This window comes from Malus domestica, chromosome 03 (assembly GCF_042453785.1).
Source record: "Malus domestica chromosome 03, GDT2T_hap1".
Lineage (NCBI taxonomy): Eukaryota > Viridiplantae > Streptophyta > Magnoliopsida > Rosales > Rosaceae > Malus > Malus domestica.
Window position 1 is genome coordinate 33,604,656 of NC_091663.1, and position 113,032 is coordinate 33,717,687.

Consider the following 113,032-nt stretch of genomic DNA (forward strand, 5'->3'; position numbering starts at 1 on the left):
AATCGGTTGGACCTGCGGGTTGGTCCTTTACTCGTTGGCCGATCCGAGGTGCTCGGGTTCTAGTATCTTTGAACCGTTGTCAGCTGATAGACTAGAAAGATCGATCCGTTCAACTTGTGAATATGCAGGCGGGTTGAGCGGTTTAGGGGGTTGTTCGATTTGTCACGGTAGTTTCATGGTTTGTGGGCAACTACGTCGGACATGGACCACGGGAACACAAAGAGGGATATAGAATTCTAGTGCGAGATTGTAGGTGATTTTAGAATTAAAGAGCCAAGTTGTAAATTTAGTGGAAGGTGGTGGGATCCCATGTAGGAGAGACCACAATGTATGACCCGAAAATCAAATTCTCAACACAAAACCCAACCTAGCTTATTATGGGTAGGTCGGCTGTTGGTTGGTTGAGCCGTGGGAATGCCCAACCATTTAGACTAATGTCATCCTTTGCAGTTTGAGTCCAAATTTCGACCTAAAAGTTTCCACAAACAAAAATTAACCACGATAATTGGTGCAGGGGAGAGAGATGGATAAATAAGAGAAATGCTAAGGAGATTTTTAAAAGTGACTCTTTAAGGATTCTCCGTCACTTCATATTTTTAAGTATAATGTTTTATAATGTTGACATGGGAATTGTGCCAAAAACATGAAGAGAAAAAGAGCTTATAGAGAGTCTCCTTAGCATTTCTCAAGAAGAAGACATTGTATTGCAAGCTAAATATACTAATTCTCGCCATTTAGTACTAGGTCTAGTGGTATTCATCTTCACTTGTAAATGAGAGGTTATAGGTTCGATTTTCGTCAAAGGTGAATTTGAACTACATTATTGCTAGCTCATTGTGAGACTAAGTTCACCCATCCCTTTTAGTGTAGATAATATCATTTGTTAAAAATAAAAAAAATAAAAAAAATAAAAAATAAAAAACTAATACTAATTTCCACATCCTATTTAGTTCACCATAAAGATGCTTAAAACTCCAACATGTTTCGAAATTCCAAACTTTTCTGATACAAGAGATATTGGTGGAGCCTGGAGGATCTACTTTTTTTATTTTCTAAATACATTAAAATTTCGATCCAAACTTTTTTTTCAATTATAAATACATTAAAATTTCGATCATCCAAACTTTTTTTTCAATTATAAATACATTAAAATTTCGATCCAAACTTTTTTTTAAAAACTTTTAGAGTTGGAATTTTCAAAATGTTGAATTTGATTAAGGTGTGCTGTCGTTAGGAAATTTTAATCAAAATTAACATTTCATGTTCAACTTGACCCTTAAATTCAATTTAGTACAAAATCATATTTATATTTGCAAACAATTTTCTATGCATGCAAGCAAGGCCGGCCCAGGCTCAATGCTGGCAGGGCGATCGTCCAGGGCTCAAAATAATCGGAGGCACCAAAAGTATTAGGGTAGTATATTTATATATGTTTTCATAAAAGTATAAATTTATAAAATTTGGTTCAATGACAAAGAAATTTAACTATAACTGATGGTTTTGTTGGTTTTGTTGTTTGAAATTAATGAGGAGGTATTGGGTTCAAAACACCATGTGTGTTTATATATTTTTCAATTTTTACAAATTTCTTTTCATAAAAGTATAAATATATAAAATTTGGCTAAATGATCAAGATGTTGAATTAGAATCAATGGTTTTTGTTGTTTAAAATGAATAAGAGGTCCTAAGTTTGAAATACTAAGTGCATGTTTATTCTTTTCAAATTTTTACGAATTTTTGTTTGGTTATTAATTTATTTTTAATTAGTGGCTAGTAGCCATATGGGTTGTTATTTTTAAACATTTGTTCCAATTCAAGTCTAATCTTCAACAAAGAGTAATGCGTTGACCAAATTTTTAGACCAAATTTGCAAATCATATGACGTGTCATCAAAAAGTTTAATTTAGTACCCATTTATTACTTATACATATCAATTAAAGACTCAAAAACATCTTTATTTTTTTGGGAGTTTTAACAAAACACTCTCAATACTGTTCACTTTTAACGAAAAACCACATTTATACCTTTCCCTGGTACTATTCATTATACCTTCAAAAATGGCTTTTCATTAAAAAGGAAATTTTTTTAGACTTTTCGTTAGTTTTTCTTTATTTTTTTAATCCCATATTGACAAGGTTAGTAAATAAGAAAAAACACCTCACGATTTATACAAAAACACTTTAAAAGTTTAGATGGAAAACAAAACTCATATCTATCTAGTTGTAAACACGGAGTTTTTTTGTTTCCTTCTCATGATACAAAATAAATTAGTTTTTCAGTGTTTCTAAATTATTACGTTTGAAGTGTTTTTCTAAATATGATTTTATCGATGTCTTACGTATGAAAAAAAAATAATTTTCTTATATAAAACAAGGGCGCATTTTTTGGCATCGTCCTGGGCCTCAAAAATCTCTAGACTTGGCCCTGCATGCAAGCTTCTTTTCGTATCAATTCGAAATATCCTACTTTTTCTTGCTCTAGAATTTGTTCGTGCACTATCATAATCCAACCATAAAAGAAAACAATATAGCCTCTCTTTTTTTTTTCAGTAGTACTAGGAAAATTAAAAGGGGTGTATTCAATTGGGATTTTAAGAGATTTTAATAAATTTATAAATTCATAGATTTTTATGGAGTTTAACTGATTTGTAGAGATTCTATGTAAAATTTTGATTCAATTCCCTCGAAATCTCTTGAGAAGATGTGAGATTTGTGGATACTTAAAATACACTACAAAATCTCTCCAATTCCCTCTAATCCCTCATTTTTTTCCAAATTCTTTAAATTCAAATTCTAATTGAATACACCTGAAATGTTATAAACTTCTTTAAAATTCTAATTGAATACACCCGGTTTTCTAAGGATTTTAATAAACAATTTTAATATCATGATTGAATACACATTGAATTTCATATAATCACTTAAAATCCTGATTAAATACCCCTAGATTCATTAAAAGAATTAAAATCCCTCAAAATCTCAATTGAATATATCCCCCTAAATTTCTAAACTAAGGGGGGTGTATTCAATTGAGAATGTGAGAGATTTTAATGGATTTATAAATCCATAGATTTTTATGGAGTTTAATTGATTTGTAGAGATTCCATATAAAATTTTGATTCAATTCCCTCGAAATCTCATGGGAAGAGGTGAGATTTGTGGATGTTTAAAATACACTACGAAATCTCTCCAATTCCCTCTAATTCCTCAACTTTCTCAAATTCTTTAAAATAAATTTCTAATTGAATACACCTGGAATGTTATAAACTTCTTGAAAATCTTAATTGAATACACATGGATTTCTAAGGATTTTAATAAACTATTTTAAAATTCTAATTGAATACACCTAAAATTTCAGAGAATCACTTAAAATCCTGATTGAATACCCCTAGATTCATTAAAAGAATTAAAATCCCTTAGAATCCCAATTGAATACACCCCCTAAATAATGTGAATATTGATAATTGAATTATTACTTAAGTATTGACTTACGTGTTTTTTTTTATTGGTGATATATAATTTAGTTTGTAAATTTGATTTAAAATTTGGTACTCTTAACATTATTTTTTTTTCCTTCTCTCTATCCAAAAAGAAAAAAAAATTCAAAAACAAACAAAAGGGGAACAAATTCCCTCCAAATGATTGGTAGCCCCTCCTCCCTCCTCTCTCTCTCTCTCTCTCTTTCTCTCTCTCTCTCTCTCTCTCTCTCTCTCCCGCCATAAAAGCCTTTCTGACGACGCTACCACTGTCTCCCAATTACTCTCTCTCATCTCTGTCGCTCGCATTTCTTCCCAGATATTTCCTCCAACTGCATTTCCCCTCTCTCACTTCTCCATAACACATTCCATCTCTCTCACTTCTCCATAACACATTCCATCTCTCTCACACCCTATAACACATTCCATCTCTCTCTCTCTCTCTCTCTCTCTCGCAATCGGACGACGAGGACCTCTCAGTGTTCATCGGAAGCTCCGGTCGATTTTCGAACGAATCGGTTAGCTCTCTCTCTCTCTGAATGCAAATTATCTTTTTTTTTTGCTTGATCCAGTGTTTGCAATTGCTTTTAATCTCGGATTGTTCATCGAATCCAATTTCTGTCGTAGTTGTATTGATTCTTGTGTGAATTAAGTTTCAAGAAATCAGAATATTATATTAATTTCAATTTATTGCGAATCAATTTAGGAAAAGTAATAGCTTTTAGTAGCAATTCCATTTAATTTGCCAATAAATCTTGCAGACCTCCGAAATAGTCCATCACATATTCGTGTGTGTTGTGTGTGTGTATATATATATATGTATGTGTTTGTATTTGTTTTCTTGATATGACTGTGAAATGCAAAGCATTCAAAAAGAAAGGGGGAAATGTGTAGGAAAATCAAAGAAAATATGATAAAGGCCGAGAAAATTTTTGGGGAGAATTTTCTGTTACAAAAATGCAACAACTTGCAGGCTTAGTTAGATCAGTTACAATTCTGTTAGGGAAGTTAGTAAACAGCTGGTAGTGATCTGTCTACCTCAACCATGGCAGGAGTTCTTACTAACTCCATTTGCTTTAGCTTTTAGCTCTTCTAGTCACTCATATTCTCTTCCAGTACTGTTATCAAAAACCAATTTTTACGCCTTGTGTCGAAAAGTACCATTTAATGCAGAACCAGATTGGATTTTCTTTCGGCGTCATGCCTTCTAAGTTCATAACAAATAATCACTCTAGCACTAATCAAGTTCTTGATTAAGTGTTCTGTCGTTCGATGTTTTAATATGACGGTCTGCTAGAAAATATCTGCTAGCAAAGGTCGATAATGTAAACTAATTTACACACTACTAGAGATTCGAACTTGAATACACAGAGAGACACTTGTGTAGCTGACTAGGCCATAAAAGTTTGTCTGTTAGAGTTTCAACTTTTTTACAGCGCTTGATGAGATTCCACCAAAATTCCACCATGATGTGAATCTTTTTTACCGTCTCCAAAACCAAAAGAAGTTTGCTAACTTGATTGGATGTTAATTTGGTCCAAAGCTCAGGATATTTATCAAAATGGGACCCACCGAAATCTGGGTGCCAAAGTTTGGTTTGCATGTGTGATAAATTTAAATTTTGCGCTGCAAGTTCTCTGACTAGGTGAGTTTTTTCACGAGCTTTGCACCGTTGAAAGTAAAAGGATACCTCCCCTTATCTGATTTGAGCACAGCACAGGAAAACAATAATACCAACGCCGCTTGGATAAGGACTTGTATGGAACAGTACACCATTATGATGGCGTCCACATGTCCTTATTTTATGTGTAAATTTTTGTCCGCATGTTCTCATTCTATTGACACAAGACGCCATGTAATGGTATACCCGGATGTCATATAACTTGCCCTCTTCCACTTGGCTTGCTGTAGCAGGGAAGAAAACAACGCACTGAGCGTTGCATGCACATCATATGACCTCCTTGAAACTTCATTGGCCTATTCCTTCCATTTAGTCACATGTTTGTGGTTCTTTGTCACCCCCTTTTCCTTTTTCTTTTGTTTTTCGGTAAGAAAAAGCCAGAGAGGGAGGACCAGCAAATCTTTATCATCATTCAAAAGATACTCCGAGAAGAAGATACTTGAAAAAGTCCAGTGGCATATTTTTTTTTCCAAGCCAAAATGTTTTCTTTCTCCTTTTTTCAACTAGTCAATGAATGTTACGGTTTTTTCTCTCTCAGATTTCCAGTGCCTGCTGTTTATATGTTCTTATTTACCTAATTTTATATGCCACTTTGATTGCTGGATAAATCTGAATTTTTCTCTTTTGCAACCATTGTTGAAATGTACAAATTTTTCTGGTTGCTTAAGGTTCAATGGTCGCTTCCCAGCGATAGAGAGGTTCTTATTTTACGATACAAGCGATTACAGCAACAACCAAGCCTTAATCCATTTAGGGCTGGTTTGGTATTGCTGTGCTTTGAAAAAAAAAACTGCTATGAGAATAAGCGGCTGTGCTGTGAGAATAAGCGGCTGTGAAATTAATCAGCAGAGTGTTTGGTAAACTTTTTTGTAAAAGTGCTTTTGGAAAAAAAAGCAGTCTGATAGTGGAACACTGTAGCTCCGTGTGCTTTGAAAAAAAAACCAGTTTTCCAAAGCTGTAAATAGCAGCTTCAACTTTTTCCTTTGATTTCAGCTTATTCTCACAGCAACTTCCAAAATAAGCCCTTTTTTTTTTCAGTTTACCAAACACCTAAAACCCTCACAGCTTTTTTTCATGGGTGCTTTTTTTTAAGCACCTCACTCCCAAACCACCCCTTAGTGAGGTCGGCTGTATGAATTGTAGAATGTCACCGCGCTCGGTTTTACACCAAGTTATCCGTTAACTCCAAGTACTCCATATGTTTTCTTAATATCTCTTTCAAAGTCTTCCTAGATCTTCCTCTACTCCTTTTGACCTAGGTGGCGTCTTGATGTAGCTTCTGTTTTTCGACTTAGCATTAATTCTGCTCCAGTTAGGGGTGTGCTTACTTAGTCCCTAATTAAAATGCATCATTGTACTTGAATACTAAAGTGTTTGGAGCTTTATTTGGTTTAGTAAATACAACTTGTGGTCCTAGGCATTGTCGCTGCTTTATATTTTCATCCTATTTAGTCAAAGTCCGACATGTCGTTGATTAAAATGATGTCCCTGTTAAGAATTTCCACATAAATGTGTGCTTAATTAGTGTTTAAGTCTTCGCCCTCAATTCTGTCCCTCAACTTTATGCGCAGCCTTGTACTTTTTGCCTTTATAATCTAAGAATCAAATGAATGAATAACATGTTTGCATGTTCTGGCTTCTTTACTTTACTAACTTTTTAGTAGAAAATGATTTTAACTCAGCGTTTATCTCCTACTGCATACTCTTGTTTATTTCTTATCTTTGAATGAAGTAAATCAAATGAACGATTTTAAATCGAATGTGTAAAAGTAGAAAAAGAGACGTGAAGAAATCATTCCCCGACTAAAAATTGCCTGTCCATGTGTAGGGAGAATAATTTGTTTGACCATTTATTCAAAATTCAAACTTAATTATGCATCCAGAGTTACCCATATGTCAGATCGATGGAATGTTTTGTGGGTCATAATACGTAGTGATGGAAATTCCACCAATTAGCAGTTAACACTTGAGTCAAAATTCTTGTTTTCGTCAAACTTGTGGGTAATCTTCCAAAATCGTAGTCAATTTATAGATAGGATCAAAATCGCTACAAAATAATATTGGAGGAGGTCCTTATATTTTAGAAAGAATTTTGTATTCCTTTATTAAATTATTATGTCGCATGTCCAGGCACAACCGCTCCAAACATATTTTTTTTTTTTGAAGTCAAAATGCTTGTCATTCAGTATGCTAGGACATGAGTCATGTCGCGAAAGTAACATTTTAGCGGTGTGGTTCGCTCATATCACCGGCTAGAAATCAGCCATATGGCCACGCACAATTGCCCTTACATTTTTTTAAGCCCAAACGTGAGTCGTCCACTATTCTATGACGCATGTCATGTCCTTATAGCAACTTTTTAGTGATGTACATTACGTAGATTACTATTAGAAATCAGCTATGCGTCTACGAGTGTTTGCTCCTAACATTTTCTGAAGCTCAACTATGTGGTCCAATATTTTTTAAAATTGGCCATTTCGCTAAAAGGACATTTTAGTGTTGTGCTTAATTTGCATGGATCATCGGCCAGAAATCAGCTACGCATCAACATGCGACAGCCCTAACATTTTGTAAGGCCCAAATGTGCATTGTGCATCGTCCAGTATTCTAGGGTGTTGGTCAAGTCGCTATCAAGTAGCAATAGTTTGATTGATGTGCTTTGTCACTCTTGTCAACTTTTGTTGTTGTATTCCTAATAAAGTAGGTTAACAATCATTTGATGTATGATTACTTCCTTAGCTCCTTGAGACTTGGACGAGACGAGCTAAACAAACTATCACAATTTTAAAAGGTTAATGTTAGTGCAGTGACGAAAATTAAACATGCATATGTATTTTAGTGCATGTTCAATTTTTACTGATCTCTTTTCCTTCTAATAACTAACAGTTTCATTTCTTTATTTTTATTTGAGTTCGACTTTTGGCTGAACCTTTGATTAGTGTGACATGTGTTAGAGAAGAACCCATTATGTTATTTTGCTATAGGTAATGTAAGTCCCAAAAATTTAGAACTTCATGAGGACGAGAGAATTAATTAGTAAAAAAAAAATTTAGTACAATTAATTAGTAAAATTTAGGAGAATTAAATTTATATAATTTAAAAATATGAGAATATATCGTACATTGATTTTATCTTAAGTACCATCTTTTGTTTGAGATTAAATTGGATGGAACTATTTTTTTAATTTTTAAAATGCGTGTTGTGTGGTTGTGCTAATTTAATTTGTTAAAAATAAAATTAAACGAAAGAAAAAATTTCATGCGCAAAAAGTGGAAAGTGATGTAACAAAAAACAAAAAGAAAAAGAAAAAGGAAATACAATGAAGTGAGTTCCAGTTGTTTTTGGTTGGTCTTTAGCAAGAAATTGTTATCAAATTTTTGTTCTGGATGAGATAGATATCGAGTGAGAAGATAAGAGAGTTGTTTCTTTCCGGTATATATATGTATAGGTTCACTTAAATTTGTACACTAATTTTCCAAAGGTCTTCCAACAGAAAAAGGACAATTAACACATAAATGTTTTTACTAAAAATATGCAGAATTTACATAAGCGGCAGAATTTGTCTTCATATTTCAGTCAACAACAGCAGCGAAGTGTTACTCCACTAATTAGGGCCAGCAATATTTATTTCTAAAACGCGGTTTTGCGTCAAGTCTTCCGTTAACTCCAAGTACTTAAAGTTTAAGTCAAAGTCTATCTATTTTTTCATCTACCCTTTTGCCCTGATCCTTTGTTTTGTAACCGGATCTTCTAACCTAGAAGATTAAAAAAAAACTGAGATTATCTTTGATTATGAGTTAACTATAACGTAAATCTTGATGATTTTATTCCATTAAACTTGGTAGATATTTGTATACTTCTATATTTACAAACTTACACATATAGCAGTGGATTATATATAGAAAAGTGCAAATATAACAAGTAGATTAGATATTGACAGAGAAAGATGGAAATTACACAACAGAAACAATTACTGCCCTCAATTAATTTAGTTGCAAATATAGCAGAGCATTTATGCCATTTGTATAAACCACTGAACTAAGCAAAGTATCTCTTTTTCTTTCCTTTCGGGTATAAATATTTTTGTTTACAACATAATCATTGATATCTCCTGCATGGCTGTAAGGATTCTGTACCTTAAAAGCTCACACGAGGATTTTGTTGCTCCTTTCGTTTTTTCTCTCACTACGTTTTCAGATTTTGGAGATTAGCATCTCTCTCTCTCTCTCTCTCTCTCTCTAAACCAGTGACTCTGTTTTAGTTGACATCTATCTCCAAAGGCATATTTGATTAAAACTCAAAGTCACAGGTGGGTTTCTAGAGAGAATTCAAGAATTGGGTTTTTTTATTTATTTGTCTTCTTGTTTTGTTTGTGCTGCTTCTGAACTCTTTGGACAGAATTAAATATTCCAACAGAAACAGTATATGATATTGCTTTCTCAGTTACAGCAAACTGAAGGTTTCAGTATGTTCGTATTTCGGTGTCTGTTGTTTCATTTGAATGATGTTCATAATTTTTGGCTGAGAAAACCAGAGAACTCCGTCACTAGCTGAGCCGTGGGCTTTGTTCTCTCTGTCATCTCCTGTTACTGTTGTTTTTCACTCTTTTGCCCTTATGCTTTTAACCTTTTTCATGTTGATTTTATGAATGTGAGTTTTTAAATTGCTACTTTAAAAAACCAGGAGATAGCGATCGACCCCATTTTTCTTACTGTGGATCATGTTCTTGGGATGATTTTTATTAAATTATTCTGTAGACCTGCTTGTCATTTTTGTTTCTGTGACAAGATTATCATGTACTGCTGTAGAGATGTTCTTATGATATTCTGACCAAGTGTGTTACGAATTTTGCTATTGGCATCCAAAATGTGGAAGATTTTTGTTTGGCCTGTGGTGGTGTTTGATGACTTAGTTTGCTTTAAACGAAATGTAGGACACAGTTGTTCGAGGATCGCTTGTGTTAGTAGAGTTAGAAGGCAGGGTTCATTACTAGAGAGAGCATATGCCTGGGAACAAGTACAACGGTAATTCAGCCCACATCCCACCAACTCGAATTGAACGGCTCTTGAGAGAAAGGGAGCTAAGGAAAAATATCAAGGCCTTGAACTTGAATGAAACATTTGAACCTGAGTTGCAGTTAAGAGAAGATGAAAACTCAAAAGCTGCCCTTGTTGAACGATTCTTGGAAGGGGCTGCAGCTGCAAGGGCGCTTAATGAGGGATGCGAAAAGCAAGACGGGAGGCCTAGCAGACAACGACTGTTGGTTGTGGCGAACAGGTTACCTGTCTCTGCAATTAGGAGAGGTGAAGATTCATGGTCTCTGGAGATGAGTGCAGGGGGTCTGGTCAGTGCACTTTTGGGTATGTGGTGTTTTAACTCTTCTTTAAATACTGATAATCCTTTATCGAAGTGTCTGTTCCGGTGTGTATCATTTTAATACAGGGGACAAGATTTTCAATTGTGTTGATATCCTTTTCATTTTAAGATTTGGTATTTTTCCTGCAAAGATGAACCTAATTTGTACTGGATGATTTTTTCCAAAGGTGTAAAGGAGTTTGAGGCAAGGTGGATTGGTTGGGCCGGGGTAAATGTGCCGGATGAAATTGGACAGAAGGCGCTTACTAGAGCTCTTGCTGAGAAGGTTCAAAATTTTGTCATTCATAGACATAGATTCAGCTCATTTTCACTGATTGATGATGTATACAACTTTCGGTGTAAATGTTCATGAAATTTTAAAATGGTTGTTTTGTTCCTTGCAGAGATGTATTCCAGTTTTCCTTGACGAGGAGATTGTTCATCAATATTACAATGGCTATTGCAACAATATTTTGTGGCCCCTTTTCCATTACCTTGGACTTCCACAAGAAGATCGACTTGCCACCACCCGGAGTTTCCAGTCACAGTTTGCTGCATATAAGAAGGCAAATCAAATGTTTGCTGATGTAGTTAATGAGCACTATGAAGAGGGTGACGTAGTTTGGTGCCATGATTACCATCTTATGTTTCTTCCAAAATGCTTGAAGGATTACGATAGTAAAATGAAAGTTGGTTGGTTTCTCCACACCCCTTTTCCTTCTTCTGAAATCCATAGGACATTGCCATCACGATCAGAACTGCTACGTGCAGTTCTTGCAGCTGATTTAGTTGGGTAATTATTCCTTCTGCACCAGTAATTACTTTTCTTTGCGATTTACCTTGCTGGATAATTGAGAAATGCTGTTACAAGACTTGGCATATCTTTCGAATCTATCAAGCTTGGTTGTCTTTGCATCTACCATTGAGAAAGTATTTCATGTTTTCGCTGACATATGCACGCAATATCAGGCCAAAACATATCCTTAAAATATCTATACCAATTGCTAGAAGCACCCTCTGTTCTTGACATTTAGGTCATCCGTAAAAAATATCAGCAAAAACTAATGACATCTTGTTCTATTCCTCAAATTCTTAACACTATCTGGTTTTCATCCTTGATGCATAATACTTATGTCTAGCCGTGATATTTTTTTTTCTTTTATGCTTAATCTATCTTCAACTGCATTAGTTTGCTGGCATGAGGCATGATATAGCTTATTGTTTTTCACATGGTTCAGAAATTTCAGAAATAGAAAACCCCATTTATGTAGAAATAACGTGTTTTGATGTCTTTTTGTTGATCTTATGCATTGAACATTGCCTCCGTTCCTCTTCTGAATTATGCTACAATCATCCAGAATAACCATAAAATAATAGAATGTCTAATGGGTCTGTACCATTAAAGCGTGATTCAATTTCAATTAGCAAAATGAGGAGGCAATAATATGGTATCCAATTACCAGGAAGGGAATAGTGTTGACTGCTTCTGTTTGCTACTTTGAGATGTTGTGTGAAGTGATTTCTTGCGCAAAAATGTAATACGCATAACGACTATAAAGTTTTGTGACTTTTGTCTTGTTTTTCAGTTTTCACACTTATGACTATGCACGGCACTTTGTTAGTGCTTGCACTCGCATTCTTGGACTTGAGGGTACACCTGAAGGAGTTGAGGATCAAGGGAGGCTTACTCGAGTGGCTGCGGTCTGTATCTGTTTAATTGTTACCTGTTTTTTTTTTTTTTTTTTTTTTTTTGGTACTTTATCTTTGAAGGTTTCTAGTATCTTTTTATACAAAGTTTAGTGTTTAAAATTTTGACTGATATACATGCATTGGAATCTAATTCTAGCTGTACTTGCTACGTTATGTGTGCTTTAATTTCAGTTTCCTATTGGAATAGATTCAGACCGCTTCATACGTGGACTTGAGGTTCCTCTAGTCCAAGAACACATTAAGAAAATGAAGGAACGGTTGGCTGGGAGAAAGGTACATATTCTTTTGTTGTTTCAGTGAGAGTAGCAACGATCAGTCATGCAACTCAAACACAGAGATTTATTTCTGTTAACCTTCTTTATTTTTTGGCATCATTACTCAAAGGGACTTCATAAGTTAGTTCATTTTTTAAAAAGATTTTGGGAATAGAAGCCTTAGAAGCTTTTTGTTTTTGTTTAGAGTCTTCAGTGAGGAAAAACAAATAACATTTCTAAATTTATACCTCTTTTTTCTCTAGTTATATGACTGTTTTTTAACATTGCAGGTAATGCTAGGTGTTGATCGCCTTGATATGATTAAAGGAATTCCTCAAAAGTTACTGGCGTTTGAAAAGTTTCTTGAGGAAAACCCAACTTGGCGTGACAAAGTGGTTTTGCTGCAAATTGCAGTGCCAACAAGAACAGATGTTCCAGAGTGTATGCCCCCTCCTTAAGATGCTTTGTCAATTGGTTTTTGTACTCTTAGTTGTGAGTAGAATAGGGTAGGATCTATATACTCGTTTCATTTCTTTGTTTTATCTTGATTATGAGGTATAAACTACATATCTTGCATTTCTGCAGATCAAAAACTTACAAGCCAGGTTCATGAAATTGTTGGGAGAATTAATGGCAGATTTGGAACTTTGACCGCTGTCCCAATACATCACCTGGTATGTCCTTGTTTCCTAAGTAACTATTCCATGATATATTATTGAAAGGGCATATTTGTCACTCAGTTGATGTCACGTTATTGGTCTTTGTTAACTTTCTGTTTGATGATAGCATATTCGCAGGCATAATTTGAATTTGAAATGCTAGATTTATGAAACAAGGTTCATTAGTTAGTTAAAAACTTATAGTTCATCTGTCGTGGAATTATCTCTCTCCTGCTTAGCACTACTTGATAGAGTGTAATAGTTTAATCGCCATTATGATCAATAGCAGTAGTTATTTTTTCATCTATTTCAAGTTTCAAGATCTACTACATTTGATTTGAATGTAATACTTCCTAAACAATTCTTTCATTGTCTGCAGGATTGTTCTCTCGACTTTCATGAATTGTGTGCACTATATGCTGTAACTGGTACTATTCTACATACTCTGACTCTGGTTCCCTGTTTCTTTTTACCCATAATTTTTTTCGAGCAAATAATTTTTTGACATAACTTTTCAGCTAGTATCTAAGAAAATGTATATATAAATTTTCAGCTAGTGATATCTCCTTCTGTCTCATTTTTTTTTTCATTTCCAATTTGTCCAGATGTAGCACTTGTCACATCCCTGAGGGACGGAATGAATCTTGTCAGTTATGAGTTTGTGGCATGCCAGGATGCAAAGAGAGGGGTCCTTATTCTGAGTGAGGTAATAACTAGAAACTTGCATGCTTTCTTATGCTTTATCTTCATTCAACGTCTCATTTCTACCAATTTGATGAACATATCTTCTGTCTTTATAGCTGTCATGTTACATGGATTGGATCCGATGCATGAAAAGTTTATCTGATTTCAAAAACCGTACATAATCATCTTTAAAACAATCTAATATTTGGTCTTAGAACTGTAAACTCGAGTGGAAGTTAGTGTCATAAATTTGCTGGAATGGAAGCTGGAGTGTAATCTTTTTACCTTTTGCCTTTTCTTGCTTTGGCACTTCTTGTTCCTTCTGTAGTTTGCTGGTGCCGCACAGTCTTTAGGTGCTGGAGCAATTCTAGTGAACCCGTGGAACATCACAGAAGTTGCTAATTCAATTGCTCAAGCATTGAATATGGACTCCGAACAAAGAGAGAAGCGACATAAGCATAATTTTTTACACGTGACAGCCCACACTGCACAGGAATGGGCCGAAACTTTTGTAAGGTATGCATGCTTGAGTGTCATGCGTTTAATTCTTGAAGCACAAAACTATTTCTTTGCTATGTCTGACGATGGTAAACCAAAATAATTTAACATGGTTCCTACTGATTGGGAGTGGCATACATTGAGAGTGTTAAATTTTTTTCCCTTTACATCCTATCAGTTTCGACCCCACTTAGTGGGAAAAGGTGTTGTTGTTGTACATCCTATCAGTTTAAGCATTTGAGGACAATGAAAAAACCCATAAAAATTTGGATATGTTTCTTTTACTGGACGTTGGATACATTTCTGCATATGCAGTTTCTGATACCTTGACCCTTTCGAAATGTAGTAGATGGATTGTATACTGAAACTTGACATGCATATTACTATTTTTCAGTGAACTGAACGATACTGTTGTAGCGGCGCAATTACGGACCAGACAGGTGCCACCGCCACTTCCAAACAAGGATGCAATTCAAAGTTATTTGCAAGCAAATAATCGATTGATCATACTGGTATGTCATCGGAATGTCCCAGTTAAGAAGTAATGTCCATGTACCTCTATTGAATCTTTCTTTACATATCATATATCTGCATGGTATTCAAAATTTGATGGATTTTTTCATGGTATTCTTGGTCAATTATTGGAAGCTTGATGCACATAATGGTTAGGTTTTGCAGAATAGTCTTATTGGTAACCAAATCTCTATGTACACACCAAATCTCATTCCCCAAATAATAGGTTTCGGTCATTTAGTGGAAGTGTATGACATTTATAGTAGATAATAGTACATCAAGACACACCAATTTCGATACCATGAAACATGAAGTTGTCAGCTATCTCATTGATTGTTATACTTCTTTTTTCGATTCTTCGATGACCATAAGGAGCTGAATTCTCTTCTTAAGCCATCCAACTTTTCCAGATTGTGTAGGCATTGTAGTTAAAGGGAGGTTTTATGGTTTTACATCTGGTTGGCGTTTTCTTTCATCCTTCTGATCTTTCTGGTGATTGGAACTCAGGGATTCAATGCAACATTAACTGAATCAGTGGACACACCTGAGAGGCGAGGTGATCAAATAAAAGAAATGGAACTTAAACTGCACCCCAAATTGAAAGAAACCTTGTCAGCACTCTGCAATGATCCAACAACAACTATTGTCGTCCTCAGTGGGAGTGAGAGACATGTCTTAGATGATGTAATTCATCCATTTCCACATCTAAATTCTTTACTACCCTTACCTTATCCCTTTTCTAATTAGGGTGTTTTTACAGAACTTTGGGGAGCTTGACATGTGGTTGGCAGCTGAAAACGGGATGTTTTTACGCCTTACAAAGGGAGAATGGATGACAACAATGCCTGAACATGTGAATATGGAATGGGTCAACAGTGTGGAGGTGCTCTTGAGCCTTGAATTCCGTTATATTCCTTTTACTTGTATCGTCTTTCCTTCATACTTACAATGCTGATGTTATTGTTTCAGCATGTTTTTGAGTATTTCAAAGAGAGAACACCGCGCTCACATTATGAACGTCGTCAAACTTCCCTTGTGTGGAATTATAAATATGCAGGTACTAGCTTTTTTTTCCAACCATCTAACCAGAAAAAGAAATTGGGTTCATTGAACCCGATTTCACTTGGAGATGGTTTTTTGAATGTGTAACTTTTGGTTACTCTCATACCTATCTGTTTCTTTTTCACCTTATCATAATTGTAGATATTGATTTTGGGAGACTTCAAGCCAGAGATATGCTGCAGCATCTCTGGACTGGCCCAATTTCTAATGCCTCTGTTGATGTTGTTCAAGGTAGCCGGTCTGTTGAGGTTCGAGCAGTTGGTGTGACAAAGGTGAATCTATGGATGCTTTTCTGCCTGTTGCGTATATTTTTCATACAAGAGATGATTTGTTTGTTTTTCGTTTCTGAAAATTTTCTGTTCCGGTTCAGGGTGCAGCAATTGACCGTATATTGGGAGAGATAGTTCATAGTAAATCCATGACATCCCCCATTGATTATGTGCTGTGTATTGGACATTTTCTTGGGAAGGTAACTTGTTCCGCAAGTCATGCGTTTTCTCGTCTCTCAACCCAGTTATTTGAGTAGCGTTCAACACTCGAAACCCTCTTTTTTTCATCGATTTATGATCTTCTTGTGGTATTCAAGCGTCTGTTTCATTTTCATTACAGGATGAAGATGTGTACACCTTTTTCGAGCCAGATCTTCCGCCTGATCCGAGTAGTCTTCCAAGAACCAAGATACCTGATGGACTAAAGCCTAACGAGAGGCGATCTTCTTTGAAGGCTCCGGCCATCAAAAGCGGCTCAAAATCGTCTCAGAGCAAAGCGCAGCGGGCGCCTTTACCAAACCACGAGAAGAAAAATGCAAATCACAACACCACGAATCCACGATGGCCATCTCCAGAAAAGGTTTCGTGGAACGTACTTGATCTAAAGAAGGAGAACTACTACTCTTGCGCTGTCGGGCGGACTCGCACAAATGCTCGGTATCTACTTCAGTCCTCGGATGATGTTGTCTCGTTTCTGAAGGAATTGGTGGGTGCCTCTTCTGCAAGCGTTTCATCTTCCGGTTCAGAGATATAATGCTGTCGAATTTCTCCAAAATGTAGCCTCACTTGGTAGCTGTTTGGACTGTAGATATTTCTAATGCTTCAGCTGAAGTATTAGATTATTGTTAGTTTAGGTACTGAAACCATCTAAACCACACTGATGATTAAAGACTTAGGGCTATATCCCTGTTCGACAAGAGGCCATATCCTAGTAAGCAAGCAAGGCTGGCGACTTGTAGCTCTCGAGTGGGCAGCCCTCCGACAAACTTTTGCGGAGCCCACATGGGGCTATATCTTAGTAAGCAAGCTTCTTATTTCTTATTTCTTATATTCTCTCTCTACATCCAATAAACAATTAGAGCCAAGAAAGATAAATTTTTCAATGTGCCTGAAATACGTTTGGTACACCAAGTATCATAATATAAGTGGTTGAATTTTTTTTTTCTTTAAAAAAGTATCCAATTACTTGTATAATGACATTTATTGTACCGAGCCGTATTCCCGGCACGCTGAAAAAATCTTTCAAAGACAACACACTAAAGATATATTTTGGAGGGCTAAAACATAACACACCACTCTTTAACCGTGCACTGCTGCAGACGGCTTTACGTACTCTTTACTTTGAAATCAAAGGAGAATCAACGTACAAATTCAGGAGTGTACAAATTCAGGGCAGAAGTCTCTCCCCTATCAAAAATTGTTAAATTTGGCTCAACTCTGCGGAGTCTAGGCATAGTCGTGAAATTTGGCTCCGATACTAATTGTTAAGAACCCACGAGTGGAACGTGCCCCTTAAAACCAACTTGTACGAGGAGAGTGCCCAAGCTCTTAAACTACTCAATATATAATATATTTTTTTGGTGTGACAATTGGAACTTAACACTTTATTTAGATGAAAAAATTTAAGATTATTAAAGAATTTTAAAATGACGGAATTTTATTTCTAGAATTTATGAATTTTCTTGTTTGGTTAACCTAAAAGAACAATAGTATTTGAATACATAATTTGTTATTTTTAAACTCTCAATCCTGGAAATTGGAAAATGACACATATTTACATACAATTTTAACTTGGGAGTCCTAAATTCCAAATTTTTTTTCCCCAAGTGGGAATTCTAAATTTCTATGTTTATGAATCTAAAGGAATTAGTGCATGTAATTTTATAAATTCTGATTTTTGTCTAAATTTCAAGTTTATTTCCCGCATCCAAAAATAGTGTAACAGAATAATTACCATGGTGTAAAAACCCATGGGATAAACAATAAACCGCTGCAAATCTACACCATTTCTCTCAGGATTTCATTTCTTTTAGCTCTTGAATTCAAGCAATGAACGACTCAGTGGATATATAAGCTGGTAACAAGATAATTATAACACCACATCTCCGCATCTTCATTGAAAAGAATGTCAGAAAAAGCTTACAGAATTATATCTATAGGGAAAACCGAACCCGTCGAAAGTTTTTGTCAAATGGAACACCAAAGAAAGTAAGATACACCGACGAAAACAGAGGAAGCACACTCGGTTGAATTATACCAAACACCCTCTAGGCATAGAAGAAACAATGACAAGGTAAGAATGAGTAATGAGTGATATTGATCAAACTAAATTGAGGTAATCTAAGCATATCGCCTGCTAATGTGGATGTCGAAGGTTGTACTGCGCTCGATAACTGAAATTTGCTTACACCTTCTTGTTTGGTTCAAAGACATACTTAATCAGCGACTCCTTGATTGGTAGCAACTCGGGGAACTCTTTCTTCAACTTGGACGCATCCATTTCGTTGTTGCTTCGAGCTGCAACTATAACCTTGGCTTGCTCTTCGAGCGTGAAGTTAGCCCATGTAAACTTCGGGTCAATGTATTTCTTGTACATCTCCAGGATCTCATTATGGCTCACGACGCCAGGGTTTGTGAAGTTCCATATGCCCCTCAAGTTCCGCTTCGCCATTTCAATAGAAATGGGTAGTAATTCATCCAGGATGGTCATGCTGTTAGGAATGTTTACCACTTTGTTATAACGAGAGATCTTGGTGATGAAGTTGCGAGGGTTGTTCAGGTCAGATGAGATGGGCATCCGAACTCTGAGTGTGCAGACATTGTCGAATTCTTTCAAGAGTTCCTCAACCTGATTAAAAATAAATAACAAATATAAGACTTGAGAAAAAATAAAGAATGGAGAACAAAACCAGGAAGTCTGAGTGAAATTTACCATGGCCTTGGTTTTTGAGTAGAAAGAACCGTGGAAATTGGGTGTGTCTTCTTCCTTGAACCCAATTCCCGAACCCTCTGGATGTTTAGCGTCATATTCAAATATACACCCAGTAGCAAAGTTCATCATCAGGAGTCCATGCTGTCTGCAAACATCTGCCAAGGTCAAGGTTCCAGCAACATTGACTCGAATTGTTTCTGCTTTATGAGATTCGCACCAATCAACATTAGGTCTACCAGTGACACCAGCAGCATTGAACACATGGGTTGGCTTGACATTCTGAATATCTGCCAATAGTGATGAGCGATCCTCCAGACGCCCTTTTCCATATTCATAAGGAATCCCTTGTTTTTCACATAGCTTCCCAAGTACACCCCCAATCCAGCCAGTCCTACCATAGATCAAGAACTTATAGGGAGGTTTAAGAGGAGTGCCACTGGCTTTGGAAGGTGGAACCAACATTCGGGGATTACTTGAGACAAAGGATTCAGATTTACCCTCTTCAGACTCTTCCGATTGTCTCTCAATCCCACCAGGCATCATCAGCATTCGAGGATGAGGTAGCAGAGCCCCAGATACATCACCCCACCAATCAGGATTCTGAGTGTACCATTCTATAGTCTTCTTCAACCCATCTTGCCACTGAGTTCGTTCTGACCACCCCAAAATCTTCAGCTTCTCATCATCTAGGAAATACCTCTGATCATTGAAAGGTCTGTTTTCAACAAACTTGATGTTTGTCTCTGGGTCAATTGAGAAAAGTCTGCATATATCTTTGGCCACATCAATAACTCTCCTTTCCCTCTTTGTTCCAATATTGTACACATGTCCAATCTCTCCTTTGTGAAGAATGAGCTCAAAAGCCTCAGCAACATCCTCGCAATACAGATAGCTTCTCACGTTAGAACCATCCCCGTGAATGGGCAGAGGCTTCCCTTGCATGGCCAACAGAATAAACTTTGGAATCAATTTTTCAGGAAATTGATTTGGACCATAGACATTGTTTCCACGGGTCGTTATAACAGGCAATCCATAGGATCTGCCATACGCCATAACAAGCATTTCTGCTCCCGCTTTTGTTGCGGAGTATGGATTTGTTGGGAGAAGTTGAGATGCTTCATGGTTTCCCACAACAGCATCTTCATCAGTCTCACCATAGACCTCATCTGTGCTGACATGGATGAACCTCTTGATTTGTCCAGTGACTTTGCAAGCTTCTAGGAGAACATGGGTACCGTAGATGTTGTTCTTTGTGAACTCAAAGCTGTTACCAAAGGAGTTGTCGACATGGGTCTGGGCAGCAAAATGCATTATCGTATCAATCGACTCAGTGATGAGGAGATAGTTGACAAGGTCAGCACTGCCAATGTCCCCCTTAACAAACTTGAAATTGGGTGATGACTTCGAGGGAAAGAGGTTTTTCAGATTTGAACAATAGTCAAGCTTGTCAAGCACAACAATGTTGTAGTCAGGGTAACTGCGGATGAGCCGGTTGGCAACATGAGATGCAATAAAGCCAGCAGCCCCAGTTATGAGGATGTTCTTGGGGGTATATGAACCCATGTCGGGGAAACCTCTACAGATCAAACATTAGGAAACCACAATGAGAACCGAAGCTATCACGACGCATACCAAAATATAACCACAATGGGAACCCATGTCGTGATAAAGCCATAACCCTAGGTAAAACGACGCTATCACGACAATGCAAACAATAGGAAACAGATAATTCAAATGGCGGATCCCCTTAGTTTAAAACAAAACAGAGCGACCAAAATCACATGAACTTTCTAATTTGTTGATTAAAAGCTCAAAATCACCAAATCAAGTACATCCTATACAACCAATTTCTTAGAAATGACTCATCGGTCATCAGTATCATAAAAAGTTCCCACCACCTCAGTATATACTAAGCATTAACTTTTCTTTTATGTTTTTCCTTCCCCTACAAGCAAGTAAACATACCCGAATCGATATCAAACAGAAGCAAGATCACAACACATTACAAAAACATTCACTAAATCCTATCACATCTAACAGACCCAATACATCAACTTTCAGATCATGCATATTCAGAAACACACAATAACATCAAATCATCCAACCCATTCGGATTAAACATAAAAAGATCAGAATCTGATCCCCATTGATAATGCCATGTTAGTAAATCAAAGCTTAATAGCAAACCCAACGCTCAAAACTCTACAAATTTATCACAGATCTAACGATGCAAAAGTACCCAAATCACAACTACCACAACTAATGCAATGATCCAGTACTTTTTATTTTTATTTTTATGATCCAACACTTTGGCCACATAAAATGTAACAAAACATTGCAAAAGACAGAGTGATATGCTTACTTACAAACTTGACTCGATCAAGATCGACCAACCCAGATGGAGAAATTCAGAGACGAATCCTCAGGAGGCCAACGAAAAGAGAGAGAGAGAGAGAGACTCAGACAGAGAAATTAGGGAGCGAAAAATGGCCACGGATTGACTTGTGAAAGAATGGAGGTGCAGAGTCTCTGTAAATCTTAGAAACAGTTAAGGGGAGCCGCAGAAGAGACCGAATGACTAAAATACCCTTTCTGGTTGAGGAAATTACAGCAGCGCACGTTTTGTGGGCCCGCCTCTTTTGTAGGGGTAGGTTGGGCGCAAATTTTGGCTTGCAAGTCAAAATTGTGATCTTCTATGAGGTCAAGATCAGTTGAAGTTGTGGTCTTGACAGGTGAAATTCTTAATAAGGCCAATCAGATTTTGACACGTACATTATTAATAACAGTAGTTCAAATTTATTCAGCGTAAGTAAAAAATGTTACCAACAGCCGTTAACGCGTCAATTGGTTGTGTGAAACTGAAAATGTTTCAATTATAACCTTTAACGTTAAGATCTTTTTGTACTTTTGACGCTTATTGTTGAATATTTTTCTTTTTCTTTCATTTTCAGTTATTTAAAATTTTTCAATATGCATCGTTGGCTGTTTTTCTTTATTTTGTCAAAATTTTGAAACAATCTAGGATTCAAATATAGGTAAAAATGTTAACCGCAATTGCTCACGTATTAAACAGTTGTCTGAAACTGAAGGTTTTTTAATCGTTACATGATAAGTTTTATTGTCCTTTTTACTTCTTTTCCGTTTTCCATTAAATTTTGGGAGAAAAAAAAAAGATGATTGAAATTTCTGACTTATATTTTATCTCTCCTCATCGTTTTTCTTATATATATATATATATATATATATATATATATGTGTGTGTGTGTGTGTGTTTTTCTTTATATATATATATATATATATATATATATATATATATATGTTTGTGTGTGTGTGTGTGTGTGTGTTGAACTCAAGAGGAATATGATGTTAGCCACCATATGGGGTTTGCCCTAATAGGCTAATAGTGCAAGGAGACTCTGTCATGCAGAAGTTAAAAGAAGATTGCTCTTTAAGTACGCTAGCAATTATTCATTTTGCATCTATGTTTGAATTTTATTTTTTTTGCGTAAAGTTGATAAATTTAAAGTAGAATATCTCGTGTATAAATAATAGTAAAAAACAAGGCCATTCCATTTTGTAAATCGACATATAATATAAAGCTTTGCTAACCTCAATTTGTTTGCAGTTGATTTTGTGTTTTGTTCAACATTCTTACTCATCTTCCGTATATAATTAAAGAACAATCCCTAAACCCTAATCATCAAAATACATGTGAAATAATTAATCAGATCATCACAAATCGCTTTCATCAAGATACAATGCAAATACTTGAAGAATGTCTTGGGTCCGATCTTGGCTCTAGTGAATCACACAATGGTGGTTTAGGAAGGTTGAAATGTCTCTAGGAATCTTCCTGACCTCCAATTGAATAGACTGCCATGATGAAGCCACCAGCTGATCATTTTTAAGAAAAAAAAATACAATGCAAATCACCGAAGCATGCATTAATTATTATCTTATGTTGCAACGTGATCAAGTGAAAGGTTGAAAGAGATGTTGAAGTGCTTTTTATATTTATTATACTTGCAAAAACATGCATATCATTCTTTGTCCCTTACATAATTCATTGTTTTCGGCCTAAATTATGGGCAATTCCAGGATCTAGCACATGTTGCTGTCTTCTTTAAAACTATAATCTAATAGCTGGATGGAAGATGTGGAGAGGAGTGGGGAATTGTTTTTCATTCTTGATCAAGATCACCAACAAAATAAGAACAGGTTGACCATATTGTTTAATATCTGATGATGATCCGATCTCACCTGTCTATGTTGCAAAAGAGGGTATCTTAAAATTTGGACTGGTAAATAATAGCACTCGAGTAAAGGACGGCGGTCTTGTGGTATTTCTTTTTACTTGTTAAAAAATAAAGTTTTAAATTTAACTGTTATGAATGATGAGTCTATGCTAAATATAATTGACTCATTGTGTTGTTGAGTCCAACTTACTACAACCAATATCGTTTTATAAAAAAAAAAATAAACGAGAAAATGATTTTGTAATTCACACCAATATATAATGACAAATTGTCGACCTGTTGACTAAGGTAGTGTGGCTGCCTCATCCCTATAAATCAGAGCATTTTAGAATATTTGTCAAAAAAAAGGAAAAATTAGTATCCGGTCCTAAGTTTCTAATGTTCATTGATTAAGACCTTATTAGTTTTTAAATTTTGATCAAAGTCCCTAACATTAATATATTAATGAATTACATGTAAATTACATAATTTTATATAAAAAATTAGTAATTGATTTAGAGTTTTAATACTCACACCCTTATTAAACTCCTAATTAATTTTCAATTCAAACATTTTCCAAAAATAAAAAATAAAATTAGAATAAGTTTGTACCCATAAAATTTTTATAAAAAATTGAAATTGTTTTAATCTTTTATGTATCCATTCTTAAATATACCAATTGTTAAAAATGTACCTTTTTTAATATAAAATGTACCCATTTTTATATAAAATTTCATTCAATCTTTTCCCTAATCCATTTTTTAAACTTATATGGGTACATTATATTTCGTTGATTCGAGAATGTATCCATATTAAGTTTAATAGAAGAAATTTAATAATGTTATTAAGCCTAATATCTTTTTTTTTTGTGCTTTTGAAAAATGTACCCATGTTTTGGTACAATAATTTTTTCGTTAGTTTTGATGAACATGCCCATATATATACACACAATATATTGGAAAGTATAATTCATCTTTAATATTTTTAATCCCATAATTATGGGTTTTATTTAAAATCTCATTAATATAAATAACTACAAATTTCATTTTTAATTTAAAAATATAATAACCCACATAGAAATACATTATTACATTAATGTCAGGAACTTCGATCAAAAACTAAAAATCACAAAGGTTTCAATCAAAGAACATTGGTAGTTAGGGACCGTATCTAAAGTGAGTGTAAAACATTTATTTTAGTCTTGAAAGTGTTCTACCACAAGAAGTTAGGATCCAACTTTGGGAAGTTTATATTTTTATTGAATGGAATGATCGACTTGATCAAATGGTTCTTGCGAAGCCACGTGATTGTATTCCGACAAACGGGGAAGAGAATCAGATCCATGTTGAGTTTCAAGGTTTCTGCAACAATTTTGGTAGTGAATAGGTAATACCTCATTACTTGAAAAGCCGCTCTACTGGATGATTTTCAAGTGAAAAGAGCATTGCATATGATCAAGCTAACCGAACTATACATACACCATCAATATAATCAAAATAAAATTATGGTTTTAGACCTTGCCTCTTGAAGTGGAATGCTTTGAATCCACAAGGAAAAGAACACCCTTAGTGAGAGAAATTTAAATATATTGTCGATAGAGATGAAATTCAAAAATTAAAGGTCCAAACCACTCTTGTATAGCTAGATGATACATGAATGTATGTGCTACATAAATGCATACATGATACGAAACATGAACCTAAGCCAAAACAATGAAATTTGCCTATAATTTTTTAGTACAACGAAATGTTTATATTAAGGAGATAGAAGGCATTGGTTAAGCTACACAAAGGTACCATAATAATTTGATTGGAACTCACTTTCAACTTAAGAATGGGAAAAAACATTTAAGGATGAAAAATTCTTGTTCGTATCATCAGTAAAGAAATCATTATAAATGGTTTAATGTGTCTCTATAACTGTCACTTAGTTTCATAGTCTTGTAACATGTCTTTAGTCCAATTCTCGTTAAAGGCAAGTTCGAATGAAATGAAAATACCAAGTTTCATGTCCTACATCACACCCAAAAGTTCTAAAAAAATAAAAGGGTCAAATTGCAAAATAATTCATATGATTTCTATCAATAATGATAATTCCATGTGATGACAAATGCATGGAATTCCAAAACAAGCAAATAAATCTTTATTGATATTAAACCCAACAATTATCACATATCCCATTTGCAAGCAGTAGCATAATTTTAATTCGTAGTAATAAATATTCCAATAAGTCTTAGTTAAGGAAGGAGTTTGAAATCATAAGAGTATTCTAGCAGAGCTGAATCTCAAAAGAGAGACAATCTTCTGCAGGCATGCATGCATACACCAACTTTCAGAGAGTTCATTTTCTATCTTTATTGGCATTCGGTATCCACCAACTACGCAAGCATGGTCTCGTTCAAATGGCTCATGTGTCACCCTTTGTTTAGGCGTCAACTGTTCTGCCCCCATTCTTTCCATTTCATGTTCATAAACTTTCTCAGCAGGAAGAGTGGAGTCTATGCAATTTGCCTGGAAAAACGCCGGAACAAAATATAAACCCAACCCTTTCACACTGACCATTTGGAAACAAATATATTAGATTTTCTTTCTGAACTAGTACCCCAATGCCGATTTGCTCCCTAAACTTTTATTTGGACCCCATTAAACTACTAGAAATGCCTATGTTCCCCAACCATCATATTTACATTGCATCTAATTTTCTATATATACGTGCATGCCAATAATTTATTAGTTTATTAAAATGTGACAATTTTAACAAAGTTATTATACGACATTTGGTTAAAGTGACCATGTATAAAAGTTTTGGTCTAAAGTTTAGTGGGAAATTATAGGTAATGGGGTACGTGTTCAAGTGTGAAAACCGGCAGAATGCCTAAAAATATAAGTTGAAACAATATATTAGCAGTTTTCAGAACAAAAATAAGGGCAACACAAACCTTGATTGAGATCAAACAACAACCTCCTACTTTGAGGAAATAATTTGCATTCAAACCTAAAATCCTTGCCTGCACAGAAGAAAGGGTTTAATAGCAAAGCGGATTTTCGGGGGAAATAAAAAAATCAAAATGGACTGAAAAAACAAAGTGATTCATATCCTCCCCGCCATCTCTGTGAGCTTTAATAGATCAGGGGAATAAAACTAAGCATTATATATGGAAAAATTAAGCATTATATATGGTCATCACTACCAAATTTAAGTTGACAGCTCTACCTCTCATTTTGGAAGCATGCATGCACATGCAAGGCTAGAAATACACACACACACACACACCAAGTAGATCTTGAATGTATCCAGATCTTGAATTTTTCATGAAATTGTTGAAAATCAATGCATAAAATGGGGTAAAAATAATTCATAACCAAGATTAGCATCAGCAACTCAATGTTGGAATCACCCTTAATTGATTGTTTAAATGGTGTGCCTGAGTACATCACATGCTTAATTGGTATATTAAAACATCTCAAACCCTATAATTAATCAACAAATTAGTTATGTCACATGACGTATGTGACATAACTGTCATCACTAAAAGAAAAATGGGCAACATCCACGAATAGATATTTTTGAAAGCATGACAAAAAGTTTAAACGTGACAAGAAGTCAAAAAGTTGTCGCACTCTAGATAAAGTAAAAGAAAAAAGAAAATTGATACGTTAAACTTAATTAATTTGTTCTTAAAGAAAATTTGATTTTCAATATGAAAAAAGAGAAACAAATACATAATCGACTCAAATTAGCATCAGATACTCAGTATTGAATCCTTTTATTTTTTATTAAAGGAATTCCTGAGTACATCACATGCTAGATTCGAGAATAATTCAAGCTTTGAAAATCAACAGTTTCGTGCCACAATCCATATGTAAACTTTGAAAAATGTTTCAAATTATTTGAAAGAGCATTAAAAAAATTAACTACTACTACTAAAATATTAGTAGAAACAATTTATCTAAACAAAATTTGATCTTGTAAAGGCTGTTTCATATCAATTTTTTGTTTTCATGTCTCTAAAAACTAAAAAATAATATAAAAAAATAGCTTTTCATTTTTTGTTTTCAATTGAACATCGTTATCAGAAAAGTTTTTAGTTTTAAAAGAAAGGACAATAAAAGTAAATGAAATGATTTTCAAATGGTCCCTAAATAATTTTGAATGGTGATTTAACATGTTTATATATAACAAATGCAACATATATGGCTAATGCAAAACCCTTGTGCGAACTATGGCATATCAAGATTGTTACCATGAGAAAGCATTAAGTATGAAAATCAAAACTGTAATTCTGTATATAAATAAAATCTAACACTGAATTGGTGATTCAGTGTATAATAAAACCTGATCAGGCTGAGCAACATCTGCAAATATGACATCTACAAGGCTGACGAGCATCCAATATCTGGCTGGGTGTCTTGCGTGTACGATGATTGGTATGACATTAGTTCTCTTCTTTGCCATGTTTACCAAGTCCCTACCACCTCTAGGGGAAACTTCAACCGCATACACCACTTCTAAGACTATTAAGTATAATAAAATCTGCTCCACATGTCTATAATATTGTCCAAGATGTAGGAACTCACAATCCCAATGATAGTCAATGCCAGCCAAGATTGCAGCTCCCAGCTTTGAACGAAAGGGGTTCCAAACCCTATATTCCACCCTGGTTCCATCTACATTCTGAATAATATTACAAAAAAGAAATAGTTCCAAAGGAATTACAATCAATTCTATACACACACAAAAATAACTGCATACTATCTGCAAAATGTTCTTTTACATAATGCAACATATATAAACTAAAAGGGCTCAGTTAGGCCATCAAGCTTAATTAATTACATCCTTTCAAATAAATAAAGAGAAGAAACTCGCATGGAAAGGCACACTGCACGGTTCCACAGATTAAGGGGCGTTCCATACATTATGAAACAGGTAATCAAGAAGAAACTTGCATGTATAAAGGCATACTCCACTGTTCACAGAGCGGGGTAACATAGCACTATATCGTATTGTCCATAGAGTGAACATTTATTGACCACATAGTGATTGTTTATAGGTCAGTACTATTTTTTCCTCTTTTTTGGCTCTATAGTAGTATACATCAATCCTACTTCGTGCACAACCGAGTTGGGATGTGTAGGAAGGGGCTTATATACATATAATATTTGGAAGAATATTGAATATGCATATATAGTACAGACCTTTTTTTCGGTTACAAAACTGCATAAACTTCTCAGAGCAACTCTAGCGTTGCAAAGGCCCCCTAGGGCAACTCATTATTGAATCCACCCAATGAACAGTAACTACTTTTAATGAACAGTAACTACTTTTAATGAACAGTAATTGCATTTTGCATCTCCACCCTAAAACTGAATAACCATGGCAATAAGTAATAAAATATTAGTATTTTTTCCTTACCCAATCCATCAGACATCCCCATCACCCTTTCCCTTTTTCCCTCATTTGACCGATTCTTCATCTCTATCCTTCTTTCTCTCTTTTCTTTCTATCTCTCTCTTCCTTTTTCTTTCTTTCTCTCCCTCTTTTCTAGCTCACTCTCGTGAGCTCTCTTCCTCCTTCCTCTTCAAACCTTCAACAAATCAAGCTCAAAAATAATATTTTTGGAATCCCTAGAACCCAAGGAGCCCAACCATGGCCTTGCATGCGGCATCGGTGGAACTAAAGAACACAATTAGTTGTTGGCTTGACTCTTTAAAACCCTTTAACGCCAGCCTCTCAACTCCTAGCCTCAGCCATTCATAACCTCTACATAAAATATAAAATAAAATAAAATAAAAAAATAAAAACAGAGCACTTCCACCACAAATTTCAAAACACCATCATTCCAAAAGCAAAAGCAAAAGAGAAAGAGATAAGAAAATATAAAGAATTTCACGAAAATGGCTGGTTTTTGTTTTTATGAAGAGGAAGTAGAGGAGGTTGAAGAGAAAATGATGCAAACGGAGCAGTCTCAATCGACGGCTCAGCCACAGCAGCAGCAACTAGTGGTGCAAAACTCCGCCGGAAGCCTTTGCTTCACAGCAACATGTCGAATGAGGACGATGAGATGTCAAGGTCGGCGCATGCACTGATGCTGCACATCAACCACAAGTCACACAGCCCTCAGGCTTTTGGGCTGTCGATTCCCGCCTGGCCACCAGGGACCATGTTTTTAGTGACGAGAGCATCGCCCTTAACAGACGTATGTTTGAAAACCCCTTCATGCACACCATATGGGTGATAATTCACCTGGTCTTATGCGGTCACCAGGAGCTGGTCCTCTGCGGAGACCACGAGGGTTATCGGGGCCTCTACGAATACCAGGAGCCTGGCCTCGGTGAACACTAGGAGGGCTTGCAGGGCCTCTATGGACACCATGATTACCAGAACCACAGTGGGCAACACGAGCAACACCAATATTACCTCTATTATATTCAATCAAAAATCCATAAAACATATGGATAATCATTAATCTAGATTCATATATATAGTTTTGCTAATACAATCAGACATTCATTCAATGTCAAGGAAGAAAAGTTGACCACATTAATTTTGAACATGAAATATTGTTGGATTTGACATTAAATCAACATGCCTAAACTAAAAAGGATTAGGATATCTTGGATGCAAGATATTTGGATTTGTGTTTCGTAGTTGGTTTGAGATTTGGTTTTATTATAGGATTTGGTTTCATATATTATAGGGACCTATGACATCTATTAGTATAAATAGATGGATGTGGGATAGAGTTTTGTATGTGAAAGTTATGAGAGGCATAAGTTTGTATGCTTGAGAACACTTTATGTTTGTGAGTTATCTTGTATTTGTTGGTAACCAATAAAGCTTCCGTTGTTAGATAGGTACTCCTATATTAGAGGAACTCTGAAATTGTTGTGTTTTGTTTATTACTTGATTGGTTTTTGGTTTAGTTTACAACAAGTGGTATCAAGAGCTTAAGTTCTTACGTGGGTTATGACTATCACGTAATGACGAAGACTGATGATTCTACCAGTGGTGATGATGTTGAAGAAAAGTCTGGCAATATGAAATCAAGACGACGGTTCAGAGTGCTAGGTTTGAAATTGAGAAATTTGATGGAACGAACAACTTTGCTATGTGGCAATGTGAGGTTTGAGATGTCCTGATACAACAAGGTTTGGTTGTTGTGTTAGGAGACATGCCATTTGCGATGAAAAAAGAAGAATGGGAAAGATTGAATGCTCATGCATGTTCTATAATTCGGCTATGCTTGGGAAAGCAACAAAAGTATGGTGTGATGGACATAACTTCTGCGAATGAATTGTGGGCTGCATTGGAGACAAAATATATGAAGAAAAGTGTAGAGAATCGACTGCATCTCAAGAGCAAGTTCCAGTACAAAGAGGGCACGAAGATGATTAGTCATCTAGAAGAGTTTAACAAGTTTCTAGCTGAATTGGCAAATCTTGAAGAGATAATCAAAGATGAAGATAAGGCCTTGATCCTGATGAACTCATTACCTGAGTCTTATGAGCCTTTCGTGATTACTTGGATTTATGGCAGGTAGACAATTAAGTATGATGAAATCTCAAGTGCTCTTATGAATCATGAGGTGAGACACCTTGACAGGTAAGAAAGGAATAACTTTGAAGCATTGATAGGGAAAGGAAGATCGAAAGAAAATAAAGGTTCATACAGGAAAAATAGTAAGTCTCATACTAAAGGAGTCTCAAAGAAAGAATAGGAAGTTCTTAGACAAAGATGAGTGTGGTTTTTGTCATGAAAAAGGAATTAGAAGAATGACTGCCTTCAAATCAAAGAAAAGACTAGAAATAAGAAGGATGACTCATAAGCAAATATGGCTGAAGTCGAGGATAATGATTTTGTCTATGCCTTAACTACATCGAGCACTGAGGATTATATGAAAGAGTGGGTGCTCGACACAGGTTGTACTCATCACATGACTTCTCAAAGGCATTGGTTTTCAAGCTTCAAAGTTAGGAATGGAACTATGTATATGGGAGATGATAACCCATGTACAACTCAAGGAATTGGAAGCATCAAGATCAAGCATCATAATGGTGTGATTTTAGAATTGCATGGTGTAAGGTACGTCCTAAATCTGAAGAAAAATTTGATTTCACTATCGAGTCACAAGGCTACAAGTTTTACTCCGATAACAACGTGCTCAAAGTTGCTAAAGAAGCATTTGTCATAATGAAAGGGCCTCAAAATGGCTTACTTTATATGTTACAAGGAAAAACTTTGGAAAATGGAGTGGCTATGGTAGTTGATGAAGTGCAAAGTGATAAAAGTGACTTGTCTGCATTATGGCACATGAGGTTGGAACATGTAGAAGAAGAAAAATTGCAAGGATTGATCAACAATGGTGTTTAAAAAGATCAAAAACTGGAAAGATAGAGTTTTATGAGCATTGCGTTCTTGGCAAACAAACAAAGGTGAAATTTGGCTCAGCTGTTAATCAAACGAAAAGGATTTTGGACTATGTTCACTCTGATGTTTGGGGGCCTGCAAAGAATGCTTCTTTAGGTGGAAAAGGATGGTTTATATCTTTTATTGATGATTATTCTCGCATATCATGGATATATATATATGATGAAATGAAATGATTAGGTTTTTGACATCTTTCTGGAATGGAAGAACATGGTGGAGAACAAGACTAGAAATAAGATTAAGATAATGAGAAGTGCTAATAGAGGGGAATATACCTTTGATCCTTTCTTCAAATTGTGTAAAAATGAAAGGATTACTTGGCATTTCAGTGTCAGACATACTCCACACCAGAATGGGATTGCAGAGAGACTAAATAGGACCTTGCTCGAGAAAGTTCGTTGCATGCTACCTTAAGCTAAGTTGCCAATGAGTTTTTGGGCAGAAGCTTTAAGCTATGCATGTCATGTGCTTAATCGACTACCATCAACAACATTGGAGGGTAGAACACCCATTGAAGTGTGGTCTGGAAAACCAGCTCAGGACTATGATAAGCTATGAGTGTTTGGACGCAATGCCTACTTTCATGTGAAGGAAAACAAACTAGATCCACGAGCCAAGAAAGTTGTCTTTATGAAATTAGTGGTGTGAAAGTCTTCAAACTTTGGTGTCCCGAGTTGAACAAGATTATAGTAAGTAGAAATGTGACATTCGATGAAAGTCACATGAAATTGAAGGAATTGTTCAAATGGTGGAGCTTGGGGAACAAGTAGTAGTTATGAATTCACAGCTAGGTAAGGAAGTTGTGAAAGAAGAAAGACTAGGTGATCAACTTGAACATGAAGAGAGTGATCACAAAGAAGAAACAACATCAGAAGAACTAAAGATACAAGATGATTGCATAGCCAAAATGAAGGAAAAAAAAGACATATCCCTACCTGCGAGATATAAAGATTGAATGGCCTGCATGATAGATGCATTGCCAGTAATTAATGCTAAAATTCCCACTAATTTTGAAGAAGCAGTAAATGGTGAAGATGAGAGTAAATGGCATGATGCAATGGACGATGAAATGTTCTCCTTTCACAAGAATAAGACTTGGGAATTGGTAGAGCTACCTAGAGGAAGGAAAGTAATTGTCTACAAATGGGTTTATGCAAATAAGGATGGAGTGGATAACAAGAGCTTGGTAAGATTTAAAGGATATGCTCAGAATGAAGGAATAGGTTACAATGAGGGAATGGGTTTATGAAAATAAGGATGGAGTGGATGACAAGAGCTTGGTTCGTTCATGTACTTGTTAATCTATGTGGATGACATACTCATAGCCTCAAGCAATATTACAGAGAAAGAAAAGTTGAAGAAGCAAATGAGAAGGGAGTTCGAAATGAAGGATCTTGATGAAGCCAAGAAAATATTGGGAATGGAGATCATAAGGGATAGACAAAAAGGTTTGGTGTGTTTGTCTCAGAAACAATATCTTGAGAAGTTGTTACAAAAGTTTGGAGTAACAAAAGACACTAAGCCTATAGGAACTCCATTAGGTGCTCACTTCAAGTTGAGCAGCCAACAATGTCCCAACATTGATGAAGAAAAGATGAAAATGGATGGTATTCCATATGTTAATTTGGTTGGAGGATTAATGTATGATATGGTGTGTACTTGTCTTGATATAGCACACACAACTGGAATTGTTAGTAGATTCATGCATAATCTTGGAAGAAAGCATTGGAATGCTGCGAAGTGGATACTAAGGTATTTACATGGAATGAGGGACAAAGGTATTTGTTTTGAAAGATGTGATGAAGGAATTGATAAGTTCTCAGTTGGATATGGGGACTCAGACTTTGCTGGAGACTTAAACAAGAGAAGATCGATGACTAGGTATGTGTTTACTATGGTAAAGGGTCCTATATGCTAGAGATCAATATTACAACCAATGGTGGCACTATCAACCACAAAAGCAAAATACATAGTGATTGCTGAAGCTATCAAAAAAGCAATGTGGACTCTGGGGTTGTTAGGAGATTTAGGTGTAGAACAACACAAGTTGGATGTATATTGTGATAGCCAAAGTGCCATTTATTTGGCCAGATATCAAGTACATCAAGCTAGGACTAAGCACATTGATGTACGATATCATTTTCTAAGAGAAATGGTAGCTGAAGGTGAGATTCGTCTAAAAATGGTTGCTGCAGAAGATAATCTAGCTGATATGTTGACAAAAGTGGTTAATGCAACTAAGTTCAAGCACTGCTTGGATTTGGTGCAGTTGAAGCCAGTTTGATCTTGCGATATGGTGGAGCAACGGGAGTTGTTTGATATCTCGTTATGGATTTCATGCCAAGGTGGAGATTGTTGGATTTGGCATTAAATCAACATGCCTAAACTAAAAAGGATTAAAATATCTTGGACACAAGATATTTGGATTTGTGTTTCCTAGTTGGTTTGGGATTTGGTTTCCTATATTCTAGGGAATTTGTCTAAACCTATGACATCTATTAGTATAAATAGATGGATATGGGATAGAGTTTTATGTGTGAAAGTTGTGAGAGGCATAAGTTTGTATACTTGAGATTGAGAACACTTTGTGTTTGTGAGTTCTTTTATATTTGTTGGTAATCAATAAAGTTTCCGTTGTTAGAGAACTACTCCTATATTAAAGGAACTCTGAAATCATTGTGTTTTGTTTATTGCTTGATTGGTTCTTGGTTTAGTTTATAACAAATATACATATCTACATAGCATTATAGCAACAATTAAACATGCACAAGCACGAGCGCACACATATATCTAAAAATCTTTATACAAATTAGGGTTTAGTCAGCTTTGGAGGTTTAAGTCCATATCATCCTTGACCAAACAAAATGGTACAGATTTCATAATATACACAAACAATACTAACAGCAGTTTACCAAAAAACAAAACAAAAACAAAAAACAAAAAAACAAAAAACAAAAAAAAAACAATACTAACAGCAAAACACAGGGGTGTGAGAGCGCGCGACCGAATTCATACAATAGATAAACTGAAACATGAATTTATATGTAGGTATATGTAAAGAGAGGCGATGAATATAACTACTAATATTATAATACCTCTTGGAGTTGTCATTGTTAAGCCAAACCAGGGTTAGGAAGAAAGCAAGGAGAATGCGATCAAATCGAGTGGAGGAGGATGTTGACACAGAGCCGCTTTTAGGGTTTAGGGTATCTCGGAAAGGGGGTCCGTCTTATATTCATGCTTCATGGAAGTCCTTCTCTATGCGGATCCTGGGAACCACATGACTGTGGCTGTTGATGCAAATCGTGTGGTCATGGATCAAAGTTTTTATTATTTATTTTTCAAATCGAAGTTAATTTTTTATCTTCATTCTTCGTGTATTTCTTCTTCCTAGCTCTTCTTTTTGAGTGTGTAGAACGTACGCCATGAGCAACAAAGACATATAAAGCAAATTTACAAATTCCTAGTTGAAATGTGTCATTTGTAAATCTCCCTCACATGCTTTTGTAATGCACATAGAAAGGACATTATCTAATCGTGCATTACTAATTATAATGATATTTAAGTCGGTAACGTATTGCTTAGTTAGCTAGGTCGCAACGTGGTGAAGTGAAAGGCTGAAAATGATCGTGTCTCTCCACGCAATCTTGACAATTGCATGGATTGCATATGCATGGTTCTTTGTCGGTGTACAAAAAAAAAGTTAAGTACATGTCAAACAAAAGAAAATTGGACTTGGAGTGTCTGCGCTCCCCATCCCATACCATTCTTATTCCCTTCTATTTCTGTGGTCACGGTTAAACCACGTCAATATTTTATATTTCCATTGTTTTTTATCTTATTATTTCTATACAAAAAATTAATATAAAATGTAGACGTGGCTTAACTGTCATCACATAAATAGGAAGAGATGAAAAGAGAATGGGACGAAGGGTAGATAATCCAGGTCCAAGAAAATTTCCGTAAATTATGGTGAACTCTAAATACCACATGATTGCCCTAAATTATGGTGAACTCTAAATACCACATGCTTCTCCCTTTTTTATTTCAATCAATAATTTAATAGCTGCATGGAAGGCGTGCAACTTTCTTTATGTCCATAACAGTTAAGTTACGGGGTGCTTTTTTTTTCTCACCAACACTTCAAGTGGTAATGTTAATCACTTTATTTATTATCGTTGGATAAGTTAAATTTTGAGATTGTGTTTATTTATTGTACATATCTCGAAATTTAAATTGATCATCTAACGATTTGAAAGTGGTGAACATAAATATTCACTTTAAGTGAGTTATATACAATACCTGAATAAACAACATGTGGGCAGCCTATATGATTTTCTATTGGGAACTGTTATTAGCACTCTAAAAATCATTCTACACTCCTCACAAGTGTGTTTTTTTCTTCTTCTAATTATAGAAAGTTTGGAGTGCCAAATGAGATTTTTGGAGTGTTAATAACAATTTCCTTCCTATTATCCGATTAATCTTATTTTTAGAGAAGTTCACTGTGAACACAAAATTTTCCTGAAACGAAAGAGACAAGAACAACGTGCACAAACAAATATTTGTATTTGATGATTTTGGGTTACAATCTCTCTCTATTTTGATCCTCTGATTCGATCTCCGTAAGGTGTTGATTTGTGAATGTTTGATTGATCCAAGGGCCGTTGAGGCTTGATCTTGGATGAACTGTTGGAAGTTTCTTCAAGGGGCCATGGGCTTGATCTTTGAAGATGGATTTGAGCGGATCTTCAAGGAGCCGTTGGGGCTTGATCTTGAGGATGAGTGTTTCTTCAAGGGCCGTTGAGGCTTAATCTTGAATAACGGTGATGAGCGGATCTTCAAGGGCTTTTGGGCTTGATCTTGAAGAACAGTGATGAACGGATCTTCAAGGGCTTTTGGGCTTGATCTTGAAGAACGGTGGCTTGTTGATCTAAGGGCCGTCAGGACTTGATCTTGGAAGAACGATGAACGAAGAACACTTTCTTCAAGGGCCGTCGGGGCTTGATCTTGAATTGGTGGATGATTGTTGATCCAAGGGTCGTCGGGGCTTGATCTTGGAAGAACGGTGGATGATTGTTGATCCAAAGGGCCGTTGGGGCTTGATCTTGGAAGAACGATGAACGAAGAACACTTTCTTCAAGGGCCGTCAGGGCTTGATCTTGAATTGGTGGATGATTGTTGATCCAAGGGCCGTCGGGGCTTGATCTTGGAAGAACGGTGGATGATTGTTGATCCAAAGGGTCGTTGGGGCTTGATTTAAGGATGAACGTTCTTCAAGGGCCGTGGACTTGATCTTGAAGGTGGCTTTGAGCGGATCTTCAAATGGGCTTTTGGGCTTGATCTTTGAAGAACAGTGATGAACGGATCTCCAAGGGCTTTTGGGCTTGATCTTGAAGAACAGTGATGAACGGGTCTTCAAGGGCTTTTGGGCTTGATCTTGAAGAACGGTTGGATGTATGGATTTGTCGACGTTCGTTGATCCAAAGGGCCGTTGGGGCTTGATCTTGGGTGAACGATGAACGAAGAACACTTTCTTCAAGGGCCGTCGGGGCTTGATCTTGAAAGAACGATGAACGAAGAATGAAGAAGGCTTTCTTGATTCTTCGGGAACCTGGATGCTTGAGAGCTTCGGAGTTTCAGAGCTTCAGAGCTTCAAGGTGTAATATGAATTGGTTCCTTTAAATGAATGAAATGGGCTTGTATTTATAGAATTTTCCAATGCCTAATTTTGAATATAATATCCCAGATGAAATAAGTCGTTTCTGCCAGGTGTTGACACGTGTCCTATTTGATGACTTTTCCAACTCATTTCAATTTTCGTTGAGTCACACGCTACGTGTAAAATTTATGTAATACATGAGCGTTGACACTTTGATTTATCGGTCAACATTTATTTACGAAATTTCGATGTCTACAAATGCCCCCACTTCAAGGCACGTCGTATACATGTGCTTGTCACGTGTAAGAGATGCGTTTTGAAGTCCCTTACTGTAGATGTCGATCCAAGGGCCGTCGAGGCTTGATCTTGAATTGGGCTGGAGATTTCTTCAAGGGCCGTTAAGGCTTGATCTTGAATTGGGCTTGAGATTTCTTCAAGGGCCGTTGAGGCTTGATCTTGAATTGTTGTTTGAAATTTCTTCAAGGGCCGTCGAGGCTTGATCTTGAAGGTTGAAATTGGACCACAAGGAGCTTCATGTGGTAGATGATCTTTGGCTTTGGTAGTGGGTGAATCGGCACGTATTTTGTTGCGCTTGTTGACTTTCCACAGCTTTGATCTTGAACTGGGTTGGAGGATTTTCTGGATTCCTCCAATTGTTGATTTTCCACAGCTTATTCTTGAACTAGGTTTTGATTCAAGGGTGGTAGACACTTAATCTTGAATCGGACTTGTGATTTCCTCAATAGCCGTCGAGGCTTGATTTTGAATTTGGCTGGAAGCTTCTTCAATGGCCATTGAGGCTTGATTCTTGAAGGCTGACTCGAACACATGGCAAGCAGGCACGAGGTGAAGGTGACGACTTGTTGCTTTGTTCAATCTTTCTAATTCACACCTGAGCAGTTTGGTCAACGGTATGATCTTCAAGGTTGATGAGCTCTTCTTCCCATTGGTGACTTGATCTTTAAGGATTTGATTCAAGGGTGGTGAATCAGCACGTGCAGCCCACAACGCCTAGTAAGTCGACCCAAGAATTTGAGGGTCAAAACGAGTTTTTCATCTCAGACTTTTTCTGCCGAGTTGACTGAGCATGCTGCATTCTTCTCTGCTTGTTTCTTCAGGCAGATATGGCAGCTTATCGAGTTCTTCAGCTCGGACTCCTTCTGCTGAGTTGACTGTGCAGGCCGCATTCTTCTCTGCTTGTTTCTTCAGCACGTTGTCTCCACATGCTGCAAGGTATCATTTTCACTTGCCTTATCTGTTCTCCAGGCAGATGTGACAGCTTCTATGGAAGTACAGCAGCAGTGGGAGACGAGTACTCGAGAGCAGTGCTAGGCAGGCAATCAGGGAAGGGTTCCAAGCAGTCGGTTCCTTTCCCGAGTTTGAGTGGAAGTTCCGGCATATTGTTTTCTTTATCCTTGTCTTTGTAGGTAGGAGCAAGGACAAAGGAAACGACAGGGAGAACGCATGATATGAGATATTCTTGCTTTCTACCCTGGTGATATGAGATACTTTTGCTTTGAAGTTATTGGCTTACAGAGGTACCCCAAGGAATAAGGAACACTAAGTGACTCGAGATGCTTCGTTGGGAAGGCATTCTCGGAGATGAAGAAAGGTTCTGTATGTCTGCCTTGCTATGGAAGGTGAAGGTGGACAGTTATAGGAGGTCCCTTAATACCTGTAGAGGTACTATTCTTTCACTTGTGTCGGCAACTAACGCGTGATTGAACAGTAAACTTTCACGTGCTTTCTCCTTCACCGAAAATCTTCGACAAATTGCCCGTGATTTGCGCAAAGTTGAGTGTGCATATGACAGGTGATGACGCGGCTGAAAAAGACTGGCTCCTCTTCGATATCTGGGATCAGCGCTTCGACAAATTACCCGTGATTTCCGCAAATCTGAGTTTGCGTGTGACGGGTGCCGACGCGTCTGGAAAAGCAAGATGCTTCTCCGATTTCTGAGCTTGCCTCTTCGATTTTTGAATGGCCTCTTCGAATTCTAAGCTCGCCTCTTCGATCTCTGAAATCCCGTCGAGTGCTGATTTTTTTATAGAGGCAGGCAGTTCATTTCAAAGCACACTTGAATTTTTGCTTGTACCTTCTTGCACTTCTAAGATCTCGATTTGTCCGACCTCTTCTTTCTTTAACACCTTTGAAAATGTCTGGCCCCTCCGATCGTCGTTTTGACTTGAATCTTGGTGAAGAGGCAGTCCCTTCTTCTCCAGACAACATATGGCGCCCATCCTTCATATCCCCCACTGGTCCTCTTACCGTTGGGGATTCAGTGGTGAAGAATGATATGACCGCTGCGGTGGTGGCCCGGAACCTTGTCACTCCCAGAGATAACAGACTACTTTCCAAACGGTCTGATGAGTTGGCTGTTAAGGATTCTCTGGCTCTCAGTGTGCAGTGTGCAGGTTCTGTGTCTAATATGGCACAACGCCTATTTGCTCGAACCCGTCAAGTTGAATCATTGGCGGCTGAAGTGATGAGTCTTAAACAGGAGATTAGAGGGCTCAAGCAGGAGAACAAACAGTTGCATAAGCTCGCACGTAGCTATGCGACAAACATGAAGAGGAAGATTGACCAGATGCAGGAATCTGATGGTCAGATTTTACTTGATCATCAGAGGTTTGTGGGTTTGTTCCAGCAGCATTTGCCTTCGTCTTTTGAGGCTCTGCCGATTGCTGAGGCTTCAAACAGTCAACCTCCGGCACCTACTCTTCCTGGAGCTCCGCCGAGTTGTGAGGCGCCACCTAATCGTCCTTGAAGATCCCCTCTTGTAATTTTGAGTTGATTTGATTTTTTTTTTTTTTTAAAGGTATGTACACATTTATGTAAAATTTCCAGAAAAATAAAATGGACTTCTATTTCTCTTAATGCATTTTTTTTTTTTTTTTTTTTTGCATAGTGCTAGCCACCAAGGATCCACTTCTTTATATATAACTTTTTTTTCTTTTTTTTTTTTGCTGGCACATGGTGCCAGATGCACCATCCATTTATATATGTATATATATTGTTATTTATTTATTTATTTTATTATTATTATTATTTTCTTTTTCTTTGCATATGGTGCCTGATGCACCTCCTCTTTTTTTTTCACGTAATGACACCACTTTGCTTTGCTCCACCATTTTTTATGGTGCGCACCACCACTTCCTTTTTTTATTTTTTTATTTTCTTTCGGTGCTAGCTGCCACCACTTTCTTTTTGCATGCACCATCTTTTCATTTTTTATTATCTTTTTTTGTTGTCATGGCTGAGGCACCACCTTTGCTTTTCCCTTTTCTTTCTTTTCCTTTCGTGGTGCTTACACCCACCATCACTAATGAAATGATGGCCCTCATACTCATACCGCACCATGATATATGTATATATTTTTTCTTTATATACGGTGCTATGCAAGGATGGAACTCGACGGAAAACATGGAGTTGAGGAGGCCAGGCGCTGCGGTGGAAGGAGTCGATGCCGAGAGCGCAGCCCAACTTGCTCCGGGTGTGCGCACCATGTGCAGCAGGTCGGGTTTGGGTGGAGTGAGGACGGAGCTGTGCATGAGCCATGGCGGAGGAAGACAGTATCTAACTCCTAAAGTCGCATCTTCTTTATCGTCAAGTGAAGTTGCAGCTGCAGTGAAAGAGACAGCCTTTGGTGGTACCATCACCGTCAGAATCTTCAGAAGTGACGGCGTTGACGGGGACGAGGTTTTGGAACCGAAAGAACGCACGGCGAGGAAATGACCGGGGCAGGTGAACCCAGATCTGAAACCGACAAGTTGTCACTCAATACGGTTCGGAGACGACGTCGAGCCACCTGATTCGAAATCGCTGCCGCGAGCAAGAGTGTCATCGGGGTGACGGTGTTGTGACGACGGAAGCGCTGTGCAGCAACGTCGTAGGCCTTCGCATCCGTTCAGTTTCTTCTGGAAGACTGACGGAGACGACGGTTGAGAGTGGTGGTTGCAGCGTGTGCATCCATCACTGCTATTGCTGGTGTTTGTATGAACGTGCTGTTTCGACTTAATGTCACGTGTTCCACAACCAACTTGATTTATTGGTTGATGACACCCTGCGGAAGATGAGGATTGTGCTTGACTTGAAGTACCAAAACAAGGACTTACATTGGTTCGTTTTCTTGAATCACTTGTTGTGTTGACGGAACTGCCGCTGCAATTTTTACCAGCATCCATTCTTGACTTTGCAATTTCCATCATTTCCATGCTTTGTCGATATCACTTAAGCCACAACTGTCTCGATTTCTCAGTTGTTGACCACTTGTGGAAGATGAGGACTGTGTTTGGCCTGATCTTTCATGGATTATCACACCATTTTTAGGCTTTTGACTACTAATGCAGCCAGATTTAATTGATCTCGAAGTGAAGCTCAATGAACTACTTTGGATGGCATTCCAATTTTCTCGGAGTTCTTGTACTCGAGTGCACACATAGCGACGGTGAACCAATGTTCTTGCACCTGATGCTGCAACACTTGGTAGTGTTTCTGCTGGCGTGGTAATTACTTCATCCGCGATACTGGTAGACCTGTCACGGACAACTGGAAGTGCAAAGTGGTATGGAATTCTAGGGATTCTTGGGAGTTACCTATTAGCCGCCGAGCTATGACCATATGATTCTTGTTCAATGTCAAAGGCCGATATATTTGGGTCTTCGGGCACAGTATTATGCTCCACATTCAGCTCCCTACTTCTTTGCAATACCGCTTTCGTCCCGGTCACTGCTAGTGGAGATTTCGATCCAATTCCTTCAGCGATGAGGCGTACACCGTTTTCCAACTCGTCCCTGGAGTCGAACACTCCAGAAACCAGGCCCAGCTGCTTAGCCTCCGGACCCGAGAACCTTCGACCCGTAAGCGCTAGTTCAATCGCGTTTCCGTACCCGACAATTCCCGGCAGCCTCTGAAGCGTCCCGAGGTCCGCCGTGATCACCAAGTTGACCTCTTTGACCGAAAAGAACGCGTCCTTGCTGCAATACCTTATGTCTCAGGCGGTCACGATATCGATACCACCGCCGATACACGCCCCGTGGATGGACGCAATCACTGGCTTCCGGCACCGCTCAATCGCCGTGATCGCATCCTGCAACCACTTGATCTCCCGCCGAAACTGCTCCCCGACGCGGCCTCGGTCTACGGAGACGAACTTTTCGGAGATCGATGTGAGCGTTTTGAGGTCGATTCCGGCGTAGAAGCGGTCACCGGTGCCGCTGAGGACGATGACGTTGATGTCGACAAGGCTGCTGAGTGGGCTGCCTTTGGTATCTTTTGGATCATGACGACTTCTTTGGATGGGCTTGCAGCATATTGGGCTTGGTGTTGCTTTGGGATCCATATATATATATATATATTTTTTTTTAATACATAAAACATATGTATTTTTTTTTGTAAATACGTAAAACATGTATCTTTTTTTTTTAAATACATAATAACATATGTATTCATTTTTTTTAAAATAAAATTGACTCTATTTAATAAAGCATTTATTTTTTATTTTGATTTGACTGAACTTGTAATTGAATATTCAAGTTGCCTACGTACCCTTCCAAGGAAAGAGATCAAGTCAAAACGTAGTTCAAATACATACATATATATATTTTTTTTTTGGTATTTTCTTTTTTTGTGCCGTTTGTAGTTTCAGCTCGTGCAGGCAATGAGCGTTGGTGTCGTTTGCAGTTTCAACTCGTGCAGACAAGGAGCATTTGGTGCCATGTTGCCGTTTTAGCTCGTGCAGGCAAGGAGCGTTGGTGTTGCCTTTTATGCTCGTGCAGACCAGGAGCGTTGGTTTGTGCAGTTTAGGCTCGTGCGAACAAGGAGCTTAGTGCCATGCAGTTTAGGCTCGTGCAGGCAATGAGCGTTGGTTCGTGCAGTTTAGGCTCGTGCGAACAAGGAGCTTAGTGCCATGCAGTTTAGGCTCGTGCAGGCGAGGAGCCTAGTGTCCTATAGTTTAGGCTCGTGCGGACAAGGAGCTTTGTGTCCTACAGTTTAGGCTCGTGCGGACAAGGAGCTTTGGTTCGTCAAGCGATCTGAGAGAGTCGTTCCTCGCAATCTTCATAGCAAGGAGCCTTGACTGAGTAGTTGAAGAAATCTTCTGGGAAGATGTCACACATCGTGATGGGGATGGATGATCTTTGCGTCAAAGTTTCATTATCTCCAACACTTTCACATTGTTCTAGAGGTGAACATGAGCTGTTTTGCCCCCTTTCCCATTTGTGAGCTTGTGGAGAAGACATATGCTTTTTGTGCAATTTCTTCGGAGTGACATAAGTCCATCCTTCAACTTCACTCGGCTTGACTGGCATGTTTTTGGAGCATGCCCCCAGCGATTGAGGTGAAGATTTTGAGTTGACAGAGCCGGAAGTGACGTCTTCTTCCAGGATTTTGTCTTCTTTGTCTTCTCGGGCCTTCTCTTCAGTGCAGTCCTCTTGGGTTTGTTGCCGTGAAGATTGGCCGGTGTAGATGATGGTGCGCCTCCTTACCTTCAGTGGTCCTTTTGTGTCGACTTCCAAAGTTGCTTGGCGCTTCATCCTTGAAGGAATCAAGCTTTGAACATCGTTTTTTCCTGCTAGACTGTCTAGCTTCTCTCCCTTTGGCGTTGTCTTCCTGTTTCTAGAAGGCTTCTTAGTTTCTTCAAGTCTGTCCAAAGCCGACCGTTGCGGAGGAGATCTAGCTGTGCCACTTTGTTTCTTGGGCTTTGATAACCTTTCAAAGACTGATCTTTGCTGTGTTGGCATCTCAAGCCTTTTGAAGACAGAAGTTTGGTCTCGACCACTGATGCGATCAAGTGTTGCAATTCTAGGTTTTGAATAATTCAGTCTTTCGAAGACTGAAGTTCGAGGGGCGGGTTTAGGCTCCTCTTTTGGCCTTGTGGCTTGTGGTCTTGGCTTTCTCGTTTTTTTGTAGGTCATCGATGTCCGCCATTTCTTATCACCAGTAGATGCATCTTGGTTGCTTGCCATCGGTGATGGTTGTGTAGGAGGTGCCATGTGACTTGAACATTGACGGGAATGATCATGCATGCTTCGGAGATGCACAGGATCGAGTGATTCAAACACGATAGTAGTAGTGTGTGCCGCCACCGTGTCTTCGAGGTCAAGCTCGATTTCCCCTTGCTGTGCTAGCTTCAGGATGAGATCTTTCAGTACGAAGCACTTTTCCGTTGGATGACTGATGAAGCGGTGGAATTTACAGTATCTTGGGTTGTCGGTACGATTCATCTCTTCCGGCCGTCTGCACTCAGGCAAACTGATCACCTTCTTGTCCAACAGGTCATCCAGCATGGCAACTATATCAGAGTCGGGGAATGGATAAATCTTCTCCTCAAGCTCCTTCAAAGTGCGTCTACGCATCTCTTGATCACGAAAAGCTTCGGTTTGAATTGCCTTGCCTCGTGTGGAGATTTTGACGGGAGCTGTGTTGACCGTCATCGCTTCCTTGGTGGGTTTCCATGCGGCCTTTTCCACTTTTGTCCCAAGAACTTTGTCGTTCTTGTAGTCGGCGATCGGTTCTTTCTTCCCATGATGGGCGATGCTCAACTCCATGTCATGGGCGCGAGTAGCCAATTCCTCGAAGGTCCGCGGTTTAATGCCTTGAAGGATGTATTGCAAACCCTATTGCATGCCTTGGATGCACATCTCGATTGAAGAAATCTCGGAGAGTCTGTCCTTACAGTCGAGGCTTAGATTACGCCATCGGTTGATGTAGTCCATGACTGGTTCTTCCTTCCATTGCTTCGTGCTCGTCAGCTCTAGCATGCTCACAGTACGGCGAGTGCTATAGAAGCGGTTGAGGAATTCCCGCTCTAATTGCTCCCAGCTGTTGATGGACTCGGGCTCTAGGTCCGTGTACCACTCAAAGGCATTTCCTTTCAGCGAGCGCACAAACTGCTTGGCGAGGTAGTCTCCCTCCGTCCCCGCGTTGTTGCAAGTTTCAACGAAGTGGGCAACGTGCTGTTTCGGGTTTCCCTGTCCATCAAATTGCATGAACTTTGGTGGTTGATAACCCTTCGGCATCCTTAAGGCGTCGATCTTCTTTGAATACGGCTTTGAGTACAACCCGAAGGTATTTGAGCTCCCTTCGTACTGTGCCTTGATGGTGTTGGTGATCATCTCTTGCAGCTGCTGGATAGAAAGAGATCCCATGAGTGCCGCTGCTTGGTCTGGCTCCGGCTTCGCATCGTTTTTCTCCACCTGAGGCTCATCTTCTGGGTTAGGGTTCTCGTCGTCCTGTGGCTCCAGTCGGCTGACGAGTGCAGCGATTTGCAAGTCTTTTTCTTCCACAGTTTGGGTTAGCCTTGCGATTGCTTCATTCATCTGAGCCAGTTGTTCTTCAACGGAGGTAACGCCGATAGTCATGACTTGTGCGACCAATAGACGTGACTTTCCTTTAGACATCCAGGATGCTGATGAAGAACGTCGTTGGCTGCTTTGGGATGTCATCTTATGTGCCTTAGCATCATGCTTCGGTGCCCCCAGTGAGGTCAGGTTGATGACAGACTCACACATTGGATGCTCCCCTTGCTCTTTTAGCGGCACCAATTTTGAAGTGGCATGTTGAGGAGCGGTCGTGGCGCCAATGGATTGTCCGTTTGCGGCAGAAGTGCTTAGGATCCTTCCCTCAGTGGTTGCAAGAACGGCTTGTCCCTTGCTTGATGCCATTGACTTTGAGGTGTGCTTGGATTCCTTGAACGGAGAAAGAGATGAGAGGTAGAGATGGTCCCACTGGGCGTGCCAATTTGTGAACACAAATTTTTCCTGAAACGAAAGAGACAAGAACAACGTGCACAAACAAATATTTGTATTTGATGATTTTGGGTTACAATCTCTCTCTATTTTGATCCTCTGATTCGATCTCCGTAAGGTGTTGATTTGTGAATGTTTGATTGATCCAAGGGCCGTCGAGGCTTGATCTTGGATGAACTGTTGGAAGTTTCTTCAAGGGGCCGTGGGCTTGATCTTTGAAGATGGATTTGAGCGGATCTTCAAGGAGCCGTTGGGGCTTGATCTTGAGGATGAGTGTTTCTTCAATGGCCGTTGAGGCTTAATCTTGAATAACGGTGATGAGCGGATCTTCAAGGGCTTTTGGGCTTGATCTTGAAGAACAGTGATGAACGGATCTTCAAGGGCTTTTGGGCTTGATCTTGAAGAACGGTGGCTTGTTGATCCAAGGGCCGTCAGGACTTGATCTTGGAAGAACGATGAACGAAGAACACTTTCTTCAAGGGCCGTCGGGGCTTGATCTTGAATTGGTGGATGATTGTTGATCCAAGGGTCGTCGGGGCTTGATCTTGGAAGAACGGTGGATGATTGTTGATCCAAAGGGCCGTTGGGGCTTGATCTTGGAAGAACGATGAACGAAGAACACTTTCTTCAAGGGCCGTCGGGGCTTGATCTTGAATTGGTGGATGATTGTTGATCCAAGGGCCGTCGGGGCTTAATCTTGGAAGAACGGTGGATGATTGTTGATCCAAAGGGTCGTTGGGGCTTGATTTAAGGATGAACGTTCTTCAAGGGCCGTGGACTTGATCTTGAAGGTGGCTTTGAGCGGATCTTCAAATGGGCTTTTGGGCTTGATCTTTGAAGAACAGTGATGAACGGATCTCCAAGGGCTTTTGGGCTTGATCTTGAAGAACAGTGATGAACGGGTCTTCAAGGGCTTTTGGGCTTGATCTTGAAGAACGGTTGGATGTATGGATTTGTCGACGTTCGTTGATCCAAAGGGCCGTTGGGGCTTGATCTTGGGTGAACGATGAACGAAGAACACTTTCTTCAAGGGCCGTCGGGGCTTGATCTTGAAAGAACGATGAACGAAGAACGAAGAAGGCTTTCTTGATTCTTCGGGAACCTGGATGCTTGAGAGCTTCGGAGTTAAAGAGCTTCAGAGCTTCAAGGTGTAATATGAATTGGTTCCTTTAAATGAATGAAATGGGCTTGTATTTATAGAATTTTCCAATGCCTAATTTTGAATATAATATCCCAGATGAAATAAGTCGTTTCTGCCAGGTGTTGACACGTGTCCTATTTGATGACTTTTCCAACTCATTTCAATTTTCGTTGAGTCACACGCTACGTGTAAAATTTATGTAATACATGAGCGTTGACACTTTGATTTATCGGTCAACATTTATTTACGAAATTTCGATGTCTACATTCACATAATTAATAACAATTTGCTAATTTAAAACATACTGATTATAGTTAATATTGTATTTAGTTTAGTAATTTTTCTTATGTAATAGTTTCTCTTTGTAAGTTTTGGCGATGTAAGCCGTAAAGAATCTTTTTTTTTGTAATATTTTTATTCTTGAAAAAATAATTAGGCTATACACTGTGCCAAGTTGGAGTACTTATTGGTTTTGTTTGGTGGCATATAATTAGATTACAACATTGACCCAAAAAAAAAAAAAGATTACAACAAGCTCTTGAAAAAGTAATCATGTGAGTCTACAAAACTATTTTTGCCTTATGACTTTCGTCTCAAGCTCATTGATCACCTCCTATAATTTTTTTAATAGAGATGATCTAAGCAATAAAAGCCAAACTAAATAAATTACCATAATTTATAATGAACAAAATAAAATTTTCACTTCGTTTTCTCAAGTTTTTTTTACTTTCTTTTACTCTCATCACCAGCACCAGGCATAGAACCTCGAGCCGAAAATGACTTACGCTGACAATAACTACCAACTACCATTGATATAAATTTACGTAGAAACTTACAGATCGCGCACTAAGTAAAGTGACATATTAAAAAAGATACCTAACCAAGTGAGCCGATCCTCGTTGGAAAAATATTTACACCTTTCACTCAAGATGGATATAGTTGCATCTCCTTATTATCATCTAGTAGGGAACCTTTTAATCAACTAGAAATATCTACATCATTATACTTGAGATATAATATGCATTTTTACAGAGAAAATCCTCTAGAGTTCCTACTTGGATGTTCCTTCGGTAAACTACATTTTTCGTGTTTTGTCCAACATCACTCTTAGTTTCTATTATTAATTTTTATGTTCATAATGTTTGAAGCGTTAGCAATTTAAGGAAGATTATGAATATCTTTTCTTCAATTGACTTAAAATCGCAACCAAAAAATTAATTGAACTCATAAATATCACTCAAGAATACTTGAAAATCCAATGCGTCCGGGTAAAATAGATATTTGACAATCATATCTATAACCTTGATAATTAAAAATCTAAAATCGGATCTGTGACATCAATTTTTTTAAACATATTTTAATGAGGTATACTTCGTAATGTATTTTAACGAACTAAACCATTTATCTTTTAGAACATCTCATAGATCATCATTGCAGAAAATTAGATAAATTCAAAATTATTAAGTTATTCATTTGTAATAAAGAAAATGAGCGAATTCCACAAAGAAACCTTAAATCCTTATTCCAATGGTTATATAATTTCATATTTTGGTATTTTTTTTAAAGGCAAGATCTTTGAGAGAAGACCTAAAATATAAACGATTTGGATCGTTAAAATACATTAAGAAATGAACCCCACAAAAACGCATGTAAAAAATTATGTAAAAAATAATATCACGGATTTGTCTTCAAAACTCAAAATTCTCTAAGATTGAACACCTTTTTAAATAGGAAATTGTTATTATCACTTCAATAATCTCATTCTACACTCCAAATTTTCTATATTAGGAAAGAAAAATACATTAGTAAGAAGTGTATAATGAAATTTTTGGAATGCTAATAACATTTCCCTTTAAATAACCCATAATGTCTTTATTTTTTATTTTTTATTTTTATCAAACAATAGTTTAGATGTTAAATTAATCATTAACAAAGTTCGAATCCATACCATCAAACAAGAACCCAACAAAGTTCGAATCCATACCATCAAACAAGAACTCAACTTTTTCCTCTGGAAAAATACCACCTGCCCGGTCTCTCAGTCCCTCAAAGACTTATCTTTTGCATCCAGATTTAATCTAAATCTGAACCACGGGTCCACGATTCGATCCATGTTTATAACATGTCATGATAGTGGAAATGTCAAATGAGGGGAGTTGTCGGACCTGTCGTACCTAATGTGCATAATGACATCAAGCATGTGATTGTACATTGTAGTGGTCCACTCATAACTTCGTTAATATCAGCCAGCTCAGCATTCCTTGTTCGAATTAACACCATCCACCCATTAATTGTTACACGTGTGTCAATGAACACACAAGTATGAGAGATTTTTCTCCCATCTCAAACCTAATTTATCAAGCGTCCTAATATAACTGGAAATAAGAAATTTGAATTAAGCTACAGAATAAGCCTACTATATTTATATTCGTTATGAGGACTTAATAGAGATGTGTTATCCATACATTATTTTTTACCTTTTATACATCTCTTGTTAATTTGTGTCATTTGATCTTTTTCAATTCGTCCGATCCGATAGTCGAAAATTAAAAAGATATGTTAGAAGTAAAAATGAGTAATAAAAAAATTAAGTTAACTACACGATAAATTAATATAATAATTTGTTACCGAGCTTTTGGTTTAATTTAAAACTTATCACTTATAAGCTTAGGATAATACCGAGGAACTGTAGGACCAAGCAGCAAGAAATGTCTAAGCTTTTATTAGTCGACCCCTTGAAAAGTCCCAAGTTGGAGTCTTGAAAGCCATGGAGTGTTCTACATTTGCAAATTGTCTAAATATAAAATATAATGAGAGGCAGATAACAATTATAAGGACATGTGCTTATTAAGCAACAGCTCCTCTCCTTTTCTCTGAGACCTGGGCGGCTCTGCCAAATTTCCAATATTTGAGAGAGAGAGAGAGAGAGAGAAGGAGGTTTGCCTATAACTCTCTTGGGTTTTTTTTTGAAAGGTGATTTGGGTTTGCTTTCTGGTTGTTTAGTGTGGAGTTGGAGTTGGAGTTGAAGGGACTGATGGTTTTTTCACCTTCAAATCCCGTGTTCATAATCTGCAAAGGTGCAGCTGGAATTGCAGGTGCTATTATTCTCTTGAATCTTTTTTGTTTTTGCGATCATTGTCCGAATTGTTACTGTTTTTGGCTTTTAATTTTTCTTAATTAAGAACTGAAATTACCCATTAAAGATTAAACCTTGGCTTCTGGAATTGCATTCATTGCAAAAGGAAGGATAACTTTTTTGGTGGAGGTATGATATTCCAGTAGGTTAATTTTGGTTGGAAACTGTTGGCTCTGTTGATTTCTAGGCAACTGGGCAAAAGTCTTGAAGTTAGTTCAGCAGCCCACGTTGCTGTTTGATATCAGGATTGTTAGTTGACAATCGTTATCGACGAGAGTTTTTAAATTGGAAAACATATTGATGTTATTTTGCAGTGATGAGAGAGAATTTTAAATCTTCAAGACCAATTCTTTTGTGCTACCAAGTTATCATGCAAAAGTTCAAAGCTTTGGCAGCAATATTTGATGTATTGCCATGCGTTTTTCCTGACTGATATCAGTTTTAAATCTCTTTCGCTCGCCCTATTTAGTAAGAAGTTTCAATGCTTGGAATGAGGCATTTCGTGAAAGCAGCAATATCGACGTTGAGTTCTATTGCCGTAAAAGGATTTTGGCTTCCAAAATTACTGAGCTACAACAATGCATCAACTCTTGATTCACATGTTAGTTTGGCTGAAAGCTTTTGTGTGCTGTGTACTCTAAACTAAGCTGTTCAACTAATAAATGCGGGATTTGTCCATCTAAGTAGTTTCTGAGGCTAACTGTGCTCGATAACAAATTCGGAATCTCAGACATCACTAATTTGCGTTGAACTATAACAGAATGGTGGTACTAATGCTTGGACATGTGCGCAAATCATGTCTTAGAACTTTAAATCAAGAAACACCCGGTTACACCGGCAACTTTAAATATAAAAATATTAAGAAAAATTATTTCCCGCTATTTCAAATTCTCAGTGTTGAATCGTAACCTGTGATGACCTCTGATTCTCGCAATTGAATCCAGGATTATATTGATATATGTATATACGCATATTGGGGTTCCACTGATTTTTAATATCTGTTGCAGGGAACATCTTTGCTTTTGGACTGTTTGTTTCACCAATGTAAGTTTTTATCAGTTTGGTAATAATTAAATGTGAGAAAACATGAGAACAAGAACGATTTGTATTCATTTCCTCACCGGTTTGTTTTTTAATTGGCTTTATTTTCTTACTTTCAGACACACATTTAGAAGAATAATGAGAAACCGTGCCACTGAAGAGTTCTCAGGGCTCCCATACATATATGCCCTTTTGAACTGCTTGATCAGCATGTGGTATGGATCGCCTATTATATCTCCTGATAACATAATGGTTATGACGGTCAATTCAGTTGGCGCGGTGTTTCAATTAGTGTACATAACCCTCTTCATAATATACGCTGAGAGAACAAAAAAGGTTACCTATATTATTCACACCTGATACCTTGGTGAAGTTTCTGAAAGCCTTATTATGTTCTAAGTGTCGTTAGTTCCCTCTATCTTTGCAGATGAGGATGCTGGGATTGCTGGCAGCAGTTTGTGGTCTAATTGCAATCATAGTATATGGGAGCTTGCAAATTCCTGATGCTGCTTTGCGTCGGCTAGTTGTTGGACTGCTTAGTTGTGCATCTCTAATATCAATGTTTGCATCTCCTTTGTTTATAATTGTAAGTTAATCCAAGGCCCTTGCCGTACTTTCTTTATTTTGGTTTATGTTGGCATCAACTATGTATTTTGTTGTGTTACCTTATTTACTTTGTTGTGTTTTTGCAGAACTTGGTGATCCGAACAAAGAGTGTTGAATTTATGCCATTCTATCTCTCCCTTTCCACCTTCCTCATGAGCACCTCTTTCTTGCTTTATGGAATTTTTAATTTTGATCTCTTCGTTTATGTAAGATTCCCTTGCAGCACATCTTCTCTATTTTTTAAGAAAAGATATATGGAGCTGTCAATTCAGATTAAAGTTCTTGGTTTCCCAGGTCTTACAGTATCATTCTTGATGCATTTCAGGTCCCAAATGGAGTAGGAACCATTTTGGGGATTGTACAATTAGCGTTGTACTTTCATTATAAGGATTCGTCTAAAGGAAACTCCAGAGAACCGTTGTTAGTTTCATATGCATAAATCAGTTCCGGAAACAAGAGAGTGCATGTGTTTTGTCTTTGACGTAAGTGTTATCTTTTTTTCAATTTTATTTATTGCAACGGGAAACCATAATCTTCTCATTTCTAGCATGTACAAGTCTGATCCTTCTGAGTGTCAAATTTATCACAAATAAATGCTATATATGCTCCATTTTCCCCACGCAAAAGAAATTTGTGGCCTGGGTTTCCCTTCCCTGAATACATGAGTACATGTAAAATTAATGTCATGCTAATCTTTTGAATTCATCCTTGACTGTTAATAGGTGAGAACAAATCTTATCAAGTAGGCAAAATGATTGGAGAGAAGAGTGGTGCGGCTTACCTACTTGAAAACAAAAAGTATGTCCTTTCGACCTTTCAATCTCCTCTCAGGTCATCCCCCTCGCCCTCACTCTCTCCCTCTGTCTTTCTATGTGTGAAAGTGCATCTATGTGTATCATAGATAGTTGGAAGAGTTGTCAGACTAGTAATCCCATTTTTTTATCGGTAGCATTCATGAATTGGTATGAGTTCTATGATGTAATTGTTTCAGATCATCGGATCAACTTCTTCTCATCTTTCCTGCATCAAGTTGAAACCTGTAAAGCCGTTTTTATATGGCTTTAGCAGCTTCACTATTGGTATATGTCAAGGAAAAGAACGGAAGAGGTCAAGGTTCAGATGTGAAACACATCCTGCCTTATTTGTACAATCAATACAGTGTCACGGTTTCAATTCCACTTTCCTTTCTCAGCTTCTTTTTTGCTTATGTGATTTGTGATTGTACCTTCTGCTTCAGAATCAATCATGAAATACTTTTTGATTTGCTTGTGTTTCTATTTCGCATTCGTATTCTCTTTGGGAATTTAGGTAAATTCAATTCTCTTTCTGAATTCTTTACTTTCTTGTGTGATAGCATAAAATTGTCTAACATGTTAAATTGTTGACTCATACCTGAAGCTTTAGAAGAAACATTCTAGCAAACCATCTGAACATATCAGAAATACTAACTGGCTTCATTAGAAACCTCTGTTCCAAAGAAACACGGGAGGACTTAAAAGAAACGTGAGTTGCAAGCTTAGGTACTTGAGGCATGAGTTGGTTGTGATCGGAAAGTTTTAATTAGACTGAAAGGAACAATAAGATCTGCATAGATTAGCTGATATCAATAATTCTGCATAAACAAGTTCTTCGATATCTTTACTGCCAAGCTTTCTAAGATATTAGTGGGTTAACTAATGGAGTTTATAGATTTTCTTGCACATGCATTGGGAAGGGGAGATTAATTTTGAACATGGGAATTTCTATGGACCATCAAATTAGCACTTGAAAGTAGTTATTCTGCACTCCTTCCGCCCTTGTCTTTTTCTTTAGGGACGAGTTCAGAATGAATATTTTGGAGTGCCAATAACATTTCTTGATTCAAATATGGCAGATGAAGCGAGAAGAGATCGTGCATTCCTTTATTTGCACATTGACTGTTTATCTGTCATTGTATACAAAAACTTCATGATGCACATCACTGGTAGCTACCACTCTGTTTTGGTAAATCCCTTTAAAAACATTTCTGTTAGAAAAACTACAGCAAGTCCCTCAAAGTTGTTCTTCCAACACCAGCAGTCTTATCCTGCACATCAAACCAAAAAGAATATGTTGATTGAGAAAGATGCAACATTTGATAACAAGAAAGTTTCTCTTGGGTCTAAATTGATACAAAGCTTTAGATAAATCTCCGTGTTTTGGCCAGATTTGTGTAATTTATAGGTCTCGGTTGTTATAGAGGATTAGATTGGGATGGATAACCTCTGAAGTCAAGGCAACTTGAAGGAGGAGGAGAATGATTATTCGTTAGGGGGTTAGATATGAGGGAAATTCTCTCTCCTAAACCTACTATTTTGGGGCCAATTGGAATTAAGTATTTTTTGTTAAGAAATCCATCTCCAACCGCTAAGTTGGTTATATTTTCTTCATTTCTTCCTTTAACATACCTTCAAAATAGTTCCTTTCTATTCCATTCAAATCCTCTGTACCAAACGAGGCCATAAAATTGTGTTTTGTGCATATGCTATGTTAAGGGTATCCCAAATTTGAGAGAGAATTTTTCCTATAAGCACTTAAAAGATCTTCAGCCTCTCCACTCATTGTCAATTGGTTTTGGGTTATACAGTTATGCTCTAAATCTTGTATGCAAGGCAAGATCCTTCCCACCAAAATTTTGATTATCCAAAAATGGTTTCATAAAGGCTTAGAAATTTCATCTGTTTTCGTCTAGGCGATTTGGGTCGCGTTGGTGCCTAAGATTGGAAAACTCATAAGATTCAACATATGTTAAAGGAAGAAATAGGTGCCAATTTGTGATGACTAAACCGTCAATTTAGACAAATTTTTGAAAATTAACATTTATTTATGTTTTAAACGTACTTTGAATCTAGTGAGTTGTCAAGTTCAATCCGATTAAAAAAACCAAATGATTCCTAAACATGTTCTTCACCATGCCATGATGTTTAAATTATCTTGTGGTTACCAATGTGCATAAAACAATTTATCGTAGTCTCTGACATGCAAAAGATTGTGAAATTCTTATCAACTATCAAATCTATGTTCCCAGCAAAAATAAGGGAAAAAAAATCCTTTTGGTCACTGCGTTTATACCTAAAGTCAATTTTGGTCACTGTGTTTTTAAGTGACCAAAATAACTGTTAGGTATAAAGACAAAAAGGTTTGTAACCCCAAAAAAAAAATTCAAAGGAAAATTACTAGATTGATGAATTATACCTGGTTTCTAGTTTCCTCGTGGAAGTCACACAGAGGCCAACCTCTTTCATCATAGAGAATAAGCCCACTGAACCTCGGAAGCTCACATTTCTCCCCCATAAGTATAGGCCTCTGCCACACAGGAGAATCCGAGTTATGGCTTCGCCACCCTACTTCAACCTCAACCCTTTTGTCCAGCAGCGGCCGCGGCGTCTCTCTCCAGCTCCCGCCCCTCCTCTCCTCCCACTTGCTCCTTCTGCTCCACCGCACTGAGCTCACCAACGCCCTCTTTATCGACCCCCAACCACAACTCGGCTCAGACCATTTCGGTTGACCTACTACCTCCTCTCGCTGGCTGCTCATCACAAGCTTCTGCTCCTCCGGCTTCCTCTGAGCCTTCTTTAGCAAAACCGTCGCCGCCATGCAAAGACCGACGATGGCGAACGCAGCGGAAACTAATAGCAGAAATGCTTGTTGGGTAGAGAGCTTCCACTTGTCTTCTAAATTCCACAAAGCTTCCATGGGATTTTGTTATTTCCTTATATGGTGTATAGCGACTAACAAAGTTTAGATTTTGATGATTTTGTATGGGGAATATTTAGAAGGGTAGAAACAGAGTGATGATTTCTTATGCGTAGAAAGATGCATGCTAATTCTGCATTGATAGTGTACGGCCTACACGTGATGATCCACCGCCTGGCTGCAGGGCGTAGCTGCTCTCTTTGGTTGAGTTTTTACGACCGTTGGGGAATTAAGGCAGTCATGGGGTATCCATGGTTGTTCTAAACCCTAATTAACCATCTCTCTCTCTCTACTATTATATGGAACTTTAAAATTCCTCGTCCAAACGCACCGTTGCATAAGAGTTGCACGACTAATTTGCCGTTTTCATTTCCTCGTGTCATAAACTGAGATTTGACATTTCTTGGTTGGATGCGACATGATGATCACGATCAATGTTATGTTGAGGACAACTGAGGATAAATACGAAGCAAAGCAAGAGCTCACGAGAGAGAGAGAGAGAGAGAGAGAGAGAGAGTCAAACCTCTTTAGTTTGTTGCATGAGTTTACCCAACAAATTAATATGGTGGTTCCACTTCCATCAACCCTTGCCCATGCATGCATTTAGATATAAAAAAAAAGAAGAGTGTTTTGTATTGTGTGAGGAATTTGGATCCTCTCCGGATCTTAATTTTGGAGTCTAAGGATTAGAAAATTCAAGTTCTTGGTTTGTGTGAAAAAGAAATCAAAACTCTTGGTTTGTGTGAGATACTGATCCTTGGGCTTCGGACAGTGAGATCTAAAGTAGATATTTGTCTATGTGTGTTTTAACAAACATATGGCCATATAACCATAACATATGATATCAACAATGTGTTAAATAGATTTAAGGTACGTATTAACTTAACTAGGCCAGTTTGGCAATAGATTCGCGAGACACAATGCAGTTCGAACGATTATTGTTAAAGCCATGTTTGTGTCATAGTTCACACGCGATTAAGTTGAACACTTAAGCTCAATTTGAATTCGATCGAGTTAGTTATGTTGTACTTGAACAACCATGTATCGTTTTTATCTTGTTCCCAATCATAACTTCTCCCATTCATTTTCTTCTATTACCCATTAATATGGGTTCATATTTCAAGTTCAGACATTATTGAGTACTTCAGTTAAGTGCTATTCCGCTTGTAAATGAAAAGTTCTTAGATTTGATTTGCGTGAACGACAAGTGTGACATCAAAACTGTGGCTGTTAGCCAAACAAATGGACATTATATTATGGCTGACTCATTGTGTGCGGTTGCATGTTTTATGCGGCTCCAAACTAAACACACCATCCGCAAATGATGTTGGGCTTGGGCCCAATAGCCAATAATTCGTACTGTTCTCTCCGGCCCTGCTTCTTTTCATTCAAAGTCCATTCTGATGAAAAAAGAAAAGAAAAGAAAAAACAGAGAAAGAGAAGGGGAAATTCTTTTGGTTTCCCTTCACCTTCCCCTCCTTCACAACCCCAGCGAGGAAAATCCTGCTGTGCTAGGGTTTCTGGACCACTCCGAGCTCGTACCGCGACGGACTCCATGCCCAGAAGCCCCTCCTTGTGACCCTCGCAGGCCTCTACCTTCCCAAAGGTTAATAATTTCTACATTTCATGCTTTTTTCTTACTGTTTCAATTAAATTCGTCGAGTATCACTTTACTTTTCTGTGGAAATATAGCTCTATTTTTCTTCTTGGATGACGAGAAAATCGAAAATATAGTTCGAGTTTTTTTAATTTGGTTTTTAGTTCTGTTGGGTTGTAATAATTTTGGGAATTCTGATTTTATTTTCTTGCGTTTTCTTGGCAACCAAACATATATTTAGGTAGATGGATGTGGATTAAGTTGATGGATTACAATTTTTTATTTTTTATTTTTTTTATATAGTTGAGTGAGTTAGAAGTTAGAGACTCGGTGAGAATAATGCCTTCAAATGTTTAAGAATAGAGGTTTCTAGATGGGTTTTTTATTTTTCAGCTAAATTTTTATGTTTGACAGCGGCAGATATAAGTTCGTCGTTGGTAGATAATTGAGATTAGAGTTGATGTCATTCAGGTTTAATTTCTCAAACGCGCTTGGTTGATCTTTCGAGAAGGAAATATTTTTGTGGTTGAGTCTTTGAGTAAAAGAAAATCATGTCCGGAAGAAATCGTGGACCACCTCATGCTGGATTGCCCCCTCCGGTTCACGAACCCCCATATGGAAGAGGACTTGGTCCGATGCCCCATCCTGCATTGCTCGAGGAAATGAGAGAATCCCAGCTTGGCATGGGTCCCAGACAACTTCCTCCCCACCCTGCAATAATTGAGGAGCATCTTGCGGCGCAACATCAAGATATACAAGGACTTCTAGGTAATAACCAAAGGCTGGCTGCAACCCATGTTGCTCTTAAGCAGGAATTGGAGGCTGCTCAATTTGAGTTGCAGCGAATGGCTTACCATGTTGATTCACTGCGGGCAGACAAGGATGTCAAAATGAGAGATTTGTATGACAAGTCTGTTCGTTTGGAAGTGGACCTTCGTGGAGTGGAGGCCATGCGGAATGAGCTGCTTCAGGTTCGTGCTGATATCAAGGAGCTCACTGCTGCGAGGCAGGAGCTCTCGGCTCAGGCACAAGTGATGACACAAGATCTGGCTAGAATGACTGCTGATTTGCAACAAGCACCAGCTTTGAGAACAGAAATTGAAGCAATGAAACAGGAATTGCAACGTGCCAGGTAGATTTTGCATGATTTATTATTGTCCTTGAATTTACAGTTTATGTTTTGATTATTGTCTTTGGATTTGTTTTAACTTTATGAGTTATTTGTTTGCATTAAGAGCTGCCATTGAGTATGAAAAGAAAGGATATGCAGAGAATTATGAGCATGGTCAAATCATGGAGAAGAATTTGACATCAATGGCTAGGGAGCTGGAGAAACTTCGTGCAGAAATTGCTAACACGGAGAAGAGAGCAAGAGCTGCAGCTGCTATTGGAAATCCAGGTATACAATCTGTTTTTAGTTTATATTGTTAGTTAGTTTGAATTAAGATTTCACTCTTGAAACTTTTTTTTTTAATAAAGAACTGAAATCTCACAGAAAACAACATACCAATGGATCGTGGAGGAGGAGAAAAGATTAATTAAAATAATACTATCAAGTGGAAAAAAAATATACCACTTATGGGAGAAACACAATAACAAACTATCAAGGTGTACCACATACTGAAAATTCCACTTTCCTTCAGCTTGCATCACACTGTACCAGTGGAATTATAACCTTTTATCATTATCTAAGTTTGACAAGTTTTTCTTTAATTCAAATATATACTTATGTTGTGAGTTTTAGCCTCAAAGAATGCTCTAATCTGGATATGTAATGGTTCTGATTGATTTTGTTGAGGCTCAACCATGCCCATACATGATGTAAAGTATAAAAAGCCAGTCATGGACAATTTGCCGAGTCAACTAACTTGATACCTATAAAGCTTAAGTTGGACCTGACTGTTAGTCTTTTGTATACCCACATCATATGAGGATTCAACTTCATCCGATTCAATTTCTATGAATTAATTCATGGTTTAGGGCCTTTAGGCCTGTCCGATTATTCCATACTTTTTTAAATTGGTTGTCACAATCACATTGAAGCAGCACAATTTGATGATAATTATATTTTATATTTTCTTTTATTTGGAGATTCATTTGGAATTACTGTTGATTTTGTCTTTTAATTGTCTCTAAAGCTGTAGGTTATAATGCCAATTATGGGAATCCTGAAGCAGGATATGCAGGAAACCCCTATCCTGCCACTTATGGCATGAATCCTGTAAGTTTTGTTCTCTTTCATGAATTCATAATAGGCGTGTTTGTGTGGATACCTGATTAAAGCATTGATGTTTTTGTTTTGTATGTGCCCACACGATAATGCATATCTGTGTAAACTGCTGTGGCTATTATGAATGCATTAGTTCCTCCCTCATTTTTCAGGTACAGAGTGGTGCTGAAAATTTTCCTCAGTATGCACCTATGCCAGGTTCATGGGGTGCATATGACATGCAGCGAGCTCAGGGACACAGATAAGCTAGTTCATCCATGGTGCTGAGCCCTGTCTTGATTGGTATCTTCGCCGCGGTGTATTAGATGCTTAGGTCTGTGATTGAAGTGTTATCTGATAGTAACATTTTGGAAATTTAATTGTTTATTGGGTGTTTAGTAACTGTACCTAAACACCTCAAAAACTTTATTACCTTGATGGTGCAGTAAACCATTGATAATTTGGTGTTCTTTGATGCATATATTTGCATTATGTTCTCTAAAATGCATTTCATTATAATATCAATGCTTCATTTCCTTAATTATGTATACATTGCCAACTGTCGTATTTAGACAGCTGATAGTATTTTCTGAATTCTGTTTCTACCTTTTTTGTGCTCATCATATATAAGATGCTTTGTTTGTTAGGTCAGTTTGTTGAATTTCTCCGTTTTGAAACAAGAACATTGCTAGTGCTTTACAAAACTCAAAGTTTATTGGTGGATTCTGCCCCTTGATTGTGAATTCGTGTCATTTACTTGTGAGCTCCCTTTTGTTAGCAAATATGGTTTATTAATGCTCTTCCCATTTGTTGGTTAAGGTTAGTTTCTTTTTCTGTCTTGTTTGCCAATATATTTTAAGGCTCAATTAGGTTTCTGCCCTAGGAAGCTTTTGTGCTCTGCTCGTGTAATTGGATTACTGCATAATGTTAGGGGAGCACTCCTGCTAGAAGCACTTTCATTAGAAGCACAACTTTCTCAAAATCTAAGTGCTTTTAGAGTCCTTAAGGACTATTAAGTTTTCTGTCAAAGGTTGTCATAAGCGCTTTTGGTTATTTGGAAGTGTTCTTCCAAAAGCAGTTGCAAACAGGCATAGAATGTTGATAAGTTGATCTTTGATAATTGATAATTCACATGAGGACTCAAATCCTTTATCATTGTAGCTTGTCATTTCTTCTTTCATTAAATGTAAGCACTTGGTGAATTTGTTTTGTGCTAGGCTACCATCAATATATTATTTCTTTTTCTATGCTTAGGGTTTCATCTGCCCCTTTGTTTTTTTCCTATTGATTTCTTACATCTTGTAAATAATTTCCATTCTATGATATAAGTGTTGCTCCGTTTTCTCATCATAATGGTTGTGCTAGCTTAAGCTAGCTTAAAACTCAGGAAAGTTACTTTTCTTGGAATCCTATAAAGGAAGAAAGTATCACACACAACCACACACTTGAGAAGATAAACATTCGAAAACAACTTGCATTACTTTGTATAGCTCACATATAAATCAACTCTTCATGTTTATTTGGTGACTTGGTTATTTTGATGTTCTGGAGATTTCTGGATTGATACAAGTTGTGGAGTTTTTGTTGTATTTGGCAAGACTGAAACTCTAATTACAAACATTTAGTCAGACATTTTGTTCGTTTTAATGCATGCCAGATTATTTAAAAGAGGAAGTTGTGGGATTAGTATAATCTTTTTTTAGTCCCAAAACAAGGAATAATGAAGTATTCATATTGAATCTGTAAAAGGTGTGGCAACCTCAATTAATATTAGAACTGCATGTAAAAAATTCTTGGGATAATGGACTGAATACTCAAGGACAGGTCATTAACTTATTGTATATCGTAGATCTAATAGAAAATTCCCATATAAGATTTTATTCACCAATGTTTTACTGTTAGGGCTAATAACCAAATTTTTGCAGTAGTACTTAATGTTTTCTGTTTAAACTTGTTAGCCATGTGCTTTATTTTGGTTTTGTTATTTTAGATATTGTTGTGTGCTTATGAGTGGAAGCGCCCCTCAAATTTGGGGGTCTCGAGTGAGTATGTTGGTTTCCATTGAGTTGTGTTGCTCATGAGTGGAAGCGCTCCTCAAAATCACTTAAAATCTCCGGTGCAGGCTGGCTGCTGAGTTTGAATGAGCTGTTACCCCTTGCTTGATTTGTTATGTCCAGGAAACCTTTGCACCCAGGAAACTTGGATCTGTTTGAAGTCAGCTTTTTAGAATTTGAGTTAGATTCCATGTGTCTGTTTTCTATGTAGTGGAAAAATCTTAGTATAGTGTTCTCTCTCTTTCTCTCTCCTCTCTCCCCCCATTCTCTTCTCTCATTGTGCATGGCATGTGTAAAGAGAGGTCTTCATTCTTCCCCTTCACTTTTTGACTGCGGTTTTTCAGTTTATGGATTATAGGTTCTATAGTCATTCATTTCATTTACTAGGACTATGGTGAGACAGATTTATGGGACAATGGGAGTCAACTGTTAAGGACATGGATTTTTTAATAGCAAGAAAGTGCTCGAAATTTTTCATGAGTTTTTTCATTGAGTTTGGTTCAAGAGATACTCTTTAAGGAAACTTTATTTCCGTATCTTGTTTCTTTAGAAGAACAACAGCATAATGTAAGGGAAGTGTATTCATAGCATGAGGTATGCTGTTCATTGCGAAGACATTCAACAATGGAGCTGCAGAATAAGTTTCTGGTCAAGTAAGTGATATGAATTTCTGACTTTTCCCAGTCTTTGTTTTGTTCTTCTGTACTTTTTTTTCTAAAATATTCTTCCCCTCTTAGTTGTTACTGCAAAATCGGGTTTCTTTAGAACCAGACTCGTTAGTTTTGTGTCCAAACCCCTTGTCAGTGGCATTTTCTAGGAATTCCTTGTGATCTGTGATTGAGGTAGTTTGGTACTTCACATCCTTACAACAACAACAACAAAGCCTTTTCCCACTAAGTGGGGTCGGCTATATGAATCCTAGAACGCCATTGCGCTCGGTTTTGTGTCATGTCCTCCGTTAGATCCAAGTACTCTAAGTCTTTTCTTAGAGTCTCTTCCAAAGTTTTCCTAGGTCTTCCTCTACCCCTTCGGCCCTGAACCTCTGTCCCGTAGTCACATCTTCGAACCGGAGCGTCAGTCGGCCTTCTTTGCACATGTCCAAATCACCGGAGCCGATTTTCTCTCATCTTTCCTACAATTTCGGCTACTCCTACTTTACCTCGGATATCCTCATTCCCAATCTTATCCTTTCTCGTGTGCCCACACATCCCACAAAGCATCCTCATCTCCGCTACACCCATTTTGTGTACGTGTTGATGCTTCACCGCCCAACATTCTGTGCCATACAACATCGCTGGCCTTATTGCCGTCCTATAAAATTTTTCCTTGAGCTTCAGTGGCCTACGACGGTCACACAACACGCCGGATGCACTCTTACACTTCATCCATCCAGCTCGTATTCTATGGTTGAGATCTCCATCTAATTCTCCGTTCTCTTGCAAGATAGATCCTAGGTAGTGAAAACGGTCGCTTTTTGTGATCTTCGCTAGATTGCTCCGGTCATTAGTGTGGATAAGTATATAAATGGATAGAGATAGGAAAGCAAACACAAGATGTACGTGGTTCACCCAGATTGGCTACGTCCACGGAATAGAAGAGTTCTCATTAATTGTGAAGGGTTTACACAAGTACATAGGTTCAAGCTCTCCTTTAGTGAGAACAAGTGAATGATTTAGTACAAATGACATTAGGAAATATTGTGGGAGAATGATCTCGTAATCACGAAACTTCTAAGTATCGGAGTGTGGTGTCGTCTTGACTTGCCTTATCTGTCTCATAGGTAGATGTGTCATCTTCTCTGGAAGTACTCTTCCTCCATCCAGGGGTGGTATCTTTAACTGGTGGAGATGCACAAGGTAATGTATCAATTTCACTTGAAGCTTACTTGTAGTTTCAAGCTTGGTCAAGCGCGATACAAACCATGTAGTAGGAGTCCCCCAAGTCGCCGAGCTAGGGGGTCTGCTGAAAGAGGTGACAGACAAGGTAAGCAATCAGAGCTCCGACTGATTGTTCACCTTCTCCCCATCTTGCAGCAGCATGAAGGATAAAGAGAAGAAAAATGAGAAGAGATGATATGAGATACTTTTGCTTTTGAAGAAGTAACTTTCCACAGGCTTATTCTTGAACTGAGCTGGAGGGTTTTCTGGTTTCCTCCAAAGTATAAGGCCGACTGAAGAATTTGAGGGTCAAAACAAGTCCATCAAATCTAGAGTACGTTCCACCCTGCTGATATGGGATACTTTTGCTTTTGACAGAGTAATGGATGTATCGGCACGTGTGCTGTTACGCTTGTCTCCACATGCTTCCTTGTATCCTTCGCACTTGCCCTATCTGTTCCTCAAGCAGATGCGGAATCTTCCCTGGAAACATAAGATGTTGAAGATGAGTACTCGAGAGCAATGCCAGGTAAGTAATCAGGTAAGGGGTTCCAGGCAGTCAGTTCCTGGCTGGAAGCTTGATTCCAAGTGCTGACTGATTGCTCTCTTTCTCCTTGTCTTGCAGGTAAAAACAAGGCCAAAGGAAAAGACAGGGAAAAAGCATGATATGGGATACTCTTGCTTTTAACCCTGATGATATGAGATATTCTTGCTCTAGTATAGCTTGTTTGCAGAGGTATTATCGGGGGGAAAGAAAGCTGAATATTTCGAAAGGCTTCGTTGGGAGTGCCCTCTCAGATATGATGAAGGGTTGAGCATTTTTGCAGGTCTGCCTGTCCGTTGGGGATGGAGGTCGACATATATAGGAGTCTCCCTAACAACAAGTAGTAATGCTATTCATTTACCCTACTTGGTCATAGCACGGTAGTGGGAGCTGCCAGTTTCACATGTGTTAACTCTGTCAGAGCACTTTGAAAAAGTGGTCTGTGGTATCTGGCTCTCGAGATTCGGAGAACGATGCCTCTTCGATTTTTGAGAAAGCAATCATGCTGGGGCTCTGGCTCTCGAGATTCGGAGAGCAGTGTCTCTTCGATTTTTGAGGAAGTAATCATGTTGGGAGTTTGGCTCTCGAGATTCGGAGGGCGGTGCCTCTTCGATTTTGGAGCAAGCAATCCTGTTGGGAGTGTTGTCTCGAATGTGAGTAAAGGTTGGGCATGTTTGCTAGTCTACCTTGCCCGGAAGCACAAAGGTTGACACACAGGGACTTTCCAATTATCTAGCAATGGTACTGTTCCTTTACCCTCTCTTCGCTTTTGAGAAAGTAGTCATGTTGGGAGTCTGGCTCTCGAGATTCGGAGGACGGTGCCTCTTCGATTTTGGAGCAAGCAATCTTGTTGGGAGTGTTTTCTCGAATGTGAGTAAAAGTTGGGTATGTTTGCTAGTCTACCTTGCCACGAAGCACAGAGGTTGACACACAGGAACTTTCCAATTATCCAGCAATGGTACTGTTCCTTTACCCTTGTGGGTAATAATATGGTAGCTAGACCTTCAAAATTTATGTGTCTAAACTTTGTTAGTGCTGTTTCTTTGCTATTCTTTTACCTTTCTTGGTCAAAGCGATGTAGTGGGAGCTGCAAGCTTCACGTGCTCAACTTTGGCAGAGAACTTTGGCAAAGTTATCTGTGGTACCCATGAGCTATTGTTGCGTGTGGGAAGTGGGTGATTGAACAGTAAGATTCATGTGCTTTCTACTTCACCAGAAGTCTTCGACAGAATGCCCATAATTTCTGCAAAGCTGAGTGTGCGTGTGACAGGTGCTGACAAGGCTAGAATAGTAGGTGCCTCTTCGATTTCTGAGATCGGCCCTCGTGGTCTCTGAGCAGCCCAGCTTTTGAGAAAGCGAGCGCCTCTTCGATTGATTCGGAGAACGATGCCTTATCGATTTTTGAGAAAGCAATCATGCTGGGGGTCTGGCTCTCAAAGATTCGGGGAGCAGTGTCTCTTCGATTTTTGAGAAAGTAATCATGTTGGGAGTCTGGCTCTCGAGATTCGGAGGGCGGTGCCTCTTCGATTTTGGAGCAAGCAATCTTGTTGGGAGTGTTTTCTCGAATGTGAGTAAAGGTTGGGCATGTTTGCTAGTCTACCTTGCCACGAAGCACAGAGGTTGACACACAGGGACTTTCCAATTATCCAGCAATGGTACTGTTCCTTTATCCTCTCTTCGATTTTTAAGAAAGTAGTCATGTTGGGAGTCTGGCTCTCGAGATTCGGAGGACGGTGCCTCTTCGATTTTGGAGCAAGCAATCTTATTGGGAGTGTTTTCTCGAATGTGAGTAAAGGTTAGGCATGTTTGCTAGTCTACCTTGCCACGAAGCACAGAGGTTGACACACAGGGACTTTCTAATTATCCAGCAGTGGTACTGTTCCTTTACCCTTGTGGGTAATAATATGGTAGCTAGACCTTCAAAATTTATGGGTCTAAACTTTGTTAGTGCTGTTTCTTTGCTATTCTTTTACCCTTCTTGGTCAGAGCGATGTAGTGGGAGCTGCAAGCTTCACGTGCTCAACTTTGGCAGAGAACTTTGGCAAAGTTATCTGTGGTACCCATGAGCTATTGTTGCGTGTGGGAAGTGGGTGATTGAATAGTAAGATTCATGTGTGTTCTACTTCCCCAGAAGTCTTCGACAGAATGCCCATAATTTCCGCAAAGCTGAGTGTGCGTGTGACAGGTGCTGACAAGGCTGGAAAAGTAGGTGCCTCTTCGATTTCTGAGATCGGCCCTCGTGGTCTCTGAGGAGCCCAGCTTTTGAGAAAGCGAGCGCCTCTTCGATTTCTGAGATCGGCCTTCGTGGTCTTTGAGCAGCCCAACTTTTGAGAAAGCAAACGCCTCTTCGATTTCTGAGATCAACCCTCGTGATCTTTAAGCAGCCCAGCTTTTGAGAAAGCAAACGCCTCTTCGATTTCTGAGCAGGCGCCTCTTCGATTTCTGAAGCTCCGTCGAGTGCAGATTTTTATAGGGGCTGGCATTAAGTTCCAAAGCACACTTGAATCTCCACCAGTAGAAGCTTCATTCTTGCACTTCTAAGATCTTGATTTGTCCGACCTCTTCTCTCTTCAACACCTTTGAAAATGTCTGGCCCCTCCGACCGTCGTTTTGACTTGAACCTTGTTGAAGAGGCAGCCCCGCCTTCTCCAGACAACATATGGCGCCCATCCTTCGTCTCCCCTACTGGTCCTCTTACCGTTGGGGATTCCGTGATGAAGAATGATATGACCGCTGCGGTGGTGGCCAGGAACCTTCTCACTCCCAAAGATAACAGACTACTTTCCAAACGGTCTGATGAGTTAGCTGTTAAGGATTCGCTGGCTCTCAGTGTTCAGTGTGCAGGTTCTGTGTCTAATATGGCCCAACGCCTATTTGCTCGAACCCGCCAAGTTGAATCATTGGCGGCTGAAGTGATGAGTCTCAAACAGAAGATTAGAGGGCTCAAGCATGAGAATAAACAGTTGCACCGGCTCGCACATGACTATGCTACAAACATGAAGAGGAAGCTTGACCAGATGAAGGAAACTGATGGTCAGGTTTTACTTGATCATCAGAGATTTGTGGGTTTGTTCCAAAGGCATTTATTGCCTTCGTCTTCTGGGGCTGTACCGCGTAATGAAGCTCCGAATGATCAACCTCTGATGCCTCCTCCTTCTAGGGTTCTGTCCAGTACTGAGGCTCCAAATGATCCCCCTCCGGTGCCTTCTCTTTCTGGGGCTCTACCGACTGCTGAGACTTCTCCTAAGCAACCTTTGTGAAGGCTCCCTCTTGTGTGTTTATTTTGACTCATGTATATGTACATATTTGTAGCTTATCGGGGATATCAATAAATAAGCTTTCCTTCATTTCAACGTATTGTGTTAAATACACCAAAGCCTTCTTCGCTAAGTTCTTTGAATTTGTTCTGGATTCATTTTCATAAGGATTCGACGTGATCATGGAGTGCCGGCTGTCGACTACCTGACGCCCTCCCCCTCCTCCTTTATCCGGGCTTGGGACCGGCCATGTAAGACATAGGCGGAGTTGGTACTTCACATCCTTGATCCTCTTTTTTACGTCTGTTGGGTCTTAGATGTCAAATCAATGGAATAATGTTTTAGACTTCTATGGTTGCACCTTGGTATCAAGTAGGATTTTATTCTCCGATTATTTTGTTTTGCTTTGTTACTGTGATGACCAAGCTCTGACTGATTGGTATTTCATGTTTGCTATGTGTGTACTGTGTAGTAATTTAAGGTCAATTAAGGCTTGCTTTCCTTCTTGATTGCAATATTTTATAGCAAAAATTAATAGAAGCAAGTAAAGCTGGAAATGAAATTGGGTAGAACAAAAGCCATTTTGGTAATTTTGGATATCGAGTTTAGAATGAAATGGCTTTACATCGAAGCATGAGGTACTCTTGTTACAAGATGGTTTAGGAATGCAAGGGTTGTAGTGAAGCATCTGAGTAACTGATATAACTGACTGTATGAAAATTTACAAAGTATTCATAATAGAGTTAGTCTAGGGAGGAGCATCATTCTTTCTTTTCTAGGCAACATGAAATACATTGCCTGGGTTTGGACCATGAAATGGCCCTTGGTAGATTTACCACCAACTCTCACCACTGAAACTTCAGTGGGCAACATTTAGTTTGTTTAGTGAGTTTCATTATGGAATATGGATCACAACTTTATGATCTTAGAACTGTACATGATTTTTCTTTTGGCTTTTACTTGAGCATGGTACTGTTTGGAAGATTATATATGATTCAACTGCTTATTTGGGTGTTATTTTATACATAGGTCTAAGATAAATGCATAACTAACTTTCAAATGTAGACCTTTTTATTTAAGTTTTATTACTTATCTTATCTGATGGTTTAAGCCTTAAAACAGTGCTGCTTAGTTTTCCTCTCTTCCTGATACACTATTTCATGTAGGTTATCTTCATCATTTGAACAGAAGTTCATCAATTTGATCATACTGTTTTTTGGGAGGGGGACAGAGGCAGTGTTTAGCTAGTTTATGTGTATAATGATATTACACTCATTTTAGGGAAGCTGTATTTCGGAACGGGGTTTAGCTGCAATTAGTACCCCATTGCATGATTTCTCTCGAGTGGAATGGAAATTGAATCTGGAACTAATGTTGTTTCCTACTGAGTTTGTGTTTCATCAAGTCTGTCTTTATGTCCTATTTTCTCTTGAGTTCTGTTCATGATCACTTGCATTTTTAGAATTAAAGCAATGAATACATGTTTATATATCTGGTCTCTTATGTTCTTCATGTATGTCTTCATCCAGGTTCACAACCTTTTGACCCTGCAAATCTGCTGCCTTCCATGTATGTCCAATGTTTCTCAAGTTCAGTTCATGATTTCTGCAAATCTGCTCATGAGGTATGTCTAACCATTCAACTTTACACCTTCTGTATTTTGTTTTATCATTTTGATAATGCTGCTGCTTTTGGTTTGTTATTAAACAAAGAATACCATTATAATTGAGGTTTAGTACTATCTTAGAAATTTTGCAAAAGAAGACGGATACATGATGTAATAAACAAATTGGGAGGTTGCATTATAAGCTAAAGTTGAAAAGATTGAATGGGCTCATACGTGGTGATGCAAGATCGATGCTTTTACTAAAGTGACTTGGAAAGTTAGAGCCATGATTCTAGAAATAGTTGTCACATAGGTTAATTTAATGAATTTTCCAAAATAAGCTTAGAAGAAGAGCGGTAAATTGTAATGAAACTTTGATGAGAGAACAAGGGATTTAGGGTTTGAAAATCTGGACAAAGGTTTCCTAAAAGATGAAAGAGACTTTTTAATTATATGCCATGGCTAAAGGTGACAGTGACAATTAAACCTTATGGATACCTGTGGTTCAGATTAGACATAGACGGATTTGTGGGGAGATTTAAATGTTGTCAAAACAGGTCAAGAAAGAATCAGCTTGACTCTGGTGGTGCAAGTGCTTCTTGAGAATTAGCAACAAAGTTACTTTTGGTGCAGGTTTCATGAGAGAACTCAGATTAAGGTTTCGTGGGTTAGTTAAAGTCTACATTTTCAGAAGGAATTAGAAAATATAACCCAGAGGATACTTCAATTCTTACGCACTTAGGATTTGAGTTTCGTCACACGGTTCTCAAAGAAAGCTGCTGCCAACTTCGTTAAAAGTAAGGCTCCTGCCAACTGCGTTTAATTTTGTCTAAAAATAGTGGGCCCGCAATCAAACAGAAGTTCTCGCAATGATCAATTTGTCTTCACACACACACACACACAAAACTACTCATACAAGTCTCCATTGAAAAATTGAAGAGGAGACATTTCTGACAGTATATGTGTTCTAGGAGATATTTAACTGCCTAAAAGTTTAAGCTGATTCATTTTGTTTTCCTTATTAAGTACTTAATATGTAGTCCAAACCAGTTGGCAATCTTTCCTCTCCTTCATCAAAGAACCATTGACGACTGAACCCTTACTATCTGGATTGGTCAGCTTACAATTTGTGGCAGAGGCTAAAAGCCTTCCTTTTAGAGTGCGTCAAGTTCCTCCTATGAAAATGCCTTGTGAAAGCTTTACTGTGGATTTGATTGCTTCGCACTAACCTGCTGAAATCCTTCTAGTAGTGTTTCAACCTAGTCTAGAAGTCCTGTAGACGCAGTTGATGGAGTTTAGTGTATGATTGCTTTGTAGCAACACATTGAAAATCAAATAACTGTCTGTTTATGGGGTAAAAAAAGACAGGATTCATAAGTGCTAACCAAGTTTGGCCTGACATTATTTGCATGGGGTGTGCTATCTACACACCCCATTTTACTTTTCACACACCCTTTGATAATTTCTGTCCGTTGATCTTCTTCAATTCATCCGATCCGACGGCCGAAAATTAAAAAGGTGTGTGAGAAGTAAAAAGGGATGTGTGGATATCACACTCCTATTTGCATATATTCTAAGAGTTGTGTTGTATGCAATTTATTTGATAAGTTGAATTATATTCTCAGGTGGTGATTTCCCAATTGCCGCACAAGCTAAAGCCAGACTGGTTTGATTCCTAATTTGGTGGTGGTAGCAATGTTGGGTGACCATAAATTGCCTCCTCCTCCGTGCTACTATAATCAGAAGGCACCAGGTAAGGTGTGGGAGCTGGCACAATTGCAAACAAACACTATTTTTGTTCAACCGTTTCTCCATTTTTTTTGCAAGAGAGAAGTTTGTGTTTTTCGGCAAGGGACTGTTTGATAACCATTTAGTTTTTAGTTTCTAGTTTCTAGTTTTTGGTTTTCACGTTTTTTGAAATTTAAAATCTTGTTTGGTAACTACTTTCAGATGAAAACTGAAAACTTAAGGCAAAATTTTGATAACTCAAGCGTATAGTTTTCAAGTTTTGGTTTTTAGTTTTCATATTTTTGAAAACTAAAAACAGTTACTAAATAAGATTTCGGTTTTCGGTTTTCAGTTTTCAAAAAAGTGAAAACAAAAACTGAAAACGAAATTGTTATCAAAATGCCAATGTTGTGTTTGGATGAGGGATTGTGATGGTACCAAGGGATTTAGGAAGGAGTGCACTGCAAAACATTAGATTGATGCATTTGAAATGACTGCAATGCACCAAGTAATTTGTAAATGACTGCTTGAAAGGGGCCATTTGAAAATCCGTCATTTAGTGGCCTTGTAATGCTCATGTAGGTGTACTTTGTAATCCATCTAATTTTTTGTAGTGCACCTCTAAATAATTTTAACTAAATATCGTCGTACTTGGAAATTTCTCATCCAAACAGACCATATTAGTTTTTAGTTTTACGGTGGAGAACCCTTTTCCCCTCGTTGTTGAAAATCATGATTTTTACATATTGGATGACGGATTTGCCTCATCGTTTAATTAACACAAGGAGGTAAAGAATTAAAATGATTTCAATTCTTATCTCTGTAAGTAAAACTAATTTCTAATTTTTCAGGTATTCGATTATGAACTTGAATATGGAACTCACATTTCTTTTCGGTGTATGTTAGTGAACAGAGAAAAAATAATTAGAATATCCATATTTAAAGAAATGTAGAAATTTTGAGAAATGAAATAATTCTAATATCTTTCCTTACAAACATGCTATAAACTTACGCACAAACCAAAACAAAAAGTTGATTATAAACAAAACTAAAATAAATAAATAAAATGTGGCCAAATAGGACTATTCATTATATTGTTGGACAAGTAGTTCTTTTGACAATGGAAAGTTTGATAGAGATGATTGGTCTGGATATGATTATTCACTATATTGAAAGTATTTTGAAGGAAGAAATAGACGACAACTTTCTTATTTATCTAGTTGAAGATTACTTATGAAGAAAATATATCTCACTAATCCTCACAAAAATGGTAGAATTAAAAGGGTAACTTTTCTTCATGAGTAACCTTCAACTTGGACAAATTAAAAAAGTTGTCATCCATTTCTTCCTTTAAATACCTTAAATATAGTAAATAGTTTTATTCAAGCCAATTCTCTATATCAAACGAGACTTTTAGGTATTGGATTACAGACCTGGATAAAACCTACATTCTTTATGTGTCAGTAAATACATGGATAGTTAAGAATTGAAATAATTCGAATATCCATATATTATTAAATGCATAAAATCCATGAACCAAAATAATTCTACTACCCCTTTCTTAGTTAACAAGCTTTAGATTTCTTCACAAACTTATTGTAGAGGGTGATTTCAAAATTAATAAATTTAAAAAAATTTAAATTATTATTGATTGTTTAATGCCTTAGAGAATTAAAACTGTTTACCCATAGTTGTCCCAACTCCCAACAAAACACTTATGGTGCGTTTACGTAACGGGAATGGGGTGAGTGGAAATGGAATTGCATTCCTTCTAAAGGATTCATGTGTTTACTTGTATTTGGGGAATCAAAATAAAGGTGGGGTCCACCTAAAATGGGGAATTCAATTCCGGATATACCCGGAATCCGATTACCAAGAAATAGATGGTAATTGAATTCCGGGAGAAAGGGACCATCAGCAATCAAATTTTTCTTCCCAAACTACCCTTGTACTTCTTTTGATATCCCAAACACCCCTGCAGCTTCGTTCCCAACGCAGCACCTCATCGTTACACTCTACCATTTGGAACCAGATGAAGAAGCTGAACAGCTTGCCCATGAGGCATTGCGCATTCGTGAAAAAGCATTTGGAAAGGACTCCTTTCCCGTTGGTATGTTGTTGTTTTCTTTAACTGCAAAGGTGGGGTGGATCTGCAGCAGAGAAAAAGGGGTAAAAAAATCAAGGCTGGGATATGGAGGGAGGGAGCATGAAAGGTTCTTCGCAAGGGTGGGGTGGATCTGCAGCAGAAAAAAAAAATATGAAAGATTAAAAGTTTTATTAAAAATAATTAGCATATAAAATAGATTAGTTCAACTAGGGCTATTTTAGTAATCATGTTAGTTTTTATTCCGATTCATAAGAATTAGTAAACAGTTTATATATATCAATGTCTTTCTTACTCCAATTCCAGACAGTTTTAGTAAACAACTCTAACAGGAATCTGATTCTAATTCCACCTTATTCCAATTCTTCCTCCATTCAATTTCTTTCAATTTGATTACGAATTAGTAAACGCGTCCTTAAGCAAAAGTTGGCCCAACAAAATTACCATAGTCCACTTTCAATAAGGTTGGTTGACGAACTTTCAAAAGGGTTGGTTGGCCGAATAACTGACTTGATGGACTCCTTGCGTTGCATGGCACCTTCTCTAGAGTTTCTATCGACAAAACAAAAACTTCCGATGAGATTCTCTACAGATTAGAGAATGTAAGATTATGGGGTTAAGCTGCTGAGTTACTTGGGCAACGAATTTTCAGGCCTCACTAGTTGTTTCTTATTTGGGAAATGTTATTAACACATCATGTACAATTTTCTATACATTTTGCTTTCAGTGTTTTTATAAATTTAGAGTGCATGATGATTTTTTTTCAAAGTGTCTTTAACAGTTCGACTTTTTATATTAATTGTCGTTATAAGATTATTGTCAATGAGTTGTGATTTTCAAAAGAGTGGCCTTATGCCCACCGCATTATTTTATCTCCTCACCCACCTTATTGTTATACATTCTATCCCCACTCACCGTTATTTCCAAAATAACCCTTGCTTTACAAAATAATTATAATTTAAAAAACAATTATCATTAAACAAAATTGTTCCAAAACACCAAATACGATCGGGGTTCTAATTGTGGAGGTGGAGAGGTTTATGATACTTTTTATCCCTTTTATTTTTTAGTAAATCCCATAAGGCTCATAACATAGCTATATTAATTTATAGAAGTTTCAAAATTTTCCCACCTACGATGCTCAACATTTTATCTCACTAGGAATTATAACAACTGGGAATAACTGTAATTGAAATGCCGAATTTGTTTATGAACTATAACATCAATTACTCTTCTCAACAAAAAATTTTGTAAGCTTCCTATTCGACAATTCCAATTGATTCTGGAAAATGTTAGAGCCGTCCTTGCCCACGATCTTGTTATTTGACATGCTCGTCTCCTCTGCTAAATATTATAAACCTCTACACCTCCACAATTAGAACCCCGATCGTACGTATTTGGTGTTTTGGAACAATTTTGTTTAATGATAATTGTTCTTTAAATTATAATTATTTTTTAAAGCAAGGGTTATTTTGGAAATAATGGTGGGTGGGGACATAGTTTGTGTTTATTTATTTATTTATGGTGAGTGTAAATATAAGGTGGGTAGAAAAATAAGACACTGAATGGTGCTTAGTAGAACTCTTTCAAAATTCTTATTGATTGTTTAATGCCTAATTAACGAATTAAAACTGTTTACCATCAACTAGCCCAACAAAACACTTAAGCAAAAGTTGGCCCATCAAAATTAACATAGTCCACCTTACAATAGGGTTGGTGGACTAACTAAAGATGCATGACAAATGACAATTGTTAAGGTATGAAAAGGTCTCTGGTTACGGGAGAGGCGAAGCTAGGGTTTCTTTGCTCTGGGAAGCCAGGTTTTTTTTTTTTTTTGCTCTGGGAAGCTAGGGTTTGATCAGGTTATACAGTCATGAGTAAAAAAGCGTACATCCGAAAAGAAGACGAAAAGCAAAAGGCCGCCATAGCTGCTTCCGAATTACCTGACTTTGCTATCCACCAGGTCTTCCAATTACTTTGCCCTAGAGATGTCGTTCGGGCCAGTATCGTTTCCAAGCAATGGGAACGTGAGTGGCATTCTGTCCCTGTATTAGATTTAGACGAGGAAAAGCATGTCGGCGACTACCTCCACAGTATTCACCATCAAAATTTCATTGACTACGTGACGTGGTCTTTGAAGTGCCGCCTGAAAGATAAGTCGCCATTAAATAAATTCAAGCTCCGTACCATTCGGCATGTTGACTATCGTCTCGTAGATGGGTGGTTGAGTTTGGCTCTTGAGAGAAACCTTAAAGAGTTATACATAAGTACATGTAAATACAGTAACTGCTATGGCTTATCCGCACCTGATAATGGCAACTACTGCTTATCCCACAAGGTTCTCGATGCAAAGTTTTTAACTGTTCTAGATTTGCAGTTTGTGAGGATAGACTCACATGATTCGATAAGGCTTCCATCTTTGAAATCTTTGTCCCTCAAAGAATGCTACTTGCGGTACTTCCACTTGCTTTCGGGGTGCCCTTCCATTGAGGATTTGTCGATAAATTCATGTTACGGTCTTTCAGATGTTAAAGTTTCGAGTTCCACCCTCAAATCTTTGGAAATAATTATGTGCTTCGCAATGTATGATGTTAAAGTTGAAGCTATGAATCTTGAATCTTTTAGATTGGGTGGCAATCAATATAATTATCGTCTGAGATGCAACATGGTAGACTTTTCTTCTTGTGGAGCACTTAGAAATCTGGATATCATTTTTGCAGAGCTTGAAGAGCAATGGTTTGAAGACTTTGATTCAAGATATCCCGCCGTTGAGCGTTTGATCTTACTTAAGTGCCGCGTCTTGGGACATATCAACCTCAGAAGTCAGCATCTAAGACGCTTTGTATTTGAGAACCAAGGATACGATTCAATTCTGAGAGGCAGAATTGATACACCAAATCTAAATTATCTTGGGTTCTGGGGTAGTGTGACTTGGCCGAATACGGAAGTTCATATAAAGGCTCCAAATTTATCCGAGGCTACAATCGTACTTAATGACACATGCACGACGCCGATGTTCCCCTTCCAAAAGAGTTGTTGTATAAGAAACTTTCTTGCAAACTTTGATAACTGCGGAACTCTACTAACTCTATGTGCTTGTGATACTAAGGTATGTACAAATGTGTGTGTGCGCGCTTGTCATGGGACAGATGTGGAACCATGTTTTTTACACAATTTTTGACACACATTTTTGTAGAGTCCACTTCGTAATATACTTCAACGATTTCAACTGTCCATCTTTTAGAACATCATTTACAGACCGTCCTTGTGAAAAATACAAAACCAAAACCATTAAAGATGATCTATGAATGATGTTCTAGAAGATATACAGAGGTCCAGATGTTTAAAACACATTACGTCATAAACCCCACAAAAACGTATGTCAAAAGTTCTGTTGTATCCGCCCCATATAGTTCGTATGTCCTAAGGGTGCTTATTATTGAAAGTTTTTAATTCTTATAAATTAATGATTAATTTCCTTTTTCTTGTTTGTGTTTGAAATTGTGTAGGCTCTCATCTTTCCAGAAAACATGAGAAGGGAATGCTCCCCGCCATTAACTAGTCTCAAGCATCTTAAGGTAATAACCGATATAGAGGAGGTATACCGTTACCCAAAAACAAACACAATCGTCAAAATAGCTGACTTGATGGACTCCTTGCGTTGGATGGCACCTTCTCTAGAGTTTCTGTCGACCAAAACAAAAACTTCCGACGGGATTTTCTATGAAATACGCAGAGCTGTTGATGAGGTACTTGGCCAACGAATTTTCAGGTCTCACTAGTTTCTTATTGGAAAATGTTATTGACACATCATTTACAATTTTCTATACATTTTGTTTTTAGTATTTTATAAATTTGGAGCACATAACGACCTTTTCAAATTGCTTCTTTTTTCGTTTTGCTTCTTTCGATCGGTTCTTTGTTAAGGGACTCATGATCCTCTCGGGATCCTTGTATGTGACACTTGAATATACTAATTATTCAAGGGTAGTACTATATTTACGCACATTTTTTACCTTTCATACACTCTTATTAAATCTTGTCCATTGATCTTTTTAATTCATTTGTTTTGACGGTCAAAAATTGAGTGGAGTGTGTGAGAGTTAAAAATAAGTTTGTTGATAGTACAAACCTTATTCAAATTTTTTTATTGCAATTCCCAATGCTTATATTAAGTAGACCAGTTTTTTAGACCAAAATTTTAAATTATATGATGTGTCACTAATAAAAAATAAGCACGTTAATCAATATTTAAAGAATAATCAAATCATCAACAATCATTCTATATAATTTACAGAATTTAATCAACAAAGTTAGTCTCCTTAGGCCATCTCCAACCAAAGAGTCTAGATGGCCAGAAGGTCGAAAATAACACGAAAACCGTCTCCAACTGAGGGTTAGGCCAAAGAGTTTGTGGGCCCCACCGGGCCAAAACCAGCCAATCAGGCTAGCGGATTGGCCATCTCCAACAAGCCAGCCAGCCCACTTTTTTTTTTTTTTATTTCTAATTTTTTCCTACACCTTTTCTCATATATTTTTCACCATTTCATATCATCTTACCTCATTTTATTTCAATTTTTCACATTTCATACTATAACCCTTTACCTCTCGGTTAGAGATAGTTTTTTGTCACATGACTATCTTTGGCCTACGACTCTTTGGTCCCTCAATTGAAGAGTAAAAAATATAACCTTACAGTATTAATTTTTTGGAATACTAGAGGGACGTGTCCTTGGCACTGCCCCAAATGAAAAAAAATTTAGAAACCAGTCCACTCTGCAAAACGCCGTAAACATCTGGAACTGAAAGCAAGTACCCAGATAGCGAGAGATACGAATCCAGAGAAAATGCAGTCGTCACTCTCATATCCCCATGGAATTACAGGCTTCAAATTCCAACCAAACCCCATTTCACTCCTATTTTCATACTACACCAACACATCTCATTCCTCCTCTTCTTCCATTCAACTCGCAGCCACATTTTCCCAGCAAACCCAAATGGCATCTACCCTCGAATCCCTTTCCACCCATACCAACTGCCAAGAACGCACGACTACCACTAGCTTCGCTTCACTGTGGCATTTCGTCGAACAGCTCCAATGCAAATGTTACCAGAAGTTTCAGGGATTGGGTTGAACTGGTTGGCGAGTCTGTGTCGACTGCGTTTCCGATATGGGTTGCTTTGGGGTGCCTGTTGGGGCTCGTCAAACCGAGTTCCTTCAATTGGGTCACACCCAACTGTACCATCTTAGGCATAACACTGACCATGCTCGGCATGGGCATGACCCTCACTTTTGACGACCTTCGTGGCTGTCTATGCCCAAGGAGTTGCTTGCCGGCTTTTTTCTTCAGTACTCGGTTTGCAGCTCCACATTTCATATGTATACTAATGCTTATATTGAATTAGCACATAATTGAATGAGTACTGAATGCCATTCCCTTCATTTTGTTTGATGCATATGGATCAATTGTGTTCATGTTACAAAAAATCTTTGATCTTTGTGCTAATTTCCCAGTTCAAGGGAGTGTCAGCTTTTTTGTAAAAAGGTCGTACCCAGTGCACAAGGCTCCCGCTTTACGCAGGGTCTGGGAGAGGTGAATGTCGGCTAGCCTTACCCCCATTTATGGAGAGGCTGCTCTCAAGTCTCGAACCCGAGACCTACCACTCATGGGAGTGTCAGCTTTTTTGTAACTCCAAATATATAAATTTGTTGCACACTCTTAGTTGAATGCATTTTTGCTCACCCCCTATTGATCGGAGTTAAATTAGTTTAAATTTTGAGATTCGTATCTTAGATCAATTAAACGAAGCTAATATAACGGTGACCATTGAGGGAGAGCGTCATCCCCACAGTTTGGGGAGGGGGGGGGGGGGTTGGGGTGGGGAGAGCAAAGATACACTTCTCTTAGTTACCCCTGCAGAGTTCAGCCTCTTGTTTTCTTAGGCTCCACTGTCAACAACTTTGATCTTTCGAACATTTCTAAATCTGTTCTTTTGTACTGGGGTTAAAAATTATGTGTACTTCAATCTGTTTAGGCACAAATATGTAACATTTATGATCTAATGGTGAGTACTTGTAGGTGATGCCGTTATCAGGATATTTTGTGAGCAAGCTCCTGAATTTGCCATCGTATTATGCAGCTAGTTTGATATTGGTTGCTGCCCTGGTGGTATGTATCTATGCCAGTCTTTTCATAATTATTCTTGTTTACTCAGCTTTTTCTGAATACACTTCTTCCCCGGTTTACTCTTTTGCAGGAACAGCAAGTAACATTGTAACTTACATTGCGCGGTAAATGAATTATCCTATCATAGAATAATACCCTTTTTCTTATCTGTGTCCAAATCTTTTTTTTTTATATCCGTCTAATTTGCTGAAAGTTCCATTTTGGTGCTTGAAATTTAAAAGTTTCAACCGTGAGAGCAACTAGTAGTAATTATCACTCTTTTATGTTGCCAACCCCACACAGATTTTGGGTGAGTTGGATGGGTATAATCATATTGAAAAATTGTAACATCGACATGTCTACATTCCACTTGCACCTTGCATGTGCATACCACCTTGCTGCTAAGGTGAATAGGACCAAACGGGATGAAACTAAAACTTACAAAACCTAGCGTGACGGAAATCTACTTCGCCTTTTTCTTCTCTCCGCGGCCAGAGGATCTGATGACCTTGTTGTTTTTGCAGTGGAAATGTGGCACTTTCAGTTTTAATCCCATTTTCTCCTAAAACTCCGGTAAAATTGTATTTTGGTTAACATTCTGTTATATCTATTTCGTTTGCCTGTTAAAAGTTATGGGGTGAATTAAGCTATCTCCTTTTGGAAAAGATTCGTTAAATATTAAGTATGGGTAAAGTTGTCCTCTGTTCGATTCTCAACCTAAAGTGATCTGCTGAAAGCTCAGACCTTAATGTACTGGGCGCAGCCATACATATTACACTGATTAGCTTACAACGATGAGGAGAGTATTAGATCTGTCTCATAACGAGGGAGATATTCCTTTAAGTAGTTACTACTTACTACAAGCTTATTTCAAGGAACCTTACGTCTTTTATTCTTTCATATTGTAGATCATGATTCATGATCCCCTTTCTCACAGCTAAACTTGCCGGTCAATATGTTGCAGTAGATGCTACTGGGCTTCTGTTCTCAACACTGCAGGTAAGCTTTCAATTGTTTTGCCGACTTCTTAATTATAACTGTTCCTGTTTTAAATTATATTAATGTACCATATGCGTTGAACACAGGTTGTGCTTCTCCCTGTTTTGGCCTGTGCATTTCTGAATCAGTATTTCCAAGGCCTGGTTAAATTTGTATCCCCTTTGATGCCACCCATCGCTGTGGCAACTGTAGCTGTTCCTTGTGGGAATGCAATTGCCCAGAGTTCTTCTGCAATCCTTACGTCTGGTAAACAACTGGTGCTAGCTGCCGCTCTTCTTCATGTAAGTGGATTTTTCTTCGGTAACATCTTTTCAAGGATACTTGGGATTGATGTCGCATCATCAAGGACTATCTCCATCGAGGTTGGCATGCAGTTAAGCATCATTGGGTTTTTTCCCCCGGATATTTTAAAGAGAGTTGCTTCTCATTTTCATCCATTGACTGTTCACATCTTTTCCATTGCCAATTACTTCGAGTGAAAAGATATTGCATTCATTTTTTCAAGCGAGAATACATTACTGTCGTTTGTTAATTTCATTCTACAGCCAGTAAGCCAAAGACATATGATTGCTTATGACGTGTGTATGTATAATAGAAAGAATGCCTGTCAATTTGTATCATGCATTATCAGTTGTCTGTGAGTGTTGTTATCGGCTCCTTTATGTTTCATAACTGTCTGTTTATGGGGGTAAAAAAAAAAACTGGATTCATAAGTGCTAACCAAGTTTGGCCTGACGTTATTTGCATATATTCCTAAGAGTTGTGTTGTATGCAATTTATTTGATAAGTTGAATTATATTCTCAGGTGGTGATTTCCCAATTGCCGCACAAGCTAAAGCCAGACTGGTTTGATTCCTGTTATCTGAATGCAATGAACAAACAACGAGGTGGTTTGATCTTATGATCCCTAATTTGGTGGTGGTAGCAATGTTGGGTGACCATAAATTGCCTCCTCCTGCGTGCTACTATAATCAGAAGGCACCAGGTAAGGTGTGGGAGCTGGCACAATTGCAAACAAGAACTATTTTTGTTCAACCGTTTCTCCATTTTTTTGCAAGAGAGAAGTTTGTGTTTTTGGGCAAGGGACTGTTTGATAACCATTTAGTTTTTAGTTTCTAGTTTCTAGTTTTTGGTTTTCACTTTTTTGAAATTTAAAATCTTGTTTGGTAATTCCTTTCAGATGAAAACTGAAAATTTAAGGCAAAATTTTGAAAACTCAAGCGTATAGTTTTCAAGTTTTGGTTTTTAGTTTTCATATTTTTGAAAACTAAAAGCAGTTACCAAATAAGATTTCAGTTTTCAGTTTTCAAAAAAGTGAAAACAAAAAGTGAAAGCGAAATGGTTATCAAAATGCCAATGTTGTGTTTGGATGAGGGATTGTAGTGGTACCAAGGGATTTAGGAAGGAGTGCACTGCAAAACATTAGATTGATGCATTTGAAATGACTGCAATGCACCAAGTAATTTGTAAATGACTGCTTGAAAGGAGCCATTTGAAAATCCGTCATTTAGTGGCCTTGTAATGCTCATGTAGGTGTACTTTGTAATCTATCAAAACTTTTTGTAGTGCACCTCTAAATAATTAAGAGAACGGATTGCAGAAGAGACGAAAAAGGTAAAAAAAAAAAGAGAAGGGGGAGATAGAAAGAAGAAAAGAGAGAGAGAGATTGGAGTGAGAGGGGAGGAGGGAGAGAAAATAAAGGAGTGAGTTTAAGTTTAAAAACTCACTTTTTGTTATTTTTTAGAGAATAGACTATATTTTTTTAGTTAGCCTTGAGTTCAGTTTTTGAAAATAGTCATATCAAATAAATTTTTTAAGGTCTAAAACTTAAAAATTGTTTTTGAGTTTAAAAAGTGGGATTCAAGTAAAGTATAAAAAAAAAGAAAACTAATGAAAAGGGCTTGAAAACTTTGAGTTTTAATGATAAGGACAAAATAAAGGGTAAAGTGAATAGTACCAGGATTACTTTTTAGTGTAAAAATATGGTTTTTTGTTAAAATGAACGGTACCGGGTGCTTTTCGTTAAAATTCCCTATAAAAAAAATGCTCTCTAAGCTAGAAACCAGGCCTCCACACTACACAACACTGTCAACGCCTGGAAGTGAAAGCAAGTAACCAGACAGCGACAGATACAGATCGAGAGAAAATGCAGTCGTCACTCTCATATCACCATGGAATTACAGGCTTCAGATTCCAACCAAACCCCATTTCACTCCTATTCTCTCACTACACCAACACATCTCCTTCCTCCTCTCCTTCTAGTCAACTCACTCTAAGATCCCATTGCAACTCGCAACCACAATTTCCCAGCAAACCCACATGGCATCTACCCTCGAATCCCTTTCCACTCATACCAACTGCCATGAACGAACGATTATCACTAGCTCCGCTCCACTCTGGCATTTCGTCGAACAACTCCAATGCAAATGCGACCAGGAGTTTCAGGGATTGGGTTGAACTGGTTGGCGAGTCTTTGTCGACTGCATTTCCGATATGGGTTGCTTTGGGGTGCCTGCTGGGGCTCGTCAAACCGAGTTCCTTCAATTGGGTCACACCCAACTGTACCATCTTAGGCATAACACTTACCATGCTCGGCATGGGCATGACCCTCACTTTCGACGACCTTCGTGGCGCGTTGTCTATGCCCAAGGAGTTGCTTGCCGGTTTTTTTCTTCAGTACTCGGTTTGTAGCTCCACATTTCATATGTATACTAATGCTTATATTGAATTAGCACATAATTGAATCGAGTACTGAATGCCATTCCCTACATTTTCCATTTGTGTTCATGTCACAAAAAATCTTTGACCTTTGTGCTAATTTCCCAGTTCAAGGGAATGTCAGCATTTTCGTAATTCCAAATATATAAATTTGTTGAACAGTCTTAGTTGACTGCATTTTTGTTTACCCCTTATTGATTGCCATTAGATTAGTTTAATTTTTGAGATTCGTATCTTAGATCAATTAAACCAGACTAATATAACGGTAACCATTGGGGGTGAGCATCATCCCCACAATTGGGGGGGAGCAAAGATGCACTTCTCTTAGTTACCCCCGCAGAGTTCAGCCTCTTGTTTTCTTAGGCTTCACCGTCAACAACTTTGATCTTTCAAACATTTCTAACTCTGTTCTTTTGTGTGTCCTTCAATCTGTTTAGGCACAAATCTGTAACATTTATGATTTAATGGTGAGTACTTGTAGGTGATGCCTTTATCAGGATATTTTGTGAGCAAGCTTTTGAATTTGCCATCGTATTATGCAGCTGGTTTGATATTGGTTGGTTGCTGCCCAGGTGGTATGAATCTATGCCAGTCTTTTCATAATTATTCTTGTTTACTCAGCTTTTTCTGAATACACTTCTTCCCCGGTTAACTCTTTGCAGGAACAGCAAGTAACATTGTAACTTATATTGCACGGTAAATGAATTATCCTATCATAGAATAATACCCTTTTTCTTATCTGTGTCCAAATCTTGTTTTTTATCTCGTCTAATTTGCTGAAATTTCCATTTTAGTGCTTGAAGTTTTAAAGTTTCAACTGTGAGAGCAACATGTAGTAATTATCTCACTCTTTTATGTTGCCAACCCCACACAGATTTTGGGTGAGTTGGATGGGTATAATCATATTGAAAAATTGTAACATTGACATGTCTACATTCCACTTGCACCTTGCATACCACCTTGCTGCTCAGATGAATAGGACCAAACGGGATAAAACTAAGACCTAGTTTGGGAGTGAGGTGCTTAAAAAAAAAGCACCCATGAAAAAAAGCTGTAAGGGTTTTAGGTGTTTGGTAAATTGAAAAAAAAGGGCTTATTTTGGAAGCTGCTGTGAGAATAAGCTGAAATCAAAGGAAAAAGCTGAAGCTACCATTTGCAGCTTTGGAAAACTGGTTTTTTTTCAAAGCACATGGAGCTACAGTGCTTCTTTAATGAAAAGACCCATTATTAGATTGTTTTTTTTTTCCAAAAGCACTTTTACAAAAAAGTTTACCAAACACTCTGCTGATTTATTTCACAGCCGCTTATTTTCACAGCACAGCCGCTTATTCTCACAGCAGCTTTTTTTCAAAGCACAGCAATACCAAACCAGCCCTAAAACTTACAAAAACTAGGGTGACGGAAATCTACTTCGTCTTTTTCCCCTCTTCCTGGCCAGAGGATCTGATGACCTTGTTGTTTTTGCAGTGGAAACGTGGCACTTTCTGTTTTAATGACAGCTGCAAGCACTTTATCAGCTGTGGTTGGTAAACTGATGTAAATTTCCTTTGATATGTTTTTGGTCTTGAAGTGGTGGTACTTGTATGGTGCATAGTTTAGCACATATATTGAAAATGGTTGGAAAGTTAAGTTTGAATCCCATTTTCTGCTAAAACTCCAGAAAATTTATATTTTGGTTAACATTCTGTTATATCTATTTTGTTTGCCTGTTAAAAGTTATGGGGTGCATTAAACTATCTCCTTTTAGAAAAGATTCGCTAAATATTAAGTATGAGTAAAGTTGTCCTCTGTTTGATTCTCAACTTAAAGTGATCTGCTGAAAGCTCAGACCTTAAAGTACTGGGCGCAGCCATACGTATTACACTAATTAGCTTACAATGACGAGGAGAGTGTTAGATCTGTCTCATAATTAGGGAGATATTTTTTTAAGTAGTTACTACTTACTACTTACTAATGAGTTAAACTATAAGCTTATTTCAAGGAACCTTACGTCTTTTACTCTTTCATATTGTAGATCATGACCCCCTTTCTCACAGCTAAACTTGCCGGTCAGTATGTTGCAGTGGATGCTGCTGGGCTTCTATTCTCAACACTGCAGGTGAGCTTTCAATTGTTTAGCGGACTTCTTAGTTATAACTGTTGCTGTTTTAAATTATATTAATGTACCATATGCATTGAACACAGGTTGTGCTTCTCCCTGTTTTGGCCGGTGCATTTCTGAATCAGTACTTCCAAGGCCTGGTTAAATTTGTATCCCCTTTGATGCCACCCATTGCTGTGGCAACTGTAGCTGTTCTTTGTGGGAATGCAATTGCCCAGAGTTCTTCGGCAATCCTTACGTCTGGTAAACAAGTGGTGCTAGCTGCCACTCTTCTTCATGCAAGTGGATTTTTCTTCGGTTACATCCTTTCAAGGATGCTTGGGATTGATGTCGCATTATCAAGGACTATCTCCATCGAGGTTGGCATGCAGGTAAGCCTCATTGGGTCTTTTCCCCCTGATATTTTAAAGAGAGTTGCTTCTCATTTTTTGCCAATTACTTCGAGTGAAAAGATATTGCGGTCATTTATTCAAGCGAAAATACATTACTGTCGTTTGTTAATTTCATTCTATAGCCAATAAGCCAAAGACATATAATAGAAAGAATGCCTGTCAATTTGTATCATGCTTTAGCAGTTGTCTATGAGTGTTGTAATCGGCTCCTTTATGTTTCAGAATTCGGTGCTTGGAGTTGTTCTAGCCAGTCAGCACTTCGGAAACCCTCTAACTGCGGTACCATGTGCTGTTTCCAGCGTTTGTCATTCAATCTTGGGTAGTGTCTTGGCAGGATTCTGGAGACAGACTGGGCCAACCCAGAAGCAAGATTGAAATGTCATGTAGAAGCTTTAGACGAGGAGCACAAACATAAATCCTTCTATTATCATATGAGCTGCTATTTGTTGGAATTTCTTTGCGTATTAGCGATGGAACTGTTGGATTTGCAATTTCTGCTATGTTGTATTTACTTTGCCTTTCAATGTGAATCCTTTTGATTTTCTACTTGTGGATTTTAACTTAGGGTCACATATTTGTTCATGTATGAATGTCTTCCTATTTCTATGTTTTCAAAGATAACAGCAAGCCTAAATTCCAAAAATATCCCCACCCATTCTTGGAAACAATGAAGTGCAAGATTTTTTGGTAATCTAAAGTCTGTTTGATAATCATTTCGTTTTTAGTTTTTATTATGAATAATGAATGCAGAGGTGAATACAAAGGGTAAAGGAATGACGAGCAAAGGTGGAGGAATGGCGGCGGGAAGGAAGTTAGGAAAGATTATACAAGATGAAAATTGAAAACTAAAATCAATTTGTAATAGAGTTTTGTTTCCTGTCTTGCGTCCACCATCTTCGTTCTTTAATTTTTCAAATACATTCCCTCTATCTCAACCAAGAAAAACTAAAAATAGTCCAATCCAAAAGGGGGATCAAACTCGGAGGCAACGGAGTACGCACATTATATTAGTCAACCAATCTAACCCATGTCTACAAAATTTCATGTTCGAATTCCTCTTCCCGTAATTAAAATAAATTTAATGTAGATTATCTCTTATTTGTGAAAAAAAAAAAATGCTCTAAGACATTTTTAGTTTCACTCAAATTGTAGCCCAAGTCCAACAACAAAACCGGACATCTCACCCAACCAGTTTTGGGACCAAAATTCCCATCGGGCGCTGGTTTTTTTTCAAAGCAAAATTGAACGGAACCAAAAATTTCGAAACCCCGCCAAATTCAAATCTCGGCTGCAAAAAACTCAAAACGAAAAAAAAAAAAACGAAAGCTCCTCAATTTCAAAGTTCCCACCACAAATCCAATTTTTTTCATTTCTTAATTCGCTTCAAATCCCAAATCCCAAACCAAAACCTCAAAAAGTCTCTCAAACTCTCTCAATTAGTCCCCCCACCGAATCAATTTTCTCTGCCCAAAAACCAGACCCACAAATGGATCAGAGATTTCATGGCCTGCCTCCTCTCAAGAGATTCAGACTCATGCAGCAACAGCAGCAGAATGATGCCCTTTTGTCCCCGTCGAGCCTTCCGGCAAAGAAGCGAAAGGCGCCAAGAGACCAACTCGTTCTCTCTGACCCCACCGCCTCTGCTGCTGCCGGCTCCACCTATTCCCTGCCTGCCAAGAAAAGGGTTTGGGCGTTTCAGCCCGATTTGTTCACTGAAGAGCCACTTTCGACATTGGACCTTAATGTCGAGTATAAGCCGCCTTTTGGGTGGGAGCTGGAAGAAGAGGCAGTGGAGAAATTGGAGGAAGAGAAGGGTGAAGCTGAAAATGGTTGCAATGAAGATATTGAAAATGCCCGAGACGAGAAAAGCCAAGAAATCGCAGGGGATGGGGAGTGCAATGAAGAAGAAGAAGATGATGCTGATGATGGGATTGTTTGTGCTGTTTGTCAGAGCACAGATGGAGATCCATCAGATCCAATTGTCTTTTGTGATGGGTGTAATCTGATGGTTCATGCCTCCTGCTATGGCAATCCACTCGTAAAGGGTATTCCGGAAGGTGATTGGTTCTGCGCCCAATGCGCGTTTTCTGCTGTGCATTCTCAATCCAATGAGTCCTGTTCTTGCTGCTTATGTCCTGTCAAAGGAGAGGCAATGAAGCCCACCGGAGACGGCAGGTGGGCACACATTGTGTGTGCGCTTTATGTCCCGGAGGTGTTCTTCAAGGACCCTGAAGGCCGGGAGGGGATTGATTGCTCCAAGGTTCCGAAAAGGCGGTGGAAGGAGAGATGCTATGTTTGTGAGAGTTCAAAGGGGTGTGCTATTCAGTGCTCCGAGCTTAAGTGCCCTCTGGCATTTCATGTGAGTTGTGGCTTGAACGAGGATCTTTGTATTGAGTACAAGGAAGGAAGGAATAAGGGAGCTATTGTGGCTGGGTTTTGTAAAAAGCACTCAGATCTGTGGAAAAAGGTAGGTGCTTTTTTGCAAATCACTTCTCCTTTGAGTTTTAACTTATTGAGTTTGATTATCGTATTTTGATGGGGATTTTGCTAATTGGGTTTCTTTCTATTTGCAGCAAGAACAAACTGGGAAGTACAAGATTGTCGCTAGAGAAGACTGAATAGTACAAGTAATTAAATTTTGATGGATTAGTGTTTGATAATTGGCTTTTTCTTTGTGTCCGGAATTTACATGTTGCTGTCATTTTTTTAGATGTCTGTAGGGTTCTAGTGTCGACTTATTTGATTCTTGCTGTGACTGATGATGCATTTTACTTGGACTCTAACATATCGTCGTTGTGTTCGGGCTGAATTCAAGTAATGTTGAGCATCTGCTAGCCAAGGAAACCCAGGTTTAGGTTTGAGTTAAATGATTTAGACGAAGAAATCCAACCTGATGATGTTTCAGCTTTATGTTACGAAGTTGATTTCAAGTTGTATTTACAGTGTTGTGAGTTTTTAACAACTCATGGCAATAGATGTAAAAGGATTGTGGGGTTTCATCTGAATAATTATATCGTTTACTTATGTGTGAGATGTCTGATTTATGAATCTTTCGTTCGAATCGCCAGGCCTGGCAGAGGAAATGCTCATGTCTGTCTTTTAAGGATGTCTTCCAAATATTTACATATGTGGTCTGCACTTTGAGTCCACTATACATCATTGCTTTTTTAAGTGGCTTAGATATCCCATTTGCTAGATATTCGTGGATTCTTAAACATACATTCAGTCGTTAAATTTAATAATGTATGTTATTGTTTGGATTCAAAATTATATCATCGGTTTGTGCAATCAAGGCCGTTGAGTGAGCATAGTTTCTAACCGTTGGATAAAAAGATGAAGATAATTTTGTGAAAGGATAATATTATGGTTTTTATCATAGTAATTATCTTTTAATATGAATTATCTTGGTATATTCTTAAATGAGATAGATAGAATGCGGATTATAATCCTAAGCAAACGGTACAGTTCAAATTGATTTGAAATGTTTGGCGTGTGGTGATGGTGATAGATTGACAAATAGTCAAAAATGAATTTAAAATGAAATTGAAATTCATTAAATGGGGATCAGAATGCATGGATGGATGATGCAGTTATGATGAGATAAGAAAACCTGGGTAGGCTAGGCTTTTGGTCATGATGGGACAAGCTTGGATAGGCTCTTATTATCTTTGAAAAGTCAGCCATATGAAGATAGGCTTTAGCCTATGCAACAAATCAATCATTCTACGAGTTTGAGTTTCTGTCGGTTTTTACAAAGTTATTAGGCTATGCCAATCAAGTCTCGGTCAATAAGGATTTTTGAGTTTTTATTGGTAGAGGTTATCTCATCTGCTTTTTTGGCCAAGTAAGGTGTTATTAGGTTACTACATTCGGCACATTGAAAGTCAAATTTGAAATTGAACTTCGCAGAATTAGCAGGCTTGTTTTTAGGCTCTAGAACTCGAAGGTCGAGACTTGTTTCTTTCTTGGCCGTAATCGCAAGATCAAGAAGTTTGCAGTGCGCCTAATGCACACCGACATATTTCACTCCCCGGCCGAGCTTAGCCGATGAGTTGGCACTCCCCTCACATAATCGAATGACGTAGTTAGTTTATTAATTATTCAGTCTGCGCGCTACGTAAGCTTAGTAGTTTTTAAAATCAACCGTCATACATAAAATTATAATAAGCAAGATAAAAGAAAGACACGGAAACTAGAAAATGTCAAAAAGTTAGGTTCGGATCTCTTTCGTTTTCATGTATGGCACATTGGCATATGAGCAATGGATTTGTGGCTTTCAGCTCTTGCATTTAACTGATGAGTCGTGTTCTTGTCCATGCAACTGCTTATGCCTGTTCAAGTTTGTTCTCTTCCTTCACTAAGAGGTGGAGACTCCCACTACACATGGCTGAATCATATGGCCTTGCTGCAGTAAACTAATGACCATATGATTTAACTATTTTTTTATCACAATTTGCGACAGTTGTTGAATGAGAATGTACAGGTTTGCTAGTGTTTCTACGTATGTCAAAAAACATGAGCCTAGCGATGGAAAAATTCTTGGGTAGGGAAGTATGTGCGATGTTATTCGTTTGCCCAAGACTTACAAAAGGAGGACTCATTGCATCCGGTGTGAGGATGTAAAGAGATGTCTCAAATCGAAAGTTTACTAAATCTTGCAAAGGCTGATAAAAAGTTGGGTCATTTGGCATGTTACCAATTAATTTACAGTGGAATTTCAACTTCCTTTAGAGTATAGAGTAAGTTGGTTAATGTATTATGCTGGAAAATTCATCACACGTGAAAGACGTGTGAGAATGTATAAAAATGTTTTACATTGAAAGTATACCAAATTGTATAATATCAATTTAATTTATAATGAAATCTCAACTTCATTCATTCAAATCCATCAAAATTGCTTGTGTGAGACATGAGTGCAAAGGAGTCCCTTTGTACGCTGGCACCACCTGCCCTCCCCCAGGGCCAGCCCTAGTGTCGGACCATGTGGTAGCTGCTAATACTAGTGCTTGATGGCATTTAAAAATAGGCTCACACATTGATTTGATCTGTAATATGTAGTTCTATCTTTCCACTTCTAATTACATGCATCTGAGGTTGTTAAAATATGTTGAAGTTCCGCCTACTTTTTATAAGCACATAAAAGGTTTGGTAAATTTTTGATATAGGACATTTTCTCACATTCTCAAACGCTACATGTGTGGAAAATTTTTAAGGTTAAGACGTGAATAATATAAATTGGGTAAAATGAAATACGTGTGGTGTGGGTAAACTTCCAAAGCGAGACATTTCTTCACATCAACCCCTTCACATCTGGTGAATTTTTAAGCGTCAAACATTGACAACAAAAATTAGGTGAAGTACATCATGCAGTTGAATTTAAAAGTGGGAACTTGCATGGATACCATGAAGTTGAAATTTTACCATAAACAATTGATAATATGGATAATAGCCCAACTTTTTATATTATAAGCACATGGAAGCTTTGATAAACTTCCAATATAAGACATTTCTGCATGTCCTCACAACTCTATTTCTCATCACGTAACTAAGGATGATCTTTGGACGGATTGGGTCAGAGACAAGGTTTTCAATTTTCATTTCAAAAATTTGAGATCGAATTTGAACTTCCTCCAATTTCCATTTTTTTATCAGATTATTCGAAATTGAAATTATCTCAGAATTTTTTAAATTAGAATCTTTTTGAAAATGTTCAGATTTGAAGCGGAATTCTAATGGCATAATCTGATATTTCAATCCAACTTGCACCCTACACGTGTCTGAGAGAGACACGCAAAGAAATATATACAAGCAATTAGAAGGCAACTTGTTTTTGAAGGGAAAATTTTCTCGAGGCAAAACCTAAAGTGACTTTGTTTACATGCTCTTGCGGGCGGGTTTACATTTATAATGTCAATTCATTTTTTTCTTGAAAAGTAAGAATCACAAGTTGGAAGGGTTATGAATAGGGTGGTTAGGGTAATTAATGTGATAAACCAAAGCTTTAATTATGAGAGATTTTTTAGTGTGCCGGAAATTCAGCCCATTGCATCAAATATCCTAATACAAATGATATGATACTTGGAAAAAAAAAATTAACTACTTGTAATAGTTGACATTTGATGTACCAGATCGTGTTTCTAGTACATTGAAAATTATCTTTAATTATAATGATTTTTTATTTTTGTTTGATCTACATAACTAATAGCTGATGAAATTAACCAATAGGTCTGAACTAGAACCCTTGTTACATTAGAAAGAATATTCAAATAAAGTGGCGTACCGCCCACGTGTGTTTGTATATACACACACACAATTCATAGCTAATATTCATCAAATTCCAAATCATAAAGTCTGCATGCAGAGCTCAAGCTTTGACACTTTCCTTCTTGTTCAGTAATTCAACGTCTCTATCCGATTTAGGGTTGTAAAGTCCATGACCAAATCGTTTACGTACCCTACAAGTAATATTCTCTAATGGATAACACCAATACTATCACCTCACACCTCTCTATAAATACCTTGCATGGCATGGCCTAAAAGAAAACACAAACACATTCTACAATATTACCAGATACTTGTTTGTATATTGTGAGATATTTTGAAAGGGATCGAAAGTACTCGAAATTATATATACCATGTCTATGAAGTTGATTGGTAGCCTCTGCAGCTGCATATGGCTAGTCATGGCCATATCAACCCTAGCCCAAACATCCGATGACTCGAATGCTGTGCTTGACACTGCCGGGCAGGCTCTTCAATCCGGTGTAGACTACTACATCCAACCCGCTATTACCGACAATGGCGGGCGTTTCACTTTGATCAACAGGACTGGATGTCCATTTTATGTTGGTCAAGAAAATGTCTCAGGTCCTAAGGGCTTGCCTGTGACATTTTCTCCTTTTGTTGAGGGGGAAACTGTGGTGAGGGAAGGAAGGGACCAAAAGATCACATTCTCAGCATCCACAATCTGTGTGCAATCAACTACATGGAAGGTGGGAGAGACTGATCAAGACACCCAAAGGAGATTAATTGTCACCGGAGAAGACGAAAACCAAGGCCTTCCTGGCCTTGCCAGAAACTACTTCAGGATTACAAAGCAGGCAACACCAGATGGTGTGTACAATCTGGAATGGTGTCCTACTGAAGTGTGTCCAACTTGTAGGTTCATTTGTGGATCTGTTGGTGCTATTGTTGAGAATGACAAGAGGCTGCTGGCCTTGGATGGTTCTGTGCTTCCTGTTGTGTTTGAGAGGGCTTAAATTTAAATATGTCCACATATTATATGGGAAACTAATTAATAATTAAGGGGACCTTAATTAATAATAGCTCTTTCTGTAATAATGGGAATCATGTCATAGCTGACTATGATCATGATCTCTTCTCTCTTTTATCTCAATAAACTGGTGCAAACTAATATGGTATTGAAGTTAATGATTTCTTAATATTGTCGTCGTATGTTAATTAATTATGAAAAACAGGTGCTAACATAAACAGTTCATTTTTTTCTACCCTTAGCTTGACGATGGCTTTCTATACGTTGATACATGTCATCTTTAGTGATATGTTCTCGTACAAAAAAGAAAAGAAAAAGAAGACTACCATACACACCCTTTGCTGGTGAGCTACCCTCGCCTACCTCGTCTATATGCATTTCTATCCATCCGTGCGTCTTGTGATTGTAATGGTTGGGGTTGTTTTGTTTGTGAAGTCAAATATAACGAAATAATTAAGGGATAGTTATGACTTAAATGTGTTCATAGGATAATGCTTACTTTCCTCTTTCGAGAGGAATAAGTCCATTTCACCACTTTTAATAACACATATTTTTAGCTGAAAATTCATAATCAGAACCGTCAATTTTTTAATCTTCGTTAGAAGATATATATATATATTTAAATCATTCAAATCAGAATTCATTGAATTATTCAAATGTATCATATAACATTATTTTATATCATAATATTATACAAAAATTAGAAGGGATAGGTTAACTTCATGATTAATACATATCTCCCACCTTTAGGTTGGAAAAAAAAAAGTATGAACATGTATACATTATATATCTACTGAATTATCAATCCAATACTAATTAAGCACCAAGCATGGCCTAAAAGACTAACCATGATTAATATATAAACACACGTGCCGGGCCACATGTAGAATGGATTGAGTGGTTGTGAATCTGTGATTCTGATACACCATGATTTCCTCCAATAACGATAAATTATATATAATTATATTCCTCTCAATCATCCCTTTAATTAGGGAAAAGGAGTCTTGGACATCTTAAGGATCATGTCATTGTGATCATTCTTAAACGAAAACTAAATTTAAAATTTAAAATTAAATATAAATAGTATCGAACGGAAATTGACCGCACAATGTACGATGAACGGTTACAATCACAGGATCCTTAGGAAAAGGATTTGCGCCGGATTGCAGATCCTTTTCCTTTAATTAGCATCGTGTGAATTTGGATCCCATCCGAATTCAAATTGTGGGGATCTTAGGGATCATCACGTCTTAACCATTTATCGTATATCGTACGGTCAGAAATCATTTGACTTTTTTTTATTTAAAATTAAACACAAATAGTAGCTGACGAAAACTGATCGCACGATACATGATGAACGGCTAGGATGTGAGGATCATCATCCTCATCATGCAACTCAAGTGATCAAACATCAGTTATACCTCAATTGACGGTGTGTTTAATTTCTTCTTTCTTTATTAAGGTAGTGTTTTTCACTTTGGATGCGGTCCCTAGTTATGAACAATCTTTGACTGAAACTTTGTTGGTTTTCAATTTTTGATCCAAGTCCCTAAAATTAATTGATAATTTATTTCTATGTACGTTACTATATTTTTTAAATTAAAAATTAAAATTTATAGTTGTTTATAGTAATGAGATTTTAAATAAAAAACATAATTTGTGGGATTAAAAATATTAAAATATAAATATACTATTGTGTGTGTGTGTAAACATGGGTACATTCATAAAAAATAACCAAAAAATGATTGTATCAAAACATGGGTACATTCTTCAAAATGGGTACATTTAGCAAAAATAAAAATGGGTACAAATAAATAAAAAAATATGGGTACAATACAAATAAAACTGTAAAAAATATGGGCACAAAAAGAAATTAATATATGGGTACAAATTAAAATTGAAAGGAAAATTGGTACAAATTAAAAAAGGGTTGCAAATTAAAAATGGGTACAAACTAAAAATAAAAATATATGATAAAAAATTTAGCCATAAATATAAATATACTAATTGTAACATTTTTAATATTAAATGAATATATTTAGAAATAAAAAATATTTTATTATTGAAATAATTAATGATATTATTAATACAAAGGACCTTGATCAAAAATTGAAAAGTAATAAGGTTTTAATCAATAGAGTAGTAAAAATAAGGATGAAAACCTAATTACTCCTTTTTTACATTCAACACATCTTTATTAATTTTTATCCTTTATTCTTCAATTGATTTGGTTCGACAGTAAAAAATTGAGAAAAGTGTGTGGTACTATATTAGAGGTGGTAAATTTAGCTACATATATAACATGTCAACTATAATTAAGTATAAAACTCATCGTTCTTGTGAGTCGACTTGATTGATATCATTTTTCTTGTACAAATAGAGGAGAGAGGATCCTCCCTGAACCATCTTTGTGAGGATCCTGAGGATCCTCAAATTATATCTGTTCATCGTACATTGTGTAGTAAAAATTATTATAAGTTTTTTTATTTAAAATTAAATATAAACAGTACGTGATAAAAATTAACCTCACGATACACAATATTCAAATATGATTGAAGAATTTTGAGATCCTCACAAAAAGTATCCTACGATGATCCTCTCTACAAATATAGAATAATATTAGACTAAAAAATAGTCAAAATTCCTTTTTAATTATAATGAAGAAACCGCTTGTCCTTTCTGAAAAGCTGTCCTCTCTATAAAAGTTCAAACAGAAAGTGACGCACTGGAGAAAGTATTATACCCAAATATAGCAACCTCGCGAGTCTCTTTCTAGACAAATCGACCGGAGAGGACGGACTTAGAAACTTTTTTGGGTGAGTGCGATCTTAACCTCTAATTACATTGGAGATAAAAAAAAAATTATGATAGTAGAATTTTTTAAATAATTTCATTGCTTTTCTTTTTCTTCATAAATTTCATTCAGCTAACTTGTAGACATTTTTTTCGCAATGATACGTATTATGCATATTGTTTGAAAAGTGCAACTAATCAATTAAAGTACCTAAATACTATAAACTGAAGTTCTATAAGCATTTTTTTTGTTTTCCTCTACACTGCCCCAGTGGGCCTTAGCTGCCTCATGTGAGAAAGTGAAGATAGAAGAGTCTCACATTAGTGAAAGAAGAAACATTGTGAGGGCTTATAAGATGTTAGGTTACTCCACATATTACCAAATAGTTTTATGGTGGAACCCCAACTTTTTTCATGATATCAGAGCAAGTTAGCATACGTGTGAAACTCAAAGGACTCATGTGCTCCACGACACCCAATTCATGTTGTCCATGTGTTTGATTTGAAAATTCACCACACATAAGGGGGCGTGTGAGAATGTGAAAGTAAAAAAGTCTCACATTGGCGAAAAGAGAAACTTTGCAATGGCTTATAAGAGATTATGTCAGTTCGTATATTAGCAATTAATTTTATGATGGAACCATAACTTTCTTCAACTCATCATTGATCGTCAATCGTCATCATAGGACACACGGCAAGAATGAGAAAGAGGAACATAATATACATATATATATATATATATATATATATATATATATATATATATATATATATCCACAATACGAGCCCTCGATGGAGCCATCAGCTTTGTGTTTTAAGGACCCACCTGCAGCCAACTGTACGTTTGCCTCTTGGTAACATGATCAGTTCCATCACACCACCTCCAACACTCGAAAGAGATAAGGAACCTAAAATGAAGACAACTTCAGGAGGGGTTTAGACTGAGTCTTGAAAATCTCGTGGAAAACCCTTTTTACCAGGGCCTATCTAAAAGTTTAAACACCCAGCACATGCAGCGTACGCAAAAGCCAACTATGGAAGAAAAGGCAACTGCCGGGAAGAGTATGTACGGTGGTTCTCTTCTTGTTCCTAGTGTTCAGGAATTAGTAAAGAAGCCAATAGTCAAAATCCCACCCAGATACATACAGCCTCATCATCAAGATGGTAATTACCAAGAGCATGACATGAACATCAATTCTGAGCATCTTGCTGACCAGATACCATCCATTGACATGCATAAATTGCTTTCCCAAGAATCAACCAAGTCTGAAGCTGAACTAGCCAGGCTCCATTTTGCTTGCAAAGAGTGGGGTTTCTTCCAGGTAATTAAATTACTAGCTTTTTCCATTTAAATCTTTCATCCAATAGTTCTGATTGTTTTCGCCCACGAGTTCGAAGAATTTGTCGATGGTCATTTAGTAGTCTAGTATCATCTAGTCTTCATTGGCTATGTGAATATTAGTACATAATATTAATATGCAATCATGTAATTAAATATATTTAATTCACCTCAAATTAAGCTTAATTAGTAGTCCACTTCAATATTAAACTTCCCCTTGATTTGTCTTTGGTTGAAATTCATGTTAACAAAAAGGAAGTCGATCTGAAAAAAGCCAGCCCACCCTTTTGGGAATTCATGGCTTTGCCTTGTTAATTATTTAGTTATCAATTGTGTGGCTGATCTGAAAAGTTGAGACTTCACAGTAAAATCAAGTGGTAATATCAGGTGTAGCTCAACTACTTATAAGTACATGTAAGGGTTCTTCTCTCCTCATTGTGGGATTCATACTCTCAACATTCTCACTCATGTGTGGCGAGTGATTAAGCCTAATACATGGACAACACAAATTTGGTGATGTAAAACACATGTGGACGTTGGACTTCACTCGTGACCACCTACTCTAATACTATGAAGGAAGTTTGTGGAAGCCTAGGGGTTAAGCTATAAAATAAGTAGCTACAAAAAAATTTGATTAATAGTTTTTTGTTCTTCTTTTCCTTGATGAACTTAGCTTCTTGTTAGTTTATAGGCCTAACCTATGCTTTTCACCTTGCCTGCATACTGAATTTTTTTAGAGTTCGCTAATTCGTAGGTTTTTGGCCGTTGTACTCACTCTGTATATTTTTACAGTTGGTAAAGCATGGTGTGAGCTCTTCCTTGTTGGAGAAAATGAAGACAGAAACTCAAGAATTCTTCAACCTACCCATGGAAGAGAAGAAAAAGTTTTGGCAACAGCCAGGAGACGTGGAAGGTTTTGGACAAGCCTTTATAATTTCTGAAAACCAAAAACTCGATTGGGTTGACATGTTCTTCTTGAATACCCTTCCTGTCCAAATGAGGAGGCCTCACCTATTTCCAAATCTCCCTTCTCCTTTCAGGTCCTCTCGTTATCTCAAATATATATATGTTTGTGATTTTGTGCAATATGAACGGGAATGCATGCATGAATATATCGAAGAGTAATGTTATTTAGTTAAAAAAAAAAAAAAAAAACCTGACGTTATTTGTTGACAATCTCATTGATACAGGTGAGTACCACATACAGACTCACTTTCATTATAACAAATATTAACCTTTTGTGTCTGAATACAGTGCATTATGGGCATTTAGGTATTCAATTCCTTACTAAGCTCTGGTATCGAATTAGAATTTTATATTGGGCCTTTTTATGAGGTAAATTGTCTTAAATCTTTGGAATCTATACCCATAGGTACGCTAAATATTCAAAGAATGTATTCACAACAATGTACTATACTCTACGTACCTATGTGTATATTCATGATGACCGCCATGGTCGAATTCTAATTATGGCACCAATGTCTATTAAAAAAACCATCGACATTAATCCAATTTTCTATTCCATAATTTAATCGAGTATTTTGCAAATATTTTAATCAAATAATAATCCTTTATTTTGTAGCTAGGTAATTTATTTTACATGCATTATTATATTGGGCACATTTTATTATTATAACATATGTACCAATAATAGATAATTTTGAATAAAAACCATTACTTCATTTTGTAGGTAAATTATTTTTCATGTATTGTGGCATATATTGAGCCCATTTTATTATAATATGTAAGTACAAATAATTTACCTATATTTTTATAATGCAGAGAGACCTTAGAAACTTACTCATTGGAACTGAAAAACCTAGCCATGACTATCCTATCACACATGGAAAAAGCTTTGCAGATGGAAACCAAGGAAGTGACCAAGTTATTTGAAGATGGACTGCAAGCGACGAGGATGAACTATTACCCTCCATGTCCTCAGCCGGAGGCAGTCATCGGTCTGACCCCTCACTCTGATCCTGTAGGCCTCACCGTCCTCCTACAAGTCAATGAAATGGATGGTCTCCAAGTAAAGAGAGATGGGATTTGGGTTCCTATTAAGCCACTTCCATATGCATTTGTTGTGAATATTGGAGACATTCTAGAGGTAATGATATTCACTGGTAACTTTAACCTTTTGAATATTATCTTGCTAGATCGATACATAGAAGAAAATGTTATCCCACAGTCAAATTCATACAATTGATCATATATATATAAATTTCATGTTCAAAACTAATTTTACACTGTAAGGTTAGTGTTTACTTATATGCATGTATGCATGGCAGATTCTAACAAATGGGACGTATCGTAGCATTGAGCATCGTGCAACTGTGAACTCTGTAAAAGAAAGACTCTCAATCGCCGCATTTCACAGCCCTAGATTTGGTGGTGAAATTGGCCCGGCCTCTAGCTTGATGACAGAACAAACACCAGCAGCATGTACAAGGGTGCGAGTTGAAGAATATTTCAAAGCCTTATTTGAACGTAAGCTTATTGGAAAGTCTTTTCTTGATGAACTGAAGATAAAGCATGATGGTGAGCAGTAGAGAACTGCTCAACTACATGCGACTTTCTGATGACAAGAAAACGGTGTATGTTGTATAACTATATGCCCAAGTAAGTACCTAAGTTGTAATTGGAAAAAAAAAAAAAGTACCTAAGTTGTAATAACATGCATATAGAGAGGTAGGGCCTTTTCAAGGCCGTTGTGTCCCATGTTTAAACCGTCTCCCTCCATTTAGTACAGTTTAGAGTAGTAATTTCACTAATAAAATGTTGAGTTTTTTTACTTATTTAACATTGGAAGGTTTCGTACCCTGTACTCCAACCGGTGAATCCACTCACCCTCGCCACTAGGGTCCACTAGGCACTAGGCTAACCCTAGTGGCTTACTTGTGATTTCTTTATCATTAGTCTATTCCACCCGTCACTCTATAGTACTCATCACATGACCAAGTTTCTGGGACAACACTCAAGATTTTGCCCTCAAACTTCCATTAGTCAATGTTCATCCAGGATTAGAAAATAACACTTGATTATTATTAATACCCAATAGTGCATACACATAATTACACAAGGCACAATTGGAAGGGGAAAAAAATGGATTTTATACAATCACTCCACCCTCCTCAAATATGAAGACTACCACCCCTCTTTGATATTGAACCCACTCAAGACAATCCATACTGAACAGCTCCAGTGTTCCGGTGAGCAGCTGCAGCTACAGCTACAGCTGCGGCACCTACAGGACCAAACTGAGATTGCGCGTGCAGTAATTTTGAATCTATCGAGTTTAATTGATCTACTTTGGCGGGTGGCGGGTAGTATGGGTTCGTATTGACTTCAATGGCCATGCCCGGAGAAGACTTTGCTGCTAAGTTGCACTGTTCGGGTTGGGGTTGCAGTTTAGCATGTGATTCATACCTCTGCACCTCCACTCCAGCCTTGTCTTGATTGGCAGTATGAATTCTGAAGAAGCAGTGTGGAGAGACAGACTGAGGAGGAACTGCGTTTCTGTATAACATCCTCGGATCATACATTTCCTTCACATTTCTGCCATTCTCGTATGGAAGAATTGGTCCAACAACTCGCCCAGGTTTTGCTGTAGGGTAAGGAAAATTATTAACACTACTAGAGCATAAACAAAACAAACAGATGCACCAATGCTATATGCTATGCCATGCTGGGGTTTTATTTGAACCTGGGCGTGACATGGCTAGTAAATCATACGAATGACAAAAATAAAGTCATTTGTGCTTCTGAAACTCATATTCCGAAGGGCCAGAACATGCTGCTTGTTAGGCAATAGTGTCAGAAGAAGTGGTGTTGCAGAAAAAGAAAGAGCATAAATTGGGTTATTGATAAATCATCACTAGATCATGATAAATTCTGCCAATTCTAATTTGAAATTGCATACCTTAAAATAAGATTAGCTAGGTATTATTACAAGGCAGTGGATTACCTGTTGGCACCCTCGGTGGTGGCCTTGAAACTTTTGGTGCATTTCCAGAAATTGTGTCCGTTACTCTAAAACTGCTAGAAGCCTCTTGTGTCTGTCGGTTCTCATACGAGACCAAATTTGACTGTGCATTAGGGGGGACTGTACTTGAGTGAACGGTGGATCTGAAAACAAGGACATCGATAATCAAAGAAAAAATCCCAAAATCAACATTTTTACCTGATGATAGCACAAGACTAACATTGACCAACACCAAAAGGAGCTTGAAAATAACATACCGTGGAAGGGAGACATGCTTCCTCTCTGGAGGAATAACCGGTCCACTTTTCCCACCATTTTCCTCAAGATAAGCAAACTGCTTTCTGAATTGGCCTATTGCACTGCATTGAAGAAATATTATAAATATTATGGAAACAGCAAACTCTATATGACGAAAAACTGTGATAGGATTGTTAAGAAATAAAATTTCAACCTCGGATACATAAAACTTGTGCCTTCAGTCCCATTCATGTAGTCCTTAAGTAGCTGAGGATGGTATTCTAGTATTTCCCGGTAAATTAGCTCCCTGATGTCCTCCTTTGTGACTCTACGCCTTTCAAATTCAAATTCCATCTTCGAAATAGGCTGACAAGAAGGTTCTCTCTCAACTTTGGCTAGACCCTTGAAGTAAGGATCAGCTAGTGCCTGTGTAAAACAAAGAGAAAAAGTTTTAGTCCACCTCTGTTAAACAAAGAGAAGAACAAGCTCCCCAAATCTACTTGCTAGATGCATTTTTAGTAAATCTTTATCTGGCACAAACCTGCTCAGCAGTTGGTCTATCCTTTGGGTCAAAAGCCAATAGCCTTTGTAATAGGCGCAGTGCTAGAGGATCTGCTTTAGGAAATTTTTGTGTAAACGGCACAGGAGGTTTTCTCTGCATTTCCAAGTATTTCCTTGCCTTCTCATTTCTAACCTGAATGTAAAGAAATAGCCATAGCATTAGTAACTAGAGAAAAAACAGCAAACTCACCAATATGCATGTGTGCTTTTGAGTGAGTGAGAGACTGAATGAGAGAGAGAGAGAGAGAGAGAGAGGAATAAATGGCACATACTCCAGAGATGGTCTCGAGCGGAGGTGTTCCGAGGAGATCAGTGATCAAATCTAATTGATGAATAACGCTTTTACCCGGAAACAATGGCTTCCCTGTCAATACCTCGGCAAAGATGCAGCCAATACTCCATATATCAATTGCAGGTGTGTACTGCATACAAGAAGCAAGCAAAAATCAGATCATCGAACCAGAATTAGAAAGCTCATGAAGCACTTGAACCACTCCAGAGAAACGGACATAACCTGACTCAATTACCTGACTGACAGATACAACTTCCAGGAGAATTCAATAGTCCTCCCTGAACAAGAATTATTATAATCTAGTATTACTGCTTACTATAAAGCACTCAGAAGAGAAAACACTCCAGACAGAAATAAATGCATGATTTCATCTATGTCAAGCCAAGTAAATTTCCAATGCTTATTTGGCTCTAAATTGCCAATCAAACTTCTTATTTCAAAAGTAAACTCACTTTAAAACAAGTTGAAAATAAATGTATTTAGGCAACGCCACAAGAGACTGTGAGACGAGAAAGGTCAATAACAAACCATACAGCATCATAACAACACCTCCAAAAAAAAAAAAGGAGCATGATCTATTTATATTGGCATTGGCTCTGAAATCTGAACACAAGTCACTGATGTTAGAAAAGGCATACCTTGGAAAGGAATGACCCACATAATTCTGGAGCTCTATACCATCTTGTAGCAACATAGTCCTATAAGTGCATCAAAGAAGCAACATCAATGCCATTATTTATTGCGCAGGATTGAAACAATTAACAAGTAATAAAATTCTGTTAAAGGAAATTGGAGATTGAAAATGACTCACTGTCCAAAATATTGTTGTTGGAGTATCATTAAAGGCAACTCTTGCTAGTCCAAAATCACAAACTTTGAGCTTGCAATTTGCATTTGCCAGTATATTTTTTGGCTTAAGATCTCGATGATACACATTTGCTGCAACCAAAACACTAATTCTTAGGTCATAGTGCAGACCTAATCATGAAATTCACTCTTGGGTTTCCATAAATAATAAAAAACTAAAATGAGAATATATCTACCATTGAAGAATTAATACAACTATGGAGACATTCGATATTTAAACACATTATTTATGAAATTTAACAATTTATGGGAAAAACCAATAAAGAACAATGAGCATAAATGAGAAAAACAGGAGAGTCACCTGTATGCATATATTTCAAAGCACGTAACATCTGGTAAAGAAAGAATTGAAGGTGTTCGCGGGTCAAGTCATCATTAGCCTTGATAACTTGGTGAAGATCTGACTCCATGAGCTCAAAAACAACATAAATATCTTTGAACTCTTTCTTTGAAGGTGGCAACATGATCCTCTTAATTTCAACAATATCAGGATGTCTTAAAAGTCTAAGCAACTTAACTTCACGCAAGATCCTAAAGGCATCAGAGATGTGCTCAAAGATATCATGTATTTTCTTTATTGCAACTTTCTCCCCAGTATGTGTGTCAATAGCTGCACAAACAACCCCATAACTTCCCTTCCCTATGACTTCGAGAATCTTATATCTATTAGCTTCACCATATTCGGTGAAAAAGTCCATCTCTTTCAGCTCCTGAAAAATAGAAAGAATACATTTAGAAAAACACGTGCATATATTATACACATAAATTTCAAAAATCAAACAAATTCTAACTTCCTTTTGTACAACAAAATACAATGTCATAACATAAGTTTTATGACAGACTAGGTGGTAAGCAGAAAAATCCAGCAAATTTTTTATGATCCGAAAAAAAAACAGCCTAAGATAGATCACAAAAGCACCAATTATTTCATAACAAATGCTTCTTCCTCAGGTCAAGGTTTCATTCACGTATCTCAGTTGAAGAGTTATGTTAAAGAGTTACCAAGACACCATTTCTGTTCAAACAGGAACCAAAGACATACATTGTGATAACTATACTCATACGGCCCTCCAACAAAGTAATAGAATCAGGTGCCAGAAGAAAAGGGAGCAGAGTAAAACAGTATGCTATGGTGGAGTACAGTTATAAAAAGACTAGATTCCTTGCTTTGAAATGCAGTTCCACAACAAAGAAACAGAAAACAAAAAATAAAACACAATCTGACCAAAACCACATAAAAAGAATATCCAAAGCACATTCTTTAATTAAACCATTCTGCTTGTAAGAGTGACCAAAACAAGATAAATAGCTCAAAAAATTACTACAAAAACAGTAGCATCAACAGAAAACACAATAGAAATAGCAATTGAACAGTTCACCCAAGAAACAGGAAACTGGAAAAAAAAAATGCCACCAAAAAACCAAACTGGGCTTAGTATTAGTCTTACAGGCATTGATAATATGGTGAAAATTCAGGCTTACAAAACCCAATAAAATAATATTAAAGAAAATCATAAATCCATTAAATTTTGAATGATATCTTTCAAATTCCCGAACACATTCTCTTAGCAGTCAAATGGATGATGATAACCCCAACCCAGGTCTTGAAAAAGCCCAAAAAATTCCAGAGAGAGAGAAAGATACCTTATTTTGGTGATCAGGACGCATCATCTTCGTCTTGCTCTTCTAGTAATCGAACAAAATTCGAACTCGAAGGAAAACGACGACTGATAAAGTTCTAGATACAAAATCTTTGTATGAAGAAGTCCAAGAAGAAAACTAAACTATCCACATTTGCACCAGTCCGAACGACGAGGCCAAAGTCCTTTCTAGCACAAACAAATACACCACCAACCTCCTCTCTCATCCAAATCCACACCCTCCCCTCAATTCCCCAATTTCCCCAAGATCCAGCAATCCCAAAATCAACCCCAAATTCAGAAATTTCAATAACAAACTGAAACGGAAACCCTAGAAACTTTGGAAAAATCCAATTTCCAAACCCCCAGGATTGTTCGAAATTTGAAATTGGAAACCCTAGGCTCTCTTTGGGAACGAGAGATCCAGCAGGGCGGCAGTGGCGGTGGCGGATCGGAGAGCAGTGGAAGGGAATTCAAAGAAAGGAGCGGAGAGAGATGGTCGTATTTGCTTAAATTTTGGGGATTTAATTGATAATTTTGATTTTTTTCGTTTTATCCACCACAACGGACATTTTTTTTATATTTTGAAATTTCTCCGTCCAATTAATCTCTTTACAAAGTGTGTACGGTGTACTGCTGGCGTATATGTCAGTGGCCGTATTGGTAATTCATTCAAATATCATGCCTCTTTGGATGTTTAGACATAGAGAATAATAAATTCCATCTTATCCTATTTGAATCCACTAAACTATATTTACACGTGTTGAGACTTTTTACGAGCTTTTTTATTTTTACGATGAAGTTAATATTTGTCCTAAATATTCTATTTTTTCGTCTAATTATAAATTTTGTTAGGCTTATTATATTAACACTTTACAAATTGTTGAATAAATCTCACATACTTAATATACTTCATACTTAATTTTTCAATTAAAAATTATCTTTATATACCCCACATACCTCTCCATAATACTCTCACACCCCACATTCTCAAAACACACATTATATTTCTATATACACCCCAATTTCTTCAAATTTTATAATACTCATTTTTAATTTTGATGGATTGAATCTAGATACCATGTTGTTCCTAGGCTAATTACTTATGTGATTGACTTGTTTTTCGTTTCCAGCTTGAGAGCATATTATCATTAACCGATTTGGACGCTAACACTTATCTTAAATTTTTTTATCTTTGTGCAGATTGAAAAATCTTATGTCACTTCCAAACTCAAGAATTATTCAAACTCAAGATCTTATGTAACTTTTCTATAACAAAAAAAATAAAAAATAAAAAAGAATTATTGAAAGTTTCAAGCTATTAACATTGCAATTCACAGAGTTGGTTCAAAGGCATAAGTTCTGATGTTTTTCGACATAGTAAATGCCGGGATGTGATAAAATGTGTGGTTGGAGAGAAAATAATTTCTTGCAGTCAAAGTGATCAATAGCATTGGCATATTCATAGACATTTTGTTAGGTTTTCTCAATCAATGTGTTTGTAGTTTCATTAGTTAGAATTTTGTTCAACAATGGAGGGTGGGAAGTTTTATTCACTTGGAAATTTTTTTTTTTAAACTTAATAAGGTCGAAATTGTCATTGTATAGTATAATAAATAAGTAATTTAATATTAAATTTTTTGTAGGATGCATTCAACAATATGTGGGGTGCTAATAAAAAAAGTCATTTTGTTATATTAGATGCTAAATTAGTTACTGATAGGATTCAGATTCACATGATTATGTAAGGATTCAACTTTTTTTTATTACTGTGGCAAAATGTCACTTGCTATTTGCCCTAAATATTTGCTTTGGTCATTCCACAAGTCATCTTGTGATCTAAACCTTTCCTTTTTTGTCATTACCAAAGGATGAAACGAAATAGAAAATCAAAATTGACAACATTGATTTCAAAAGAAAAAAGTTCGACATCAAATTAAATCAGCATATGTACTCTTCAAAATGACGCTGTTTTAGTCCTTAACTTAAGTAAAAGAAAAACGATGTGTAGCTCAAAGAAAGAAAAAACTACATGTCGTTTTTTCAGGGATTTGAGAGATCCCTTCGTGATGTCAGCAGCCATTTTTCTCCTATTTCCTCCATGCACACGCTATTTCACGTCGTTCACTCTTGAAGACTCAAAATTATTCAGCTCCACTTCCTTTTTTAATCTCTCCACCATTGCTAAGATCCGTCCACCAACAAGAAAATATAGAGAAGAACAAGCATGTATTTTTAACCTAAATTTTCAATTTCTTAGTTCCAATATGTATTTCCATTTTTGTTTTAATTCCCATTATTGCTTAAGTTTAGGATGGTGAGTTGGTGATTATTATGAATTGGGTTTATGTTAGTTGTGATTTTGTGATGTTTAACCTTGATTATTAATTTTAATTTGTTGATTAGTTAATTGGGAATTTGAATTATGATCGGTTAATTGATGAGGAGAGGTATTTGAATATAACTAAGGGTAAGAAACCATCACCACCACCACCACCATCACAACCAAACTAATCCAAGTAATGAATCTTCCAAGAGAATGAAATTGGATGAAATCTTAGTTAATCTTCCTGCATACCCAAGACTTTGGCCTCCAATGTCAGAGTATCCTAATTCTCGAGATGAAATTGGAAAAGCATATAAGCTTTCATTTTTGAAAGTTGTAATGTTGTTTCCTTTATGATTTATAATAGTGTCGTTTAATTTTAAAGTGTTTTTCCACAACTACTCATAAGCCGTCATATTTTGTCCACCCAAGATTATTTTTGAATCCGTCCTTGAATATTGTCTCACTTTGTTTACCAAATGACCAAGAGAATAAAACTTCAATCATTATATGCATTATGAGGATGCCATTAGTACACTATATATACAGTTATTTTACCAAAGTTATTGTATTGGTTCTATATGAGAAATTAAATATGTAGGAAAAAGTAGTTGAACACAAACAATACTGTTGACTTCTAATATTTATATATGAGAACTAGTCAACTTGCCTGAAGATTAAGGTCACCAACTCAAAATATCTTAATCTTCTTCATCGCGCGTCATCAATTTGGCCGCCAAAGTCATAGTACATAGCCACAAATTCGGACCATGCAGATTACGTCGGCGTTCCTACAAGTACAACTACTGTTCCATCTCTTCGACTAGTATATATCGTGAGTTGCAACATGATTTTCCTGGACCACGTTATTTTCATGCATTGCTGTTTCTGCTTGAATCTCTACACAACCAATAGTGCCACCCTCTCTCTCTCTCTCTCAAGAAACACGTTGGTGTAGTGATGATCCCATGGGCATACCAAGGCCGACCCTGAGAATTTGGGGACCTTAGGCGAGTCTTCAAAGTGGGGCCCTAAAATTCTCAGATCTCCAACTCTTTGTATATTGGTATGTAGTAAAAAAAAATCGCTAATTACATTAAAAGTCTATTTCTTCATCGAATATCATTAAAAATTCATATCAAAAGAAAAGAGATACTAACATTACTTAATATTACATGTCACATGTCTTTAGACGCAAATGCACTAAGTGTTTGCAGTCAAGAGATTGAGAGTGAAGAGCAATAAAACTTGATGATCAAGAGAGTAAAAAACAATAAAACTTGATTGACGAATATAATAACTCAACAACGCCAAGTGGTTCTCTTGCGTTCTTTCTAAAATCAACACACACTCGCGAATCAAATTTTAGAATAACCTAGTTTAAAAATAAATTATTGAAAAAGAAAATTTAAAGTCAAAGTTATGGTTACCTCAAATTCCAATCTTCAGGACCAAGTGATAGTTGCTTAAACATTCAATAGAAATAGAAAGGCTGGGAAGTTGAAAGAAAAATGATTACAAAGTTATGATTATTCTGGTTTTTGTTATTTTTTAGGTTATTTTCAAAAGCAAAAGAAAAAAAATGCATTTGTACATATTGAGGCCATTAATTTCACTAGCCTCTTGTCACACATGTAGGCATGTGACAATTGGCCTTTGTATTTTTTTATTTAAGAAACTCAAGTTTTTTCTATTTATACAATTTATATTAAAAATATTTTTGAAAATAAATAAGAATTTAAACATAAACCACCCACTAACATGAAGTTTTGTTATTTTTTTTCTAAAGTTGAAAATTTTAAATTCATTCAAAATTAATATTTGTTGAATTATTTTAACTCCTTTTGATTCTTGTAATTTTAAATTTTTAAAGAGCAATTTATCTTTAATTTCATAGATTTGAAAAAAGCAAAAACTAATGCCACCTACAATGTCATAGCCCGTCCCAAGAAATATTTATCGCTAATGTGAAAAGACTAGATTACCCTTGGACATTAAGAAGTGTGGTGTGTGATTTGTTTTGAAATGAAATTATTTGAATTTTCCTAAGTTTTTGGAACCACTTAGGAACTAAGAAACTTTGGTTTTGATTGGGTGTTGATTAGTTTGGACCACACATATCACTTCTCCTTTCTCTCTCTTCCCTCTCGTGTTCTCTCTCTGTCCCTCGGACTCTCTCTATCTCTCTCTCTTCTCTTCCGTACGAACTCAAACCCAAAACCCATTGAATCGTGACGGATCGAGGACGTTGAAGGCACCATTGTGTTCCTTGCAAACTCAGGAACACATCTAGACCATTTTCAGGTAAGGATAGCTTCATTTTCACGTTGAAACCATAACCCCGATTTAGGGTACTATTCATGCAAACGTTAAATCTCGTGTTTTTGGAAATTTCAAGCTTGTAGGAAGCTTAGTGAGGTATCAAGGAAGCTCGGAGAGTTTTGTTTGAAGGTTTTGGAGGTCGGGATCGTGTGGATGAAGCTTGGCTGGTTTTTCTTGGAATTCTCCGGTGAGATCCCGTGACTTTTAGAGCTTTAAAATGGTATAACGTGATTGTAGATGTCCTTAGCTTCATTTTGGTACCAATTGCATGAAAAATGGTTGAGAAACGAGTGAGAAATCAAGGTTTTAAAAATTCCCAGTTTTCCGGCGACGGCGACGGTCGCCGGAGTCCCAAGGTTGAAGGTGACAGAATATTCCGTCAAGTTTGACGGAATATTCCTGGAATATACCTGACGGCGTCAATTGACACCGTCAGTGTGCCTGGCACATGGCCGCGCGTGGGGGGCACGTCTGGCCGTGCCATTGTCGGCGCGTGGGGACGCGTGAGGCTTCCAAATTTTTTTCTAAAAATATGGGGATGATCCTGAGGTTGTGTAGATCACTGTGGTATATTCATATACCCATTTTGAGTAATGTATGAGAAGTTATTGGCTAGTTTTGTATATGTGTTTAAAAATAACGTTCTTATAGTTAATTCGCATATAGGTGAGACCTATCCCGAGGACGAGCGTATACACGGGCAACTCGGGGGTTATGACCCTTCGACTTATCAGTGAGTGGGCTTTTGTTTTCAATATATATTTATACACTTGATATATTTCCCAGAAATGCATTTTTAAAGAAAGTATGCTTTGAAATAATATGCCAAATGCTTCTATATTTTGAATATGCCTTGCATGATTGCATACATTTATAAATGTGGTGCTGTGGAGGCACATGTGAGTTCAGGTAAATTATGTTTGGTTGTGTGAATCATTGATGATGTGATATGTGATATGTGATTAAGTAATGTTGAGCTCATAAAGCTGCACCTAAGGTGATTGTGAATTAGCCAGAGATATGAAGTACATGCCTGTTTATTTATGTCACCTCCCACACTATATGCTCATATTGGATCCAACTTAAGTGCACAGTCTTGTCGTACAGACCTTATTCATGGTTCCGACTTGTAGGTGACTAGCGAACTATTGTCCGGCTATTATGAGAGAATAGAGTTTAGCATAATTATATTTCACCCAATTTTATCGTACAGACCCTTTTCAGTGGTTCTGACTTATGTGCAGTATATTGCCGTATAGGTCATAGTAGTGACTCTGGCTAGATTGAGTTTGAGCTATGAATTATGGGAAAATCTTACATGTTTTACAGCGAGGGGTTAGTATGTTGATAAATGAAATGTTTTTTTGTAAAACATTTGTTTTTGCCCACTCACGTTTTCTGTTTTGCGCCCCTCCAGGTTCTAAGTAAGTTGTTGTTAGTGGCTCGGGATCGTCGACAGTTCTGACTTATTTGAATAATAGTAGGACATTCCTGGTACTGTGTAACTAGTACTTGTCCTACTGGACTACACCTAGACTTATTATGCTCTGATTAGGAGTGTTCATTATTGTAACCAACTCATATCACTTTCGTTTAGTAGTGCACTCTAGTAATTTGGTTTTCAATTATTCGTGTATTTGCTATCTTTATCGCTTCCGCACTGTGCACATGGCTACGTCACTCTCACGTGACGGCCAACATGCCTTAACCTCGGTCGGGGTGTGTCAGTCACATCCTGGCTCGGGTTCACCACATCCCGGGCCCGTTCCACCACCGTAGCACGATATTATCCGCTTTGGACTTACCATTCCCTCACGGTTTTATTTTTGGGAACTCACGAGCAACTTCCCAGTGGATCACCCATCATGGGAGTGCTTTGGCCCCCTTCTCGCTTAACTTCGGAGTTCCGACGGAACCCTAAGCCAGTGAGCTCCCAAAAGGCATCGTGCTAGGTAGGGATGAGAATATACATTTAAGGATCACTCCCCTGGGCGATGTGGGATGTCATATACAAGGTGTTTCAAACCGCCCACCCCAATGAAAATGGAGTGGAACCGTTTCCACTGTACCCACGAAATAATCTTGATGCTTGTTACGTTTTCTTTATTTATATTTTATATATAGGATGTATAAAAAAATTTGGGGCCCCCTCCGAACTTGGGGGCCCTAGACGACCGCCTACCTCTGCTACCCTTAGGGTTGGCCCTGGGTCGTACATAGGGAATGAGTTACACTCCGCATTCCTATTTGCGAAGGCTGCAGAATGAGAGTTTGGATCGTTGAAGAGAAGTAGAGATCAAAGTCATTCAAGTTTTTGAGGTTTTGTGAATTGAGCCAGGGACATCAAGATGGGCAAATGGAGGCTATATTGAAATTAAGTCGTCTGGATCTTTCAGTCCTCACACTATAGACACAAAGATCCGAAGTGAATCTCAATCTGTATATATGGACATACGTACACATTCATGCACAAAACTACAACCAACGTGGACATATAATATGCTTACACTAGGGCTGACGAAAGAAAACTATACGTGCATTCAATGGGAACGTTTGTGGCCGATTGAAGCCAAATTATATATGTATGCGCGCATCAAACAAAACGTGAAATACAAGCATTGGTTACAAACATCAACTGATCGAGGGTTATGTCAACACACCACTACAACAATTTGAAGCTCATATAACACAAACAATGAACAGATGGCAAAGATGACTTATATCAACTACTCACTAGAAGCCAACAACTATTCTACCAAATCATATAAGACTTTTAAAACATTTGTGTCCATAGTAGGATCTTCTTGAGAATTCGTGCTCTCAACAGTCGAGAGGGAACTGAAACCTCGCAACGAGAACAAGTATAGCTGCACATGTCATCCCGTCGACTCAAAAGGTTAGGACACTTCTGATGCAGAATTATATCTTAGGAATATATTCATTAATTTAGTCTCCTATTTGTAATAGAGTTAAGAGATTACTTTCCTATATATTCCTTACATTTATGATTTTTTTTTCCTGTTTGTAGCAGAAAAGTTAATAGAAATAGGTGTTTTTGTACCTCATGGATGAGACTTTGAATGATCAAGAAAAAAAAATTTGAGACTCGAACGATTTGAAATTACCAAAATAAAAAAAAAATGAAAAATAGAGAGAGAGGAAATTGCTCTATGTACAGGGAAATTTTTTTAATGGGTCCGGAATTCATAATCGGTATATCACGTGTTATTATACAAATGGTAAGATATTTATGTTAAAAAAATTAACAACTTAAAAAATAAAAAAATATCTTATTTATATAATAACACCTAATATAATTCCGAGTAAAATGAAATTTTTTTCCTGACCATTTGGCTCTCTTATCAAATCACCCACAAACTTTTTCCCAAAGCAAACAGCAATGAAAAGAATAGTTTGCTTTTTCATAATTGTACAATCATACTTTTGATTATGTCATTTCATCTTTTTTCTGCTTTTAGACCAACAAAATATTTACCAATTAATTCAACAACATTTTCGAGATCCTCTCAACCAATAAATAGCAACTTTTAGCACTGAGAGATTTTTCGGTATAACTGATACATAGAGTGATACATTATGTATCATTATATAAATGATGAAATATTTATGTTAAAAAATTAATAACTTAAAAAATAAAATTTATCACCATTTATATGAAAACAAATGATGTATCACTTATATTCCCGTCACAATAAAAAAAAATCGCCTTTTAGCACAAACTAAACAGCAAATTCACATAATAACTATTTTCGGTTCATGAATTATTATCGGTCAACTAAAAACTTAGCCTTTTGACCCTGCACTGTCTTAAAGCAAATCAATCACAATCAGCAGGCGCTTAGGCCACCTAGTCACTACTCCATTACCCCATCATCTCTTCAAAGGTATTACTACTACAGCTATGATCTACACAATGCAAAACATCGTGCACCAGTAGCATGTACAGAGGGGGAAAGCTTTGGTGCCATCAGGAGATCATCATGTGAGTATCTCACTTAACTCTCGATTTAGTAGAGTGATGGAGCAGATTCAATTTTGGCTCAGCCACTACCCTCTCTAGTTCAATCACAAGGATATTCTCATGTGAGAATCTCACTCAACTCTTGATCTAGTAGAGTGATAAGGCAGGTGAAATTGTGGCTCCGTCAGTGTCCCTATAGTTCAATCTTATAATGCTTTACGTAATTGGTATACGTACCACGTTAAGATTTAAACCTAATTATTA

General features: G+C 37.4%; 12 protein-coding genes and 2 pseudogenes across 32 annotated transcripts; 9 read left to right on the forward strand and 5 right to left on the reverse strand.

Annotated features, from left to right (window-relative positions):
- Positions 1–3,682: 3,682 nt before the first annotated feature.
- LOC103431945 (alpha,alpha-trehalose-phosphate synthase [UDP-forming] 1-like) lies at positions 3,683–17,201 on the forward strand. 5 transcript variants are annotated; one of them, XM_070819363.1, is made up of 19 exons: positions 3,748–3,993; positions 10,090–10,180; positions 10,294–10,516; positions 10,700–10,797; positions 10,916–11,304; positions 12,098–12,212; positions 12,393–12,494; positions 12,766–12,916; positions 13,061–13,149; positions 13,514–13,562; positions 13,740–13,840; positions 14,147–14,334; positions 14,711–14,828; positions 15,337–15,513; positions 15,590–15,712; positions 15,799–15,886; positions 16,033–16,163; positions 16,262–16,360; positions 16,501–17,201. In XM_070819363.1, the coding sequence occupies exons 3-19, from the start codon at positions 10,483–10,485 to the stop codon at positions 16,912–16,914; spliced, it is 2,466 nt and encodes an 821-aa protein (XP_070675464.1). In that variant the 5' UTR covers positions 3,748–3,993; positions 10,090–10,180; positions 10,294–10,482; the 3' UTR covers positions 16,915–17,201. The 5 variants fall into 5 exon arrangements, with proteins under 5 accessions (XP_008368343.3, XP_008368362.3, XP_070675464.1 ...); XM_008370121.4 differs by having other exon boundaries at positions 3,683–3,993; positions 10,090–10,516; XM_008370140.4 differs by having other exon boundaries at positions 3,747–3,993; positions 10,090–10,516; positions 16,123–16,163.
- Positions 17,202–18,246: 1,045 nt separating this feature from the next.
- LOC114824052 (trifunctional UDP-glucose 4,6-dehydratase/UDP-4-keto-6-deoxy-D-glucose 3,5-epimerase/UDP-4-keto-L-rhamnose-reductase RHM1) lies at positions 18,247–21,801 on the reverse strand. Of its 2 annotated transcripts, none has more exons than XM_029100296.2 (3): positions 21,459–21,801; positions 19,093–20,668; positions 18,247–19,008 (listed from the first exon to the last, which is right to left on the reverse strand). In XM_029100296.2, the coding sequence occupies exons 2-3, from the start codon at positions 20,653–20,655 to the stop codon at positions 18,565–18,567; spliced, it is 2,007 nt and encodes a 668-aa protein (XP_028956129.1). In that variant the 5' UTR covers positions 20,656–20,668; positions 21,459–21,801; the 3' UTR covers positions 18,247–18,564. The 2 variants fall into 2 exon arrangements, with proteins under 2 accessions (XP_028956129.1, XP_028956130.1); XM_029100297.2 differs by having other exon boundaries at positions 21,455–21,634.
- Positions 21,802–25,565: 3,764 nt separating this feature from the next.
- On the reverse strand, positions 25,566–29,790 carry LOC114824232 (rRNA 2'-O-methyltransferase fibrillarin 1-like). Its single transcript, XM_070819758.1, has 6 exons — positions 29,552–29,790; positions 29,284–29,355; positions 28,973–29,087; positions 27,663–28,001; positions 26,266–26,334; positions 25,566–25,837 (listed from the first exon to the last, which is right to left on the reverse strand). The coding sequence occupies exons 1-6, from the start codon at positions 29,788–29,790 to the stop codon at positions 25,583–25,585; spliced, it is 1,089 nt and encodes a 362-aa protein (XP_070675859.1). The 3' UTR covers positions 25,566–25,582.
- A 12,217-nt stretch (positions 29,791–42,007) lies between these two features.
- LOC139194838 (delta(3,5)-Delta(2,4)-dienoyl-CoA isomerase, peroxisomal-like) lies at positions 42,008–42,757 on the reverse strand (annotated as a pseudogene).
- Positions 42,758–49,994: 7,237 nt separating this feature from the next.
- LOC103427367 (bidirectional sugar transporter SWEET2-like) lies at positions 49,995–78,434 on the forward strand. Of its 5 annotated transcripts, none has more exons than XR_011579512.1 (8): positions 50,057–50,399; positions 51,448–51,484; positions 51,601–51,817; positions 51,909–52,067; positions 52,174–52,293; positions 52,413–52,569; positions 52,810–52,885; positions 78,324–78,434. XR_011579512.1 is itself a non-coding variant. In XM_070819368.1 (8 exons), the coding sequence occupies exons 4-7, from the start codon at positions 51,620–51,622 to the stop codon at positions 52,524–52,526; spliced, it is 591 nt and encodes a 196-aa protein (XP_070675469.1). In that variant the 5' UTR covers positions 50,180–50,399; positions 50,755–51,041; positions 51,448–51,484; positions 51,601–51,619; the 3' UTR covers positions 52,527–52,569; positions 52,810–53,348. The 5 variants fall into 5 exon arrangements, 3 of the variants coding, with proteins under 3 accessions (XP_008363645.1, XP_028956133.1, XP_070675469.1); XR_011579511.1 differs by lacking the exon at positions 78,324–78,434 and adding an exon at positions 55,312–55,920; XM_070819368.1 differs by lacking the exon at positions 78,324–78,434 and adding an exon at positions 50,755–51,041 and having other exon boundaries at positions 50,180–50,399; positions 52,810–53,348.
- On the reverse strand, positions 54,105–55,801 carry LOC103432357 (uncharacterized). Its single transcript, XM_029100672.2, has 2 exons — positions 55,301–55,801; positions 54,105–54,152 (listed from the first exon to the last, which is right to left on the reverse strand). The coding sequence occupies exons 1-2, from the start codon at positions 55,799–55,801 to the stop codon at positions 54,105–54,107; spliced, it is 549 nt and encodes a 182-aa protein (XP_028956505.2).
- LOC103432039 (protein FLX-like 1) lies at positions 57,188–81,025 on the forward strand. Of its 11 annotated transcripts, XR_003772289.2 has the most exons (9): positions 57,188–57,407; positions 57,870–58,530; positions 58,634–58,797; positions 59,537–59,619; positions 59,781–59,941; positions 62,212–62,314; positions 68,869–68,963; positions 69,579–69,742; positions 70,571–70,814. XR_003772289.2 is itself a non-coding variant. In XM_008370210.4 (5 exons), the coding sequence occupies exons 2-5, from the start codon at positions 57,950–57,952 to the stop codon at positions 59,871–59,873; spliced, it is 921 nt and encodes a 306-aa protein (XP_008368432.3). In that variant the 5' UTR covers positions 57,188–57,407; positions 57,870–57,949; the 3' UTR covers positions 59,874–60,148. The 11 variants fall into 11 exon arrangements, 4 of the variants coding, with proteins under 4 accessions (XP_008368432.3, XP_070675467.1, XP_070675466.1 ...); XR_011579509.1 differs by lacking the exons at positions 62,212–62,314; positions 70,571–70,814 and adding an exon at positions 80,732–81,025; XR_003772290.2 differs by lacking the exon at positions 69,579–69,742 and having other exon boundaries at positions 70,571–70,930.
- Positions 74,651–76,559, forward strand: LOC114824233 (putative FBD-associated F-box protein At5g56690). The gene is made up of 2 exons (XM_029100673.2): positions 74,651–75,886; positions 76,287–76,559. The coding sequence occupies exons 1-2, from the start codon at positions 74,651–74,653 to the stop codon at positions 76,557–76,559; spliced, it is 1,509 nt and encodes a 502-aa protein (XP_028956506.2).
- LOC103408059 (probable sodium/metabolite cotransporter BASS1, chloroplastic) lies at positions 77,512–81,025 on the forward strand (annotated as a pseudogene).
- A 941-nt stretch (positions 81,026–81,966) lies between these two features.
- On the forward strand, positions 81,967–85,700 carry LOC103427368 (probable sodium/metabolite cotransporter BASS1, chloroplastic). Its single transcript, XM_070819364.1, has 7 exons — positions 81,967–82,626; positions 83,143–83,236; positions 83,324–83,357; positions 84,129–84,183; positions 84,676–84,759; positions 84,846–85,133; positions 85,377–85,700. Exons 1-7 carry the CDS (start codon positions 82,090–82,092, stop codon positions 85,527–85,529), a joined length of 1,245 nt encoding a protein of 414 aa, XP_070675465.1. The 5' UTR covers positions 81,967–82,089; the 3' UTR covers positions 85,530–85,700.
- A 655-nt stretch (positions 85,701–86,355) lies between these two features.
- On the forward strand, positions 86,356–88,178 carry LOC103427379 (uncharacterized). Its single transcript, XM_029100301.2, has 2 exons — positions 86,356–87,621; positions 87,728–88,178. The coding sequence occupies exons 1-2, from the start codon at positions 86,641–86,643 to the stop codon at positions 87,770–87,772; spliced, it is 1,026 nt and encodes a 341-aa protein (XP_028956134.2). The 5' UTR covers positions 86,356–86,640; the 3' UTR covers positions 87,773–88,178.
- A 3,511-nt stretch (positions 88,179–91,689) lies between these two features.
- Positions 91,690–92,585, forward strand: LOC114824053 (kunitz type trypsin inhibitor 111-like). The gene has a single exon (XM_029100302.2). It carries the CDS (start codon positions 91,790–91,792, stop codon positions 92,411–92,413), a length of 624 nt encoding a protein of 207 aa, XP_028956135.2. The 5' UTR covers positions 91,690–91,789; the 3' UTR covers positions 92,414–92,585.
- Positions 92,586–96,028: 3,443 nt separating this feature from the next.
- Positions 96,029–99,359, forward strand: LOC103408047 (protein SRG1-like). 2 transcript variants are annotated; one of them, XR_011579513.1, is made up of 5 exons: positions 96,029–96,542; positions 97,352–97,599; positions 98,342–98,666; positions 98,848–99,186; positions 99,219–99,359. XR_011579513.1 is itself a non-coding variant. In XM_029100304.2 (4 exons), exons 1-4 carry the CDS (start codon positions 96,231–96,233, stop codon positions 99,106–99,108), a joined length of 1,146 nt encoding a protein of 381 aa, XP_028956137.2. In that variant the 5' UTR covers positions 96,029–96,230; the 3' UTR covers positions 99,109–99,359. The 2 variants fall into 2 exon arrangements, 1 of the variants encoding a protein (XP_028956137.2); XM_029100304.2 differs by having other exon boundaries at positions 98,848–99,359.
- Positions 99,360–99,579: 220 nt separating this feature from the next.
- LOC103432087 (mitogen-activated protein kinase 19-like) lies at positions 99,580–104,725 on the reverse strand. The gene is made up of 10 exons (XM_029100303.2): positions 104,143–104,725; positions 102,800–103,208; positions 102,443–102,570; positions 102,270–102,329; positions 101,612–101,761; positions 101,320–101,472; positions 100,993–101,204; positions 100,799–100,900; positions 100,524–100,684; positions 99,580–100,163 (listed from the first exon to the last, which is right to left on the reverse strand). The coding sequence occupies exons 1-10, from the start codon at positions 104,167–104,169 to the stop codon at positions 99,733–99,735; spliced, it is 1,833 nt and encodes a 610-aa protein (XP_028956136.2). The 5' UTR covers positions 104,170–104,725; the 3' UTR covers positions 99,580–99,732.
- Between the last annotated feature and the right edge of the window lie 8,307 nt (positions 104,726–113,032).

What these genes read in the sequence shown, in the direction of transcription:
- LOC103431945 (XM_008370121.4), top strand. Translation starts at nt 10,159, where the DNA reads ATGCCTGGGAACAAGTACAACGGTAATTCAGCCCACATCCCACCAACT. An exon ending in TCTGGTCAGTGCACTTTTGG is followed by an intron (nt 10,517 to 10,699) that starts GTATGTGGTGTT and finishes TTTTTTCCAAAG; the next exon opens with GTGTAAAGGAGTTTGAGGCA. An exon ending in CTAGAGCTCTTGCTGAGAAG is followed by an intron (nt 10,798 to 10,915) that starts GTTCAAAATTTT and finishes TGTTCCTTGCAG; the next exon opens with AGATGTATTCCAGTTTTCCT.
- LOC114824052 (XM_029100296.2), bottom strand. Translation starts at nt 20,655, where the DNA reads ATGGGTTCATATACCCCCAAGAACATCCTCATAACTGGGGCTGCTGGC. An exon ending in ACTCAAAAACCAAGGCCATG is followed by an intron (nt 19,009 to 19,092) that starts GTAAATTTCACT and finishes ATTTTTAATCAG; the next exon opens with GTTGAGGAACTCTTGAAAGA.
- LOC114824232 (XM_070819758.1), bottom strand. Translation starts at nt 29,790, where the DNA reads ATGATTATCCATATGTTTTATGGATTTTTGATTGAATATAATAGAGGT. An exon ending in CCGTCGATTGAGACTGCTCC is followed by an intron (nt 29,088 to 29,283) that starts GTTTGCATCATT and finishes TATTTTATGTAG; the next exon opens with AGGTTATGAATGGCTGAGGC. An exon ending in ATGTTGCTCAGCCTGATCAG is followed by an intron (nt 26,335 to 27,662) that starts GTTTTATTATAC and finishes TCTTCTGTGCAG; the next exon opens with GCAAGGATTTTAGGTTTGAA.
- LOC103427367 (XM_008365423.4), top strand. Translation starts at nt 50,339, where the DNA reads ATGGTTTTTTCACCTTCAAATCCCGTGTTCATAATCTGCAAAGGTGCA. An exon ending in ACGCTGAGAGAACAAAAAAG is followed by an intron (nt 51,818 to 51,908) that starts GTTACCTATATT and finishes CTATCTTTGCAG; the next exon opens with ATGAGGATGCTGGGATTGCT. An exon ending in CATCTCCTTTGTTTATAATT is followed by an intron (nt 52,068 to 52,173) that starts GTAAGTTAATCC and finishes GTGTTTTTGCAG; the next exon opens with AACTTGGTGATCCGAACAAA.
- LOC103432357 (XM_029100672.2), bottom strand. Translation starts at nt 55,801, where the DNA reads ATGGAAGCTTTGTGGAATTTAGAAGACAAGTGGAAGCTCTCTACCCAA. An exon ending in ACGAGGAAACTAGAAACCAG is followed by an intron (nt 54,153 to 55,300) that starts GTATAATTCATC and finishes TTTGATGTGCAG; the next exon opens with GATAAGACTGCTGGTGTTGG.
- LOC103432039 (XM_008370210.4), top strand. Translation starts at nt 57,950, where the DNA reads ATGTCCGGAAGAAATCGTGGACCACCTCATGCTGGATTGCCCCCTCCG. An exon ending in CAGGAATTGCAACGTGCCAG is followed by an intron (nt 58,531 to 58,633) that starts GTAGATTTTGCA and finishes GTTTGCATTAAG; the next exon opens with AGCTGCCATTGAGTATGAAA. An exon ending in AGCTGCTATTGGAAATCCAG is followed by an intron (nt 58,798 to 59,536) that starts GTATACAATCTG and finishes TTGTCTCTAAAG; the next exon opens with CTGTAGGTTATAATGCCAAT.
- LOC114824233 (XM_029100673.2), top strand. Translation starts at nt 74,651, where the DNA reads ATGAGTAAAAAAGCGTACATCCGAAAAGAAGACGAAAAGCAAAAGGCC. An exon ending in TATGTGCTTGTGATACTAAG is followed by an intron (nt 75,887 to 76,286) that starts GTATGTACAAAT and finishes GAAATTGTGTAG; the next exon opens with GCTCTCATCTTTCCAGAAAA.
- LOC103427368 (XM_070819364.1), top strand. Translation starts at nt 82,090, where the DNA reads ATGCAGTCGTCACTCTCATATCACCATGGAATTACAGGCTTCAGATTC. An exon ending in GTTTTTTTCTTCAGTACTCG is followed by an intron (nt 82,627 to 83,142) that starts GTTTGTAGCTCC and finishes GAGTACTTGTAG; the next exon opens with GTGATGCCTTTATCAGGATA. An exon ending in CAAGCACTTTATCAGCTGTG is followed by an intron (nt 84,184 to 84,675) that starts GTTGGTAAACTG and finishes TTCATATTGTAG; the next exon opens with ATCATGACCCCCTTTCTCAC.
- LOC103427379 (XM_029100301.2), top strand. Translation starts at nt 86,641, where the DNA reads ATGGATCAGAGATTTCATGGCCTGCCTCCTCTCAAGAGATTCAGACTC. An exon ending in ACTCAGATCTGTGGAAAAAG is followed by an intron (nt 87,622 to 87,727) that starts GTAGGTGCTTTT and finishes TTCTATTTGCAG; the next exon opens with CAAGAACAAACTGGGAAGTA.
- LOC114824053 (XM_029100302.2), top strand. Translation starts at nt 91,790, where the DNA reads ATGTCTATGAAGTTGATTGGTAGCCTCTGCAGCTGCATATGGCTAGTC.
- LOC103408047 (XM_029100304.2), top strand. Translation starts at nt 96,231, where the DNA reads ATGCAGCGTACGCAAAAGCCAACTATGGAAGAAAAGGCAACTGCCGGG. An exon ending in AATCTCCCTTCTCCTTTCAG is followed by an intron (nt 97,600 to 98,341) that starts GTCCTCTCGTTA and finishes TTTATAATGCAG; the next exon opens with AGAGACCTTAGAAACTTACT. An exon ending in ATATTGGAGACATTCTAGAG is followed by an intron (nt 98,667 to 98,847) that starts GTAATGATATTC and finishes TATGCATGGCAG; the next exon opens with ATTCTAACAAATGGGACGTA.
- LOC103432087 (XM_029100303.2), bottom strand. Translation starts at nt 104,169, where the DNA reads ATGATGCGTCCTGATCACCAAAATAAG. An exon ending in GTCCTGATCACCAAAATAAG is followed by an intron (nt 103,209 to 104,142) that starts GTATCTTTCTCT and finishes TCTATTTTTCAG; the next exon opens with GAGCTGAAAGAGATGGACTT. An exon ending in AAGCATGTCTCCCTTCCACG is followed by an intron (nt 100,685 to 100,798) that starts GTATGTTATTTT and finishes CCTTGTTTTCAG; the next exon opens with ATCCACCGTTCACTCAAGTA.